Source organism: Furipterus horrens, unplaced genomic scaffold, assembly GCF_987537825.1.
Source record: "Furipterus horrens unplaced genomic scaffold, mFurHor1.1.pri manual_scaffold_1, whole genome shotgun sequence".
NCBI classification, from domain to species: Eukaryota; Metazoa; Chordata; class Mammalia; order Chiroptera; family Furipteridae; genus Furipterus; species Furipterus horrens.
The window spans coordinates 197,804,941-197,949,119 of NW_028327171.1; the positions used below are offsets into that span (position 1 = coordinate 197,804,941).

The 144,179-nt window shown below is 35.8% G+C and overlaps 1 protein-coding gene across 1 annotated transcript; it reads left to right on the forward strand.

Annotated features, from left to right (window-relative positions):
• Positions 1 to 3,403: 3,403 nt before the first annotated feature.
• CPS1 (carbamoyl-phosphate synthase 1) lies at positions 3,404 to 118,102 on the forward strand. The gene is made up of 38 exons (XM_090283365.1): positions 3,404 to 3,550; positions 19,675 to 19,784; positions 22,605 to 22,749; positions 24,183 to 24,272; positions 26,085 to 26,141; positions 29,257 to 29,349; positions 34,549 to 34,638; positions 36,406 to 36,534; positions 37,075 to 37,181; positions 38,049 to 38,187; positions 38,762 to 38,839; positions 40,409 to 40,507; positions 42,047 to 42,142; positions 45,872 to 46,061; positions 47,023 to 47,180; positions 48,683 to 48,811; positions 51,784 to 51,928; positions 53,348 to 53,558; positions 54,899 to 55,097; positions 58,689 to 58,865; positions 62,232 to 62,350; positions 80,927 to 81,068; positions 82,403 to 82,468; positions 82,916 to 82,979; positions 84,737 to 84,918; positions 89,319 to 89,513; positions 89,940 to 90,007; positions 91,669 to 91,744; positions 95,184 to 95,261; positions 97,979 to 98,086; positions 99,683 to 99,772; positions 101,130 to 101,300; positions 103,516 to 103,590; positions 106,241 to 106,339; positions 113,856 to 113,915; positions 114,627 to 114,739; positions 116,109 to 116,238; positions 116,996 to 118,102. The coding sequence occupies exons 1-38, from the start codon at positions 3,425 to 3,427 to the stop codon at positions 117,092 to 117,094; spliced, it is 4,503 nt and encodes a 1,500-aa protein (XP_090139491.1). The 5' UTR covers positions 3,404 to 3,424; the 3' UTR covers positions 117,095 to 118,102.
• Positions 118,103 to 144,179: the final 26,077 nt, after the last annotated feature.

Consider the following 144,179-nt stretch of genomic DNA (forward strand, 5'->3'; position numbering starts at 1 on the left):
TTTCTGTATTCTCCATATTTTTAAAAATATTAAATGAAAATAAATATCACTTTGTACTTAATTTAGTAGAATTTTCAATACTAGATATTCCAATGACAAATTCATCAAATTAATTAATTCAGCTGCGAAGAGAGGGGGGGTCTGCTGCATGGGCAACAGCAGACCCTCCATATCACCCTGCCCAGGCTCTGTAGCTTCAGCTTCACTGGAGAGGACACTCCAGCGTCATCACAAGATGTCGATTCAACACGGGAGGAGACAGATACCGTGTCACTCCCGAGTCGGACTGCACAGCCATTCTTGGCGGTGCAGATAGACTCTTAAGAAGCTACACCATCGTCTCTCGAGACGGACGACTGCCGCCGACGACGATGACGAATTCATTTCAGAGATTTGGAAGACTGAATGCTTTCATTCCTCCAAAGAAATGATAAATAATTGTTGGTTAAAGATACTTCTATCTCTCCATGTATACATATCTTTCTATGTGTACACATGTATATGAATATATGTTCATCTATATATATATTCAAGGCACTTTCCAATTTATGGAAGACATAGAATACTTTTTAGCATTAAATTAAAAGGTACCAGAATGTTACTTACTCCATCAAAATTGAGAAATGTTTAGCTTTAGTTTTCTACATGATATTGTATAGAAATAAGTAGCCCAATGCTGTAACTATGATAAATGTGTCAACAGAAAAGAAAGGCTAAATTTACATATAATGTTTTGCTTTTTTGAATGAGTAACTTATAAGATTAGTGAACCCTTAATGTCCTGGCTCATCCATAACACATTTCAAAAGCACAGATTTCCCCCAACCTCTGTGTCTATCTGTCACCCTACTTAGTTATATGCAGCTTATGTGAGGGGAGGACCATGTAAATACAATCAGAGGGGAAAAAATAATTCCAAATTAAAAAACACTTTTTAAAAATCTTTGAAAAGATTTTGTTCATAAAAGTGAAATATTTTCACTACATTTTTCATTCAGGACTTAAATGTTCACTACCAATCAACTCTTACCACCTCACCCTTTTGGTCTACTAATGTAAACTCCCTTACTAATGTAATAACTTGTTTTCTAGTTAGTTTGTAGATTTTTGTCTGTCCTAACACTCAAACTTAAAACTACTCATCATTTTATTTATTGGGTTTTCCAATCCCATAATGACTGTAGAATCACAATGAATGAATTTTCTAAGTCTCTAATTCAGAATATTTACCCAAATTTTGCAAATCTTCTGTCTCTTCTCCTTTCATTCTGGTAACTAGAAACATAGGCTATAGCCTACATCCAGGACCTTTTACTGACAAAAATGAAAGCCCATTACAATTCTCAGGGCTACATTTCTTTTTAGACTCTAGAGTCATGAAATTACATCCTAAAGTTGCTGACATCTCTCTGGAAAACCATGTTTAGTTCATCATGCTTTTGGTCAACTCTTATAAATTTTTATAAAACCACCTACTAATATATTTTCCTTGTTCAAGCTCTGAACTCATCAGTATCCAGAATGTCATGTAATTAAAGTACAGCCAATAAAGGGAGGAAATATATTATAATGTTTATTGCATGGGTACCTCTGGGTAATGGTAATGATTTGAACTTATTTTATATTAAAAATTTTAATAATAAGTAGATGCTATTTTCTAATAAAGGAAAAGCAGGCTTCACCATATAGATATGGTCTGTCCAGAAGGTATCCAGCCATGTAATATGAAAAACAGAGACATTTATTGACAATACAAGATACAAGAAACATTGTACATAGGACAATGATGCCTCAGTCCCCTTCAAAGGAGGCCCCTTGGGACCTCACATAATTCTCCCAATAGCCATCAGCTGCCCCATTTGTATTTTCCTGAATCTCATCGATGGTCTGAAATCTCTTCCCTTTCAAAGGTAATTTTAGTTTTGGGAAAAGTCGGAAGTCACAGGGTGCCAAATTTGGGTTGTAGAGGGTCTGAGTCACCTGGGTGATTTGATGTTTCACCAAAACACTCTGCACGAGAGGTGATATGTGAGTAGGCGCATTATTGTGATGAAGCTGCCAATCACCAGTTGCCCATAGCTGCGTCGTTCTGAATCATCCTAATAGTTTCTGAGGAGGAATGTTCAAGCTCAATGCAAAATTTGATACAGATTTATTGATGTACTCGCTCAGTTATTTTTGAATGATATGGCCACACAGTACACATGCTTACTCAGTGGCAATCCATTGCCACCATGGTAAAGCCATCATTGTTCATGCATGTGCATCCCAGTTCACTCTCCTTGGATGCCAGGTTACATCAATGTTGTGCAAACTGTTCTTGTTAGATTAACAATGGCTGGACTTTTTTTTGGACAGACCTCATACATATGTCATTCTATTTCATCTTTTCCTTGCTGGGAGACTTTAAGAAGGAGCCTTTATTTCTTGACCTCCTTTGTACGTATATCAAAGGAAAACGCTTGCAGTATTTCCTGATCTACATAGACACATGACTTAAGTGACAGCTTCCACCAGCCAATGAGACCTTTTGCTGCCTGATGACCCTGGGATTGAAGGGCTAAGTTATTATTTTCAACTCAGGTTGAAACATGAATGCTCAACCTTTGAGAATTTTATATATAACATTTAAGTGATTTTTAAAAATTCATTTTTAATTAAAATCAGTGTTTGCCATAGTTTTATATACTTACAAATCTAACACTTAAGAGCCATATAAATAAACTACTTCAGTTGTGTTTTAGTTAATATTACTCATTGCTTAAAAATCTGGAACACAGAACTTCATCAAAAGAAAAAAAAAAAGAAACAAAAGCAGTATAGATAGGTTTACTCTATATTTGTGGGGAAAAATTTATTCTGATGTCCTTTTTACCGTATGCGATTTCCGAGATCTTTTTCCAAGCAGAAAATGGCAAGTTTTCAGGTTTCTTTGGGAATCCAAAATCTCTCTTGAGGCAAATTAGGCATCACATCTAATAAAAGTGAAAGCCTTTGATCCTTGGTGTTCTTAGAAAGTTGCTATTCTTTAGGGTGAGATGCCTAAAGTTTCCACTGTATCTAGGTCATTCTATTCAGCTGCATAAGCAATTCCTTTGAGAGAGGACTGGTTTTCTACAACACTAGCATTATTTCAGCAGGAGAAGGTAGCATTTGATGTTTTGCAATTTCTGTTACATGTCCATAGAGCCTCTCTGGACATTACCTTGGGAGGAGGGGTTAAGAGAAGGAGGAGCTATGGCTGAAGACATTTAATGACAGAATGAATAGAAATTCAAAGATCCCTGTGCAGTTAGCCCTAAACACCTGACTGCACTCCCCTCTCCCCAGCTTTCTTTCACATTAATTTAAAAATATTAGAACAAAATTCTCATAAAGTATATGTAATTTCATTTCATTTTAGTCACAAAACAACATCTTCAAAATGTCAAGGATTTTGACAGCTTGCAAAGTGGTGAAGACCCTGAAGACTTGTTTTGGCCTTACTAATGTGCCTGCACAACAGCAATGGACATTTTCAAGACCTGGAATTAGGCTCCTTTCCGTCAAGGTAATATTCCCATGTTCATTACTTTTGATATAACTGTCTGCAGTGTAGTTTAGTATGAAGCAAATACATAGTTGAATGTAGTTCTGAAGTGCTCATTTATTAAAATTTACTTTACTATAAAAACTACTGATTTATCTGATGCTTATTTTTATCTGCTCTGAGTAAAAATACAGCAACTTTTACCCAATGTAAGAGAAGGGTCATGCTTCCTGTTAACATGTGAAATTTAAGTGTTCTGTTTAGAAAGCAAATATTTTAAAGAGCTTGTAGGATTCTGTCTGGACTCAGACACTGCCGCTCACAGTTTGGGTTCAAACATGGAGTTGCTTATATGTTTATGTACTGCACGGCAGTGTAAGCCCACATTCTGTATTGGCTCACTGTAAACTTTTCTCTTTTAAAACATCATTTTTTCAGGAAAAAATTTGAAAGAAAATATCTTTATAATTTTGATATCTGCAGATCATAACATAGACAATGATTTTTTTCCCTTTTTTCTCTCAGTCCCTCTTTAGAAGGCCAAATTTTTGAGTTTTAGTTTGTAGATTAAGACACTGAGACAATTAGCAGATGAAAATTCTGTCCCTCCAAGTGGATCTATAACTGAGGAGCAGGTCCAGGAAGGGAACATGAAGTGCTCTTCCTTCATCTACCTCTACCCCCAACTATGAATTTACTTTAAGAACTTCTGTTCCTTTCTATAACTTTATGAAGATATTTATTACCAGAGAAGTCTGAAATTATTCCATGGGAACTTTGCCAATGAAGATCACTTTCTGTGACTATAAAACTTAAATAATCACAGTAGTTCTTTAGTAATTAGAGTTGTAAAAAGTAAAGTAGAAAAGAAAACCTCAACAACCTCTATCTGTTGATATAAAATTAGGTTGCAATAGTTTTAAGTATTCTGCTAATACTTTATATGTTCACTGGGCTGATCACAAGTTTTTCAACTGCTTCTTCAGATTCTACTATTTAGGTTGCTCCAGTCAGGATTCGATGGTTTTAATAAAGTGATGTCTGCCTGGTTAGGCATGCCCATAGCTTCTTATGGCCTCTGCTAACAGGAATGGGAAAGGGATAGGAGTAATGGGAAAGGAAGACAGTCAGACGGACAGATAGGGAGAGGAGGTGAGAAGTGAGAGAAGGGAGTTGCAGAAAGAGAGAGAGAGAGAGGGTCAGAGACAGAGAGACAGTGATAGAAAAGTAACTCAAGATCTCTGGATAAAGTATAAAAAACTAGCATTTTAAACTAATAAATCCACAAACACCTATTTTTCAGATTCAGTTTAAGGTAATGAGAGAGCAGAGAGCAGAAAGGAGATATAGTATTCCCTCACTTATCACGGGTATTACGTTCTAGACCCCCCCCACGAAGTAAGAACTTTACATTTATTCTACACTCTTAAACCTACGGAACTTTAACAACATATGTATACAGTACCACAAAATCCCGCCATATAGTGAAAAATCCGCGATAAATAATTAAATATAATATTTAAAAAACTCCCACGATACAGTGAGGCTGCGATAAGTGAACCGCGATATAGAGAGGGACTACTTTTTTTTTTTTTTTTTTTTTGTATGTCCTAAAGCATCATCAAAGACACAGTGAGGAGCTATAAACTATGGGTATCTGGTTTCAGTTCAGTGTTAGGGATACTGTATGTCAAAAGTACTAATATATAACTTCAAAGAGAATAAATAGTAATAAAAATAATGTCACCTACAGTTAGATGTGTCTTCTAAGACTTCAGAGTTGTGTCCCCTAAAATATCTATCTTTCTCATGAAAATAGGTAGCTAGGAATAGGTGTAGCTCCACCAAACATCAGAAGGAGAGAAATTGAGTGACTACTTAAAATGGCATAGATGTGAATGAGATTAGAGGCCAATTCTCCAAGATCATAATAAGTGCTCTCTGCAACCACAACTCCAGTACCACTACCACCACAACAAAATAGTGTAATTGTGGGGATGGACTACTGTGAAAGTAGTTCTTCTAGCTCGTGGTGGTAGATCTGTTTTAAGGGTCTGACAAAGTTCACAGCTAAGAATGACAAATTAGTAGGAGAAATAAGCTATCATTTCATAACGTGAAAGCCATTACTACTCATACTCAATCATTTCTGGCCAGAGTTTCACAGAAAAGAGAAGGTCTTCAACTTCACAATAGTGAATTAAAATTTTATATAACAGTCCAAGGGGAATTTTGTTATTATTTACTTATTTTGAAACAGTCTTTTATCTACTTTTCTTCCTGCCTTTTAAAACTCAAGTCTCTTAGAAAAAATATCCAAATTTACTCTTTTTAAATGAGCATAATATTTTAAAGATAGTTAAAATCATTAGGATGCAGTTATATAATGGTTAGTGAAGGGCAATGAGGACAGTCATTAATGGTTAGTCACAGTGATTGGCCTGTGGAAGATATTCTACTATTGGGTCTAGAAACACTGCCCTAAAATTGGTTGCCTTTTCAACATCTTTGGAGGTCACGTTTCCTCTCCCCTTGGTGACAGAAGAAGTGGGTTGGCAACAGCAGGGACACACTTGTCCTTTCATGTGGCCCTTCCTTGCATAATTGTTTGTGGCTAATATTTATATAGCGTATCTTGCTAATAGACACAGTTATATTTCACTTATGGGAAGAGGAAAGAAGTTCAAGGTGCTCTACATTTTAAAGGAATTTTATTTCGAGTCTGCATGGCCAACCACCATAAAACATGATCATTTTAGACAGCATAGTCCCTTTCTGTTAGTATTGAAACTGTTCAGTGCTCATTATGACATTCATCCAGCTGTAGCTGTGTAGTGGAAAGCACACTGGATCAGAATATAAAGATCTGGATTCTAATCTCTCTTCACATTTATTAATGCTCTGAACTTGATCGAGTCATATATTTTCTCCAGACCTAAGTTTTGTCATTTGTGTTGTGGAAATGATTCTTGCTTTACCCAAAGAATTGCATGACCATCATACATGATCAATACTTAAAATTTATAAAATACTTTAAAAACAAAGCTAGACACTTACTTAAAAATAAATTCAGTTCTTTGATTTTTAGTAGAAAGTTAGATCAATCTTCATGTTATTTGTGGACTACACATTATTACAATGACAAGATGTGTGATAAAATTTCTCAAATATTTATAATAGTGATTTCTTTTTACTTTTGCCTTATATTAAATCTATCTCTAGGAAGGTATTGTTAATAATGAATTCAACTAAAAGACAATGAAGCAAATAATTTTATTCCACTCTGGTGAATTCAAATCCAAAAGTCAGGATGTACAACCTAATATCCTATTTTATTCATTCATTAATTCATTATTTAAGAAGTAAACATGTAACTTTTATCCTCATAGTATATAGGGAAAGTAAGTAGAAATAAATGGATAATTAGTGGACAGTTTCTGATTTCAAGAAACTTACAAATTTAAAAATTCTGAGTTCACAAGTCTTGGAAAGTCACCAAGACTAAACAGTTTTATTTTTACTTGTAAATGCATTTGAAAGTCAAAGGTATTAAACTAGAAAGGTTAAGCTCCCTCTGAGTAGGAGAGGGTTTAGCAAGTACTGCTGCTATTATCAATCCACTCATTTTTAAAAATAGTGACTGTCCAAGTAGCCTTCTCTCTGGCACTTCAGATATAAACGAATCCCAGGGATCGTTATTCCCTTTGAAACATTTTAATTTTTAAGATATTATATTCTGATTCTAACAGAAATATCTATTTAGCTCAGTCTTGAGGAGCTATTATGGTTTGATTAGAATTGGCAACTACAGACACTCCTACAATTAAAATCATTTAGTTATATTGTAGTAGCTTTAAAGACATTCACAGGAAATAGATTTTATTGTTATATTGGAGCCTCTGTACATATGTACAGAGTTGGGGATAGGGCTATGGTTATCACACACTTTCAAAAATAACTGTTATATTAGACTTTGACTAATATAAGGTTTCAGGGAAGGATCTCATCCATGATACACCATATTACTGAAATAATAAACTATGTTCCAATCCCAAATGAGCTGCTGCAGATTTAGTTGGCATGGATTAGCAACCTTACATAATTTTGATGGACAATATTTCTTTCACTGGGAGGTGGCCTTCTTTCGACCACTATAGGCTCATTTGCCTGTCACCAACAGTGCTTTGACATTTTGAATGTCTTGGCACATACAATCCTTGAACAAGATATTGCTGAACGGGGCTTAGACTAGGGTGGGGTGAGGGAGATACCGAGGGTGCAACGTTGAAGGAGGCTGTCACTCTCAGGGCCGCGGGTGCCTTCTGTCCACTTTGCACCCTAGAGACCCACGGCCCTGGCAATGCCAACCTCCTTCAATGTTGCACCCTCGGTATCTCCCTCTCCTTACCCTAATCCCAGCCCTGCATTAGCAACTAAGAATTCAGGTGGAGGATATGCTGAAGGAACTGGCACTGGTCTTGGTCTCAGGCTTCCCCTACTGCTAACAATGCCTCAAGTTTCTATTAAACCATGCTTAGCTAGATTTCTGCCTTAAAAAAGGCTAATTTAGAGACCACTGCTGTGGCAACAGAACATTCCTCTGCCCTCACATGTTCATGAGACTTTCTTAATGTTCCTGACTTATACTAAATAAAGCTCACGGGTGTAGAGGGTTTCTAATGTTTCTTAAGCAATGGTCACACCAGAGGTCACTTCAGGGCTTCTGGAGTTTGCTGTGTAAGATTGAATGTGCTTGATGTGATCAGGATTGGCCAAGGTTTCTACAACGATTGAAGATGAAAAAAGCTACATGGGCCAAGGTCACACTTGGTGCTGGACTCCTCAGTCCCAGTGATCTCAAACTTACACTTGATTTTCTCCATCTGGTCTAATGAGTTCGACTCATGAAAATATTTTCAAGGCTCCTCTATTCTTTTAATTTTTTTCAAGCTTAATAAATGCCTGTTAATGATGTTTTAAATTTCTTAAGGAGATTTGGTTAATGTGAAGTCCTTACGAATGAATCAATAAGGTGGTTGTATCATTAAGATTTTTACTGAACAAGTTTGTTCTATGGTGTAGAATTTAGAATTAAATATAAGACAAGTTGACTTTATTATCATAAAGTAAAAATTACCTTACAGTATTGGAGATACCTCTCATGTTCGTAACTGTACATTGCAGATGCCCCTTATGTACTTGTTAGTAAACCTATAATTTATAAGCATATTTTAAATAAAATGTTTCTAAATGCTATATTTTATTTATAATGAGAAACATAGCTAGAATAAAAATTACTTATAAATCTGACTCATTTGTTTATAAATGCCTGTAACATAGATGTATTCAAGGAAATTAACCATGTGATTTTTTCCCCCCAGTACTGGCTTATGTTTAACCAAAGGCAGATGACTGAATATTAACTTAGGATGTCGTAAGGCTTAATTGATTACTGCTGTTATGGTACTTTGCAATCCTGAGATGTTGACATTATAACTGCAGCAAAGTCTCATTAAATATTCTAGACATAGAAAATTGTGCTGTAATTCTGAATTGTAAGTATCCGTAATTTGATAGTATAAGTTCAAGAGTAAAAACATAAGATTCCATCTACCAATAAAGAACATTTCAAGATTTTAACTTTTTTGTGTTACCTATGCAATAATAAACTGAAATGAATTCTGGCTTTAAGCTTCCTTCTTGCCAACACTTGGGTCAGATTTATTTTATTTCTTAAGCAGATAAGTACTGACATGAACTGATAGCTAAGAATCATCAGGTAAGCCAGAAATCAAATATGGTATATAGCTTCAGGCTTTGGTGAAAATGGAAATAAACACATGGGGCTTTTACTTTTTCTGATGTGTAAATAACTTATATAGCCAAATTGTTTAACAACAATACAGTCAGATTTCCAGAGTAAATCATTTTTATTTCACTCTAGCTTAAATGGATTATTGTAGGTATAATGTTTTATTTTTTTAAAATATTTTATTTATCTATTTTTAGAGGGTGGTGAGGGAAAAAGAGAAGGAGAGAAACATCAATGTGTGAGAGAACCATTGACGGGTTGCCTCTTGCACCATCCCAGTGGGGGACCTGGCCAGCATCCCAGACATGTGCCCTGACCAGGAATCGAACCAGCAACCTTTGGTTCATAGGCCAATGCTCAATCCATGGAGTCACACTAGCCAGGGCAGGCTAATGTTTTAAATTAAAATCTTTTATTAATCTTATTGCTAAATTAGTTTGAGGCTTTACATCCAGCCCAGAACATTTTACCAGTGAATTCTCACACCCAGGGGATGAAACAATGCTCTTCTTCCTGTTTCAGAGATGTGTGAAGACTGTAGTTCACACAAGGACACAATGTCTGTTTCTGTAAAAATACACATGTAGCAAACCCTGTTAGAATTATAATTAGGCCTCCTACACCACATGGATCTTTTTAATTTGGCGTTTTTGTTGCCGTGCTTATATATCTGAAGTCGTGGCTTCAGAACGCTCTAAATCATTTTTCCTGTTGTAATTTTATTGCTTACTCAAGAGCCCACTTATATACTGTACTTTATCTTAATATAAAATAAATTATATTTTTCCTTACTTTTTATTGGTTGTATTTTGAGAACAGATTGTTTAAATGAACGAATCAGCAAGGGTGTTTTATATGGCTATTAGTAATTTTTAAAGTAGGACATTTTAGGGCAATGTTGTTTAGAGTTGACATATTTCTTCTACTTTAACCAAAATATTGTGATGTGTTTGTAACAAAACACATTGTTTTTCAATTTTCAAACATCTAAACATTGCTCAGTTTATCAAAATGTTCATTTAAAAAATAACATACAGATAGAGATCATGTAAAAATTTATGTAATTTTGGGAAAAATAAAATTGTAAAATAAAAGATTAAATGGAATAATTACATTTAACTCATTTAACTATTATTATGTGTTCAAAAATCTACAACCTTATAGACAGTCCTCTTTTAAATTTGCAAACAAAAGTAATAGTATTATTAGAATGTGCAGACTACTAATTTCCATCTTTAGTCCTTAAAAATCATTAATGTTACAAAAAAACACAATTTTTGACTAATTATTTTATAAAGTAACTGGCTCCTAGGTTCACAATACCTGTCTGCTTCAGGCTAAAAGAGATTAAACTATATGCATAAACTAGTTTTAATGCATTTCTTTGCTATCCATATTGGTTACAAATGCTTGACCTATTTTTAATTTTTGGTTTGTGTGGGGGTAGGGGATTGTTTTATGTTTTGCAACATAATTATATGGATGGAAGAAAAATGTAATTCTGAAGAGTTGTAGATATTAATTACAAATACAATTTAAGCATCAGTTCAAGGTCAATCAGGAGACTTTTAAAGGGTGTAAAGAAATACCTGTGTGTGTGAATTTCATTTTAGGCAGTTGCATGTTGACCTTGAGCTTGGTGGGCACCAAAAAGTGAATGTCTGCTCTTGAACATTGGGCAACTTGAGGGCACTTTAGGACCTTGGACCTTGACTGACGTTTAGAAGCTGTGTCATATTCCTGTGAAGTCTGAGCTAATTCTTATGTATTAGAGATGCATGAAGAAAGGAAGCTACTCAGGTGTCCTTCTATGCTGTACATTAAACCCCCCATTAATAACAGAACGTTATTTCTTGAGACTCTCAAAAGTCTTTGGATTCTTATTCTGAATTTGGATTCTTAGAAGCAGATGTGATTTCAAAGTTGTTCCTCCCAAGAGATGTTAAGAAAAATGAGAGGGAGGGAGAGGGGAAAGGGAGAGAAAGGGAGAGAGAGTGAGAGAGAGAGAGAGAGAGAGAGAGAGAGAGAGAGAGAGAGAGAGAGAGAGAAACTCTGATATTTTAATATTAGACTCAATATCTTTGGTTCTAAAAGATTTGTATAATACCACTTTTAGAAAAAAATATTGAATAAGAAATCTATTTTAAAAAATAGTTCAAAAATAAGACAAATGAATTAAGAATTTAATATGTGGTTAAAATGAAATATGTCAAGTAAAAAATAAAAAATAAAAATTTAATAATATTTAATAGTATCAGTATTGGAATAAATAACAGAGTACATGGATGTGGGAGGGAGTGTATGTTTATCTTTTGTCTTTTTCTTTTCTATTGTAACTTTTCCTCTTCTACTGAGTTCATTATTTAATAATTTAGCAGTACTCTGCTAAACATTTAGTAGATTATCTAACTATAGTAATTTTACTAAAGTGTGAATAAAGCTTAATTATGATACAATGGCTTTATAAAAATAAATTGCTGTATTCACCTACATCTCTACTTGGTGGAACATGAAAGAGAAAATACTGTTGAAGCTGGGGTCCTTTATTCTCTTACCTAGACTCCAGGAAATAGATCATGTGGAATTAAATACAGCTATAAATTTCCCATTGCTTCTCATTTTTGTGAGCAGAGCCTAAGAGGAATACAATATTCCCTCACTTATCACAGGTATTACGTTCTAGACGCCCCTGTGATAGGTGAAAATCCGTGAAGTAGGAACCTTACATTTATTTTAGTATTTATATATATTTTAAGGCTTTATAAACCCTTCCCACACACACTTATAAATGGTTCCCAGTCCCTTATTAACCTTTCCCACTCCCTAATTAACCTTTCCCACACTTTCATAAACACTATTTATGTTCTTAAACATATACTACACTCTTAAACCTACATAACTTTAACAACATATGTATACAATACCGCAAAATCCTGAGATATAGCGAAAAATCCGTGATAAATAATTAAATATAATATTTTAAAAAATCCTGCAATACAGTGAGGCTGCGATAAGTGAACCACGATATAGAGAGGGACTACTGTAATCTAAACATGACTTGAGAGCAAAGCAGGAGTGTGATTTGTAAGCCAGTCTTTTTGTCCCAGAGAAACAAAAACAGAATCATGCAGCATGTTTGCCAGCTGTTAGCCCTTCCTACCTTCATTCCTTCCTTCCTTCCTTCCTTCCTTCCTTCCTTCCTTCCTTCCTTCCTTTCACCAATTAATATTTTCTAGGTATTTACTACTGGTAGGATTTTTACAGGTAATAATCACACCTTCCCCTCAACTCTTAAGCTTAGAGTCAATGAGAAATAAGGCATAGCGTTTAAACAGGGGTGTGAAAATCAGCTTCATTACTGCTACAGGCATTTGGAAAACAGGGCTTTGTTTTGTAATGAAATATATTCATTCACAACCAGAGCTCTACTGCCTTGATGTACACCAGAGCATAGGTTTCTATGAAAAGAGTTTAGAAGAGCTGAGCCAGTCTTGCTCAATTCCATTTCCTAAAGTCACCAATCACTCCTATTACTTCTTCCTCATGACCAGGCTTTAAATGACCCTTTGAGAGTCCCTGAAAATTAACTTCACGGGCCAAAGTATGAATTCAGAAAGGTGCAAAATAGTTTCCCCAACCACCCACTATGTGCCAGATGCTGTGTTGGTGCTGGTGATACTTGTGTAGGACAGAGAAGGCAAGCTATCTCTCCTTGATGTTGTCTGGTGTTGCCTATGATATTACTGGATAAATTAGTCTTCTACTTGGATATAGGGAAGAGAATTATGAGTGCTAGTTATTGTTTAAACTTAGTTTTGGAGGTGACAAGTCCTTCACTGCTTGTTTGGTATGAAGATGATTAAGTCTGGGCTTCTAACCAGAGGGAGAATTTGGATGGGAGGAAGGAAAAGAGGGCCGGAATGAGGGTAAGAACTTGGGCATACCGGAGTCATTATGCCAAGTGGCCCTTCAAGACTTGTTTTTCTGACAAAGTCTTTTAAAGCATTTGAAAAACTGACCTTCAATAAACAATTTATCAGAAGTATAAGACCAAAACCAAAACTAAGCAAAAAACAAGCCCCCCTCCAAACTAATAAAATCCATATTTCACCAGGAAAAGTGTGGGAGGGAAAGAGAAAGCGAAATTGTAAAAGGTGAAAGAATGGTTAGTTCTCTCCAGCCTAGGCTCATTCCTACTTCTTCCTCTGCCTGTCCACTGAGCAGGATTTCCAACAGTCCCCAATGGATAAGGCTATGCACAGACTGGGATGGATGGGGCCAGGGTAAAGTAAGTGATTGCCCATAGTCTACAAATTTTTTTTTTCTCTAAAGCATCTGCTATTCTCACAGCTTTTCTCTAGAAGTCTATCCTCTCTCTATATAAAATAATTTCTTCCCTGGATGGATAGAAAATTATACTCTACTCTTACCCTGAACTATCTTTTTAAACTGGCTTGAAATTTAGATTATGAGTATATAAGCAAATTTGGGTAGTAGTTACTTAGGAAATAGTATATATAGATATATGGACTTCCAAATGAATAAGTATTTTATCTTTCAAAATCTGTGATCTAAGCATTTGCCAAACCTGATGTACTTTACCTTATTGAAATGAGATTTCAACAGAGACTTCATGCTCTGTTGACTCTTGTGATAATGTTCTTCTCTTTTTACCTTTAATGGACTATGTATGTTGGGTGATAAATAATAGTAAGTGGAGAAAAAGGGTTGATTAATAAAATCTGTTTAACTATCTCCTAACTGCTAAGCTGAAGACTAATGCATACAATCCCAAAGATTTTTTTTGTTATATTTCAGCACTTTATTGACAATTTGGTTGAGTCAATATGAATAAGGGTAATAATAAGAACATCTAAATAGTCTTTTGACTTTGAGGCACTAAAATTTAAATTTAGATAATGAATTAAGATAAAATTTTTATTGGCTATGATCTTGAGAGTTAAAGAATATTCTGTGGTTTTATATACATTTAATTAATGATAAAGAATTACACTATAGTACAAATGAGTACTCAGTTAAAATTAATCCACTAGGTGGATCCTGTCACACATGGAATTTAATTTACATAAAAGTTTCACTAAGAAAAGTTAGTGGAATATTAGTAAAAGACCCAGTGGGGAAAAAGTAAGATGAAGAGATCTAAGGACATATTAAAACAAATAAAACAAACAAATAAAGAAAACCCCCAAATAGCCAGGTGCAAATAATGCTTCTATAAGTATTCATAATTTGGAAAGAGAAGAGCTGTTCTCTGTATCTAGTGAGAGCAAACCGCAGTAATATCCTTCTCAGTTCCACCAAGATTAAACTCACCTCAGAATCTGCTGCTTGCTTGTATTGCCCTGTAATGATCAACTGAAAGGGATGCAGCAGCAAGTTAAACTCAGTTTTCAAACTGAGTGAGGTGAATAATACCTGTTTGTTAAAATCATTTTGGTAATTAAAAAGTAAACAGTTTTTAGTGTTCAAAATAACTTTTGATCCCTTTTGAATTAGATTTAGACTTTTCACTTGAGTCTGTTAGTGCAAAAAATACGTGAGACTAATGTGAAAAATGTAAAATAATTTTTTTCAAGATTCATTTGTATAAATTAGTCTTAAACTAATAGAGTAATACAGGATTTTCATCTTTTATTATATGTTTTAGAATACACTGGCCAAGGAGAGCTGTCTCATCCTTTGTCTGTATTGCAAAATGAAATAATGAAACGGTTATGTGTTTCAGATACTTCACCCTCTTTCATGTGACATACCCAGTAAACTGATATAAATAATCCTTTTGTTTTCAATTATCATGATTATTTGCCTTAATTCTGCACCATATGCATATTAAGTATGCTGTACATTACTTAATATGCAATATGGTGTAACGATCCACTGATCTTATCTTCCTTTACTCCTTTATCTCTCAATGACACTCACGTCTCTTTCCTGCCATAATATCTTCACCTTATGAGACTACATTTAAGATAGTATAGAAAAGCATTATTAGTTAAACATAATGAAAAACATAATAAAAAACATAATAAAAAAGCGACTCAGAACAGGTATTTGCTTATTTTTAAATTCATACCTAAAACAAACAAAAAATTTGAATGCGCCATAATACTTTTCAGTAATTTTTAATATTATTTTCTTCAGGAAGTAGGCCCAGGAGGCACACCAGTAAATGAAGCTGACCCAACATGCTGCCCATGTGAAGTTCACTCTCTAGTGGGATAAGACATACTTTAAATACAACACTGAACAATGTGTTAAGAGGCAATGAATGCTACAAGAAAAGAGTAGACTAAAGAGATAGCATGCTGGGAGGCATATTGTCTATTTAAATAGGGGAGTCAAGGTAGGTCCCCCCAGAAGAAGGGTGGCATTTCAGCAAAGACTTGAAGGAACCTTTAAATTTTGGACTTCAAATTGAAATGTTGACATCAGTTTTTTTCTTAAAATTTTAATTTTTATTACCAAATCCATGCATGGAAAAGTATAAACTTTTTACTAAAGAGAAGTCTCCCAAGAGAAATGATGATATTTTTTGTGTATTGATATATCCAGGGGCCTCAATTATATTCTTTTCAAATTTTCCTCTTTTTTTATTATCCATGCACATATACAGCCCTATTACTGCATGAGGCAACAGGGGACATTTATCCATGAGCTTATCAGGGTACTTGGCACATATTGTGACTTGAATGTCTAAACTGTCTTGGAATATTCATTTAATTAAACATTCATAATAGAGGTCCTTTACTTTGTAGAACTCATTTATATAATCTTGAACTCATTTATATAATCTGATATTCTACAAGTGTACATATTTCTTTTTATTAAAGTTTCATTTGCATTTTCAGCATTTTAAGTACCACCATGTTCTGTCAGTAGGTACTTAAATTATAACTTAATATTATAGTCTAATTCCTGGGCTACAAACTTCTTTTTACCAGGATTGAGGCTACTAAAGTATCTTACCATAGTAACAAGGTGATTTGTTTTGGATTTGTGGGAATGAAATAGCATTTGGGGAACTGTTAGCCAGAAGAGGGGATTCCAAATAATAGCTCTTTGTCCCGAGTTCCTCCATCAATTCATAGATAAGTCAATTGACACTCATCATTTTAAATTCATTGGAGGTCAATGTTGTTAAGTGGAATATAAAGGGTACCATAAGCAATAAACAGAAGCCTTGTAACAATATAATGTGTAGTGGGATAGAGGCCTGGAAGATCTATAAAAGATGCCAAAAAGAACAAAAAATAAGTACAGGAAAAAAAAGACATATTGAGCACTATCTCAGGGACTATTTCAGACAATAGTAAATATATTCTCAAATATATCTTTAAAAGATGGAAAGCAAAGTTGAAAACGAGTCCCATAAATAGAGAAAGAAAAATATTAAATCAAATTGTAGGAACAGACTAACAGGAGTTAGATTTGCTTATGTTAATTTTTACGTTTCTTTAAACCAATTAGGTGGTTGCTAATCCATAGATCAGACTATTTGAAATTTTTAGGAGAGATGATAAAGTAAAAGAAAAAATATAAGTAGAGGTAATATTTTAGGTAAGTATGGCTCAGAGTAGGGTGGATAGACTGGCATATAGAAACAATTGAAATCTGCAGTTAACACACAAGTTTTGTGAACTTGTATGTTAGTACAGTGATTTTAGGTTCTATCAAAGTTACATCTTCTTGGAGAAACATCTTTCCTTTATTCCTTCTACTTTATGAAAACATTTCGGGTACACATGACTTTCTTGAGAATAGAAAATAATGCTTTCAGGAGAAAATATTTTTGACATTGAATTTCCTTTACTTGGACCAAAAGTTTCACCTAGTGAACCATCAAGAGTTACCTGGGGAGTTTTCCCAATAAACATACTCTATTGAGAACCATCGCCATAGACATTTGAAGAGCTTATAATGGCTTTTGGAAATATACTGAGCATTACACTCTTACGTTCCTGAATAACCATCCTCTGCCTTGAATTACAAATAAACAACAGCTGACATAATAAAATATAAAAAAGAATACCATACTAATAGAAGTGATGTGCAAAGGTGGTATCTTGGATACAGGAGCAGAATTCAGAACTTGTGTGTTAAGCTGCTTTCTCAGCAAGCGAAGTCTTGTCTTCACTCACATTACATTAATTATTGTGGTTTCCTTTGTCCTGACTGATTCCAAAAACGTTTTTAGTTTAGTGGCTGAGATGATAAACCATAACTATTTAAAGACTAAGTGTCAAGCTGAGATCACCGTAACTACTTAAAGTGTCAAGCTTGAGATTTCAAACACTGGTTCTAAGAATATGGGTAAAACAAAACTTTACCTCAAAATTAATTTGATATGCTAAAAAAAGGGCAAAATCCTTTCAACTAACTCTGCCCAGGTGTGCACGTGTGCGCGCGCGTGCACACACACACACACACACATACACACACAAATACACATAAAAGGTGCAGCACAACATTTTATCCAGATTCTCAGATATATAAACTTGAAATCCATGCAATGTACCTCAAATTAAAAATATATATACTGACCTGTTGAAAGAAGTATCTTATACATATCAGTTTTAATAAGTAATGCTAAAGTAGTTTTGTGTGTATAGTAGTTAATGTGTATATACACACACAGGCAATATTTAAGCCTATGATATATTGGTTTAAAGATAATCACACACTGCACTGAAGAATGATCATTCCAATGTCAAGAGACTTGGGTACTTTGCACATGAAAGTCATTGTATTCCTATAAAGATTACTATAGAAAAATGAGGTTTTTTTCACACTTGAAAAGCTGAGTACATGTTATAAAGTTAGAAGATAGTAGAAACACAGGTTTAGAAATCATTTATTGAGCTTCTGCTGCATACCAAGGTGTGTGTGTGTGGGGGGGGAGGTGGTGAGAGAGAGAGAGAGAGAGAGAGAGAGAGAGAGAGAGAGAGAGAGAGTGAAAGTGGGAGGCAGGATACAAAACGATTAGACATTCTGGGTCCAGTCTTAAAAATGTAAGGGAAGGAAAGTAGAGAGTAAGTATTCTCATATCTTTAATAACCACATTTAATTCTTGCAGGGAGAACAGCAGTACAATGATCTCTCTTACTTTAACTATCTCAATTTATGGCCAAACTTGTTTTCATACTTGTTTCCCTATCCCTTTTAAAGCAAATCTCAGATATCATATTATTTTGTCCTTAATCATTTCAGAACTTCACTGTGTATCTTCAAAACAGCAAGAACTCTTAAAAATATAATCATAATATCATCTTCAATCTTTAAAATTATACCAAATATTATTATGTAAATTTCCTCAATGATTACAACTTCTTATAATTTCTTTTTTTAACTATATTCCAATGATTGTGTCCTATAGATTTTCTTACAGAGTCCAGATGCTGCATCCCAAGGTGCACTTTAACACATTTCTCTTTCTCCTGAACTTTATGGACATTGAGAGTTAGATTTAAATTGTTTCAACAATAGAATTTAAAGTATTTATAAGGAATGGATGCTGCCTGCTTTTTAGATAAGTTTCTCTAATTGCCTCTCTTCTAAGCCAAGAATTTTATAGAAACTGGTTCAAATATTAATATGGTAAAGTAATGAAATTCAGAATGCTTTATAATTTAAAGAAAGCACCAGACATGGATATAATTAACTCTACTAAAAAGCAAAGTATGACATATTTTTAGATGTTCCCTGGTGTGTGCTTTTGTATCAGTATTAAGAGAGAAACAAGTTTCAGCTTCTTTATGATCACAAAGCTGGTGGAGGAGGCAGCCCTTGGGGCAACTCCATCAAACATGGGAGCTCCGTGGAACAGTTTGATAGAGAACCTTAAAGATTCCTTCTAGCTCTGAACCTCAGAGTGATGATGGGCTATATGGTACAATTCACAATGGTTTTGCAAGCTCATGAACTTTCCTTAAAGCAATACTTGAGCAAAGCTAGGGAATATTAAGGGGGAAGGATAGACATAGCATTTCAGCTAAATGGAAGGATTTCTGGGTGGACAATAACTCTAAAAGTAGACTTAGAATAGACAGTGTATCAACATGCTTCAGTTCCTCGCTAAAGCAAAACAAAATAAAACACCTGCCAGTGACAAAAGCCATGCATTTGAGGAAAAGTGACAAGTAACTGTAGAGCAAACTCTGAACCTAGGCGGTGGGTGTGTTTTCATCAAATATACTTTGCATTTACTTAATTGGTTTGGGTAGTGTACCTTTGGGTTTTTTTTTTTTTTTTTTTTTCCAACTGGTTGTCCTTTGCATTTTGTATTCTGCTAAGAATCATGAATCTGCTTCTTTAGGCACAAACGGCACACATTGTCCTGGAAGATGGAACTAAGATGAAAGGTTACTCCTTTGGCCATCCATCCTCTGTTGCTGGTGAAGTGGTTTTTAACACTGGCCTGGGAGGGTGAGTAATGCTTCTGTTCCAAGGCTTTATTCTTTCTCTCTGTGGAAGAATCACCGGATGATCTTACTCATGGTGAGAAGTTGAAATCGCTGCATCGTGATAAGACTACCTATTGTCCTGACGTCACCCTGTGCCTGTGTGCAGTCTGCTGCCACCAGCCCTGAAAAGAGGCACAGAAGTCCTCTCTGCTGCTGTAAATGAAAGAGAACATGGACACTGGTGTCCCCCTTGTGGGGGGCAAAATTAATTCTAGAAACATATCGTGCAAGGACACAGGTTATGTGAGATTACCGAAAGGCTTCTGCAAGGCCAGACATAGATCTGATTAATGCAAAAACTGGAGCAGGGCAAAGATGGGGAGCACACTCCAGTGCTCTTCTATTAGTGAAATTAAGAATTAACCTGGCACATCTAGTATGAACTACCCGACGGAGCTAAGAAGGTCCTTAGGTATTTTAGACAATTTTTCACTCTAATAAGAAAGGTGAAATAACAAATACAATTATTGTTTTGAAGTATTCAATGCAAGACCAGGTGCATAGATCAGAGATTTTCAAAATTTATCAATTGGAGCCTGACTTAGTTGTTGAGATCTGCTAAGAGATGTACTGCAACAAAGATAAGAGTTGCTACAGAAATCCCGTCGCTGTTCTTGGCTAGCCAACAAACGTTTGTTCATCTGAGAACCAGGAGGCTGAAGTTCTGGTCTCAGTTCTAGTGATTTTGTGATATTGAGAAAATCACTCTACCTTTCTGAATCTTGGTTTCCACAAATAAATAGTGAGAGGCTGGATTAGACAGTCATTTACAGCTGGAAATTAAAAAAAAAAAAAAAACTTTAAAAAAATGACTAGAAGTTTTCAAGAGGTTTCCATTAGCGATTCAATAGACTAAACTATAAAATACTTGGTCACTTCTTTAGTGAAATTCAGTCAGCCTAATAAAGACAAAGAGGCATTGGGTTAACTGATATTGAAGACTGATTAACCAAACCTCCATTATGTTATTACTGTACATTTTCTCTAAACTCTTGGCTCTCTGTTTGAAATGAAGAATATCAGAAGGTTTTCAAAATAGTTCCACTGGTGAGAACATTAAATTACAGTGTATAAAAACTGTTTGAAAAGTTTTGCTTCACCAGGCAATTATTTAAGCTTTTCGACAGCACTAATCACTAGTCATGTTAATATACCTGCCAACAAACAACTGTTTAATATAGATCAGAATGATGGAGGGCACTAGAGTTTTCTTCTGTGTGATAGATTATGGATAATAAATCTTGTCACATCACACAAGCCAAACAGGACCTGATAGATTAATTTGCTTCGAACATTGTAGTTCTCTAGGACAAGCTGTGTTTATTCATTTATTGGGGAGTATTGTAGGCATGTGGTTAAAGACAATGGACAGACCTTATACGGAGAGAAAGAAGAAAGGAAAGTAAAATTAAATTAATTAAAGATGTTTTTGATGTAGAAAAAGACATTCATTAATGAGCTTAGTCCACAAACCCTATTTGTCATTAAGAAATGCTGCTTTAATTCATTGTGTGACTCAGTGAGGTGGTTGATAATTAAGGGGGTTATTTTGTTTTTCATCTTCAAGAAATGCATTTATATTGTGTTTTAGCTTTGGCTAAAAAATTATCAGTTCTTGACAAGTGAGAGGCATCTGAGAAATTAGCTGATGGAGGTGTGGATAAATATCGCAGCACGTTAGTCACCTCAGGGGTTGCTGAGCTGAAAGACTAAGCGTTCTGTCGACAGAGGTAGTTCTGGGAGGAGTTAGTCTGGATAGGAGTTGAAGAATTTATGTTGACTACTGCCTGAGCTGAACTTCATTGGTTTCAAGGTTGTCAGTTCTGTCCCCCTCAGCACCTAAATTCACTTGCAATAGTAGGTTTAACTCTTTGTGAAATGTAACACATTTCAATGCATGCAATAGCTATAGAAAGGCTCCTGGCATTTATGGGAATAAAGTTTCTTATTATTAAGAATAAGATATATATATACACACACACCAATACATATATATCAAAAATATCAAGTATTCTTTTTTTTTCCTTCCCTAAACTTTAAAATAAAGCCCCCTTGCATTCACCTCTAATCCCATAATCAGTACTTTAAAATAGTTATTAAATAGTTATTTGGATGTTTTAATTCAGAAGTCAGAAATGTGTCAGGTAAATTTTGTGGGACTAATATTTTTCTTCTAAGTTGATAATAATTCTCAAACATATACTTCTTTCTAAACTAAACTTTTAAAAATCAGCTATGTCAAATACATATTCCATTGACATTAACTATGTGGTTTGTGTTCAGTAAATTTTAATAAACATATGCACCATGAAACCACCACTGACATACTCTGGATATTCTTCAGTATCCTAAAAGATACTTTTAATTTTTCACAGTTAATGTTTTGGTGAAACTGGTAACCCTCAAGAGTAAATATCAGTTTGGGCTCACACTTGTCTGATAGGCTAAGGGAATTTTCAGGATATCTGCAAACTTTAGAGCAATATTTTAAAAATTAAGACCTATAGGAATGTTTTAAGGACTTAAAAATTTTAAGAAAACGAGAGAATAAAAATTTTATAAGAATATGCCTTAGTAGTTAAAAATCAGTTTTCCTTTTCATATCAGTCATATCATGAAATAAACTTCCATATTTTATTATAAAATTTCCCTAGGCTTGCTAAAATCTAAAAGCAGGTTTGCAGGATTTTAATCTCATGTTCTGTAATTTGCAAGGGTTCAATAATTAAGGCATTAAGGCTATATACTTTTTTGTTGGTAATTTTTTGACTACTTTACCCAGGTACCCGGAAGCTATTACTGACCCAGCCTACAGGGGACAGATCCTGACCATGGCCAATCCTATTATTGGGAATGGTGGCGCTCCTGACACTGCTGCCCTGGATGAAATGGGAATTAGCAAATACTTGGAGTCTGATGGAATTAAGGTAGTACCAGTGATGACTATTTCAAAAGTCTCCACTTGAGTGGGGTATAGTTGATATACTTTAAGAATCTAGGTTGAGTAAAGTTTCTTCCTCAATACCATAGTACAAACCATTAAATTCATATTCTCAACCCTATCCTAGATATTTGAGAATAATCTTTAGCATGAAATTATTTTAGTTTTATTTCCCAGGACACTTTAGATGTGTTTTTTAATGCTTTGGATTAAACTTGGATTTATTTGAAAAAAAATATTGTTATAAGTCCAAATAATAACAATGCTACAAGAATTGGTAATAAATATCCTTTTAAAAGGATTTTGATAATCAACTCTGTATTAACTACTTGCCTTTTAATCTTATCTTATTTAGGAGATGAATAAAAGATAGTTTATATGCTTCTCTAAAACTAAACACATTAAAATTTCCATGGATAGTGTCTTAGGAATGTGGAACATATGGACAACTCAAAGTGTACACACCAAATTGACCACCTTTTGTTTTCCACCATTCTGTTTTTTTTTATTGTTATTTTTCTTTTTTTTTAAAGTAGGTTTTATTGATTGTATTGTTACAATAGTTCCAATTTTTCCCCCTTTGCTCCCCTCCGCCCAGCATTCCCCTCCCCCAGCAATTCCCCCCAAGTCCATGCCCATGGGTCATACATACAAGCTCTCCTGCTTCACTCTTTCATATATTCTTCTTCTTTTAAAAAAAAGTAATTAATTAATTATTTTAACAATAAAAAATAACAATCCCTCCCTCTCAGACTTAAGACCCTTTATAATCTTATAAAGGACAATGGGTGAAGGTCTTGAGCTCTTCTAGCTGCTTCAAGCTGGACATGGTCATCGTCCTACCTACCCTTTTGTCCAGAAATCCCTAATAAGAGTGGGGGTGTGCAGGGGAGGGTGGCCTTTCCACATGGGCAAGGATTGTGCAGACTCCAGGTCGGTTGGCTGTCCCCGGACACCTTTTGTTTTCCACCGTTCTGTTTTTGAATGACGTGGCCTGATCATCCCCTTTAGCTCTATTTCTTGTAATTTTACCCAAATTTTTCATTCACCTTTAAATATGGATTAAATATTATTTCATTCTTCTTGTACATTAAATAAGCAATTATTAATTACATTATTAATAAATGCTGTTGAGGAAAAAGACAAGGTGACAAGAAGGAAGATCAAGCTTAGTCTCAGGATTTAGCAAACCAGGTTAAGCTGTTTCCTCACATGATAGATAATTGCGGTAACAATTGTATATTTTAAGAGCAAAGTGTCTATCATCTTTTTTACTTTCATCTCCAAAAATTTAGCCTCGTATCAGTGGATGTGATAAAGCTTAAAAAAAAAAAAATGCCATCTGACTCTTAAACCACGTCCAAAGAGTTGGATAATATTTTGTGATCACCCCTTTTAAATGACTGCTGGTCTTTCTAGGTCGCAGGTCTGCTGGTGCTGAATTATAGTAATGACTACAACCACTGGCTGGCTACCAAGAGTCTCGCGCAATGGCTACAGGAAGAAAAGGTGAGAAATATGGTAGAGCATCACCTAAGGACGATCAGTGGGGTCTGGGAAAAGTTGGGAAGGTGCATCTAACTGAAAAGGGTCAAGCAGATGAGGCATATCGTATCGTTTGGATTTTTTTTTTTTTTAAATTTCAGAAAGCGATTCCTTCTCGTAGTACACATGGAACGGTCTGAGCTCGCTCTCTTATAAACATCTAGGACCACATATTTTCAGTTTATCCACTAGGTGGCAGTCAGACATGCTTGGTTGCGTTTCTAATCTTGGAAAGGGGTTAGAGAAAATTTTAGAATTTCTGTTCTCTCAAGCAATTTAACCCCCCCCCTTTTTATCCAGGACCCCCAGATGTGCAAATTTTGTCATGGGTTCTAGTACCAGCTCTACCATTAACTAGCTGTGTGACTGTGCAGATTATATTATCATAGCATACCCCTTAGATTTTTAATTCTTAATGAGTGTAAACAGATGGCCATTGAGTCTCTTTGGGATTAAACATTATGACTCTATGACATAGAATTAAATATAATCTCATTTGAAGTTATAAGTGAAAAAGTTTATAAATCTTATCTTATATTTCCTATTTTTAAACTATTATTTTCTAATCAAATAAGAGAATTCTCCTGGTTTGAATGTCAGACACACTTCAAGTTAATGGACCTGCTATATATTTAGCTTTATTTGCAGTGTTTATGTAGCTGCTTTTTGTTGACTTACTGCTGGGATTGTACTTGACAAAATATTATTATACTAAAGCTCTGCTTCTCCAGTGAATGTCTACCTATTGGGGTGATGTTGCCTCTTTCTGACAAATCAAAAAAAATCTTCATCTTGGCTCCCTAGTTCTCATTCTTCCTAAACATTAAAAGGAAGAAGGTGATATCATTTCTCAGGTTATTACTATTTTCTTCCCAACCATCTGAATTCGCTTTCAGAGAGCTAATTTTTGTAATGGTCATGCAGAAGACTCCCCCCAACCTCCACCAGGCCTTTAATATTACCTTTGTGCTATTATAGCTGCTCTGTGTCAGAATTATAGTTTAAATATAAGCTTCATTTATGGCTGTTAGTTTGTTTTAGAAATGTGCTTTGACTCTGGTTTCATGATCACAGACACACAGAATAAAGAAGGGTGTAAGGTAAAAACCAGTTGACCACCTTGAGGTACAGATGAGACAAAGTAGCTTGCTCAGACCTCACTTAGATAAGTGGTGGGAAAAGAGACATTACAACTGGTTTTCCTAATTCCTAACTCATTGCTCTTCCATTATATCACCTCTGTCTCTATCCAGTCCAGTCAAAGAAAATAAAACAAATGGTGGTGCTGCGTGATTTATTAGAAAAACGTGCAAATTTTATTACAGCATGACCACTTAACAAGGACCTTCGGAAAAATGTGCTGAGTGTCTGTGATGTCCCAGGAACATTTGGCAATAAGCATGGATTTGCATTTTATTTAAATATCATTGCATATAAAGTGCACACATTTCATTATTTCAATATATATGTGTACATATATATGTGTAATATTATTTAACATCCTGTGTTAAAAGCAACAAAACTGTAGCAGAAAGTTGATGTTCAGAATTTCTCATTTTTTATTCTAAGGAAGTGCCTGGGTATTAGGAGTCCTGTGCCCAACTGGAACAGCAATTTACCGTGTTCTGACAACACAGTCACCCTGGGTCAAGAAAAGAAGGAGTAGGGAAATTATTTACTGCTCAAGAAGATAGATGATGCTAAGCTTGTAACTTGAAAACAATGCGCTGGATCTAATTTCTCCCAATTTCACTGTCACCATGATTCTTTTTCTAGGTCCCTGCAGTTTATGGAGTGGATACAAGAATGCTGTCTAAAATAATTCGGGATAAGGTATGATCATCATCTTTAGCCAAATCTGTGTTTCTTCACATGAAAAAATATATATATTTTCTCAGTGCCTGAGGAATTCATTAGTGTGTAAGAGAACAAATCTGGTTAATTTCTGTCATTTGGGCTTCTGTCATCTCGTTTCACTATTTCTGATGGAATTTTCAAGACCGAATACTTGTTTGGGATGTTTGTTACTGAATGGACTTGAGATGAATTCACTCAGCAGCAGCTGATGGAGTGCCCACACTGTGTTCATGATCCCGACAAGTCAAGGCTTTTATAATTCAGCTCAGGACTAGTGAAACAAGTGGACAAGGTTACTTATATGCATAACTATTTACTTAAATGAATCAGACACCTCCATGCTGGGAATGCAAAGCAGGAGGTGTGCAGCATTGGTGTTGTTATTTGTTCAGTCCTCTTGGAGGAGTTGTCTGTGAAGGTAGTGAGTTATATTTCATGAGTGTGTCAAATGAGCCCTGCATGTGTTAACTCAATGACATAGTCTTTCTTGAGACTGATCTGATGCCTCATTGATAACAGGTATGTTTATGTTTTGCTTTCATATCTGATTGTTGAAACATCTGACCCCCCCTCTTATAGTATCTCCTCACCATCAGCTTGCTTCTTCTTGTTAAGAGAAGTGGACAGTTTTTCCACCTCCAACATAACAACTTCGTATCTGAGATTAGAAAGAAACTTTACCTGAGGTTAACTACATTCCTTAAATTTCACTAAAGTTGTCTCATTGAATTATATTACATAGAAAAAGAAAAAATGATACAATTTCAAAGTGAAAGAGATTCTTCAAGAAAATCTGTTGTAGATTTCTTGTCCGAATGTATTGACACAGGATATCTGTAAACAGAAAGGAAGTGTGGCTTTGACCCTGGTTGCAGTGGATTGAGCCTCAGCCTGCGAACGAAGGGTCGCTGGTTCGATTCCCAGTCCAGGGCACATGACTAGGTTGCATGCCAGGTCCTCAATCGGGGGCCGTGAGAGGCAACCACGCATTGATATTTCTCTCCCTCTCTGTCTCTGTCTCCTTTCCCCTCTCTCTAAATACGGATTAATAAAATAAAATAAAAATAAAGTAAAAAGGAACCTTGTTAAAAAAAAAAGAAGAAAGTATGGCTTTGAAAATAAGACCATGACCCATGGCCAGAAGGAAGCCAGAGAATTTATGTCACCCTTCCACTGATTTTCTGATTTTCTGGTTTTCTTCCCTCTGACATGGTTTTCCTGAGAACAGATGTTAGTGTGGTTAACTATCCCAAGTAGATACTTGTGTTTTCTTAGCCCAATGACATCGTGGGAGCAGTGAACAGTGATGAGGCTACCATAATGGAAAGGAAATAAAATTGGGAAATTCAATTTGGGCTGCAGAATTGGCAAGTTGAATAAAATATAGTGAGGCCCTATTAATTTGGGAAAACACTTTACAATACCATATTGTGTTCTTTTTGTTAGTTTAAAATGAACCCTTCTTTTATAAGAGGCAGTTAGGTTTTCAAAATTTGGTTGAATAGGCTAGCACAGGCAAAATTGTAGGATCACCTATTATATTTAATTTGGAGTGGTGCTAGCTCATATTGAAAATGTATACTGTTGCTTTTAGTCTATTAATCTTAGGCTGAAAAGTAAGATTGGATTTCATTCAGCATGCTTTAAGAAGAAGGGAATGAGAACTGAAAACCAAATTTCAAAATTAAGGATCCATAAATATAGTCAAGGGGATTCTGTGATTTGAATTCTAAAAGTAGAGGCCATCATGAAAATTAATAATCCAGTGTGAAAGTAAAAGGTGCTTTTAAGTTATTTTTTTCAAGAATTTGAGGTAGCACTCTGACTTTAGTAATCACACAAATAACTGTATATATATATATACATATATACACACATATACACACAGGCATATATATATATATACACACATGTACATGCATATATGTAACTGTCTATATATATAAAATATCAGAGAAGGAAAACTCTGACTCCAAAAAACCTCCGCTGCCTTGCGGCATACCTCTTCAGGGGAAAGGCTAAGGGAGTAAACCCCGACAGAAAATCCGGAGCCGGAGTCCCTAAGGTGGTTTGACGTTGTAGTCAACACCGGCAACTCCTGCGGCGCACCTGAAGCCAAGCTGTATTGACTCCGTCTTTCCCTTGGATCCTTCAGCTGCGAAGAGAGGGGGGGTCTGCTGCATGAGCAACAGCAGACCCTCCATATCACCCTGCCCAGGCTCTGTAGCTTCAGCTTCACTGGAGAGGACACTCCAGCGTCATCGCAAGATGTCGATTCAACACGGGAGGAGACAGATACCGTGTCACTCCCGAGTCGGACTGCACAGCCATTCTCGGCGGTGCAGATAGACTCTTAAGAAGCTACACCATCGTCTCTCGAGATGGACGGCTGCCGACGATATATATAAAATACTATTTTTCTAAATAGGTCAAATTGAACTTACTAACAAATAAAGTAAATCTCATGGCATAAATAATAATAATAAGAAAACACTTGCCATGTTCAAGCTATCAATTTGTGAAAACTTCACAGAAGGCTAGACATTTTTTAAAGTTCAGATTCTTAAGTACACATAGACATCAGCATGTCTAAAGCAGTGAATATTTTCGATGCCACTTCTCTTAGCTTATGGCTTATATAGCGTTTCACATTTTGGGAAATTAATTTTACTATCACAATACAATGAATTCCCACTCTTTTCAATTTTCAAAAATATTTAGATTTTTATATTTTTTCTCAGTAGATTTTTCTGTCCATGTCTCTCATGAAACATCTTTAGGTCAGATTCACTAAGGAACAGGTACCCCAAGTACTGGAAGCTGAAGACCCAAATTCTGATGCCTTTGACTTTGCTTGCCCCAGATGATTATCTCAGCCCTAAAAGAAATAATTGTACTTCCAACAGTGGGTCCCAAAATGTACTATGCAAATTATTTTTTTCTCTCCAGGTTATGATGAAGATCTGCATTTGGTTTGAGTAGTTACAATGACATTGAAATTTCAGAGCAGCTGTTTAAGTCCCTGTGAAGTTATCCTGTCAACACGTTCATCGTTGCTCCCTTTTCACTGTTTAATTTTGTAATTTGACAGGGCACCATGCTTGGAAAGATTGAATTTGAAGGTCAGTCTGTGGATTTTGTGGATCCAAATAAGCAGAATTTGATCGCTGATGTTTCAACCAAGGTGAGCAATTTTCCTTCAAATTTTATAGTTTTGTTTTATTCCCTTCAGACCTTCCTTTCTTGTGGTATCAAAATGTTCATTTAGGCCAAAGTCATCTTTTAGAAGTACTAGAGATGAGGGGAAAAGAAAGGTCTCATAGTAGCTAAAATATATTTTACAAATCAGTGCATTTAAAGTTAGAAATTGTTTACTATTATTTTAATATTTTTTTCTGATTTTCCATTTCAAAGCTTTAACAATGTCAAAAAAAGAGAGAAGGGCATTGACTTGCCAGAGTTAGGCATAGTGACAATCACGAGTCAGAGCAAATAGCCAGCCAGAGAGTCAAGAGCATTTGGAAGAAATCAGACACACTGATCAGAGTATGGGGTCATCTGGGGCAGGGAGCAGTGTTCCTTGACACACTGAAGATCTATTGTAATAAAGTTCAATTCAAAAACTAGTGTTCATAATAATCACTGTGCTGGCCCAAAGTGAGGTATGTTTAGTGTATATTTATAAGAGGGCATAGAATACATTTTAGAAAGATGTCTATTGTTTTAATTAAATATTTATTAATGTTGATATAAGTCTCTTGGGCTATAGTCTCCGTCTTTGGGGGACATAAAAGCTGGTGGGACAGGCAAATGAGCGATCACCATGGACAGAATTTTGTGGTAAATGCTGCCCTTGAAATGTACACAGGCTGCCACAAAGGCAAGAACATGCATGGGTGGCATCGAATGTGATAGCCAAGCCAAGGAAGGCTCTGCAGAGGAGTTAGGCTTGTTCTGAGACATAAAGGGCAGGTAGTTAAATGGATGAACTAGGATAACTGAGTTTCAGGCACAAAAAAATGGCATTTGTCTGAGAGGCATAGAAGTATAGCAACATTATGGTGCGATCAAAGGGTTGTGTGCTTGAGGAGTTACGCATTGTTTTGTGTGGTTGAACCCAAGAATTCACATAAAGATGGCTAAAGGTGAGTGGAGATGGACTAGGGCTCGGTCTAAAAGGTTTGGTGTTATTGGTTAAACATACAAAACTATGACCAGAATTCTACCCCACTACTGTGACCAGATAAAAGATCACCCTATTTTCTTAGTGATTTCAACTAGTTTTAGTGAGCACAATGATGATTTCATTAGCAGTTTGCGATGTCAATGGGATTCACTATGAAAAATTTTAGAAGAGTTTTTGGTGTACTTTGAATTTTAAAGGGTGGATTGCTACTTTCTGTTCTTGTTATATAAAACAAGAGACAGAGAAGAATGTTCTTTCCTAGGAGTGTGTATTTGATTACTATTGAACTTTGAATGTGGAGAACTCAAGCAGGTTGAAACGTGTTTGAGGTCATTACTATCAGCTGGCTCAACACTGGGAATTATTTTCACTACAGGCACAATGGCTACAAACTTCTCTTTTATCAACATTGGGGCAACAAAGGGTCTCTCTCTTTAAAATTTGATTTTAAATTGAATTATTCACCAAGACATTTTATTCCTTTATATATCAAATATAGTTTCTTGCTTAAGATAGCTTATGGTTATCATGGTCTATTTAAAGAGGCAGCCCCCCCTTTTTTCTGTCTTAGAAGAAAATAATAAGCAACCTTTTTTTGAATACTCAGCTAATTTCCATTTAAAAACTCTATTTCATGGCTGAGGAAATGAGGTTTATCAAGTAAATCTATTTGAAATCAAATGTAACTTGTCTGAAGTTTTATAACTAGCCTCAACCTAAACTCCAGTGACTCCAGAATCTGTGAGGTTAACCTTATGCTATTTTTTCTGAACATTTTGATGTGGTTTGACTGAGACAGTTTCAGAAAGATCCGTTTTTAGGATCCTACTACATAAATTCAAGAAAGTCTCTCAAGGCTCCTTATAAAATTAGGCGCTACTCAACCTTCATCTGGCAAGGTCAGAATACGCATATTCTGCTCTTCTGCCTGGGATCTCCCTCTCGCTCTATCCTCTGCTTGCCTTCAAGAAGTCAGTTTAAAGGGTCAGGACATTGTTCCTCTGTGAAGCCTTCCCTGACTTACTCTCCCCTTTTGTATTCCATGTCATTTTATAAGTAGGTTTATTTAAAAAAATATCAAATTGTATTTAGTTTCTTGCAAGGATTGTTTCTCTAACTTGTCTACAGTTAGTTCTTTGAGATGAAAGGTCTTGACTTACTTATCTGAATCCCCAGCACTTTCCATAGTGTCTTTCTTATAGTACATGCTCAATAACTATTGAATGAATGAATAAAGCAAGGAATAAAGCAAGGAAAAAAGCCAATAAATAGTAGTTAGAGTTGGTGGTAGAGATGTTAAAGATTCTTTTGCCCCTTCAGCTCCTGAATACTTTAGTCAGTGTTTCTGATGGCTTTATATGTCCTTTATTAATATATAAATTTTCATTGTTTTTAATAACCAGTATGAACTTTATTAATAAAATAACAATAGACTGGATGTGCTGAGTTCCTAGTATGTACCAGGCATTTTTTAAAGCACTTTACACTGATTAATGCATTCAGTCCTCAGATAAATTCTATGATGTAGGTATTATTAGTATTTTATTTTACCAAAGGAGAAACAAATATAGCTTAAGTTCCCTTCTCAAGGTGAAGAGTTACCAAAATTTATACCTAAGAAGGTTTGTTTTAGTGTCTGCCTCTTAAAAATCATCTTATACTGCCTTCCAAAATACTAGAAATAATAGTTATTAGTAACCATAGTCATATTGTCATGTACTAATCATAAGTTTACATAGTTTTAGGCCGTCTACTTTTTACATTTGTAAAGTGAAGATTCAAGGATGTCTAATCAAAAGTGGTAAAGCATATGATTGGACAGTGAATGAATGCACTTTAAAGCTGACTGGTTGCATGGAGTATTCTACCCCGCTACAGTGACAAAACCTTCTCATTAAGGGTCTTTAGAAAGGAAGCTTCTTCCCCCACCCTTACTGATACCTGTTCATTTGGGAAATGATTCATGTTGTGATTGAACACCAATGAGCATGACTATGGAGGACAGCATTTTATGAAGAGTTCTAGCTGTGAGAATGTTATTTCACCAGGGCATTATTTTAAATGGCACCAATAGCCTGTTTAGCAGCATGTCAGACTCAGAGAAAACTTGTGTTGATATTATCTGGTGTTCCTACTCTTGTCGCATGGAAATGGGAGAATGAGGAGTTTGGGTCCTTGGAAATCAGTATTGGATTACATATTCTTTTTTTTTTTTTATTGTTGCTCTATTACAGTTGTCCCACTTTCCCCCCATTGCTCTCCCCTACCTCGTCCACCTCCCCCCTCTCCCACAGTCAACCCCCACCCTGTTGTCCATGCCCAGGGGTCATTTATACCAGTCCATTCCCCTTCTTCTCATTCTTGATGTTGATGTTGAATATGGATCTGCACTCACATCATTTTGGAGCATATGAGTTGTTAAATTAGATATGTGATTGTTCATGTATCTGGAATTTTATCATGTCACATGTGATATTCATTTGTTTTTAATTTAAAAATTTGTCCATTCAAATGACACGCAGCAAAATTCCCTGTATTTTTTTCTCCACATTTATCAATTGGTTTAGTTTGAGATACAGCACAAGAGAGGGTTATTTTTTTCTTCTAGAATGATCACATTTTAAAATTGAGTACTTCCTTGGACATCTAGCCTAGCATTTTCTAAATGTGAGGAACATTGGACATAGAAGACATTCAGCTTTAAAAAAAAAAATCTATGGTCAAATAAGATTGGAAAACATTGCATAATGTATTCCTTTCTTGGAAATCCTAAAGCAAATTCATATATTCACTTCTCTGTGAGGTCTTGCGTAATTAACTTCTATCATTTTGTATGGAGAGTATATAATATGTTTGTGTAGAGATAAGGAGCCTATCTGTATTTTTATCTATATTAAATCAAGGGAGAGACTGCAATGATGAAGTCTGATGCCATTTCTTAATGCCAGAGCAATTAAATAATTTCACTATAGCTGTGATAAAATGTATATTTTTATCAGATTATATTTATATGATGAATTTATTTTGAGTGTGGTTGATAACTTAATTCATTGCCTTGTAATTGCAATTTGGTATAGCTACAACTAGATAGTAATATTGCTTTATTTTGTAGCAGAAACCTAAGGTGAAGAATAAATCTGTACTTTTTCAAATTATCTGATGGGAGAGATTATCTGTAGCATTTATGGATCAGTTCAGCAATAATTTCCCCAGATCATAGAAGGACTGGGGTACTTTTTATTTTTCCTTTAGAATGGTCAGCAGAACAAAAAATATAAACTTTTAATATTTTTTCCCTCAAGTAGTCTAAAGATTATGATTTCACATTCCATAGACTTTGTAGAGAGAATTTCAGTTAAAGTAAAATGTTTTTTCAAATATCCCAATTGCAACTTTCATCTAAAACTTTTTACAAACTTTGAATGATCCTAAATTCGGAATGTGCTCGCTAACTCTCAAAGCAGGAATCACTATGGGCACGCAACCCTCTAGGCTTCTCTCCCGGTATTTCTATTATATTTCCTTTTATGACTTTGGGGAAGCACTTCTTGGGTAAATGCCGATGAAAATGGATCTGACTCCAAGCAGTGCTTAAGACAGGTAATGATCATGATATGCTCTGGGATCCTTCTATGAAGTCTACCATTTAAATGCAAATGATTGCACGGTAACCTAGAGGGACCCATGGTCTACACCAGCTCAGCAATTCCTTTGACTCTGATACTAGTTTTATCCATTAGCCCCACTGCATAAGCCTAATGCTCTACCCCATCCACACTTCATAGCAAATTGAGGATCACGTGTTATTTAAAACGTGATGCACTTACTGCCGCATCTGTCTAATGCTGAATCAGGCAATAATACTTGAAAATTCCATTGCTACTGTTTGTTAGTGGGGCAAAATATGGGAAAGATGGTTGTTAGCTACGGAAGCAACCAGTTTCTTAGAGATCATTGTTATTACCACAATCGAGATTTGATATAAAACAGTAAAGTACTTTTTTCCTCATAAAAAATGATACAGACTGTCGCACTTGCTATGCTTTTCTTACAAATTGGTTAACTGCCAGTCACTCCCAAGTTAGCAATCAATTTGCTGCCAATTTAAGTGCAAAGCGTCCTCAATTATGTTTATGATATTGACGTGCTCCTCCTCCCTGGAACTTCCCTCTCACTCTTTGGTTTTTTACATGGCAGGATGTCAAGGTGTACGGCAAAGGAAACCCCACAAAAGTGGTAGCTGTAGACTGTGGGATAAAAAACAACGTAATCCGCCTACTAGTGAAGGTAAGTAAGTTGTTCCATCTCAAGGGGGAGGATTTGTAATATTGATCATTTAATGTTGAGCTGATTTCTTCTACCTGTTTCAGAGGAAGCTGGTGAGTTCTCTCAGAATGCGAGGGAATCTACTCTCTTTTGTTGCCTTTGATCTACAAATGACACATTTATCCCTGTTAAAATCAGACTTTGTGGACTATGTTAAAAAAAAAAACTTCAAAGGCCACGAAAACAGAGAAGAAAATGATGACTGTTCTTATCATTTATTGACTGACATTCTGTGACACGCCACATTCACATTCTTGGGGTTTAGAGAAAACCGCAACACTAGAGGCAGTGGAGAACTTCTCCATTGTGCTACATTTATTATGCACCACGGGTTTGCAGAGGTCATGCTCGGTGCACTGCAGACTTTCACATCGCTGTCTATCAACTCTTGGACAACCACTAATATTAAATCTGAAGCATCTTTAAGGAGAATTTAACCATTATTGCAGTGTTTTCTTAATTTTTTTGTTGGGATTTTTCTTCCACCTTCCTCTCCCATTCTCTGTTTCTGTCTCTCTGTGTAAACCTCTGTCTGTGTTTCACAGACACACAGACAGACAGACAGACAGACACACACACACACACACATGCACACAGATATTTTCATAACATCACATTAGCTTGAATATGACAGAATCCTTCCATTCTTTGTTAGAGAATATCACAAATATCCAAATCACGATTTCAAATTCTGGTCGAGTTTAGCAACAACAATGTGCACAGACAATTCAGTAGCAAATTCTGTGGATGGCCTATCTGTAGCCCCGTCTCTGTTTACCATTTTAAGCCATTTTTCCTGTCTTCCAATGACAAGTGTCTGCATCTCCTTGCTGGAGGACTGTGTTTGGTTGTTGGTTGGAGCCTGCCGGCATGCAGGAAATGCTGTAGAATTAACGATCCCTGCTGCAGCCCTAGCCAATGACTAGAGAAGGTCATTGTGTCAATATCCCAGCTCCTTTGCTCCATAGCTGGGTTGTCTTTGAGACGGATAATCTACACTGGCCCTCAGAGTTCCTCAGTGGGCTGAAGCTCCACTTGTCCACAATGGTAACTGCTTGGGAATGCATACTTGATTGGGGTGCCTCACGGTGTCACTTTCTATTGGTATTTCTTGGAAATGCTTTAAAATAAACTTCTTTTTCTTACATCCTTGCTGCAGAAAATGCTTCTAGGAAACAATCAAAGGCATCTTCTTATCTCTATTTATATACAAACATTGTAATTCTTCAATCAGAATAGAAATCTTATAGATAATATGAGAAAACCTTAGGAACAAAAGATGATTAATATTTGACCATGCAAAAAAGACAAAATTGAAAAAGGTGAAAGGGGGGCCAACTCAAGGCTTTCAGAAAATTGATTTATCTTTTGTTGCAACCCTTTCTTCCAGAGTTCTAGGTAAGACAACCTGTACTCCTGTGTGCCCAGCAATGAAGCCTTTAGGCTCTGAAGACTTCTGAAGTTCAGGAGGCTGTATTATCTACTTTCTGAGGCTCAACTCTTTAATAGTTTTATTCCCCCACTTTTTATTGATCATTGGCTGCAGTTTCCTCATGCAAAACAGGGAGCCACCAAAGAATGTTTTTCTCAGCTTTCTTTATTTGAACCACATGCTAATTTCCTCCTTCCCTTTAGGGAGTAAGTTAGTCAAGAGAAGGTCTAGTAAAATTACACGTTCACAAAGAAAAATGTTATTGAATTCTAATCATTCTTGTGCTTCTTTTTTAGCGAGGAGCTGAAGTGCATTTGGTTCCCTGGAATCACGATTTCACCCAGATGGAGTACGATGGGCTTTTAATTGCTGGAGGACCTGGGAACCCAGCTCTTGCACAACCACTAATTCAGAATGTGAAAAAGGTGCAGTGAACCTGGGGGTGGTGTTTATCTGTGTGCAAAGTGGAGGGGGTCCGCTCTATGTTGTAATATATGTCATTTATTTAGAAATTTTTATTACTCCCATTTGTGACCTCTGAGGTAATGATGTCAGCACAGACATGTGTTAGGGGGAATCAATGTAAAATACAAAACAAAACAAAACAGAGTTAACTGTGTCCTCAAGTTTAGAGAGCTGGAGTCTGATCTCCAAATGTGTCTTTCCATAGAATTGTGAAATGACAACTTATGTTCTTCACCATGACCTTGGGACCTATAATACTCTCAAGTTTCTAAAAAAATATTAAGTTAGATTTAGTTTAGTCTAAATGTTACATACCTTTTATTGAATTCTAATGCTATAAATGTGTCAATCATGTTCTTATTTATAATCTAACTTTTTATTAAATTACTATTCTCTTTACCTTGTTAATTGAAGGGGAAAAAGGACACTTCAGTTTTATTCCTGCAGAGATACTTTTGGGAGCAATACTTCTGGGTTAATGAAAATTCTTCTTGATTTAGGTTTTGGAGGGTGACCGTAAGGAGCCATTGTTTGGAATCAGCACAGGAAATTTAATAATAGGATTAGCTGCTGGTGCCAAAACCTACAAGATGTCTATGGCCAACAGGTAAGGGAGTCAGACTTTTGTTCACAGGTCAAACTAGCTCTGAAATATGCTCAGTAACTAAATCCAAAAGACTTAGAGAACTGACATGCCATTTTCTTAACAATACATAGATAACCATTCTGTTACATGGTTCACAGTTGTCTGACTGCCTGATACCACTTTCATTGCGTTTTTGAAAGGCAGCCTTCTCTAACAATAACTTTGCTGTAGTTTAAAGTTATTTTCCTTCCCTTGGCATAAACCAAGGGTATAATACTCAATCAAATAACATTCTAAGGGAAATTGTTCTGATTTCAAACTTGGTTTTAGAGCATTGATAACATTGTAAGGCGGGGTGACTTAAGAACCAAAACATCTTCAGATCCCCTAGGTTTTACTTCCTTATCCCAAATAGCGTTAATTTATGGAACATGAAGCTTTCCCACACAGCCCAACCCCACAGAGAGTGTAATTCAGATTGACTCAGGACTGAGTAGTTATCTCTTTATTATTCCCCAGGAGTGCTCATCTGGCTTTAAAATTACTGTAGCTCCCTTAAAATGAGTCACTATATTTGTCTACCTCTGTTAATCTAGTAAGCAATTCTTTTTGTTACGAGTGCAATTCCCCCTTTTCTAATACTGATTATAGAAGTTTAATAGACCTGATATTTAGCACACAATGAAGCTTCCTGAATTGATTTTTTGTTGCTAAAATTATTGGGATTAACAATCTGTGACTTTTCTCACAGAATAATCTTCACTAAGCAATTGAAACTTTCAAATTTTAATGGTCTTTTCTTGTTCGCTGTTTTACAATGAATGAGCTTATATTCTTCTCTTCACTTTTCCTTTTTCTTCTTCTTTTTTATTTTATTTTTCTCTCCAGAGGGCAAAATCAGCCTGTTTTGAATGTGACAAACAGACAGGCTTTCATTACTGCTCAGAATCATGGCTATGCCTTGGAAAACACCCTTCCTGCTGGCTGGAAGCCACTTTTTGTGAATGTCAATGACCAAACCAATGAGGTAAGAACACCAAGAAACCTATTTAGTTTGGTGATAGAAATTCAGGGCTTTTAATACTCTGTTATACAGACACCTTCCTGTTGCTTATGTGGGCGACCTGGGGTGTGTTTTTGTGTCATGGAAGAACTCCATTTATAGGTTATTTCCCATAACCCTCTGCTTTTCAAAAAGTCTCTGTCTTATTTTCTCATCAGTTGACTCATTAAGATCCATTCTTTGAGTGGTTAATCAATGACTGTCTTGCACATTTATTGTTAATGGGATACTAGTAAAGATCTGTTTGAACCTACTCTGAATCTCTGGGACTAAACACTGAAGTACCCTTTGAGAAGACCTTCGGAGAAGCAATTTAGGAGGTGAAGATAAGAAGAGGCTTTGGGTGTATTCTGAACAGAGTTTTGAGAAACGCTAAAGTCTATATAGATCAAATCAGTTGTTTATATTAAGGGAAGCACGTTGGGTTGAGTCTTTGTTGGCTTATTTTTATTAGTACTATTAATTTTTCGACTGTTCTTAAGCATTTAACTCAGTTTTTAACAATGGAAGGCATGTCTCCCGCTTCTTGTTCCTTTAGGGGATTATGCATGAGAGCAAACCCTTCTTTGGTGTGCAGTTCCACCCAGAGGTCAGCCCGGGGCCAACGGACACTGAGGTATGTGAGAAAGAGGAGGCCTATTACATGCTTATTTTTTTTTTAATTAGAAATAAATTTATGTCAAAACTCAAAAAAACCAAAATAATCACCCTAGGTGATCTCGGTACAGAATATTCTCCAGAAAGGTGCTGTGATAACACACTCATTGTATTAAAATTTCCCCATGAATATCATGGAGGAAATGTCTTTTTTTTTTTTTTAAATTCAAAGTGGGAAAGCCATTAAGAAATCTGATGCAATGCTATTTTTATTTAAATTATTATCATTTTAATATATTTAGTTTTGAAATGTACAATTATTGTCCTATGCAAATGATTTCCCCTTGCTCTCTCATTCTCATAACTGAAATGAAATTTTAATCTCCCATCTGTGACTTCACAAAATCTCTATAGCAACTGGTTTGTGTAGCCACATAGGGAGAATAAACAGCAGCAGAAGGAAGAAGGGCAGGAGTGTGGGGGAGGGGGCAGGGCACACATGCAGGTACATATGAGTCAGATGGCTTAAGAAAAGAACCTTTAAGAGTTTTTAGAGAAGTTTTGTTTGTAATTTAAATATTTCTACTTTTATTGTGTGAGCTTTTGTTTCAATGTTCAAGGACATTGTTGCAAGACAAGAGTGATAGAAGTCTGGGAAGTGTCCTGTGACTCCATCTCTCACTCCTAGGGCCTCCAATCGTAATGCTGACAATTCTTCCTAGTCAGTAGATACTCTCAGAAAAGACACCTATGTAAAATGAGGAGGAGAATAAAATTTTCTGTCTGTAAACTCTACTACTTCATTGCTTTTTCAGATATTTGTGTTTCTTCTTGTTTTATTATTTAAAAAAATAATGGTTCTTAATAGCCAAAGTCAATAGCCATTACTTACTCACAGTGAAATTCATAAATAAAAGTTAGTTACACACATACCTTGCCTAATGCATGATAAATACGTTTTTTAATTTAAATTTTTAATTATTTACCTATATTTGTATTTCAGGTTAAGAATACTGAAATTAAGATATATATTATCCATATTTTCAAAATAAATATTTTTGTTGAAATTTATTATGATGCCTTGCAAAAATAAAAGTAAAGTCATTGATAAAGTTTACAAATAATCTTTAAAGATATATTTAGAAATAATAGAAATAAAAAAAAATCTAGTTATTTCTAACTTTAGGATGCATAAGTCATATAGCCTCAGGTTTTTTTGTTTTTGTTTTTTTGTATAACCAGAATTTTACTTAGAAGAAAAAATTTTTCATAATTAAGAAGCTGAAAACTTGACATTTTCAAAAAGTCACTATCTGAAATGTTCATTGTCTGTTGAACACTTTCTTTTGATAGGATTTCACATAAGCACTTAGAAGTGTTTGTTTGATCTAATTCTTATAGTAGTAAATATTTAGTTAGTTTTTCAGAATTGGCAAAAACAAAACAAAACAAAAAACATCGCACAGAAATACTCTAAAAAATTATTTGTTTATTTAAAGTTCAAATTTAACTGGGCATACTATAGTTTATCTGGTGACCTTATGAGTTTTGAAGATTCTAACTAGTTGGTTATATATATTTTTTCTAGTATCTGTTTGATTCCTTTTTCTCACTGATAAAGAAGGGGAAAGGTACAACCATTACATCGGTTCTACCAAAGCCAGCCCTGGTTGCATCTCGAATTGAGGTCAGTGTATGTGGGCTTCTTTCTGGTTTATGTATTTTGGATTTTCTCTATCATGTAATGATATATTTTTAAGTGACTCTGTGAACCTTTTTAATGTTTATGAAGTATGACTGATATTATTGTAATCTCCCATCATTTTAGCATCTAATTATTTGGCCTATTCTTGATAATGTTCATTGGAATTTTCACATTTAATTTTAAAATTATATCTTTTAAAATTAAATTCTTTCAGGATGCTTGTAATAAAACAATGTAGTAAAGAATAAGGTTAAGTTTAGTTTAGAATTTTATATACTTTTCATTACTCAATACACTATAGCTTTACATATGCTTGAGATACATTGTTCAGGCTACGGAATCGTTACAGATGACTGAATTTTTTGTTTTAACTAGGTGGATTATTATTCAACATCATAAGTTTAATAATATTATTTATCTCTAAGAGAAAATGTATAAGGATTAATATGTCATAAGACTTGAACCCATATTTGTTATGTGTATGTTAAGACCTCTACCCATTTCTTTCACAGTTAAAACACATACACATATACCCATACAATTGTTATACAAAATTTAGAGGGAAATATATGCATATAGTTTATGAACAAATAGCATTGAGTTATATGTTTATATGAAATAAGTTAAGTTAGGTGGCTTAAGAATTTCCATGACAACCTCTTTCTCTGAGATAAAAAAATTGGATATAATCCAGCTTCTCAATGTGGAATCAAACTGTGGGTTCTTGGTAGCAAAAGAAGCTGTATACTGTATAGTGTTTTTATCAAAATATCAACTTACGGTCTTTAGATGCTTTTTTTAAATGGTGGGGGAAGGGTATAATTTGGGGTTCTGCAGTGACTTGCATATAGTAGGTGCCCAATAAGTATGTGTTGAAACAAACTAAGTTTCCCAAGCCCTTGTCTCTTGTACTGACCAAGAACATCTTTCTCCTTGGAAGGGCTTGGCAGTGTCGTGTGTGGCTAAAAATTAAGCAGTATTATTATTTGCTTGAAATCTTATATACAGTTTGTATGAATAGGTTGTCAAGACATGATTATTTATTTTGTTGTTATATTTTCTGTAAATATTTCTGACACTGAACTGTAAAGTATAGGCGAAATGTAAACATGAAGGTGTCCCCATGTCTCCTCACCTCCTTTTTTTTAATCCATGAAACATTGAATGTAATACACTTAGTCAATTAAATTTTGGAAGAATCTTATCTAAAACATACACACACATAGAAATATATATTTACATACATATATTTATGTGGGTATTTTTAGATCATTATATTTGTTTAAATAAAATATAGACCTCTTCCAAAACGTTTTGATTTCAGTGAGAAAAATCTTCACATTATTTGAAAGCTGCTTTGAAATTAGAGTTGTTTAAATTGGGAGCCTTTTTACTCATATATTATATAACATTGTACTTTAAGATCACCACATAACCCAGGCTATAAAGTCATCTCCACTTTTGAAAATGACTTACTTACTTATCTCAGTAAAAGCAATGCATTCTTTTTATTGCTTACAGGTTTCTAAAGTCCTTATCCTAGGATCTGGAGGCCTGTCCATTGGTCAGGCAGGTGAATTTGATTACTCGGGATCACAAGCTGTAAAAGCCATGAAGGTGAGAGAATATGATCTTTGCTAGGATTAATATACTCCCTTTAATGAGTCTAATTAGTATTGTATAATTTAAATTTATGACACTACTTCTTTTCTAAGTCACTATAATTAATTTTCTTAACAATTCCTTACACATCTTTTATTAAAGGAAGTTTGATCACAGACAAGATTTTTAACTTTCTCAAATGTGCACATCTGCAAACTAAATTGGTCTTCAAAATTATCTACATTATCATCTATTTACAATGAAAACATATAAAACCACACTTATGGATGTTTCTCATTCCTTTTGTGGCAGTGAGCTTTTAAAATATGCTTGTCTTTTGTGTGAAAGTGAGAATTTGGGCATCCTTGGAGCTCTAAAGTACTTCAGTGTTCAATAAGACGCTTTAGATATCTCTGTGGTTGAAATGGGAAGAACCAGTAGGGGAAGCAAAGGCAACAATGCCTTGGTTCAAGCTCTAGAAATTATTACCTGTCACAAGGGGACACAGCTCCCCCAACTATGACCTGTGACTTAGAATAGATACCCTACCAGGATGGTGTGGTTAGATTTTCAAGTGGAAAAGAGAACTCGATACCCAAGTTGGGTAGAACATCCTCCCTATTTCTTCAGTCTCTTGAGATCTCTCTAACTCTTACCATAGTAAAATAAACTTTTAGAAAAATTACACTGTACATGTAAGCTATTTCTTTTGTGTTCTCATTTCCCTGGATAGTCCCCATTTTGATACTAATCAGGTCATCCGGAGGCAGTGGGAGCTCTCTGTGACCTTGCCTTAGGCTTTGCAGTGTGAAGCCATTTCCAGGAGAGAACAGTGTAGAGAGGGCAGCAGGAGACTAGAACAGCAAACCTGAGAAACAGTTGGCCAATTATGATTATTTTTTTTACTTTTTGTTTATTTAGTATTCTATATACAAAGATTTTCACTTGATAGATACCTGTTGAAAAATGTGGGCCATAGCCCCCAGTTACCTTATCTTCTTATTTGTTTTTATTTTTAATATTCTTCTTCACACACATGGGTGTTCACACACATGTGCACATGTTTTTTATGTATATTTTCAAAGCATACTTTACTTCATTGCATTATGATTCAATTTATCTTTTGATAGATAGTGGCTGTCCAATGGTTTAGATTGATAAGAACATAATCTAAGTGTATTCTGGGATTAGTACACATTCTACTAGCATACATTTAAAAAGCATACACACACACACACACACACACACACACACACACACACAATCTCCTCACCTGAGGACATGCTAATGGATTTTAGAGAGATGGGAAAGGAGGGAGAGAGGGAGCGAAACATCAATGTGAAAGAGGAAACGTTGATTGGTTGCCTCTCATATGTGGCCCAATTGGGGACTGAACCTGCAACCTAGGCATATGCCCTGACTGGGAATCAAACCCTTAACCTTTCAGTTTATAGGATAATGCTCCAACCAACTGAGCCACATCAACCAGGGCAGAATTAATTTTTTCAGAGCTTGTATTTTTTATGTGTCTTAACATCCACTATGTGATGTTATATATTTTAACTGAAAAATAGGAAGTATTAGATATAATATTGTGATTAATTAGGAGGTTAATAGAAATGAATTTATGAACAAAATATTTTAAAATAATTACATCGTGCATGTATTATAGCCAAAACTGTATTTAAAAAAATGATGTGAAGTGTATTAAAATTGTTTGAAATTATTCCTAAGTTTTAAAATGAATGGACACCCATCACATGCATATATGGGAACTTTTCTGTATAATTTGTATATCCCATCAGGAAAATACAAATATATTTAGTTGTGTTGGTACTTTTCTATAGTAACAAGACCTTCTAAAACTTATTTTTTATAATTTGTTCACAATTTAGACCCAATTATTAAATTCTAATCCATATTCTAAATTTTAATGCTTATCTGTATTTATTTAATATTTTGCTAATATACCTTACACTGATTTTAAAACAATTCCTTAAAATCTTGAAAGATAGGCATAGAACTTGAGTCATAACACTTGAATTAGTTTTAATATTGGCTCTTACCAGCTATATGATCTTTGGCATGTTGTTTACTTATTGAATCTCAAATTTTTTACCTGCAAGGTGGAAATTTCTTTTGTAGTCTTGACATAAAAATCAAATAAGTTAATAAAAAAGTACATGATAATTTTTAAGGTACACTTTGAATTTAAAATAGTGTGAGATATATTTAATTTTTTATTCAGGTCTTTCCTTAATAATGTATAGGGTTTTCAAAGATGATTTCTATACTTTCTTCAGCTGAATACTTTGTTGACTTTTTTAGAAGTGTTCAAAATTGACATGCTAATAGGTAAAATAATAAGAATCATCTGGCCATATTTTATAATAGTTATTTTTGATAAGTTTCACCCTTATCCTGGTTTATAAAGCTATTATTCTTAGTAGCCTACATGAAGAATTATTTTGGTGGTCTCTCCAGATGTCAGGATTGAGATAGGCTATGAATTCCTCACACACACATAAATTTTTATTTTATTTTGCCATATGGTCATTTTCTTTTTATATAATATTTATAAACAGTCGTATAATGCTCTTTGTTTAAGTACTACAGCAGGCATGAAAATCTAAAGAAAATAGAAATCAGCAGAAGGCTCTCAGTGCTTCTAGCAAGAAGGCAACCCATTACCATGCATTTAAAATGTACACTCAATGTTGTTCTCCAACAAACATTAGAAAGGGAAGCAGCTTTGATGTTGCCTCTAGTTCTATTTTATAGTTTACTCAATAGAGAAATTTTTGGAATATTGTGTTCTTTTAAGGTCAATTGAGCTATAAAGTTTAGGAGAAGTCACTTAATGTCAATGATAGGTTTTTGGAAACTGTGCTTTAATCAAAACAATGTATAATGAAACCAATTGTACCTTAGGTTAATTGATATAAATATAAACAAGGGTTAAGTTCCTATGGCATTATTCTGATCCCCCAAATTAATACCAAACTTATAAAGTTTTTAAGTACTTCTAATATTATACATTGGAATAAATATGAGCTATACAGACATTTAAGAAAGATGAATAAAAACAGGATAATTACTTTCTAATCCCCTTATTCCACTTCAGGGTCTTGGGTGGCCAGAGCCTCTCTCAAAAGCTTGGGGTGCAGGCAGGATCCACCCTGGATAGGACGCTCTTCTATCTCAGGGAACACTCACATCCATACACACTCTTATACCAGGATAAGTTAGACATGCCAGTTCATCTCACTGGATGTCTTTGGGATTTGGGACGAATCTAGAATACCTGTAGGAAATCCACACAGACATGGCAGAAATGTGCATGCTTCACACAGTGGCTCTAGCCAGGAATTGTGTTTTTCTCTTATTAATGTTATAACAAAATGACTTGAACAAAAAGATGTTATTTGAAGATCTGTTGTATTTGTGAATGTCTAGTTAAATTCTATAGAAATCATTTCCAGCTTTATTTGATACCTTCAGTGGCAAGGAATTCAGAATGATCCTTATGAGTGATGCAGTTCTTCTTGGATAGTTTTATTTTCACTCAGTTTTTTCTTTTGTTTCACCAAATGTTTGTTTTCCTCTATCATTCATTCATTCATTCATTCATTCATTTATTCATTCATTACCTAATCCATTCATTAGCTAATAATGCCCTTTATTGAAATACAGTCATTCTCTTCTTTAGAACATGGATTCAGATTCTGGATTCTTTTGTTACAGGAAGAAAATGTCAAAACTGTCCTGATGAACCCAAACATTGCATCAGTACAGACCAATGAGGTGGGCTTAAAACAAGCAGACAGTGTCTACTTTCTTCCCATCACCCCTCAGTTTGTCACTGAGGTCATCAAGGCAGAACGGCCAGATGGGTTAATTCTAGGCATGGGTGGCCAGACAGCTCTGAACTGTGGTGAGTTCTTTTAAATTTCATTGCAGAGTTTCAGTTCATGCACTTATGTACAATATTTTCTATTTGACTCCACCTAACAATTGCGCTGTGTGTGTTTATAAATGCTTTCCTCTCATGTGTGAGGAAGCAGTTAGCAGCCACCTGAAAATATCATATTATGAATATTACTGGCTTATTTCCCAGAATATCTAAGGGACAGAAAGAAATCTTTTGCTTTGATGTTCTGAGTGGCCAAGTAGGTTTCTTGGGTCTCCATCCTCTATCCAGGATATTACTTTTCTCTGTTACTAGTCAAGTCCTGACAACTATTATGAATGAAAAACAAGAATTAACATTGATTAAGTGTCTTGTGATCTTATGTCTCAGCCCTACAGCATTTGACTTTCATGTATATTTTCATGATAACAGATCAGTCTTTTTACCATTCCTTCAAGTATTACTGAGTTCAATGCTCTGTCCTCCTTAAAATGGTTCAACATTGGAACTAGATTGTGAATGAGAATATCATTAGCCAGTTGGGGTAAGAAGTTGGTGGTGTAATTTGTATGACAAATACAAAACACTTAGCCAAAGTTATATAGCAAGTTGATAAAAACACAATAAAAATTGATGATATTTAATCCAGATACATACCCATATAATTGGGATTATTTAAATAAAAGAGTTTCATTATAGGAATGGACCATAGAAGTGAAGCAACTATACCAAAATCTTAAGGATTCCTGTAATCTTATGATTTTTATTAATGACAAATAATGAAAATCACTTGAAGAAGGTGATAATATAAGCAACAGTAGCATCAACAAAATATTTTGTTAGGATGTCTTCAAAATTTTTAATTCAATTTTTTTTACCCTAAGTGCAATTCTATTTTGGAGTTAATTTTAATATTTTAAAAAATGGTATTGTAGAAGACCTAAGGGTTTAAGATTTTTAAAAACTGTATTTGGTTCTTCTCTAGGAGTGGAACTGTTCAAGAGAGGGGTGCTCAAGGAGTATGGCGTGAAAGTTCTGGGGACCTCAGTTGAATCCATTATGGCCACAGAAGACAGGCAGCTGTTCTCTGACAAACTAAATGAGATTAATGAAAAGATTGCTCCAAGCTTTGCTGTGGAATCGGTAAGGAACCTTTGTTCCGGCGAAACAAGGCTGTTGTTTGTTTTGTATTGTAGAGAGAGTGGTTTGGCATGCCAAGAAATAACAGCTACAATTATTATATTTGCAATACGTTCTTCCAGAAATGCATCAGTACCTCAGAAACACTGTGTGTTAATTGCAGCATTCAATGCTCAAAGTTTAGGGATGGTTATTAATATTTTATTTCATGGAAAGAAAAGCATAAACCAACAGAAGTGATTTTATCAATGCCACTGAATCTCAAATTTCCTGAATTAAAACTAAGAGCCATACTAACTTTCAATGCCACAGTAATTTTTACCTTCTTCCCACATTCAGTCACATAGCTTGTAGGTACAAATGACCTGCAAATGGGCAATCACTGGGTTTAAATTTTCTTATTAAACTGGAATAAACATTTAAAAATGAGATTATCAAGATAAAAAGCCATTGGATCTAATCAGTAAGATTTGACTGAGAAATCTGTGGCTAATATGTTGAAAGAAGACAGATTATTTTGCATTTCTGCTAACCATTTTCCATCATATCTTGTGTCTATTGATAAGCATTGAGAAAGAGTCAGTTTTTTGTACATCTGCTTTTGCCCCTGACTTTATTCCTGGTTTTGGCGTAGAGTCAGTGGATTGGGGTGCTGGAGGCAGTTTTTGATGCAATTTCCCCATTGAAGAAATAAGTAAACCCTTAGTGATAAGGCAAGTACAGCTGGGGAAAGTAAAAATGGGCTATGTATGTTTCACAAAAGAATGCTGTCAAGAACATACTATGTTCAAAGCTGTCAATCAGATATAATCCCAGGATAGCTCTGCTGAACATTTGGAAAGCTCCTGCCATCCATTTATTCTTTCATTGCCAGATTTAATTATGTCCTTGCTTCCTCAGGATGAGAAACAGGCATATGGGGAAGGTGTAATTACATTCCCATTGGTAGTGTAATAATATTCCATGACAGAAAAATATAGCCACCGTGTGTTGTATTTTGTAAGGTAAAAAAAAAAAAAAAAGAAGTCCAAGCTTCTGGGACTACTCTCTGAATGAACTTGAAAAATGAAAAATCTTTTTATATAATATTCCTAATAGCTTATTACAGTAATACAGCAGTTAATGTAGTTTCAGCAATAGAAAACAATGTTTTATTAAAAATTGAAGGCTTAAACTATATTAATCATTCAGTATGGCTTCTATTCTCAAATTAATGAGGATTATTTTAGTTTTGGCAATTGTTTTATTTTTTACATGCAAAAATAAAAATTACCACAAAGGGATAAAAAAGAGCCTTCCCTGTACATTAAAATAATCCTAGAATTTTACTTAAAATTTGTAAAACAACATTTGCTTTTCAGAAGGAGATGAGAGAATAATAGAACATTTCCATAATCATTTTCCTCAAATAAACTGATCTCCCTCAGTTTGCAGATTCTCTTGTTATGATCTTCTCTCCTAGTGTTGTCAGCTTTTAAACCTTGGGTCTCTGTTCCTGTTGACAGATTGAGGACGCACTGAAGGCAGCAGACACCATTGGCTACCCAGTGATGATCCGGTCTGCCTATGCCCTGGGGGGGCTAGGCTCAGGCATCTGCCCCAACAAGGAGACCTTAATGGACCTCAGCACTAAGGTATGTATGCTCATAGACCAAATTCTTAAAACCAAGAAACTGAGTTGAAATACGCTTTCGATTAAAGAAAGTTATAAAGACAAAACCACATTTTCTCTCTTTATTATATCACTTTCATGTTCTCTAAAAGCGTCGTCTAAAAGATGACACCTTTGAAATGGAAATACATTGCAAGTATTTACGCTGGAATACTATGTTAAGCCAGACAGTCCTGGGTAAACTGGTGGTGACTTTAACTTTAGGTCAATCTTTATTGTCCTGTCTATTGAGTTCAGTACTATGAAGTCAATCCAATTTCATCTTCCTCTGCTTTCAAATATGTTCCAAAACATTCATAATGCTAAAATATATTTTAGTGGTTAAAAAACTAGAATATAATATTTCACTTTTTCATTATGTTTTGAAATAATATCGCACGAATGACATCAAGTAAGTGAAAAAAAACCACACTGAGTAGTTTAATTTTAGCCCAACTCAGGTGTTTAATCAATATATAGTATAAATACCTCTTTTTTAAAAAAAGGTTTTATTTATTTATTTTTAGAGAGAGAGGAAGGGAGGGAAAAAGAAAGGAAGAGAAACCTCTATGTGTGGTTGCCTCTTGTGCACCCCCAACTGGGGGCCTGGCCCACAACCCAGGCACGTGCCTTGACTGGGAATTGAACTGGTGATCCTTTGGTTCCCAGGCCAGCGCTCAATCCACTGAGCCACACCAGCCAGGACTAAACACCTCTTAATAACATAAACAAGTGAGCTCTCTGCCAACTAACATACACATATAAGCAAAAGTGAGATTTGAGTGTTTGTAATTTATTTCTATCAAAATCACTTGAACATACTGATGAAATACTTATTTTCTTAAGTATTAAAGGAGAAATCTGGAGAAAATTAAGGTATGGTCCCCCCAAAAAATTAGAGATGAACATAGAAACATGCTTTATGGAAGCAGAGAGTTTTGCCCACTCTGTATTTCCACAGAACAGACAGTGCCTGGCAATCCCAGAGCTTGTTGGATGAATGCATGCATGTGCAGCGCAGAGGCCCATGTAACACACATGGCAGTCATGCGAGAGCATCATTGTGAGGGTTAATTTGGGAAGTGCTGAGTAAAGAGCCCAAGAACTGCTGATAGCTTTTTATTATTTACTTTTGGAATAAAACAAAATGAAGCCCTTCAATTGCTGATGAAGGATTTTGAGAAAATAAATAAATAAAATTAAATATACTCAAATAACTATAATGACAAACTTACATGTCAACAACTTGGATTTAGATTTTCTAAAGTTACTAAAATGAACCAAAAAGAATTGAAACATATCTTACATAAATATTTCTTATTTCTGTTCTGGACTTCTGAGTCATGTATTTAAAGAAAAAATATGTTTATGGAGGTACAACTTTTTTTTTTTAGCTTATTGGATATTCCCAATGTTTTTAATATTATCAATTTTATTAATACCAGTAGTGACTATGTGTATTTATTCTCTATTAAAAATGTATACCTTTTTATACAGTATAGAAACATACTGAATACTGAATTGTCTAAAAATGTTTACTAATGAAAATAATTTTAGAATGGGATAATTTTTAATTATTTATATTCCTCTAAAATAATCAATAGGCTATTGAATGGTTTTCTTTGTTGAAAACGTAGCTTTTCTACTGATGATAATAATTACCTGTATCATTATACCCTAAACTACCCTAATATCTTGAGGTTATATTTAGCACCAAAATCAACTTCATTACCTCATCTAAGTCAATATTTTCTATACAATCTGAGATGTGAAAGGGAAAAGGAAAGAAGTTAAGGTAATAGGTGAAGATGATGTCCCTTGTCCTGTGCCCAAACATTCTGTCTACTCCATTAGAATACAAAAAGCTTTCCCAAATGTATACCCTTTATTTCCCAGATTTCTTCTTTTAACAAGCAAGTCTAACAAGAAATTAATAATTATTAAATTGTTAACACTGGCTACAGAGTTCCCTAACCACTTTGAAAACCTCTTTGTGGGCAGCTGTGGGGACTAATGGGTTCCATTTTCAACTGCACATGCGGGAGCCTGTGATGCTTGCTGAGGTTACAAAAAATAGTGTTGAGACACATTACGGAAAAACTTACATTGAGTTATTTCATTTTAGTGCCTACTAATAACTTGAAAAATTTACTTTCCCCAGTTGCTTTCTCTCCTTTTCACTGCCATCACGAATCATCTATATTAAGAGACAAAGAACATTTCTGTCTTGGATTTTCAGCCATTAAATGTCCTAAGGTCACTTTCCTATTTTGAATTCAGTTCTACCTACTGGTGGGTACTCAGTAAATATAAAATGATGATTATACTAATTCATATCTGTTTAATCAAGCATACATGATATATGACTCAGAGTACTTAAGCACGTAGACAGTGATTAACCATAATAATGGTTGCACAGGATTCTTCTAATTGCCAAGTTTCATGTGCTGTCTTGGCTAACTATTTACAACTACCATCATCTCCTTTCTTCCCCTCATCAACATCGACTGACTTTTATCGTGTATGTCACTGTACGAAGCACCCTCAGCTATTTTAGAGAAAGCTAGAGTCTTTAGACTTATTTTTCTATATTTATTCACACTGATCACATTTTCTGGTCTCACAGAAGCCTGGCTGCTGAAATAATTTCATTTCCCTCTGCCTGATTGCTCAATTATTTTCTCTTTTCCTAAATTAGTTTGATTTAATGTCCTATCAGCACTTTGAATGGCAAGCCTCAATAATGTAAATCAAGCATATTCACTGCTGGATGCTATTCCTAGTACCTTACTGATTTTCTGACATATTGTGCCTTCGGGAGAGTGGAGGAGGATAGAGACTAAGCCTGAGACTTCAGTGCTGACCGGGATTTAGGCCAGGGCATTTTGTTAAATGTTCATGTTTAAAACCAGTGCTTTTTCTTACTCTTTGATATCTTTTGTTACTGATTTTCAGGCCTTTGCTATGACCAACCAGATCCTGGTGGAGAGATCAGTGACAGGTTGGAAAGAAATAGAATATGAAGTGGTCCGTGATGCTGATGACAATTGTGTCACTGTCTGTAACATGGAAAATGTTGATGCCATGGGCGTTCACACAGGTAGGCAAAGAATCTGCAAGAATTATAGTCATGCCTTCAGCTCATGTGTCTGTTGGCCCATAGCTATTACCATTCTTATAGTCTAGTGATAAACTTTGATATACGTATAGCATTGTACAGTATTGAAAATACTCTCACATTTAAGTTGATCTTCACAAAAATCATATGAAGTAAGGCAGGAATTATTATTCTGATTTCACTTGAAGAAAGGGTAAAATATAAGCAATATAAGAAAGATGAAATCTATGACTTGGTGTTGAGAAGTAAGGTGTGGGGTTAAGAAGACTTAAAGCAGACTATGGTGTTTGTCACCAAGTGAATGAGAAAATAGCCACAAGTAATAGAAATAGGTTCCTCAGGAAGGGAAACTAGTTAGACTAGAGAGCACAGACAATGCTAAATTTGAGATATGGGTGAAACTCCCAAGAAAAGGTTTATGAATATGGAATTAGAATTTGAGAAGAACAGAATAAAAATAAAGAACTTGATACAATGTCATTGAAAGTCATTGGTATAAAGGTAATAATAGAAGCTGGAAACATTTACTAAGTTTTCAAGGACAGACGCATGAAAACAAAGAGAAGAGGGTCAACAACTTAACCTTGGGAAACATGTAGATTTTGCAGAGCAAAGAAAAAGGAAGAATTAGTGCTGAATAAAAAGAAGAGAGTGATAGGAAGAAAAGCAGGGGAGTACAGGACCGAGTAAGCCTATGAAATAAAATACTTCATAAAAGAGCTGTGGTTTTGGCTGTATTAAATGCCATGAAAGGTCAAGAACGAGGTTTTGATATGGCTTTTGGATGTTCAAGAGGACAGTTTCAATACACAATTGGTTATGTGAGCCACATTGAATGGAGTATGTGGCAATTAATGATAAGCAGAATTGGTAAACTTTCAAGAAAAGTTTGTCAGGTAAAGAATGAGAGATGGTACTTGTGATTTTCTAGCAATGCTGGGGGAGGGGCTTCTGTAGCTTGTAGAGATCTGAGCATGATTGTAGGTAGAAGGGATGGTGACTAAGGACTAAGAGATTAAACATACAAGCAACGATGAAGAAGAGTGAGATAATGGGAAGGGGTGAGATACAGAAACAGGTCAAAGAGCCAGTCTGGGTGAAGAGGAGATGGTATGTTATGGAAGGAAGAACTTGAGAGAGAGATAATTTGAGATGAAGAGAAGTTGAAGTTAATGTTTATCCATAAGATGAATAAAGCCTTGACAGCTAAAAGAGCTTGGGAAAGGTTAGAAGGGTTTCTGTAAATGTGTCAGAATAATTCAGGTGAAATAAGAGTCAGAGGAAATAATACCTGATGCTCCTTATATGCATTACCATAAGATAATTCTTCTATGAACCTCTTGGACCGTTCTGTGTCTTGTATCATGCAAATAAGTTAATGAGTGCTGCTTTGATGTACAGGTGATTCAGTTGTCGTGGCCCCTGCCCAGACACTCTCCAATGCGGAGTTTCAGATGTTGAGACGTACTTCAGTCAATGTCGTTCGCCACTTGGGCATTGTAGGTGAATGCAACATTCAATTTGCCCTTCATCCTACCTCCATGGAATACTGCATCATTGAAGTGAATGCCAGACTGTCCCGAAGCTCTGCCCTGGCCTCAAAGGCTACTGGGTAAGACCACAATGCTTGACAATGGGCTTGTGAATGTTTCACAGAGAGAACTGGAAAACTGACAGCCAGTGAGAACTGTGCTACATTTACAAACTATAGTCCCCATTTCTGTATGCTGGCTCCAAGTCATTTAGCACCCTAAGGACATAGTTATTAATGAGCTTGCTGCCAGATTGAGGCAAATGGTATTGCTAGCTGGCTTTGTTTGCTGGCTAATCATACACTAATCAAAATCTGGGTGGTCAATGCGGGCTGAGAAAAATCTGCTTCTTAATTACACTTTGCAGATGTTGTTAAAAAGTGCGAATTAATCCTTAATTTTAGTTTTCAACTGCCTTTTTCAGGACTAACAAATGGTAGGCAAATAATATAGTTCACTTGACACAAGCATTCAATATACATTATTTTATTTTAGCAAACTCCACAAGACCAAACAATATAGGGTTTTCTACAGGTAAATGCTGCCACCAAATAAATAAATTTGCTATCCATTTAACAGTTGTTGGCAAACATAGTTGGAGGGAAAATTAATCAATACCTTGTTTTCTATTAATATATTTCACATCTGGAATTTAAATTATATGGTATTTAAGTGAACAAAAGGTCTAACTCTAAAGATTTTTTTTATGTAGCTACACAGGTTATATGGACTGGTGGAAGGCATATTGCCCTAGGCAAGAGTCAGGAGACCCAAGTTCTCCTCCTGGTGCTCTTCGCTGTGAGACTTGGGATTTATCACTTACTGACTCTGTCAGTCTCCTCACTTGTTGGGTGGTGGAGTCATACTAAAGGACTCATATGTAGTTCTAGAGTTCTATGAATTATTTTCTTAAACAGAATTACCAAAACTGACATTCCAGAGGAGGATAGTCCAGTTTCCAGAGTGATAGGTTTGTAGGAAACCCAAAGATCAAAGATAATTTGGAGAAAGAGCAAGGACCCAAACTTGCAATGCTTACATTTTCTGACTATTACATACCCCATAGTATCAGCTGACTCTGCTGTCTTCTCAGGTGCAGACATGTATATATTTGGAGGTTTTACACAAGTGCGCACTTTATCAAGGAAGCTACTTGTTTTGGATTGAAGCGGTGAAGGTTGGGAGCTGTAGCTCTGAGTGTCAGACATAGAGAATGAATTCTTTTGGATCTATACTTTATCATGACTCACATTGTTTTAGAAGTGGCTATTCAATATTTTCATCCAGAATGGAGAATCATGTGTGTTTTATATCCTGATGTGGAATGATACCAGAATTTCTAAGAAAGACCAGTTTATGTTTTTGGCTATTTTTGATACTTATTGCTAAAAGAAAAAAAATTTAATCTCTTCCTTTATAGCTACCCATTGGCATTCATTGCTGCAAAGATTGCCCTAGGAATCCCACTTCCAGAAATCAAGAATGTTGTATCAGGGAAGACATCAGCCTGCTTTGAACCTAGCCTGGATTACATGGTTACTAAGATTCCTCGCTGGGATCTCGATCGTTTTCATGGAACATCTAGCCGAATTGGTAGCTCTATGAAGAGTGTAGGAGAGGTGAGTCCTTGGTTAATTTCTTTATTTCATCTTTGTTCTCAAATATTTTATCTATTTTTTAACATTGTTAAAAGTCTTAAGGTTGCCTTGATACTACATTATTAACTGAAGGATATGTAAGAATTTCATTTCTTCTCTAGTGTTTTACAATCTATTAGACTGCTAACATAAGGCATTTATTACATGCCCATTTAATGGATTCTAAGAGCATCTAAGCATTCTAGTATTTTAAGTGCATTCAAAAGAAGTGGCCATATATGTAAGTATATAATATATACACATATATAAACACACACACACACACACACACACACACATATATATATATTTATATAACTGAGTTTAATATATTTTATAACCAAATCAAGGAAATAATACTATATAAAAGATATCATGATGTACTAAAAAGACCTTTGAACTGTGGTTAGGAATTCAACTTTAGTCCGTGTAAATTGTGGCTATAATCTCTTCCACATCATATCTACAAAAGAAAGAAGCTGGACTGGAAGATCTCTCATGGCCCTTGTAGCTCTAAAATTCTCAAGTATAAAGAGCACAGTGGAATATTAAGCTCCCTTTTATTATACTGAAATATTCTAAGCTTTTAGCACATTTCAATTTTACGTAATATTCTATTTTAACCTTTAAATTAGTTAAAGTTAGCTTTTGATTATTTCATCTTCAAATACACAGTGCTCCATGTGTAGGAGGAAACAAAAGAATTCAGACCCCTACCTCTGAGATTCACTGTCTTGCCACTCCCACCAAGGGGCTTATTTCTTTTTGCCTCCAGGAGAGTTGGCATAGTAGAGAGAATATTAGCCTTACAACCAGATAAACTTGGGTTTCACTCTTGGTGATACTACTTACCAGCCAGAGACACTCATGCAAAACACTGAGCCTCAGGTTCTCCATCTGCAAACCGAAGATGATAATACTCTCATAGGGTTTAAGACTAGTATATGTAAAGGTTTACTAATAACTTTTAAGGTAGATTCATACCACATTTCTAATAAATGTATTGCATTAGTATTATTGTCATTGCTTATGGGTAGAATTATTTTAATACTAGAAGTATGTACAAATTTCAAAATATATCCATATCTATTTGCCTTACTTTATCTCATCTCTGTCTCCAAATAGTTAATGTAGGACCTCTTAGTGTATGTCTAGGTATCTAAGCCAGTTAGATTACAGAGCAAAATATTCTTTGTGATCTGCTGTTCTCTATTGTCCTTCATTTTTACCATGACATAGATTATAACCTCAACTCAGATGAGTCATTTTAGAAGTTCATGCCACTAATCACAGGAAGTAAAGCTTAAATACATCACCAATGCAAGGGAAAGGGGGAAAAAAAACCCAGCCTTTTACTGATCAATCATATTCACATGTGAAAGGCAGAACTATTAACTGTTTTGGTTTCCTTAGTTTCCAAGATATTAATGGAAGGTTTTAAAGTAATGACAGACAAGGAACAATTTGACCTTTTAAATGAAAATGTCTTACTAGCTGTAAAAAAGAAGTAGTAATTTTTCTTCCTTTATAATTGTTTTAAATCTCATTTTTTCTATTATGCTTCAAGGTACACAATAGAATAAAACTCAAATGTCATGAAAGTTTTGTTGGTAGTGTTCTTGCAAAATAAAATAAAATAATCTGTTATTTAGTTTACATTTGGTCCGCATGTCCCTTTTCATAATGTTTATAGTAAAGTTTATAGGGAAGAGAACATGAGAAGTTTGTAGTGGTTTCATTTAGAGCTTATTATCTGAGGGATTTTTGTTGTCAGTTAATTTTAACATTTAGTTCATTTAGTTCAACTCAGGGGAGCAAACATGTCCTGAACTCTGACTACATGCAGGTACTGGGAGGATAAAACAGTGAGTAAGATGATAATTGTAACACACTGTTCATAGTTGGTAAGCTCAGAATATATAAACTGAACCAGAAATAATATGAATCAAACTGTGTAGATGTTAAAACACAATCTTTATATACAGGTGCTGTAAGAAGGTAGTAGAAAATGGTAAAGGAAAGCCAAAAATGTTCACTTAATGAATGTGAGTTTTAACAATATAAAGTATTAAAAAGCGCCAATTTTGAGTAAACAGTTATATATTCTTGTATTAATATATAGGAAAGTTTGCTGCTCTCTATTTTTATTTTTATTATATTTTATTATTTTTGGGCTTTTCTTTAATCTTTATTGTATTTTTTTCCATTATCGTTTAGTGCCCTACATCCCCCTCCCACCCCACACAGTTGTCCATGCCCATGAGTCCTTTTTCCTTTTTGCTCAGTCCTTCCATTTGCTTCTCTTTTATTGCATTTATTCCATATACCATTACGTACAGTGTACTTAAATAATAATAAAAATTATGGTGAGTATAGAGCTAATTACTTTATAGGGTCAACTTTTAAATATGTAATATTTACAAATTTTATTTTCGTAACTTAATAGTACCATAAAACGTCTTATATCTGGCAGTCTCTCCCATGCCCAGGCAAGCAAATCTACGAACAGTAAACTAACTCCTCAAATACCACTATACCTGGCAAATTACATATCTGAATTGGACTAAGATTTTATTTATTCCCACTCTTGAGAGTCTTCCCTTATTTCTAATTAAATTCGGAGCAGTGAGGAAGGGTTATCTGTTTGACTATAGTGATCTTTGTATATGTATCTTGTCACGCAATCGACATGAAGATTTACTAAAATGACATTCATGGGAATTCAGGTCTATTTGAGGAATCATGGAAGTTTACTGTTGCCAACATTGTGACTGTTATTACTTTAAATTGGCAAGTGGAAATACATAGTAATCTATTATTCCGTGGAAAGATTCAAAGACAGTGTTTATCCACTGAAAATAACTGGATAGGCTTCAAAGTCAATTTAAGTTTAGTTCTGACCTATATCTTGTCCAAACTAAATCACCACATGGTTTTTCTAATTGATTAGTGTACAATCATCTGTAAAGATTGTGGAAAGACACAGTGAATTTGTCATGGAAAATTTAGTCCACCTACTCTCAAGATATGAATTTATCAGTATTTGTTATGATTCTCAAGGTTCTATTAATATTAATGCTTTGCTATAAAGAAAGATGACCTGCCTGTCTTGGATACTGACTGATACCTGTTTAGAAATAGCTTTTGTGTGTGTATGTGTGTGTGTGTGTGTGTGTGTTAATATATGCTTGGTTTCTCATTTGCTTTCTATTCTAAAAAACATATGCACAAAAGCAAGATCTTATTAAGGAAGGATTTATATTGCTCTGGCCACATTAAAATAATGTTATTTTAAATACTATGGTCCAGAGCAGGTATAGGTGCTTTGCTCATCAGTCTCTGCAAATACAGATAAATTCTCTAAGTGGTAAGAGACTGACGTAATGTTGAAGACTATATCAAACCCATGGAGAAAAAGAGAGAAGAAAAATAACACCTAAATTTGAGTAGTGTTCTTCTGATATATGTTTTATTCTTAAGTCTTTTCTGAAAAGTATTCTCTTTATAGTTCTGTTATGAATTAGAAGCACATAGCTCTTTCTTTAAATATGATCTCTTAAATGTGTATTACAGGTCATGGCTATTGGTCGTACCTTTGAGGAGAGTTTCCAGAAGGCTTTACGGATGTGCCACCCATCTATTGATGGTTTTACTTCCCATCTCCCAATGAACAAAGACTGGCCCTCAAACCTAGACCTCAGAAGAGAACTGTCTGACCCATCCAGCACCCGCATCTATGCCATTGCCAAGGTAATATATGACAAAAGGCCCAGAGCCACTATTGTTTTTCAGAATATGGACAACCTGAACATTAAAGTACAAGTGAATCACAAAGTAATCTTGAATTCAGGGATTTGGGGGAAATTTTTAATTATCTGAGTAGTATTAGATTGGAGATGTCTATGGATTTCATCAGATTATTCTGTAGTAATTAACAAAAATTAGGCTTTTTTATTTGACTTTAAGTCTAGGTTTAAGGACACATTGCAGAGGGTGGGGCCATGGGGAGCAACAGGGGAAAAATTGGGACAACTGTATAAAACAACAATAAAAATAAATTAAAAAATAATTAAAAAGATAAATTTCTGTTTAAACCTAAAAAAAAGAACATATTGCAGTTTTAAGGGGTGATCACATAGATTAAATGTCCTTCAGTTTTAGCATATGTAGTATCAATATTCTTAAGTAGATTTGATAATACTGACTTGTCATTTCCTATCACTCTTATTACTTGTTCCTTGAAAATATGTAAAATTATATGTTAGAAAGGAAAGTCTATAAATAGTAGTGCTTAATATGGGTTACCTATGACTCTGGAATACTCTTCATCTATTTGCTTCTTCTGTGTTTAAACAACAGCAACAGACTATAAAGAACTTTCATGATTATAGGCTATTTTCTATGTAATCATTTCATTGGTCTTTAGAACAAAAGAAGCCACACATTTCTCACTTCCACTCCCTAGTTCCCTTTTATGAAAATTAAATGCCATATTAATCTCCTTTCATGTTTACTATGCTTAGAGTTTTGAAGTTTCCGCTTATCTGATTTTGTCAAAGGTGACTTGGGCAGCTGGGATCTGTCTGGTCACAAATCTCTGCATGGCTTTCTGACATTTAAGGAAGCTTAGGCATTAATCCTCCAACAGTGTCAAACCACACTGGAGCTGCAAAGCCCCGCGGCCATTTTATATGTGCATGTGCACATGTAGGATGAGTTGATGGAAATATGAGTTTTGTCTTTAAAAGGGCTATTTCTCTTTGTAACTTGTTGTTGCAACGTGGAACTGCTGTTAGTGAGTCTGAACTCACTGTGACTTTTATGCCCATATATTGAAGGTCCTGCAGAGAGGGAAGAAGGGCAGGGAATGTTACCTTCATTGCATGTATTGTATACTCTTCTTACCTTTGTGGTTTCTGAATGCAGAGTACTTAGTTCCCATTGAAATCTGGGAGATACTAGTATATTTCTCAATGTTGAATTTCAAGGTAATACAGAATTAATATTTTTCTGTGGTGGTAGGGGTGGGAGTAATGATGAGAGGTGAACTCAGAAAGCCATTTCACCTTTATTGTTTTTATTTCAGTATTTTTTAAAAGCAATCTACCACATTCATAGGTGTATGCCGATATACACATATTTTTTTTCAGACAGAGAGCAGTACGTGTATTTTTTTCTTAAGTCTAGTTGTCGTGCTTCTGCTAATTTAAAGCAGATGTAGAAGGGAAGTATTTCCAAGTTCCCAGCGAGGCAGTAAAACTCAAGCAAACCTCTGATTCTTTTCTAACAGACCTATAAAAGATGAAAATTCAGGGGAAATGTGTGGAGATTCTTTCTTTCACAGAGTACCCTATGTTTGAGCAAGAAGTGCAGGGTCTGAGGTATAAATTATTGTCTGCCGGAGTGCCAGGAGAAGGAACTGATTTCTGTTTGTTAGAGGTCATCATTACTGTCCATTTCCACGGCAACCAAGAGCTTGGTGATTTTGACAGAGTGTAAGAACTGGGGAGAGCTGAAGGGGAAAAAGAATGAAGGGAGTGTGTAAATCTTCATTTGCTTTCATGATTCTTAGAAAAGGGCAACTTGCTCTGAGGTCTGATTTTTTGCAGCAGTCTTATTTCAGGATGACTGAAATAAGTCACCTCTTTTGATTTGGGGAGAACACAGGGCGTTATTTTTGATTTGGGGAACATTAGAGCCACCTCCTACTTGCTTGGGGTCATTATGAACTTCATTATCACCGTGCAACACGGCGAAGCTGCAGTGCTTAAAGATGAATATCTGAGATGGGCAGGATCTTGCTTTCTCCTCAAAACTGCAGATGTGACTATATTTGTCCTTCCTTACAGTAACATGCCCACAGGATTCTACGTCCTCCATCCATTGCAGGGTGATCACTATTGTGTGATTGTGTGCAAACTTCCTCTGGGCTGTCAACGGTGTGCTAACTTCAGATTCTAGCCCCCTCACAGTGTTGATAGCCAACAGCTAATTGCGCTTTAATCACTTGGAAAATAAGACAGAATATTAAATCCTTGGGAACCTGGCTGTACTTACAGGGAGAATTATACTTATGAAATATACTTATGGAATGAACATGCCTTTGAATATTCCCATTTCAACAGAATTAAAAACTATGCTCTCTCTCAACGCTTATAATTATGGACCCTCTGATACCAGAAATAAGTAAAAATATTAAGAAAATTAAGCTCCCTTGGTTGAAATATAACAACAGAGTTGCTAGTTACATATACTTATTAATGGGATCTAGAAATATAGTGTGCTATTCTGTAATATATTGTTTTGGAATATTGTCTGTTTATTTTTATATAAGAGGAGACATCTTTTGAACATGGAGGTTTTGGTTTTGAGAGTTTATCTCTTTATTCAGTTGCTGTTTCTACTAAGCCTAATGGCTCATAGTTGTAGTTTTGCTTTTGAGAAATTATTTAAGTAAGCTGCAGAAAAAGGTTGATCTTCCTATCTGAACTGAAGTTATTACTATTCTATTTTGGAATATATTAGGATTGTGTGAAATGCCTGCCTTAGTGCAAGAGTCAAAGTAACTGATTCAAAATAATGTTTTTGTTTGAAGTCCTGCATGAGGGTATATTCTATAGAAATAATACTGAGCCAGATTTGACTCATAAATTCTTACTGACTAGTTTGCATGCCTGTGGAATAAAAGTAATTATTCAAAATAAAAGTCAAATAATCATTATAATGATTCTAGATTTTCTTACCAATTTGGCTCTCCTGCAGTTTCAAGAGATACCATTTAATTTCAAAGACATGTCCCAAATTTAGGATATAATTGGTAACATGGTTACATTAAGAACAGGAGGCTGAACCCATTATGGGGATTTTTCTGAGCACACACAGAACTCTGATGCACTCGGAGCACCTCGTTTGTATGTCATTGTGGAAATAGTTGGCAATGTCTGTAGGTTTACTGGGAGCAACCTCAATGATATGATACCAGTTTCATGTTTCATGTCTTAGTCTATAGCCTCAGGCTCTCTGAATAACAAGGAGAATGATGACTGCTCTGTTTTCAACCAAATAAGATATTTATAAAATGTTTGCCACAAAATATATCCTTTCTCCTTTTGGCAGGCTTTGGAAGACAACATGCCCATTGATGAGATTACGAAGCTTACATCCATTGACAAGTGGTTTATGTATAAAATGCGTGACATTCTAAACATGGAAAAGACACTGAAAGGCCTCAACAGGTAAAGCAGTATGGCTCCGGTTCACTCCAAGTATCTCCTCTGCAACTTTTGAATAGGCTTCTTTTCACCTGTAAGCATTTGGATAAAATTATACCTCAACAATGTAAATGGTGCCAAGGTTGAAAAGCAGTAGCCATATCCAGAAGAAATGGCAGTTTTTTTTAGATGTTTACCTACTGAAAGGCATCTATTAATACTGAACTGTCTTCTACTCCATCCTTGCCATCAAACACAATGATGCTCTTATTAGGTCATGAAAATCGATGTGCATTTATGATATCATGTGCTCTTTAATTGCTAAATGATACCTAGGTTTAAATCTGAATAATCAATAGAGTAATATTCCTGTTTTCTATACATTTTCTGAATTCTAAAGACTATTTTTCTCTTTTAATATCAAACTACATATTACTGTAAATTGATGACCAAATGTATTCCTGTTTTATTTTATTGGTATTTTTAACATTGGGACTTCCAGTTTAGCCTACAAATAAGCCACATTCAAGTTTTTGTTAACAGACTCTTTACTTCTCACTAATTTACATTTTTACATCCTTCATGCCCACTATTTTTTTAAATTTCGTGTTCAGAATATTCCAATTATGTCAGTGCTTTAAAATCTACTTTTTATTTTTTGTGGACAGACCATATATTGGGGCACCTCAGGTTTATGAAATCACAGATAAGTCTTAAAATGTATTTTTGATAAGAGGAATACTTTATCAATTTAAGCAACACAGTATAATGTTCTTCAGCTTCTCCATCTTAGGAGAGAGCTGAAATACATTGCTATTGGAAAGAAGCCTCACCTACAAGCCTAAGCATATGTTTAGAAAGGGGAACATTTTTGCCTATGCAAGTTACTCTCAAATGATTTAAGAAACTATAGATAAAGTAATCAGTAAAAACGTGGTTGAGGACAGTGGAAGAGCTCAAAGCCTTGATTTCTCAACTATTTAGCAACTACAACATATACTGGGGTTGCTGTGTTTACTTAAACAAGGTACGTGAAAGCTGGACACTAAAAACACTTGCTTTTCTTTTTGAGCAAAACAAGGTTCTTTTTCATGTCTTCAGCATCTGCCCACAAGAAATGCTTGGTCTTGAGAACTGGCAATTCCGATCTTGCTTATAAGTCATTCTTTCTAGTGATCACATAAAATGAACAGTGGATAGCAAATAAGTTCTGAATGGAGCCTATACATTCATCTTGGACTTTTGCTGACTTGAGGTTTCCTCCTTTGGTTTATGGTGCCAGCTGAACTTCCAGGTTGAATTATAGTCCGGTCCACTGCTTTCAGTCTCAGACGGCTGATTTCAAATGCCTATGACACTGCTCCAATTAAACCACACGGGGGCGCTAGAAACTTACAGTATGCCAGCTGTAGCCGTGGACAAGACCTGGGGTGAAAAAGAGCAGATGTAATTGTGATTTAAATTTCCACTTGATAAGCATTCTGATATTTAGATAAATTCAGTGTTTTAATTGAATAATTTTTGTTACATCCAGAAGGCAGGTTGAGATTCTAGCCAAACAAAAATAAGTGTATATTGATAGTGATTAGGGTCCTTGGAAGATTAAAACAGGTCACTGTTACAGGTCACTTATAATATTTTTCTGACTTCCACATCCTGTTGCATTTAACTTGTGATAATTTGACATTTTCAGCCTTCATATTCTTGCATAGGTATATTTGTAAATAGAGATGTTTTCTGTTGTTCACAATTATCTTCATTAAATGCTTTTATATAATGCTTTTAATAATTTTAAAAGATTCTAAAGAATTATGCTTATCAGTGATCTCGACAGATGATTCACGGTGTTAGTAAGCTTAAATCCTGGATTCATCATTGTCTGAGTGAAACTTCACTGTTTAATTTATTTATTTCTGGTGTGTCATAGATGCACACAGAGCAATTTGATCAAGGTTGTTATTTAGAGGTGTTAGATATATGAATAAAAATAGATGGCCACTGAAGCAGCCTGTCTCAATCATTTGGTGGCACATAGGGCTCTGAAGTTTAGAGCAATCACAGCTGATGACGTGTGTAGGAGTTGAGATTTCTTGCCTTATTTTGATTGATCTTCACCATCACCATCTTTTGCTTTTATGGGCCATAACATCTTCTGCTTTTTCTCAGCCTCTATATGCCAGGGAGGCTTAGTCATTAAGGCATATACACCTGCAACAGTAATAGTAGCTCTCTGTTAACAGTTGGCGTCATACGGCTGATTATTGCCAGTTTAAAGAAAGGTTAAGATCACTTGGTCTACTTGCTCATTTGTATTTGCATTTATTTGTGGTTCACTTCGTTTCAAGATCTCCACAGTAGAGTCATGGGCACGGAACCTCCCTCACTTCCCTGGCCTCACATTCTTCCTGCGAATGTCTACCTTATAGTTTGTGGGCCTTAAATGATGTAAGTGTAAAGGAAACCTGACACATAATGAGAGCTCAAGAAAGTTTTCCTTGTTTTCCCCCAAAGTGAAAATGCAACTTATGAAGACTATTTTGTGATTTTTAGATATATACATTTAAAAATGCATTTTTAGAGTCACAATTTGCATTTGCTTATATATTTTGCAGTATATTATTTCTTCATTTTCTTTATGATGCATCATCACTTATTTTAATATCAGACTTACTTTTTTTTAAAGAAAGCGATGAAGCTGGTGATAAAAATGCTCTCCTTTTCAAAAGATCAATAACACTCCATTATGCTAATAAACAAAAAATTCCCACTCTACAGCTGTTAATCATGCTAAAATTCTTCTGATACTTAATAAGCACCTTCACTAGCAGAAGATGAGAATATTACTCAAATTGATGACCAATCTATGTTTATATTTACATATAGTTATCTGAAAAAAAGTAGAACTTGGCTCCCAAATTGAATATACCCACATATTTAGTATATATGTTAATGTCCACTTACTGGAATGGGGAAAACAAAACTGATTTTAACAAGGTCAGCACTAAAGAAATAACAGATGAATTTCCCATGTTTTTGAGAAAGTGGAAGTTATAGTAAGAAATCTCTTGCCGTGAAGGGTGACGGTAAACATGCATTATACTGAGGGTGATGAATGAAATCCTAGACTTCTTCAGGATGACGAGACAAATTAGAGAGGGGTTAAGAATAATCCACTCAGCATCCTGGCTTGGAGTGTCTGCTCCCATCAGAACTCAACTCACCATCTCTGATACATAAGCATAGCTGTGGCAATCCTCAGGAGATTTTCAACATCCATTCTTACCAACTTAGTGATAACTGGTATTCAGACAGCTTCAGCAGAAACCTCTCTTCCTGCTTGAGTTCACTGACTTTCTCCTTTTCCTCTTAAATTGTTTACGGCTGCCCAAGGGCATGCTAGAAAAGTTGACTGTTCCAGGCAGTTCCCCAAATTTATAAGCTGGTGTAGTAGCATTAATCGACCTAGAGTGATAATTCATTTTACACTGGATTTCTTTAGGCTTTTGAAAATTTACTTTTTTATTCAATGGGATGTGAGTTGTATCCTGTAAGATTCCATTGCCTATTATGCATATGCATTGGAATTTAGATGTTTGCTCTATTAACTTCACATTACCAGAACATTTTGCAAGCAGTTTAAGAAAAGTTAAGTCTGTGAGAATTTTTAATGAAGCTGCATCTGCATAGGCCTTATCCATTGGCCTTCACTACTGAGCTAGCCAAACTTTAGGATGCCTATCTTCATCATACTTACCCTACCAACACCAACTCTTTCACACATAAATACTCCTCTCATATAGCCTTTTTAATCAATACTCACTAGGAAAATATGCTTATTTTCATCTATTAAAAACTACAAAAATCTCACCTGTAGTCCTTTCCTCCATTAGTACATTGACAAATTCAACTTTGGTTAGGCAAGTAAATTTGGCCCAGAGGGCAGAATTGCAAGTACCGTAAATCGGATAAATAAATATGTCAAATGTCTTCATCCAGGAAGTTCTCCTGATATAGCTGAGTCCCTAAAGCAACAAAATAATGTACTTAGAACTCTTCTGTTAACAGAGACGTAAATTTTGATTCAATCAATTTTGAGTACCTTCCAAGTGTAAAGTATTAATCACCAAATTTATTGACTACATATTCGTCGTCGGCAGCCGTCCGTCTCGAGAGACGATGGTGTAGCTTCTTAAGAGTCCATCTGCACCGCCGAGAATGGTTGTGCAGTCCGACTCGGGAGTGACACGGTATCTGTCTCCTCCCGTGTTGAATCGACATCTTGCGATGACGCCGGAGTGTCCTCTCCAGTGAAGCTGAAGCTACAGAGCCTGGGCAGGGTGATATGGAGGGTCTGCTGTTGCCCATGCAGCAGACCCCCCCTCTCTTCGCAGCTGAAGGATCCAAGGGAAAGACAGAGTCAATACAGCTTGGCTTCAGGTGCGCCGCAGGAGTTGCCGGTGTTGACTACAACGTCAAACCGCCTTAGGGACTCCGGCTCCGGATTTTCTGTCGGGGTTTACTCCCTTAGCCTTTCCCCTGAAGAGGTATGCCCGCAAGGCAGCGGAGGTTTTTTGGAGTCAGAGTTTTCCTTCTCTGATGTGCCCTGACTGGAAGATCGAACCAGCAACACTTAGCTCGCAGGCCGACGCTCAATCCACTGAGCCAAACCAGCCAGGACTACATATTAGACTCTGTTTTAAGCACATTATTTTACTTAATGCTTGCTACCACCTAAGGAAGTTAGTGATTAGCTTGATTTTATAGAGAGTAAACTGAGGCACCAAAATATTTAGCAACTTTTTTTGATATCACATGCTAATAAATGACAGAATTGAGATCAAACCTGAGCAGGACAACAGCATAGGATAGTCAATGTTTAAGTTCTGTGTGATATGTATGTGTGCATGTGTATGTATATACACACGCAGGTAAATATATATACGCAGACATACATATATGTATGCCTAAATGTATATGCATTATTTATGTTTAGGTATCTGGAAAGACAAATTATATATAACATCTGCAGGAAATAATACTGCAGATATAGTAAGAGTGGTAAATAAAGGGATGATAGTCCTATCACTATAGAACCCATATTTGATGTTTCAACTATGTTAGTAATTAATAGACAAGTACAGCCGAACCCTTTTTGCTATAAGCGAGAAAGGAAGTCAACTATAATGAGGCTTGTTTATGAGCAAGAGCTATTTCCAAACATTATACTCCAAACATATTTATTTATGTCAAGTTGCATTAGCAACTTTAGATTGAAAGGCAGTCACAATACTTAACACACACACACACACACACACATGAATAGTCAAGAAAAAAATGTGGGAGTGTTAGTTGCCAGCTTTGAGCATCTGCTGTGACTTTTTCATTTTTTTATTTTGTTATTTTGATTTGAGTTATTTAGCTATTTTTGACTGACATATCTAGCTCAAGGATATTATTATACCTGCTTAAGTTGTATAATTTTGTTCTTTTACTGGATAAAACTGAGTTGAATTAAGTTTTGAATTCTTCCTTTAAGTGATTTGCTTAAAGAACGTAGTCAGGCTCTGCTTGTGATGCACCATGTTAAATTACCAAATGGAAGGTTTCCGTCATTTATGATGATTGCTTCTTCCTTTGCATTTCCTTCAATTTGGGCAATTTTCCTGGAATGGTCCATTTTGTTCTCTGTGTTTTTTGTACAATGCTGCTATTTATGTTAGTAACATTGTGGGTGATTTTTAAAATATCTGTTTTCATCCATTTTGGATGTTCAAAAATAAGGGATATGACCATAGTGTACTGTTCATCTCATATAATTATAGGAGGCTGAGATTTGAACCTATTTCTCGATTAATTTTTTACATTAGCTTTATTTACTAGGGATAATTGGGCAAATTATCCAAAATTGCTTTTTTCCACTATTCTATAGATTTCAAGTGGTTTTTGTTACTATTTTAATTCTGAAAATATTAATATTTGCTCCTCCTTCATTGTTACTTATTGGTATATTCAATATAAATAGTAAAAGTGAGGAAGTGTACTTTTGGAGGGCCTAATTTTCATATGACCACCACCACTCTGTTCAGTGTGATAAACTACATCAATTGGCAAGTGCTGAAAAATCATAGGCATGCGTATAGCTCAGGAAAACAGTCTAGGGTGAGCCCCCACTCGGGTATTCAAGTACTAAATTGAGCTCAGTAAAGCTGGCCATTTCCCTGCAGCCGCAAACTTCTGGCAGATGTAATAATGCAGATGTCACCTTAGCAGGAACACTCCTCTTGAATGTCCTCTCCTACACATGTTAGTTTCTATTGACTTTTTATTTAACTTGTTCATGAAGCATGACACAACCAGACAAGAACGTTTTGTGCTTATAGTTGATTGAAGTTTCTGGGGAAGGAATGTCACCTAAAAGATGTTAAAACTTATATATAAGACAGAGAAGAGCCAGTACTTCTTTCTAATGATAATTTATACTTTCTGGTAAGAAATCCTTAACAATGAACCACTTTAGCTTTAAAATATATTAAATACAGAAGAAATTTAGGAAAGAAACATATATGTCTTATATATAACATATAATTACATGTTATTTTATAATACTTTGAAATGACATGTTATTGTTTCCCCCACTCCAGTCTGTGGACATTCAAATATATACTAAATTTGTAGGAATTTATTTTAAATGTAGAATGGGGATGGAGATGTTTGGACATATTAGTGGAATCTATAGATTTGAGTTGCAGAAAATGGGTTATGTCCTTTGACCTCATTATCAACTCACACTATATTTCTAAGTCTTAGTTTCACCGTAGAAAAAAAAAAGCAATTCTCCTTTCTTACTCTACTAGGCAGCCAGGTGGCTAGATGAATATACAATATGTGTGAAATAATTAACTCTAAAGGAAAACAATTTTATGTTACTAAATACTTACCATTCTGTGGTTTTAGTCTTCATGACCTAAACCACTTAACTAATGAACCTCATTAAGAGTACCAAGAATTGGGGCTCACACAAAAGGGTCATTTTCTCTCTATTAAAGAAGAGTATTACTGTGGGAATGTCTATGCTTCTATAAACTAATGCCAAAAAATACTTTATTTTAAATTTGTTTTTACATTCCATGTAATATGATAGGATATTGTAGATGATGTCATAGATTTGATGGATCTCCATTAATTTTTTAAACTAATAATTTATTGAATGAGATATAGTAAATTTTACATCAAAAACTTAGTATTCTGAAAACTTGCATTGAATTTATTATTTAAATAGTGTTTTCATCATTTTGACAAATAATTATGCACTTTGAAAGTGTGAGTGTACTTGATTCTGGCACTGGCAAGATGAATGTTTTACTTAAAATGTTTTCAGAGTGATATTAAGATCATTCATAAGATGAGTCTTGTATGCTTTCTTAGTATTAATTCTTATATGTTTAATCATTCCAAAAATTTTAAGTTGATTTAAAATAACATATACTCATAATTTGCATGTATGTATCTACTAATAGTCAAGAATTAATGGGTTATCCCTATGTCAATATCTCTGATCTCAGACTGATGGGTTATGTATTTACCTGATGGCATTTCCCTTTATTAGGAATTATTGTTATTAGACCAAACGTTATCTGTTCATCTATTCAGTCATTAATATTTACTCAGTACCTACTATATGCTAGACTTAGTACTAGGTCTAGTGTTATTTATTGATGAATAATTGGTAGTCATTAATCTGCCTTCAGTGGGTTTGTAATCTATTTTTGAAGATTAAATATATACATAGTTATATATAAGACAAGACACTTAATGAATCAACAAGAGGAAAAACACAAAACCATGAAAGCTTATAGGAGGTTAAAAACAGAAGTTCTAAGACTTTTATATGTTTTTCCATATGTCTCAATTTAAGAGTTCCTAGAAGATATGCATCCCTAACCCATATTTTATAAATGAAACGATGGCTCAGATGTTTAACTAAGCTTTTCAAGATTTCAGAGGTAGTGCATATTTAAATTAGAACTTTTGCAATCCAAGGACAGTATTTTTCCTTCAGTATATCCCAGTGTCGTGGGCTCCAAGGGAAGAGAGAACTTAAAACAAAACAAATAAAACAGAAAGACACTTGCAACAATATTGCGTGGTTTGGGAAGAGAGTTGAGTCAATCCACCAAATTTGATGATAGGGAGGTGACAGTAGTAGCTGGACTATGAGGACCAAACTGGCAGTGAGAAAGCAGAAGGACGTAAATGGAACAGTTCTACTTAGAAAGTGACAGGTTGGGTTTCCTCTTGCTTTGTTATATTTATGCTCAGTTTCATAAAAATGAGAATCTTTCTATAAAGAAGTGAAATCTACAAACAGAATTATGATGGATATTATCTCTCTGTTTGCTCTTATTTATATAGTTAGGGCCACACAGTTTCACTTCATTGTTCTGTAATTATTACAAGTATGCCAGCAACAGCCTCTAATTAGATTGTAAATTCCATTAGGACAAATTCCAATATGCTATTATTATAAGTTTTTCTTAAGAGCTTTTGCTGATTTGTGTGTATACAAAGTAGAGTTCACCTTTCTAAAGTGTAGCATCAGTTCTGAAAGAGATAGGACTGGCTTTCCATTCTTTATTTACCATATATTTTCTTGGAAATTGGCCTTGCATGGAGTAAGCATTTAATTACATTTGTATGATAGCATGCCCATTAAATAAATGAAGAACTATTCCCGGTAGAAAGTGAAAATCAAAATTTTTTTGTCAGGCCAAAGAAGAGACATTAAAGTGGAGGAAAATGCATCAGAATTTCAGGTTGCTCAAAGAGATGCACAGATTTATTAATTAAAAAAATATATAGTCCAAGATATAAACTTATTCATTTTTAAGTGACTTTATATCAATTAATTAGCCAGAAGGCCCTGAATAAACTTTTTCTAATAAAAGGGGATTTATCTAATTCTTATATATTGTCAAATAAGAATTATAAACAGTGTAAGCCTTATAATACTTATATAGACATAAAATCCTATTGTCTATTGAGAACGACCAAAATTTATATAATTTTGATTAAAAAATTATCCAAATTTTCGAAGTTGTAAATTTTTGAAGTTTTTCTGAGAGATATACATAAATATTTATAGTTGTAGTGAAGACTCTGAATTAACTAGCAACGGAGGTTAAGGCAAAAACTATATACTTTTGGTATTTACAATACAGAGATCTGTACTTCTCTGGTGATCTTTAAGTGCCTTCTGTTATAATACAGGAAGAAAATAATCACTATCCTATTTCTGTGGATGGTGAAACTGAGTCACACTAAGATGTGAGTCAGAATTTTTGTCACACCAGTCAGAGGAAAGCAAGAAATCTAGCCCAGGGCTCCTACTTCTGGTTCTAGTCACTAAGCCTGTTCAAAAGCTTCTTTTTAGAGAGATGACTTTTAAATCAGACAGTTGGAGATCAGTTCCTCCTTAGCTGTCAGGTTGTGAGCTGTGTGTTTTCCTGCTTGAATTGTTGACCCCATTTACAGCAGAGACACTGTAAGAGATGTGCCCTTCTCTACAACTCTTGTGGGGAAAACACGGAGGCCTGGTGGGGAAAAAGCCCCCACGGGTCACCTTTCAAAGACATAAACAGAATTTTCAAGGGTACGGGGAGCTAGGATAAGGATTTTCTTTTTACAATTTGTTATGTTTATAATAAAAGACTGTATACACACACATACGTACATATATATTTTTTTCTTTGAATGAAATGCATATGCCTAATCTTCCATGTTAATGCAGGTGTGAATAAAAAACTTTTGAACTGTACAATAGAAATTAAATTTAGGTTAAATAGGCTCCCTGAGCTATAATTACAGAAACCAGATCATCACCGAGTGACCCCAGAATTTTTGCACTTGCTCCTTCATACATGAGATGTTTTTGTGGGAGCTCTGGGCATTTATACCTGCCCTTGGAGGTGAAGTGCCTGGTGTTTATCTGAGCAGCAGGAGGCAGTGGCCACGCCTCCCACAGCAGATTAAATGCCCGATGCACATTCTCTCCAGAAGATCAGTTGTGATTTGCAGGGAGTTATATACAAGGTAGCCCTCACCTCCTCCAGGTTGGAAACAGGAATGCTACAGAGGAGAGGGAAGAGACTGAGGAGAGCTAAGGTGCTGGGACAAATGTAGGTGACTTGCCAGTATAGTTCTGCTTAATTTCTGCTTCTTTTTCTCTTCCTTTTCCTCGTTCCTCTCTTGTGAGTGCTCCGCCCCTTCTTCCTTGTCCTCTGGCATTTGTATTTGTGAAGCATTTATTACCTGCTTGGCACTGAGCTAAATAAACTCTTTACTCTTGTATTGTTAGCTCTGATTGATTTTTTTCCTCAGCATTTTTTATTCACAGCATAGTGGGAACCAGATATTTGGCCTGTGGCATTTGCCTATCAAAGGTTGAACAGGAAGTCAGTAACTATAATGATAATATAATGCTCATCACATCAGTATCAACATGGCCATGTGGATATTGCACATACTGCCTCATATCCTACCCGCCTACATACTCTTTAGCCAATGGATTGATTTAATTGACCATCCTTGGCTCTAGAGAGCTTGAAGAGTGAGGTACTCAATTTGTTCTTGAATACAGATATAGTCATTAGTGTGAAGTACATGAGAATTTTTGCTCTTATGGTTATTAATGTGCATTTACATGCCAACTTCTAAACAAACCTTCAATGATAAAGAGTTTTGATTTCCATGTAGGTAATAATCATCAAAGTAATATAGATCTAATATGACATGTCACCAGGATTTTAAGTCTAGAATTTTTCCACATTCTCTGGCCTCTCATTTATCCCTTTTCTAGAAAAGGTATACAGTTTCTCACTCAAGAACTAAAAAAATTTTGGTTGAAAATTATTCCTATATATATTACATTTAGCAAGAAAAAAAATTATGCAGCAATTTAAAATGGATAGGCTTTAGTTATATAATCTATTTTAATAAGATTCTAAGTAATAGTTTCTAGAAGTCAAAGAAGGTTATATATTTGAATGTTATACATTTGTTGCTTGGGACAATATGTGTAATATTTGAAAAACTACTCTGGAAACATGACTTGCTTTAAACAAAAATGATGGGCAGGTTTTAAGATATAGGACAAGTACACTTATTTGTGAAATAACAGATTTTAAAGCATCAGTGAATGCTTATTCAATGTTTTCTACAGAGGCCTCATATAGTATTTTTTTAACATCTGTTGGATTTAAATTCCAGACACCTATCAAGCCTATCTTCATGGGAAAACCCAGGGTTTTGCTACTGACTGTGTCCTCTAACATTCTGGGAAAGAATACATTAAATATATTTAAAATTATAAATAACTTTATTCATCAGAAATTAAAGTGATATTCCATAGTATGGACTTGGCCCTTTAGTTTCATCTGACCAGGTGAAAGCTACTTGATTTGTAGACACATACTTTTTTGAGTGTAACAAAACACTTTTTTATTCATTAATAGACATGACTTGACTACTGTGATTAGGTGGTTTCTATTTGTTTTTCATTGTTACCAAATCAATGGCAGAGAAAGTCACAGCATTTTCAATTAAGAATCACTGAGATACAAAATGTGATTTATTAAAGCTCAAAAATTACAATTAACTTAAGCTGTATTAGGTTATTTTTCCCATGATTATTTCTTAGTATTCACAGAATATAGTTATGATATTATAATCAATAGTATATAAATGACCTTACCAGATTGAAAGTAACATCACAGTAGTTCTGAATTATTAGGATCACTAAAGATTGGAAAAAAATGAACACAGAATTCAGAAATTTAAAATTGCTTGCTTAAAAATATTTACAGTACCAATTTCTCATAAGGTTTTCTTCTTTGTTTTGATTTTGTTGTTAATAGTCTTTAAAGCAAAATATAGTTTTAAGTGTGCCATTCCTTGAAAATTGGTACCTGTGCTATTACAACATTATTGTCATAGTGCTAAGCAGACTCAGATCTTAACAGACAATTTTCATGATGGCATGCTTTCACATGAACTCTGGATATAGGTATTGTTTGTCCTGTACATGAGCTAAAGATCAAGGTTTTTCTTGAATTCCTCCAAAGGCCTCATAGATTTACAGAATCAAGGCATGGTGCTCTCAAAAATTAAGAGAAAAAAGTAGTATTTTTCCCAATTGACTGGATTTTATCCTTTGCTTTTCTAACTACTACTGCTGCTTTTGAAAAAACATCTTTTGCATTTTTCTTAAGGAAAGAGGTAAGAAGCTGTCTCTTTGAAGGAAAAGATGAGACAAATAACTTCGCCACTGATTGCATTATTGTGATTTTGGTATGGTCTTGAACACCCCCCCCCCCCAAATAACCAGGGAAGCCGTGCAGAACTCAGGGGAGGCTAGTGAGGGGGTCTCAGGGCAGAGAACATATATCTTACTCAGTTCTCGTTTCTTATTAAAACAGGTGTCATTATTAAGCATCAGGTCTCGTGTTTTGCTCAGCTTCTGCCTTTTGGGGGATTTTAAAAAAGAGGATAATAATAAAATTGCAAGCCCATCGCATAATTGCAGGCCAAGTGGAGTGCTAATTTTCACATTAGAGCTTGTGCAATCTGGAGGGAAATTTGTTTAGTATTACTTGTGAGTTGGTGGATCAGATAAAAGCCAGTCAAGTGGAAGAGAGGACCGTGTGAAGTGCACCCCTCCCTAATCGGCATGCTGCAGGCATGCCTCCAGTCGGTTAATAGATTTCCCCAGCTCCTCTGCGCCAGGTGAAAATTTCCTCATTAAGGGGAATTTATTCCATTTTCTTTTACCATCTATTACTGAAGACTAAGTGTGAGTGGAGGCTGTTTCAGAGATGACAGGGTAGGATTTTAAACAACAACAAAATCTACTTTGGAAGTCAAAGAGAGAGAGGAGAAAGACTTGTATTGTTTATAAAACCAGAGAACACATGGGAGACTTCCCCCTGTAAAGCGGAGCCTTGCTGTCTAACCATTAAAAGATTATGGCAGAGTGTGTAAAATTCTGATCGTCTGTTTTTAAGATGTTTTTCTCCCTCTAAAATTTTAGACTGTCATTTTGTGCTGCTATGTAGAGAGAAACTGAAGATTGTGTAAAGGCCAGCATCACAGTTCTTTGGTGGTTCCTTGTTTTATTATTTAGATTCTATTATATCATGATGAAAGTGTAACCTTTGAAGAATTTGGATTTCTAGAGGACATACTTCTGAAATGTGGATCTAATGTGTTCATGCTCAAAGAAGTAAAGATAAACATAAACATATTTAATACACACAAATTTATATTAAATAACGGAAGAATAATTTATTCATCATACATATTTAAAAACTGTGCTTTAGTGCAATATACTCCATTCAGCTAATCATATTTCTCACTTAGTATAAGGCTTCCTTGGTTTACAATATAATATAAATGGAGGTTGATATTATAACCTATTGAGGTTTTAAAGAACAGTTTTGAAACAGCTTGAGTGTTTATATTTCTTTTAGTAACTATTTGTTTTGAGTTTGTTCCAATTAAGGTTTTCATTTTCTTTTGGAAAAATAGAAATATTATAACTCTTTCTCTAAAGCATGATTTTACCTAGCTTGATTTAAACAAATCTCACTCTGATAAAAGTTCTTTTAAGCAGGCAAAATAGAAGGCAGCTCAATATGAACAGATAAAGATGAGGAACATGTATCTGAATCTCCACATTGTTAAATGAGCTTTTATGTTCACTTAAGATTATTCATCTTGTATTTGACTCTGAAGAGGTTTAACCTTATCTGAATCACTGGCCCAAAGCTAATGAATCGTGTCTTCAAACTGTCTCCTCTTTTATTTTATTATAATGGAGCTCAAAATAAAATTTTGTATCAGAACAAGTAGGGAATAAAGTCAATTTTCTCCTGTGTGTAATGACATGCCGTCAACCTTGTCTGATGCAGCAGGAGCAGAGAGAGTGGAGGAGGGACATGGAGAGAGGCAACGTGGCCCCTGTCTTGGTGTTAGGGGTTCCCCGCAGAATAGGGCAGCACTGAATGAGGGAAGGGATCTAACTTCTCTCTATTCTTGTAATTGCCATGGTGGGTCAGAATCAACATTATTTCCCAGTAAGGACTGCAAAGTGCTTTACACTATTTTGGGAACATGTCTGAAGAGTAGAACTGAATAACCAGAAAGACCATGAATGAAACACTAAAGAAGATCTGTCACTTTGAACTTCATATGAACATATCTACCCAATATTTGCATTCAAGCTAAACATTTATGTATTCATATGCCATTCCAATTTAATACACCGTAATTTCAAGATGTTTAAAAATACTATATCATGCTGTTGATTTAATTATTTGAATATGGGGTAAAAGTTAAAGCAGTTTTTGGCTCACCAAGAAAATATTCTGAGATTCAGCTTGAGAGCTTAAAACATGCACTCTGCAGGTCTAGCTTGATGTGTCTATTTCAGAACTCTCATCTGGTGAGGTTGGAGGGGGCACCTATAGAGAAATAGTTTCCACCCCATTCTGAAATTCTATCATTCATGATTCATTATGTTGTGTTACTGTTGCTTTTCTCAGGCATCCCCTTTAAATAATGAAAACTCTCTGGGGTGGATATGCTATGGAGAATAGTAACAACTGAGTTAGTCCTAGTGACAGATAGCTATTTTTTGCCACCAGAGCTGAGCACAAAATTAATTCACTTTATTTCTTTATGCATAATGCCAAGTCTACCTATTAGGGTTTTTTTTTTATGTTGTTTTTGTTGGTAAGAGTTCAGTTTTATTTCCTGGGTAGAGAAACACTTTCTATATTTGCTGGAAATAGCTTTATATACTTTACTGGACTTTTTCTTGGTGAAAAAGAATAAAAGGAATTATGCATATATCAACAATAGAAAAGACTGCATTGCTGAATGTGGACAGAACAAATGCAAATGTATTGCATCCCTAATAGAAGTGTAAGGAATCTGAATGGTTTCTTGTTTGTTTGTTTAATATCATTATTTATAACTTTCATTTAAAACAGTATAAGAAGCTTTGAAGAATTGACTGATATTCCATATAAGAAAAACAAAAATAAAACATCCAAGGCAAAAAAAAAAAAAAAGACCCAAAGATAAAAGATGAAAATATTACTTATGGTTATCTTAGAACTTGCAGAACTTGTGGAACTTGGATTTAAGCTTGTTCATAGTCAAAATTATAGGTGCAATGGTTCTTTTCAAGACATGTTTCTTAAGTGTGTGTGGATTATTGTTCAGGGTTAGGTTTAGTCATTTAGGTTAGTGTGGTTGTCAATATAGTAATATAGTATGGGTTTTGCCTTAAATAGTTTTTACAATAATAAAGAGATATCTTATTGAATATCTACTTATTCTTTGCTGGTCTAATCTTTTACTGCTTATTCCACAATGATGAGAAAATGTTCTAGCAAGTAGCTAGGAAAATCTATGCATAAGAATTGACTCAGTGTTATATGCACAGAATTTCACCACTTAACCTTCATACTTATGTTTTTAATATAATTGCAGACCACAGAGAAAATGTGTAGCTTTTCCCAATGTGGGTAACCATTAACATGATTTGAGATCTTCCACAAGACTCTAAGATATTTATTTAAAAAGAACATCATCCAAAGTTCTAATTTAGAAAAATAGCTTATTTATCAAGCACTTCCATTTTTGGGGCTGAATGCACGGTTGCATGTAAACAGATGAACAATTGGTTTAGAAACATAGTCTTGACAAGGAAAGTGGAAATACACAAATGGAAGCAACAACAACAAATCCCTTCCTCTGCTTTCATCTCAATTTTATTTTATTTTTTACAAAACTAAAGCTAAATGCCAGAAACTTGGGTGTTTCAAAGACCCTCAGAAGCTCAGAAGCCTTTCCAGACTCCGCCAGCAGAAGCTGGACACACTTCTTAGCTGTAGTGTCTTCTTGTATATGCTTCTTTTATAGCACCTTTCATGGCTGTTGTTTTCCTTCTAACATACTGTGACTTCCTTGAATGTAGAGATTTGGTACTTTGTCTCTCCGTCGTTTAAATAGGTAGCACAGGGCCTGATACACAGCACAATTTTACCAAGTGTTCAAGCACTAATGAAAGAGTGGCCGTGAATGTGGCCACACCTTCTCCATCCACGATTTCCTACTTTTTCCAACTGCAAATCTTCAGGGTGTCTCCTGTACCTATGATGCCTGTTGCTGCCTCAAATTATTGCAACTGCAGTTGCCCTTGCTTACAGAATACCTGTCAACTTCTTCATCTATATAAACTAAATTTTCTTTATGGTTCTGTTCTCATCCCTCTACTGCCGTAGTATTTCTCAACTACAACCACTCACATCGTTATATCTTTTCTCTGACCTCACATTTTACCACATAGCTTATGTCCCCATAAAAGTGTTGAATCACTCTCTGTAATTCCCTTGTCTCAAATACTGTTTTGTATCTTACTGAGCAGCATTGTCTAATTGAAATTTCTGTGATGATAAAATATCCTGTAATCTGTATTGTCCAGTACAGTAGTCCCTGGGGATGTGTCACTACTGAGCACTTGAGATGTGGCTAATGAGACTGTTCATCTAAATTTTTAATTAAAAACTTAAAAAAAATTAATTGACATTTAAAATTGTTATGTGTGGCTAGTTGCTTACCATATTGACAGGCGCAGTTCTAAAGCATGTAGCACAATGCTTGGCACATAGTAAGTGACTAATAATACTTAATAATCACACTGTATTCAAGAATTTGACAGGAAATGTGTTGCTCTGAAAGACTGCTTATCTAATACTTGGGAAGATTTTTAAAAATCTAAATGGGAATAGAAAAATAATTAAATTTATTGGGAGAAATAACAAGTTGATTTAAGAGACAGAAGGGAATCTAGGTGCTGTAGAAAAAAGCATATTGAATAGAAAGAGCTGTAGCTACAAAAATCTAAATTAATACTGATATTAAAAATCCAGAGAAATAGTTATCAAATATATCTTTATTCTTTAAACTCACAATATGAATTAATTGAACAAAGGAGATTGAAGAATAGAATGGACACAATACATTTTATTCAACTACATTCTAATAGCAGAATTTCAGTGAAAATATTTTATTTGTTATTATATTTCTGAATTAACTATAAAACAATCATAATTGAATTTTACTGTACTGACTACTGCTTGGAATAGCTGGCCTACACCTATTTAGTAAAGATGCTCTTACTGTAGTATTTTGTTCTTCTGAACATTGGGACTATACAAATCATTTTTGTGTGTATTTTGAATTCTAGTTATGAGCTAATTTCAATAGCTTCTTTGATTTTTCTATAAAATAAAAAGCCATAGAATTTAAGTTATTTTTATTTACTTAACAAATATTTATTGAACGTTGTCTGTGAGCCAGTGTACTAGGCTTTGGGAATAATCTGGTAAATGAGTCAGATGTATTCTTTGCCCCTGTGGAACTTGAAACTAGCAGGAAAAAAGTGTGGCTGGGAAAAAGGAAGGTAAGAAACGTTTAGAATGCCAGGTGATGATGACATGTTAAATAGTGTGCTTCAAATTTCCAGCTTGGTTCCAAACATAAGCGTTCCTTAAGAGTCAAGGAAGATCATTGTGGGTTCAGGCAGGCAGAGAAGGCTTTGTGTATGAAGCTTAGCTTTTGTTGCCCTGAGAAGCGTGGCTGGGAGTAAAAGAGAAGTCGGGTAGGTAACAGGAATGTCAGAGGCTTTACAGATGAGAGAAACAGCACAAATAGGGTCTATACTATGCAAATGAGTGTGAAGAAAGTGAGGAGATATGTCTAGCTCGAGTCGAGAATAATCATAAAACCAAAAGTCTGTCTTCCTAATAGAAGACAGATTGTGACGTCAGTAAATAAAGGCAGTTTATAGAGAGGATATCTACTCTGATGCAATGTTGGGATGCCCAGGTGAGGATGATTCTCAAAGGTCTTATCCATAAAGACCTGGCGCACAGGTCAGACACTAGAGAATGGTCTACAGATTTGGGGTCATTGACTACTTACACTACTTGAGAGAGTGGTTACATTTAGAAGGGAGGGAAAGTAGCCAGACTAAAGCATGTAAGTGTGAATAGAGGCTTGGGAAACAAGCAAACAAACTGTAAGTGGTAGTTGGGAGCAATAAAGTAGAGTAAGGAGCAACTTACCGGAAGCCAGAAGAAGAAACCTTTAAAGAATGCAACATCAAACAGATCATATGCTGACACATTAAAGAGATGAAAATTGAGAAAGAGCTTTTCAGTTTAGTAAGGGTCGGGTGTAGTGGTCCTTGATTATTTTTAAAGAGGTAATTCGTGGGACAGTAAATGCAGAAACCATTTTTCAGGAAATAAGAAGAGGTGTGAAAATAGGAAACCACATATTTGAGATCAGTATTGCAAATACTGGACTTCACAGAGTCTAAAGGATTTAGTGGATCATTTGTGTATTTTTAAAAGATCTAAACATGTTGAAAATAAAAAATAAAGAATTTTTGATGCTTTTGAAATTGAATAGTTTATTGCTTCTTATTGTGTTTGGTTTAAACTTGTGCATCTCTTTTTCATTAAATCCCAGCGAGTCCATCACAGCAGAAACCCTGAAAAAGGCAAAGGAGATTGGGTTCTCAGACAAGCAGATTTCCAAATGCCTCAAGCTGACTGAGGCCCAGACAAGGGAGCTGAGGTTAAAGAAAAACATCCACCCTTGGGTTAAACAGGTAAAGTAAATTCCCTTTCTTCTCAAGATTCCTCAAGTGACATGTAGCCGCCAACTCATAGGGACATTGTCAATAAAAAGAGGGGTGGAATTTGAATGTGACCCTACCTGTCCAGTTGATGCCCATTATGTCACCAATTTTATTCAGCACAGGATTTACTTTTGCTTACAGGGGAAAGGATGAAGGGGTAACTGAGATGTAAAGGTAAAAGTGAATACATGATTTTCTTGGCCTAAATTAAAACAAAAAACAAAAAACACCTTTCCTCTGCTTTTTGACTGAGTGCAAATATATTTGTAGAAAGGGAAATCCTTAATGTAATAGAAGGACTTGAAATACCCTAGCATGGTGGCTGAAGCTCTTGAAAAGAATAGTTATCTCTTTTGGCACTAAGTTTTTACAAGGTAATACTTTATTTTAAGTGCTCCATCATTATGGTTCATTTAGTATTCATTGTGATAGGGTTGGGCATAATGAGCTCATCTAGTATTCATGACAATCACACAAGAATGTTCATAGGTGTACTATTCTGATTTTTTTTTTTTTTTTTTTTTGGCCTTTAGTAGAAGAGATGGTGTGGCTTAAAGTACCACCAGCTGGTTCTTGTCCTTTAAAATTATTGACCTTTCCTGTGTGTTCAAGGGGCAGGCATGTACATACCCTCAGGTCTCAGGCTTGATGCTGAATATTTTCTATGCAGCAATTATTATCTTTTTTTTCCTTATCACCTGTTTTAAACTAGCTTGCCCTATCAGCCCCCAAATTCTTGCTCTCTAAGTGGAGCTCCTAGCCCTTGAGAGCTGAATTGATTTACTTTTTTCATTTAGTGAAATCTTGTCTCCTTCCCTTCACTTATGAAATTTGTGTCATCTAATTGCTCATTGTCATAGGTAACTTACATCTTATGCATTCCCTTGCTAAACAAAGGCATCCTTACGTATAGGTCACTTTCCTCTGATCTTAGATTTTATTTGCAGCTGCTTTAGACAGCTTGGCTGAATAAGTCCTCTTGGTAACCCATTGATTATATGACCACTTTGTTATGTTCATGAGAGGCACTACGATAATGAGTCAATGAAGCTCTGGGATGTGTATTGTCATTGTTGCTCAAGTGATACCTAAATTGTGTCCTTGTGTTTTCCCTCTCTTACTTTCAGAGTTAGAAAGCAGTTGGGCTGTACATACCATCTTCTTGTCTTTATATTTGGCAGTGATAGACATTAAAGAAATACGAATGCAGCACCAAAAAAATCCACAATCATTCTTGAAAAAGAGATTATAACAAAGGGAGTAGAAAAATTCCTATTTATTTATTTATTTATTTTCTTTTGCAGATTGATACCCTGGCTGCAGAATACCCATCAGTAACGAACTACCTCTATATTACCTACAATGGTCAGGTAAGAACTGCCACGTTGCCATATCAGAATGCTCTAGATTTAGTAAATGGTCCATATGGGGGAATATATATTTTTTGTCTTTATCTAGTGATCCTCGTAATAAAAGTGACATCAGGTGAATCAAATGTGATTATGTCTTTCTGGGTTCCTCTTTTAAGAACTGCCTTAAGATAATAAAATCAAACAAGTGAAAAGATACAGACACTGGTTACATGAGCCATACCACATAGCTATGCCATGTTGTAATGACTATTTAATTAAAAACTATAGGACTTATTATTTTTTTATAAATAAGTAGAACTTTAATAACTTTATATTTAGAGGTTCCCATACTAATAGAGGATGCATGTCAATAAGAGGAAGAATGAGAAGGACACAAAGACAGGACACATAGTTTAATTAGGGAAGAATAACATAATTTTCACACCATTTTTATTTCTCTCTCAGGAGCATGATATCAGTTTTGATGACCATGGAATGATGGTGCTGGGCTGTGGTCCATATCACATTGGTAAAGTGATAACGTATTTAAAGAGGGCTTTATAGTTTGTTTATAGAGTACTTTTCACACCTGTTAATTTCATTATTCTAAAAACTATGTAAGTAGATGTTCTCATAATAAATACTTTGCCAGTTAGAAAATTGAGGTTTAGAAAGATGAAACCCAAATATATGCAGCTGTTAAGTAGTAGAAGTCGGCCCAAATGCAGCCTCCAATACAAATTCTCTCTCCTTTCATTTCATCATCTCACCTTGAATCATTTTCATCCTCATGAATTAAATTGAGCCTCTCACTGGAGTTGAGGAATGAATTACACTTCGCCTTTCTCTCTCCTAGCATTGTATTTCACAAAGATCTATATTGGCCCCAAACTTATATGCAATAGCCAGAATTATATTTGTAGATGCAATCTCTGACCTAACATATGATTTCTGTTGATGTCAAATGCAAAGAGCTTTGCTCATTGGTGCATATAGTGTTATATAATTTGATTAAAACATTCTCACCAGAAATTGTCACATATCGTCATAGACACTTAAAAGTGAATAGTTAACAATGGATCAAGATCGATTACAGTTACAACGTATGCATTTAAATAGACAATGATATTTCCCAATAAATGTATTTAAGATTTAGTTTCTGTAAATTATTCTAAAATAGAAATGATAAAATTTATAACTTAAATATATGTCATTTTTTGTTACTTTCAGTGTAGTTTATTTTAGCTTTTACAGTTAACTGAGTGCTTCAGGATATGCTAGTTTACTAATTTTTGGCCAAATCATGAAGGAGAATAAAAGCATCTCAGCCTTTACCACCATAGTTTCTTTTGCCCAATTGGCCTGAACACTACCACCAGGACCTACCCTTCATTTTTCTAGACCTATTTTTTTCTTCCTCTACAAATTTTTCTAATTTATGCAACAATTCTGCATCACCCTTAGGCCCAGGGAAGGCTAGCTAAGAATATAATCAAATCTATACTTAATAGATAATGAAAATTAACATGTTACTAAATTTGCATAACTTATTCTGACAACAATTTTTAGGAGACAAAGCCCTAATGTCAAAGATTAGTACAAATCCCAGAACTTTTGATTCTATGGGATCCCAGTAGATGTGATATTTTGAGACATTTAAGAACATTATTATACTTCAAATTACTTCTTAGAAGGTCACTTACTCTGCATGGGATGGCCTTGCCAAACTTAAAAGAATATGCTTGGAAAGGACAGGACTTTCTAATCAATTAAGATATGTCAGAGCTACAAGACACCTCAGGGATCACTGGGGTTAGCCTTCAGGCAGCAGGGAAAGTAGAAAGACTGAAACAAGAACCCAAGTATTCTGATCACTAACTTAACTACTTTTGTGTACTGAGGTCAATGTTTGCTTTGAATTTCTTTTCAGTAAGCGAGGGCTATTTTTTTTTTATCATTACAATGATCTCCCTTTAACTTTGAAGTTCTGTACACTGCAAATACAGATGTTATCTATTGCAGAACTTAGCATACGAAACAGGCCCAATGTGTCATTGTTGTTTAATTAGTCCCTGTTTTTTCTATTATTGATGTAGTGTACATAATAGATCTGAAATTTGTATATTGGAAAACAAAGGGACAAATAAAGTAAATGCAGCTTTATTTAAGAATTGAAAGGGTATTAGCTTCCTTAGCTCAAACTGCTTGGCAATATATTTCTGCTACTTTTTGTGTTGTAGCTTCATGCTTCTCTTATCCCCTTTTCCAATCTCATTGTCTCTGCAGGCAGCAGTGTGGAATTTGATTGGTGTGCTGTCTCCAGTATCCGCACACTGCGTCAACTTGGCAAGAAGACTGTGGTGGTGAATTGCAACCCTGAGACTGTGAGCACAGACTTTGATGAGTGTGACAAACTGTACTTTGAAGAGTTGTCTTTGGAAAGAATCCTAGACATCTACCATCAGGAGGTAAAAAAAAAAAAAAAAGGAAAAAAAGAGGAATGAAAAATAGAGGCAGCGCACACTTTATATATGTGTATTCATGTATGTAGATTTATATTGCAACGCCCTCAGGAGAAAGAGCTGTCAGTGTCTTCTATTGTCTAACTTTGTAGTGAAGCTCTAAAAAGAATTACCCCAGCCTTAGATTCTTGAGGCGCTAGCTCAGAGTGATTATTTTTCATTTAAAATTCACTTTTTCTTCTAGCTATACTAAAAATTCTTCCTGGTGACACGTGCCAGATATATATTAACTAGTACAAGACATCTTCAATATATATTTTGCAGAATGATTGAATTGGTCATCTGTACATACAATAAGCATCCTCTCTCTAGTTCATGAGGTGTTACTGTTTAATGATCAATCATGGTTCCCAGAGGAGACAAGTCAGTTGTTCACAAAGAACCAACTAATTACTTGTGCTATCAGATGAAGCCATTAGTCTTCAGTTTAAGACTGATGAGTCCATTCCAAATGATTTTGGTACTTTTAAAGCATTTTCCTACAGTTGCTCCTTCTACTTCCATGTTAATATGAGTGTATCTTCACTGTACATAGGTCACTGTACATCTGTAGAACAAGTCAAATTGTCTTTAAATAACTACTGGAAAATTTCAAAGTGATGTCCAGAAGTTTCCCTTTTGATGTTATTATGGTTAATTCTCACAGAAAATCATTCCAATGTGTAAAATATGGTCACTTAAGAAAAAGAATCCTGAATTGGACCAATAGTACTTCAATTCTAGTCTAACTTGAGAACTCATTGATTTGTGTAAGTTGCTTAAAATCTCTGTGCTTTTGTTAATGAATTATGAGTGTAAAAATGTGCTATATGCAGGTACTGTGAAGGTAATTGAGATTTGTGGTTGAAATTACATTGTAAAGTATAAAGTATTATAGTGCTAGAACAATACGATGATTTTATTAGAGTAAAGATAAATGGACAAAAAAATAAAACAGACAAACTTAGTTTTCTATTTACATCTGACTTACTAATCTTTTAATATAATGATATAATTAAATTGAACCATTAGGTAGAATATGCAGTTTTTAGTTTTCTCTCTGACATGATTTTTCTAATGAATTTTTAATATTCATTTCAAATGGACAGGTGGGGATCAAAATAAGTGCATTCTACAAATGTTTTCAGAAGACCTTTTAAATGCCAGGTTTAACAAGATAGAAAGCTATGAAACCAAGGCCTTACCTTCAAGGCATTAAAATAAAACTGGGATTCATGACATAAATACATGAAAAATTATGTAATTGTTTAAAAATATTAACAAGCATTGCAGGCAGTAACAGCAAGCATTTTACACATAATTAATTATTTCCCCAGGAATTCTTTAAGGAAATATTAGAAATGTCTATGACTGCCTTTGGATATACTTACACATGGATATTAATTAGTTTCTTTTACTATAACTGAATTCAGTATGTTAGAAAGAAATAAATTGGCCCTTCTTTGAAGCTAATTGGCAATTAAAGTGCTACTATATATTTTAAGGTAATTTTAAATGTTACTTGGAGTACATAAGAACAATATTCCATTGATGCATTCTTTAGACCATCCCAGGAAATTACACAAATCATGCACACATGTACATATGTGTGTGTGTATGTTTCCTTTCATAAGGTTGTTGTGTGTATATCCTCATAGCAGGCTCCACAGGCTCTTTTGTCTCTCATAACAGATATTTCTCTTATCTGGTGTTGGATGTCCCTAGTGAGGCTGAAGGCAATGAGGAATTCAGTAGTAAAATTTCAGAAAGTTGGAAGCACATCAAAGCTTATTCAAAAGCACAGATTTGAGTCACTGAGAAGGGCAATCGGCTTTCCCAAGGATATATAGCTACATAAGAAGGTAGAAAGTATGATGGGTCTCCTGGTCCAGGTCTCTTGATCTAGTTCAGGACCAAAGGTGTTTCCATGACATCAAGGAAGCACCTGTAAGGAAACATAAAGGAGAAGCCAAAAAGGTGACATGCCAGGTTCTCTTCCCTAAGTCTCTACAAGTTCTGTACTTAGAGTTGGGCCATTTTTAGATAGAATTCTTCCAGAAAACTTTGTCCTACAACCATATTCTCTTCTACTGAATTCCTTTTGCTGTCTGAGCAAAACTCACACTACACCATCACGCCATTCCTCTTAACCATTCCTATGAGAATGATTTGTCTTCCCAGTGATGATCTGTATTTCTGGAGGTCAATGATGAGAATAGGGTTTTGCCAGTGAAAGATTTTCTACCTATCACTTTTCAAAATGAATGTTTTAGAAATAGCTCTTCTTATATCCTCTAAAATGAATCACCTCTGAAACCAGCTGGACAAACAACTTAAGATTTAAAAGATTTGGTATATTAGTTAAGCATAGCTGCTTTACAGTATGTATAATTGAGGTCAACTACTGGCTTTGTGTTTTTTAGATAAGAAATCTGGGCTAGTCATTTTAGCTTCATCAAGACTCAGCTTCCTTAGATGTAAAAGGGGGAGAGTAATAATTGCCTCAGAGGGATACTGTGAAGGTCAAACAGATAGACTAGGGTACTTAGTAACAATCTTAGTAAGTAGCAGAAGTTTATATTATTGTTTTGAAAATTGTTAATTTCTTGAAAAATAAAAATCAATTTTCACACCGCTATTTTGAAAGATATTGGTATATTTATTAATGAAAGGCTTTAATTCAACTTTAAGAGCCTATTTAATTCAGTTAACTCCAAATTTTGATCCCTTAATTTTACAGATTATTTTGAAGTCTTTCACATAAGAGACTTTTGTTTACATTTAATTGAGAAATTAGTTTTTAAGCTTTAGAAATATTAACACCATTAATAAGCTAAATATAAACAAATACAATATTATTATAAAGAGAATAATTCTTAAAGTTCTTGGAAATTGTGTGTTGAATATACAAATAATGATAAAAGTAGCTAAGGTACTTTTATGATTATGGAGAACTGTGTATTATTATTTTTGATACTGTTTACAATGCATTTAAGCATGCAATTGCAGGTGTTTGCTTAGGCAGAACTATAATTTCTTTCATCAGAGAGAAATTACCTTCATTCCTTTTAAGAGTATTCCAGAATGATTTCAAATAATGATAAAATGCATTTGGTACATATCTATTACTTCAAAAATTCTAATATTTTATCAGAAGGTCATTAAAGTAAACACAGATTATGTCAAAATTAATGGCTTATCAGATATTATATTTTCTAATAGTAACAATATCATTTATATACTTGTATAAAACCTTTAATGTTTATTCTTATTTAATCTTCATAGTGACCTTATGAAGTAGGCAGGTTTTATTGTCCTAATTTTACAGACAAGAATTCTGAGCCTTGAGGGGAGATTCAAAGAGGGTAGCCAAGATGATAAGGGACTTCTGACTTAAATCCAGTTCCCAGCATTCCTCATTGGCTTGCCCTTACCACTAGAACACCAGTCCTGAGAAAAATTGGTATTTTGTGCGTGTTTCCTTTCTTTTATAATCTTGAAGTTTTGGCTGCTAATGGGAGATTAAGGTTAAAGAATCCAGGATTGCTTATAAGGCAAATAATAAGAAAATAGGAACTCAAAAAACTCAGTTATTGGGTCCAATAGACAGGTGCCAAGGTAGCAAGAAAGCAGAGAAGATATTACAGTAGGAGGTAGGATTTAGACTAGACTTCAGCTTAGTGATAGTTCAAGTTTAGAGGCAGGAGAGGAGAAGAGAAAGGAAACGATGTCAGGAGCAGGTGAAGTGGTGCAGAAAGCTCCCCTGCAGGAATACACACAGCTGGGGACAGGGGTAAGGGAAATGATGAGAGATAAGATTGAAAAGTTTTCATTGTTCTGATGGTAATTTTATGCTTTATCCTTCAGTGATGAACACCTTTAGAGAACTCTGAATATAGGAGTTACTTGTAGGATGATTAATCTGAGTGTGAAGCAGTGGGATGGAGTTGGAACAGGAGAGGTAAATGTTAGAAGGACAGATCTGTCCACTTAGGAAATTACAACAGTAGTCCGAGAATTAATTAATTATAGTATAGAGTGTATGATAAAACTATTTCATGGCTTGATTGTCTTTTTCTAATTGTTACACATGCATCACATGTTTACATTTAATTGTATGGAAGTCATATGGTAATAATGTGTAGTTGTATAGGATCTTTCATAGATTTTATGTAAGTGCCAGGAAAGTCAGAACTAAGTCTGTTGATCATTCTGTGGCACACGTGAATATTATCCATTGACAGGAGAAATGAAACTATCACAGTCACGTTAATAATATTCATCAAGGAAATGGAGCCCATAATAGCCTGGTTGTTCATTCATGCTGAAGGTACCGCAGTGGCTGATGTTGCACATGTCTTTTCCAGGCATGTAGTGGCTGCATCATATCGGTTGGAGGCCAGATTCCAAACAACCTGGCAGTCCCTCTGTACAAGAATGGGGTTAAAATCATGGGCACGAGCCCTCTGCAGATCGACAGAGCCGAGGATCGCTCCATCTTCTCCGCTGTCTTGGATGAGCTGAAGGTGGCTCAGGCACCCTGGAAGGCTGTTAACACTTTGGTAAGGAAAGAAACACATGTCTGTTTTTAATGTTCTCTTTTGAAGAGTCATTACCTGAATGTTAACTACTGCAGGTGTTAACTGCAGGGCAGATAGAAGGCAATGTGCCGAGTGAATTTAAAGTGGCTGTATTTCCATGATTGTGGTTAAATGTTGGTTATAAATTGATAGGAGTATTCTCATTAAGATTCAGACAATGAAAAGAAGTTCAAATTATTTTTGAACTAGGTTAGATATTTAGAATTGGAAACTAGAAATTTTATGTATTACTGGTGCCCAATTTACATTTTAATGGTGTCTTTTGAGAGAAAGAATAAAAACAGTTGGGTTACTACTTGTTGTAATGATACCATTCTGCACTGATATCATTCACTGAATATTTTAAACTATTCATACATTTTTGTTATTGTTATTTCCATTAATCAGAATGAAGCATTAGCATTTGCAAAGTCTGTGGGATACCCCTGCTTGCTGAGACCTTCCTACGTTTTGAGGTAATACATTGTTTTCCAAAACAATAATTTAAAAATCTGGAGATAGAGAACTGCATGCTGTATGCTAATAGCACTAGGCTTTGATATGTAGTAATTTGTAAGTCCATCAACAATCCCCAGACCAACACAGCCGATTGAGGACCTATGCGCAGTCCTTTGGCGCAATGTTTTTCCTTCAGGGAATGGCAATAAGAAGACATTACATTCCTACATCTTAGAAGATGCCTAAGGGCATCTCGTTGCCAAAAGATGGGAGAATAGTTTTTCGGTAGAGAAGAGGACAATTAAAGAAAACCAAAGTACAAAACCAAAGCAAAAGAAGGGAGATATCTTCCCCCAGCATCTGTTTTCTAATACCTGGAAATGGCAGCTTATCTTTGATTGTGATCAGCACCCTCCATGGTGCCTCTCGTTTGAATTTTTGAGTTTTTGAAATCACATTCTTTAATAGATGAATTATAATGGTGTGGGACATGGGCAATGAAAATCTTTTATATTAAACCTTGAGACTAAGATCTATCATCAAAGGAAAAGTTGTGAATTATCACTTCCTCTCTTCAGATGTTACCACATGTAAGGAGCTACTTCACTGAACAGGGGATAATAAGAGAAACACAATTTGCTGTGCACAATTTGAAAGTGTAAATGGAATTTGAGATGGGACCCTTTAAAATAATGAAAAATTTCAAATAAGGTGGAAAACTTTCCTTTTATTTAAATGACATTTTGCATAAACCACAGTCTAATAATACTATTCCTTTGAGGTATTATGTAAGTTAATTTAAACACACATATTTAAGGGAGGCTGGCAGAAAGCAGCTTTGACTATTGCTTTTTCCTTTCTCATCTTTATCTATATCTTTGTTCTAGTTTCCTATACTGTAAATTATCAGCATTATAGCCTTAGCTTTCTTGAAGAAATTGAAACCATTTTATACAGAGCTTTGTAACAGAGTAGAAAAGATAAAAAATACTACCTTTAAAAAGGAAGTGAAAAGAAATGTTTTTTCCTCATTTATTCCCCTTTTAATTCTTTCTTCTTTTCTTCCACTTTGAAAATGTCAAAATTAAGAGTAAATTTATTTTAGATAGTGTTTTTCTCAACTATTTAGAAAGGAGGACACAGTTGAACACACTTCAGTCACATATTTTACATTATATTTGCAAATATTACTAAAAAATTAATTTTTGTGTCGCTTGGCTGAGGTAATAGACTGCCCTGTTTTGACTGGGAACCTGTGGGTTAAGATCAGTTTTTGGTAATGAACTCTGAAGAAAGAGGGTTAGAGAAACTAGGTCCTGGGAGGAATCCTATTAAGGTTCAAGAATTACTTGAAACCAGTAGAGAGTTAAAAGAGCACATCAGAAAAAACAAGCCTTGGGGATGTGCCCTTTCTAGAGCTAGCATAGTTTTCTTTGGGCTTATCATAGGTCTCAACCCCTTCTTCATCCCCAGCTCTGGTGACTTTTTCCTTTGGACAGTTGTTCTGTCGATTAGATTAAATGGAGTAAAGTCTCAGTTTATTAGCAAAAGGTGCCTTCTTAAGCCTGATTAAAACGAGAGGTTGCCTGGAACCGTTCTGAAAAGCAACCAAGTCTAGGATGCTTTACTCCCAAAGTGATAAAGAAACTGACCTGTTTTCCAACCCCTCCCTTCCCAGCGGGTCTGCCATGAATGTGGTGTTCTCCGAGGATGAGATGAAAAAATTCCTGGAGGAAGCCACTCGAGTCTCTCAGGTAGTGTTTGATCTCCTACTGTTGGCATTTACTTCTGTCCATTGATACTTCATTACATGTGTTGGTTTTCTTTTCACACATGTCGGGAGGATGGTTTTCCTTTTTCATTTTTTCTATCCACTAGTCTCCTACAGGTGGAGGTGAAAAAACTCAAATACATTTAATTATACTCAGATCCCAGGGTTAGTTGAAGAAGAGGAGAATCAACATGTATTTGATGACAACAAAGATTTATGTAAGTTTAGACTCCAGGAGCCAAGTTGGAAAAACATCCTGTCTGATCATGAGTGAGATACTAGTAAAGTTATCCCTGGATTCCGTAGCAACCATGCTCATGAACCCTGATTTTTAATTCTCACATCTAAGAGACTTTGGCTTAGACAGCCTTGCTACTTCAATGGTAAATCCCTTTGCTCACCTATTGATTTTTTTTTCATTTTATTACATTCCATTTTAGTTAATAAAAATGTTTATAATTTTGCGGTGATTCAACAACCTCCCTACACTGCCCCAGTGTTTCCTCTCTCCTGTGGTGTTACCTCAATATGCTCCATTTAAGATTTACCCAGTGGAGTTATTGATCTGCACACCTTGTACTGTAGTGGATGAAAGTAATGTTTTCCTTTCAAAAGCTAGTTGTGGCTAAAAATATATACAGAGAGAGCGAAAGCATAACTTATAAAAAAAGCTTTGATGCTCAGTGAGGGAAACGTGGAGGGAACTGCAGAGTGAAATCAGAGGCAATTCAAAGAGGAGTAAAGAGCATGGACCATCCCTGCACGCATGCAGCCGGACCCCCTTCTGTGTGATATTTGCTCCCCAAGGACACATGGGCAGTGAAGGAAGTGGATAAGGATACAGGGGGAGAAGAGACCAAGAGTATAAAAAAAGAAAACCAAGTGGATTTAGAATTCACTTCTGTGTGAAAGTCAGATAACTGAAGAAGGAATCTCTCTAATGAGCCAGCTTTCATTAGGGACCCCTGGAGGGAGACACTGCCTGCCTTCTATTTAATCCTCGGAGAAACCTTTGGAGAAACCAGCGCTGAGATCCAGCTGGTGCCCTGTGAGTGATGAGGCAGGTAGCCTGTCATTTATTTATTTATTTATGGCCTGGAACACTGGATCTCATAAGACCCCTACTTAATAAAATATTTTTAATAATATTTTTTATTCTGCCAGTATATGGGTAGAAGCTTTACAGGACCAATGTGTTATGTAATAGGGATGTCCTCAGTAAGTACTTTCTGGTTCAAGTCTCTCCAACAAACTATAGCAGAATCTGGTATTCTCAATTCAGGGATGCTGGAGTAAAACCTGCTCCATCAGTCATTCCTCTGTTTATGCATTCATTCATATTTAGAAGCTGCTAAATAATGGCATTGTTCTCCGTATCGGTGGGTACTTTCATCAAAAGATAGATAAGTCTCTGCTCTCATGAAGGACTCTCTGCTAGAGACATCAGATAATGAGCATTGCAATAGAAAAAAAAAAAAATGACCTTGAGGTGCAGTGTAAAAGTACTGGAGTTTAGTCCCTGAAAAAAGGACTTTTAAATTGATTTAAAATAGTTGATTCATAGTTAAAAGGCTTACATTGTGGGTGTGATATGGAAAAAAGAATAACATTTTAAGGATCTGAAATTGAAAAAAAAAGCTTGGAGTTTCTAGAAACTAACCAAGTATTCACTATATGGCTAAGGCACCAAACATGGTGGGGAGTTTGATTATAATCATGGCAGAAAAGTTGACAGAGGAGAGGCAGATAAGGAAGACATATTATAATACGTCTGGATTTTAGTCATACTTCTATTTTAAAAAGATTTCCCTGCTGTAGTATGGAGAGCTAACTCTGGGACAAGCCTGAATCATGGACAGAGGTTAGAAGGCTGTGGCCGTAGCTCAGGGTAGAGGTGACAGTGCATTGGATCAGAGTAATGACAATAAGGATGGAGAAAAGTGCACGCACTCTAGAAATACTGAGGATGCTCCTTGAAGGCAATCAGTGAATGGACAGAGGTTGAGGGAGAAGAGGGTAGTGGGATGACCCCTGAGTTTCTGCCTTGGACAACTGGAGTGATGGTGGTGTCATTTATGTGAACAGAGAACACTGGAGAAGGAGAAATTCTAGAAGGGGAAGTTCTGTGTTTAAATTTTGACCTTTTATATTTGCTATGTCTGTGAGGAGTCCAAGCAGACATGCTTTAAAAGAAGAGGGTTCTATAGATTTGGAATTGAGAATCAAGATCACAGCTAAAGACAGAGATATAAATATAGATTTGTAAAATAAATAGCATACCATTTTAATGGAAGCTCTGCGAATAAAAGAGAGTATAGAGGAAAAGGAACAGTTAAGAAAGAGAAAAGAGGAATACTGGCAAATAAGGGCTAAGAGAAGAAAGAACCTGGAAGGAGCCTGAGCAAGAAGCACAGAGGGATGATTTATGGAGACCAAAGGAAGAACATGTAAGCAACGGTGTATAATGTTGCCATAAAATTGAAATTTATTAAGAAATTTTCTTCCTCAGTATAGCAAGGACTAGTTCATAAATTTGTTCCATTGTCCAGGATTATGGGTGCTGTTGTTGCACTCAGATCCTTTTATCTGTGAGACAACAAGTGGTGTGGGTTGCTGGGGCCTAGTGCATAGAGGAGAGATGCCCCAGCCCTGGAGCTCTTCCTTCAACCTCTTCATTTTAATCTGGAAAAAGCAAGCAGTGGCCAGTGGCAAGCAGTGAAGAGCATAGCAGCACAGTCATGAAGGAACTGAGTGTGGGAAGAACTTCAAGAATAAGGGGGCTGAAATAGCTGAGAAGAGAAGGACATTTTAAGATTAGTAAAGAAAAATGTTTCATTTTGCAGTTGCAAATGTCATACTTTAGAAGCAGTTTAAGGCATTCAGTGCCAGGTAAAGGTGTCCATCTTTGGCTTAATGAAAATGGATAAAAAATGCTACTTATTTTGTTTCTAAGTTATCTTATTATTCTCCTCTAGAGAACTTATTAGGAAGTTGTAGTATTTAGAAATGAGAAAGATAAGTGTAGAAAGAGAAGAAGAATCTTAACCAATAATAATTTATAATTATTAATAGATATTTTACTTCATAACTTATCTATAACTCTGGAAACAGAAAAGGAGCCCCATTCTGCCCTCTCTGTAAGCCCCCTCTTTTCTCTAACTCACTTAGAAATCTGTGTTTGACATTGAAAAACTCCTGTTTAGTTCACTGAATACTTAAACTTGGAGAAACACCTTCTGTCTCACTATAAACAGAGAATGACCTTGTTCTTACAAAACAAGTTGGCTAATGAGTTTGTAGTGTGTTTAGTGTGAAGTTTTTTTTAAAAGTATTGCCCTGGTATTTGCTTAAGGTACATAGCTTACTTGACACTACACAGATAATTTCGGCTAAAAGTTCTGTCCTATTTTCCTTTGTGACAGGAACACCCAGTGGTGCTGACAAAATTTGTTGAGGGGGCCCGGGAAGTGGAAATGGATGCTGTTGGCAAAGAAGGAAGAGTAAGTACATTATCTTCATCTCTGTTTTCCCATCAAATATTTCTTTTTCCTGGCAGTTTTGAAACATAACAGGTTAAAGTTTATGATTTCTATCAAACAGGTTTCTAATAATAATGGACAAGCTGCTCAGTCAAAAAATGTTTTCAAATTCACTGACACTTCAGTTGATGTGTCATGGGTATCATTTTTCCTGCGTTTCATACTTAGAATTTCTCTTTGATGATATTCAAAATTAATTATCATCCTGTACTCCTCATTCTTTTGAATAGATTTTCTCTCTCATTTTCTTTTGTTTGTGTTTCCTTTTATGTTCCAGTGGATATTATAAAAACATCCAATAATTTTCTTTCTGAAGTTCCTAATTGAATCCCTGGTTTTTCTTCTCTCTTGATTTTCCATGTGCCTCCTTTTTATTGGGTTAATAAAGGCAAAACCAAACAGAGTAGAGGGGATAATGATAACAGCATAAAATTGGCTCACTATATCACATCTTGTACTGCTAATGCAATTAATACATCTAACTTCAGGGAGAAAAGAAGATATAAAAATGCTTTCCTTCAGTTTGCTGGTCATGTAATCAGGCATTTATGATTTATCTTGAATTATAAGAAGTTATGTCTGAGGAAGTCGATGTCATTTTATTTGCTTTAAGGAAATAGGAAAGGTTGACCTTCATCTTCTACTTTGCAGATAATTCAAAACACTACTGAAGATGTTAAATTTATTTTTTTCTATCTTTTTTTTGTCTTCTAGAATAACAGTTCAAAGTGATGTTTGTTTTCTGAAAAAATGTATCTATATAGTAATGATGACTTCTTACTATATAATTATATAATCTTAAGTGGAGGCATCCTTAGAAATCATTTATTTCAACCCCGATGACGACTCTCCAAAGATGAGAATTTATTTTTATTTCACAGCCTCCCTGGAAGGTGGTCATTTTTTATTGTTTATTATTTTGAAGACACAGAACACAAAAAGGTTGTAAGATTTTATTGATTATTTTTTATTTTATTTTTTAAAATTATTTATTTGTTTGTTCTTTTTTATTTTTAGAGAGAGGGGAAAGGAGAAAGAGAGAGAGAGAGAAACATCACTGTGTGGTTGCCTCTCACTTGTGCCCCCAACTGGGGACCCGACGTGCAACCTAGTCATGTGCCCTGACTGAGAATCGAACCACCGACACTTGGCTAGCAGGCTGACACTCAATCCACTGAGCCACAGCAGCCAGGGCTATTTTATTATTATTATTTTTTGTTGTTGTTGACATCTCACATATTTCTTCTTTTGAGCTATGGTCTGCTTCCCTAGAATTTTCCTCACTGACCTCTGACTTCCAGAGGTATAGGATATAAGTTTAGTTTTTCTACTTTTTCAATATTTTCAATATTTGAGACTGAGTTATTAAAAAAAGACAAATGTAATAATACCAGTGTGGAAGTGGAGAATGTAAGTCTGGCTTAGAAAAACAATCTATATATTTCTTCAAATTTTGAGCTGGTAAAGTTGGTTTGATTTGGCTCCAAGTTGCAAGATAAGCTCTTGGCCTGAGCTTCTCTCAGACATAGACCACTTATCACCCTGACCTCCCTCTTTTGGAAATGTTCCAGATTATTCACATTATTTTTAATGAGTCACACTCAGAAGTAGACGTAGTACTTCAGATATCTTATGATATTTTCAGAGCTCAGTTGGACCATTGCCTCCTCATTTCTAGACACTATAAAAAAATTAAGTGCTTACTATGCATTAAATATCATGCCAGACACTGCATATGTGTCCCCTTTTATCCTTACAAACATTCTATGAGACAGATACTATTGTTATTCCTATCTAAGCATAGACCATGGTTAAGCAGATAAAGTATGTTGCCCAGGTTGCAGAGCTGTAAATGACAGAAGGAGGACTGAGACTCAGATGTCACTCTGCTCTAAGTCATCTGTAAATCTGATAAGCAAATCTTCTCTGTAGTTTAAGTCTTTTACAGTCACCCAATTATTCTCCCCCACTCTAAGCTTTATCATTTCCCAAAGGCACATGTTATAACATTCAGGTTATAGTGACTGAGACTATCAACTTTAGAATCTGACAGATAAAAGTTCAGAATCCTTTCTCGAACACATAATAGTCACCTTTACTTGAGTTATTTATCCTTATATTACCTAAGTTTCTTTACTTATAAAAGGGAACAAGCGTATTTTCCTTTTGCTTCCCTCTTCTCTCAGATTTCAACGTAAAGATCTCTTGATCTTTAGATCTGAACTGTTCTTTCTGGTTCACTTAAGTTATGACATTTACCTAGCTAGATATTCCTCTCTCCCATCTTTTTTTCCTTTTCAGTGTCTAAAACCTAACCTGGAAGGAAAAGATAAAGGTATCTCCAGTGCCTCCCAAATGCTTTAGTTTTCTGTCTGTTCTGAAACGTCAATATGAGTTGGTTTAGCTGTCCTCTTTTCCTATTATTTATACCCATTCTGATCAATGGAAGAAGGCGGTGAGCTCTCAGCTGCTCTCAGGCTCCCCTAGAGGCAATCTGTCACCGCACAGGGAGGCCTGAAAAGTCCACGCAGACTGCTCTTTCTGCTCTTCTCATCAGGGACTTGGCAAGGAAACCAGTCAATGCTTGAGGCATCTGTCAGAATCAAAGGGGTGGGCAAAGCAGTAGTTTCACTGAAGTGGGTGCCTGACAACTCTTTCTACAATCTTCTTTTGGCCAGGTCATCTCCCACGCCATGTCTGAACACGTGGAAGACGCAGGTGTCCACTCGGGAGACGCAACTCTGATGCTGCCCACACAAACCATCAGCCAAGGAGCCATTGAAAAGGTCGTTATTTATAAATAAAAGTCAACGGGGAAAAAAGCAAAGATAAGAACACCTTTTAAAGCTAGGTAGCAATGTCAGACATGCCCCAGATAAAACTTCATTATAACGGGAACTTCCTTGCTCTGAGTTGGCTGGGTATTTTAAAGATAACGATTTCCTTCACTGCCCTTCAGAGCTTGTTTGGTTGTACGCTAGCGCAGTGGTTCTCTAACTTCTGTGTGCTTCATAACCACCTGGGGAGCTTGTTAAAGGACAGTCCCCGGACTCCAACCCAAGTTTCTGAGTCTGTAATTCTTGGAAGAGTGCCCAAATTCACATTTTTAATGTTTCTAAGTGATGCTGTCGCTCCTGGTCTGGGGGCCACATTTGGAGTACTGTGCCATGTGTGATGCTAATATCTGAGAGCTACTTACAGGTGAGCGGCATATAGAGTAATGTCTCCTGGTTAGAAGCAGGCAGACAGCAGTCATGCACGAATCTTCTGGACCCAATGCTTTCACTGTCCACCTCTAATCCCACCTCAAACCAGAACCTTCTGACATGTTGACTTTACCCCTGTTTTAGAACCACTGCTTTAAAGACCTTCCCAAGAAGGACGACTCCGCCTCAGTTTTCACTATGCATTGCTAGGGGGATTCTTAGGGACTCTTGTTTTAATTCTTGTGGGTGTTCCTTTAGCCTTCAGGTATCTTAGGTCAGGGTTGGCTTTTTTAGCGAGTCTTTGCAATAACCGTGCCATCAGAATCTCAGCAGGCCTGTCTGGCTGTACGTTGGGTTGGGTTCTGTGGGTTGTACTTTATCCCGGAATGAGAAGGTGGCAGGATGCTTTGTATCCCCAGCAGCATCAAAGAATGTGCTGCGGTTGCTCTTATCAGAATAAATGGCTTCAAGAGCTCTGATTTTTCCAAATCTCTCAGAGCTCAATGGGCCATGGCCTCTACTTCCTTTTACAACCAATTAAGTTGGAGAACCAGTCTTGTAAGTTCAAGGAGTGAGGAGCTCTAGCTTCTGCAGTCAATGCCATCTCTTGGCATGGGCACCTTCTGGCTCTGGGTATAGGATACAGAAATTCCTCTATGTGACGTTCAGACCCTCCCTGCAAAGAAACACCATTTCCTTCTGACCATAATACCTACCCCCGAAGAGACCAGGGCAATAGGAAAACAGAGAAAAGAAATCTCTCTGGACTCCTTACAGTACCATGTAATTTCAGGGTCTGCACCTCTCAGCAGGTGGGTCATTAGATTGATATAAAATTTGGTTTTCAGTTTCTGATTCTGAAGAAACTAAACCCAAAGGATTCCATTTAACCTCCAAGTTAAAGCAGAATATATCACTGTAGGTAGGAGTATTTATTTGAAAAATAAGGAATTCTATAAAATTATATTTTCCCCCTAGTATCCTGTTGTGAATATTTAGCACATATTATTGTGTTGATAGAAGTCTAATAGTGGCTGCTATTATTTTATAATTATTGGAAATGTAGCTCTCTGTAAAGATAAGTTAAAGAAATAGAAATTTAAGGTTCCATAACTTTTTTTTTGATTTATACTTAATATATGCACTGAACACTATATTATTGTTCTTTTGATCTAGGTGAAGGATGCTACCCGAAAGATTGCAAAGGCTTTTGCCATCTCTGGCCCATTCAACGTCCAATTTCTTGTCAAAGGAAATGATGTCTTGGTAAGAAATGCTAAGATGTTTGAGAGAACAACACTGCTGTGTTAGGTCATGTGGGTTTGCATCCCTGTAGAAATCTAGTAACCACAGAGCAACCGAGACCCTGCCACTGTTAGTAACTGGTCAGGGAATGTTTCCCAGCGTATAACACCTGCCTTGTTTGAAAGCACAGGCTCTTGGTGACACTGGTATTTAGTCACAGCTTGGTAAAGCACTCTGACCCATGGGAAAGATCACTGTATGCCATCTACAGTGTAGGATAGATGGATACAGTAACTGTCATAATGTAATCTGAACATGTATGATAGTGATAAACTACATGCACTAAAGTTTTTGCTTTACTCTTTTCCCAGGAAAGAAAGCTGTTATTTATACCATTTACCACAAAATAAAAAATGTTAAATTAACTAGATTAGTCTGATTTATTTAGTCTATTTCATTTAACCAATTAGAAACCAATATTGATTCAGCCTCTGATATACAAAGTCATATGATGGTTACAAAGTTTTATAAAATACAGTCTCAGCTCCCAACGATCTTCAGTTCAGTGAGGATGAAGAAGAAGATGAATTTGTACATAACCATAACATAAGTTAGAGTATAATAGCTGCTAGAAGGAATGTACAAATAAAATGGCATTGGTGTCATAGGAGGAAGAGCATATTGACTAGTTGTGCATGTTTTCATGTGCACATGTGTGCACATATATATGTTCACGAGCATGTATTTGAGTGTCATTTGTTTGCTTGTTCGGTTTTAAGTGGAATACTAAAAATTTCAAGGAAAATTCTGTATTTTGAACTGGATCTTAAAGAATAGCTGGAGGGAAGGTATAGGGGACATTACATATAGAACATTTATGAGAAGTTTTGGCACATTTTAGGAGATAGTGACTAGTTCGGTTAAGGAAGATCATTTTTTTCTAGGGAAGTAGTGCAAGGTGGACTGAAAAGTAAGATCAGGGCCATGAAGATGGTACAAGATAACACAGAGGGACACAGACAGGCAGATAGAAGGTCTTCAAGGACTAGACCTTAATCTGATGGCCAGTGGAAACCCAATGGAGGCTTTCATAGGGATGTGGGGTTATGGGATTATCTAAATGTTGCACTAACATCAGTATGCCAGTAGTGCTTCACTATGGAATTGTGGACAGGGGAAAGTCAGATTTCAAGCATATTGACTGAACGGAAACTATTCAGTAAAAGTGCAAGCAATGTGAGTAAAGGGAGAAGCTGGCACAACGAGAGCTGGTCCCAGCCAATAACAGCTGGAGCCCACCTGGTGGGGAGAATATGAATATTGTTGGCATTAGCTCTCACCATCCTGTCTCTTCTTTTGAATTTTGTTATCTCTCCAGGTGATTGAGTGTAACCTGAGAGCTTCTCGATCCTTCCCCTTTGTTTCCAAGACACTTGGGGTAGACTTCATTGATGTGGCCACCAAAGTGATGATTGGAGAGAACATCAACGAGCAGCCGCTGCCAACACTGGAGCATCCCATCATTCCTGCTGACTATGTTGCCATTAAGGTAATATTTGAAAAAAATCTATTAGTCATTTTTGTAAGTTCCAAGGAAATTAAAAGAGCAATTTTTCATCAAAAGAATCTTGATATTTTATGAACGTTCTCACTAAGTGCTGGGCTGGGAAGTTATGATGTTTTCTTTGAATAATGTAATGCAGGTGCACTACACTCAACTTTATGTGAACCACTGTGCATTGCAAAAGATTTTAAAAATGATTTAGAATTGTTTAACTTCAAAACTGACCAGCTGAGTGAATTATAAACTATGTGTATGCAGCTGATGCATGATGGTACCAGTTTAGTTGGTAAATTGAAATCATGGACATATATTGTTAGCATAAGGCATGAATGAGCCACTTTTGAATTGTGCCAGGACTTCAAGAATGCACTCATCTTGCGAAAGTCTTTCCCCTGTTGTGTTGGTTCAATTCTTACCACCTTGGCTACTGTCGCTTAGTTCCTACTTTCTTTAGTGGCACACTTTTTCCACTTGAAAAGTTGAGATAGCAGTTACTGTTCCCAGTGGTTCTGTGAAAGTGCTGAAATCGCTGGCACCTTTTATGAAGAGCGACCAAGAAAATTTAAGGGTTTGTTCACTAATTTCCAATACTGTAGATATATATGTTTCTAATAATAACTTGTAATAAAACCATTGTACTTCTCTAGCTGCTTCAGTGTGTCCAGGCATAGAGTATTTATAATTATGACTTAATAATTACTCTACTGGACAAGCTTGAGGATTAGTAAGGTATTATACAAATATATATGAACTTTTTAGATGAAGCACACATGAAATTAACTTACATTGAGTGATATATTTATGTGACACTTACAGATTTTAGATGCCTTTAAAAGATTTCCACTTCTATATGTACTAGGGACCTTAACCATAATTGTGTTACAGCAGAGACTCTGACTTCTGACTTTTACAGTGGAAGCTTTAAGGTAAAGCTATAAATAAAAAATATTTATTAATTTTACTTAAGTTAATAATTTAAGATGGCTTGGATTTTATAGGGCACTGAAATAGAATGTTGGGGGAGGGTGACATTTCAACCCTGGAGACTATGACAAAACATAAATCATTAAAGTTTTCAGTGGGATAGATATACATAAATCTTTTTTGAGACCAACAAGGTCCTGAAAAATATTTTTCCACTGGTGATTCTAAATATAAATTTTTAATTCCTGTTTCTTTATTCATAGACATAAGAATATATATATATATATATATATATATATATATATATATATACACACACATGCATACACATGTATGAAACAATTTCTCACTAAAACAATATTGATAGAATATGCATTTTTCAATATGCACTATATCTTCCAGTTTACTTCTTTCATAGTTATTATTGTATATGAACCTACTTTTTTCAAATTACTTACTTATAGTCAACTTTAATATAGCCCTAGTGAAGTGGGTGAATATGAACAGACGAGGGTACTGAGAAGCTGGGGTGCAGGAATGTATAATAACTTGACTAAAGAGACCCCGTAAGATGACTCCAAGCTAGAATTCCCATGACAACTTAGAAGGGTGCCAGAATCAAAGGAAGAATAGTCTAGACTAGATATATGCCAGAAATAAAAATTTGGTTTTTAGTGAGTTGCACTGATAAAAATAAATGAAAAAGAAGCACTCCTATCGATGTTCCAGTTCATATGAAAGTTCTGAGCAAAAGTGCTTCCAAGCAGAATGTTTTTCAAAGCTTTTTAAGAGGTGTCAACAACAGTTTAATATCTCAGAAGTCCACTCACAGACAGAAATTTCTGGCAAGGTGGCTTGCTGCAAGTTCAAATGATCAAAACAAGAAGAGGAATGTTTCAAAACCAAACCAAGAAAAAAATGTGTTTGAACTCTGTGTTTGGGTAGACCAATGCCCAACAGACTTCGTTTGAAATCACTCCAGTAAGGATCTGTGTAGGCCAGATTAGAAACACTGGCTTAGACTGGTCACAGGGGCCCTATTTACAGAAATAATTTGTGATTATTTAACCCAAGTTTTTGGCCAAAAGCTCAAGCAATTCTTGGAACAGACTTTTAAAGCTATTTTTCAAGTCAGATGCTTGGACCAAAGAGATTTTTTATATGTCTACCATAGCCTAAATGAATCCTGTGAAAGATGATTCACTAAACATATCTTTCTTTCTTAGTCTTTTAATACCTTTCTCACATATTTTTATACCCTGTTGTTTTCTGACAGGCTCCGATGTTTTCCTGGCCCCGGCTGAGGGATGCTGACCCCATTCTTCGGTGTGAGATGGCTTCCACTGGAGAGGTAACAAGTTAATGATCCACAAACACTTTTATTAAATCTACTTTGAAGTAAGTGGTTTTATGATCTGAGTATAGTAAAGTAAGTTAGCAAGGAGTAAGGGAGACACACAGTTCTTCTGTCTGAGTGAGTCTGAAAGGGCTTAACAATATAGAGCGAAAGAAAAATCTTTTACTTTTGGGGACTAGAGTCTAAATTCTCAATATAGATCAACATGTGACTATAATACATGTGTTCCTAGTTCATTTCCACATTACCCATCGTGAATATTTTTCAACTATCTTCTGGGTCTTTTTATTTTAAGGTTCTCAGGTCTCTCTGCAATAGCCCCCCCACCCCCACCCCTAATTAGATCAGTGGATTTTTACTAGCAATATGTAAAATGAATGTACAGCGTTAGAAAGATCATGGACCTAAATTTTGTGCAATGTGCAAATATATGCAAAATTTGAGACCCACTCTCAAAGCGATTTTAACCTCTTGGGGATTATCTGGATATTATAATGGGACTGGCCACTGGATGTCCCTCTTCACTTGTGTTGGGACTCTGGCAGCTGAAAGTTTCTTCAAGAATGTGAAATGTATTTCTTGTAGAGAGCTGTCAGATTCTAGAAAGTTCCCTACATGTCAGTGTCAGGACATTTTATGAATCACCTAGCCCTTGACAGACTTACCAGGTATAGCCTTCAAATTCTCATCTGGGCACGTAGGAGTGTCAACATCAGACTGTGAGGCATCATGGTTTCTTCTTGGTATTAAAAAAAAAAAAAAAAAAAAAAAAATCCCTGAAAGGGGAAAACGTTTAATTGCAACAAATATGGGAAGTTTTATATGGTTGCCTGGTTCGGAGCAAGGTCTGTGATGAGAAGCCAAATGAGACAGGAAGGCAAGCAGTGAAGAATAAATGGCTATCTTGTCTGTATTTGGACCGATGATTGCATTCTCTTAGCTCCTTTGCTGCTGCTTTTAATTTAAGAGATGAGAAAACCTGACTTTAAAGTGAGGGACCTCCATGACGGTTCTGAGATGTTTGAAGGAGACTCTTTGGGTTTATCTTAATCCCATGGTCTCTCAGTAGCAGGGCTCTTTTCAGCTGGTCCAGGGTTCAGATGAGGGAGAGAGCTGTTTTCCTTCATGCTGTTCACTCTGGTGTGGCAAATCTGTTTTCCATTCCTAAGTCCATTTGGTCTCTAGACAGACATTATTGGAGTTGTTGAAATATCGAAATATGAAAAAATTAAGTATTTACCTCCCCTTTTTTGTATCTATTTCAGAAATATAAAAAGAGATAATTCTTCTTCCATTATTAGAGTCATGTTTCCAAGTGTCACTAAGTGTATTGTTCCAAGGTCTATTGTATAACTGAAATCAGAATAATTCTAGCTTAGTGAAATGCCGGTTATGCTTCAAAAAGATATTTTCAGTGTTCACGTGGTTTATTGTGGACTTGAATGAACCTTTAGCTCCTGATGTAGGTAAGGGCATTTTCTTTTCCTAGTGGTGATGTGGGGTGCTTAATCCTAATCTTTACTGAAATATCTGACTACTTTCTACGTTCTTCTGTAGAGAACTGCAGAAACCTCCTATGCATTGTTATATCTGCACTTACAACGGGATGGCCCAGGTTCTTCCATTAGAATTTGGGTCCCATTAAGTTAGTTGGCTACAGCCTGACCAAAGAAAATGTTCGCTGTAGTGTCCAGAGTGTGGCAAAAGTAGTTGGAAGTTGTTCCTATGGAAAATGATACGGTAATTAATAAGGAATAACACAAGAATAAACTGTGTCAACCTACTTTTGCCTCACTGTATACCAGTCAACAGAAGGTCGAAATCACAAGAACTTTCCTTTCATAGTAGGGGAGTCATTTGCCTAAGGAATAGATTTCCTATAATGGTAGCTCTGTACCTGTGCCGACTGATGATGTGCATGGCAGAATCTACTCCCGCCCCACTCACATGTGACACTTGTACCATGGTTATGCTGGCCACGTGACTTGTAGTTATATTGTAACACAGTTATCCCAGATGAAGCCTCTGTATAGTTTAACATTATATGTTAGTTTAAAATTGTTTTCTACTTATAGCTGTGGGATTCAGAGCTAGTAGCATGGTATTTAGGTTCATTTGATGAAAATTGTTTAAAAACAAACTCTGTTGAGATGTTCATGGACTTACTGAGTTGCTCAGGAGGCTTTCTCATAAGCTGCATGAAATGACTCCTAATCAATTGGTCAGCAGTTATGCATTTGGGCTCCTGACCTGTGAATTTGCATGGCATACACAACATACACTGTTATTTAAACATTGTCATAATAACATTTGGTAACTCACCACTTTATGGACCAGAAGCTGTGATTTGTATCCAAACAACTCACAGTAGAACCCAGTTATGTTGTTCCATGGAGTGTTGTAGGATAGAGAAAGAATTGCTTATTCATTCATTATGCTTAATTAAAAACATAAGATACATCTGCCCTGGGCAGCCTTTTCATCCCTGGATTTGGATTGCGTGGGCAACTCAGTAAAATCTCCAAAGGAGTCTGTGAGTAAAGTGCTTTCCATTTGTACATGTTTTTTTTTTTTTTTTTTTTTTTGGTAAAGGTGGTTGACTATTATTTGCTTTCTTTTATTTTTTTTCATTTATTCTAAACAGGTGGCTTGTTTTGGTGAAGGTATTCATACAGCTTTCCTGAAGGCAATGCTTTCCACAGGATTTAAGATACCCCAGAAAGGCATCCTGATTGGAATCCAGGTACGTGGTGTGTAGCTGAATGCACGCCCATGGTCACTTGCTGGGACTGGCTGAAGGATGGGACCTTAATTACAGTATAGAAGAGAGATTTGTTTTAGGTTCCTCTAAAGAAAACAGCAACTTATACAAAGAATGGTCATTTGTTCTCTATGTGTTCCCTGATTTTTGCCCTTTCTATTTCAGTAGCCAACACAAATAAGTGAATAAATAAAGAAGACAGGAAGAAAAAGTCTCTAGTAAAAGGTTATTTGTTTGGAAAGGAATTTAGGGCACTTATAAAGGAACCTCTTTTATTCTTTTGTTACATATTTTCTATATCTTTTGCTCTGAGTTCTTATTCCTTAGCCCTGAGTATAGGCTTTCCATAAGGTTGGGTCCCATCTCTCTCTCTCTCTCTCTCTCTCTCTCTCTCTCTCTCTCTCTCTCTCTCTCTCTCTCTCTCTCTCTCTCTCTCTCTCTCTCTCTCTCTTTACTTTCCCTTTTCCCAGCTCGTCTATGTCTACAGTGTCCATTCTCCTAATTATAACAGTCACCTTTAACTCTTAATCCTCATCAATCCCATATTTCCAACAATCTGCTGGACACCTCTAGCTGAAGTCTCAAACACAATGCATCTTCCAAACTGAAGTCATATTTCCCTCATCCTGACCCTCGTTCCTTCCTTTCTTACATTCATTCATTCACACTTCAATTTTTACTAAATTTCAAAGGTTACTAGTTAAAGAAGACATGGGCATTATTTGAAAATTTTTCTCAGCTGATTCTTAGAGGGCAGTGACTTAATGGTCTTAAGAAAGTCAGCATATCCCATAGAATACTGTGGAGGTTATTTGGTAAGCATGGTGCAATAATTATAAGTAAATATCTTCATATAATGAAAAGGATATTATTGGCTTATTATTCCAAGTCACCTATAAATCTTAGTGCAAAGTGGTAGCCAGGAAATTCTATTAATATGTTTTTGGAATAATTATTGCAGGAATGTGAACACTGTTCTGTTTATAAATTTCCTAAAAAAATTCTGGATGCTTCCAACGGGTCATTCACTTTCTTCTGAGGTACTAATTCTTGGATCTTTGAAAACAATAGATGGTCTTATATATCACCCCTGCCGTACTTTTAATAAGCTCAGACCCTGCATGGTTACATAAAAATTACTAAAATGTTAGAATAGTACCAGGTATTCTCAAGCCAGTGGGGGATTATTATACATGCCATCCCATTAGGGTGTCTTAATATCTGCAAATTAGACTCTGGAGATGGGATGGGTAGTGCTTTGGTGAACTTTCTGCAAAGAGTAACTGGGATTTTGCTTTATAAAGGTGCCAAAAGGGTGATGGTGAACAGTTAGAGCAGAGACTAACAAGATGACTTGCAATTGCAAAGCTTAATGACAGTTTAGAGACACATCACGCCATATGAGAGACTCATTACATTATAAATGGGTATTGAGTATTATTAAGTTGCAAGTACGAGAGTACTTGCCCAACTTCCAGTTATGGCTTAAAGTTTAATGGGAGACCTGGGGGCATTCAGAGGAGACCATGCCCTTAATCCCCATCTTCACAACTAATCTTATAGTGCTAACATTTTAAAATACCAGTTTAAAAAGGCAGTGATGTATAAAATTGTGCCTTGTTTGGTTCCATTGCTGCAGGGAAATGTGAGGCAAAATTTAATTTGATCCTTATGAAGTTTTTGTGACCAGAAATTTTGCTTTGCAGGAAAAATGGGGAGGTGGAGAAAAAAAGGCATTTTCTTAAGTGAGGGACTCTATCCATTGAGCTTCTACATTTTCATGTACTCTTTTTAAAAGATAGCAATGTTCCAGCAGCTATGTGAGTTATTGCAAAGAATTTTCTCCTTGTGCATGAGTGCAGAATGTTCGGAATTTAAATATATATGTATTTTCATTACAAATACAAAAGATAATAGTTAAAGAACTGTTTAGTGAAATTATATTTAATAAAATATTTGCAGCTGTGATAAATTTGATCCGCATGACTAAGTCTTCAGAGATACACAAGAATCACTTTCTGACCTACTTAAAATGGGAGGCAGGGAAAAGCTGCCAGCATCGACAGTTAATGTATAGGTTTGCCATTACTATATGAAGGACTTTCATTGATAGTGATTTTAAAAATATGTTGTCATGAACTTAACTGAACAATATGACAGAATATGCTAACTAGTTACCAGCTATGAAAGTCAGCAGCATCTTCTTAGAATGGGACCAAATCTAATCGCACTTCTTTACCCAAAGTTCATAGCAACTGTGGACAATTAGGGTTCCATTTCTGAGGATACATTGTACTTAAAAAAAATCATTTTATTTAACATGATTTCGGTAGGTCAGAAGAATTTGTATAAACTCATTTGAGTATATAAAGTCAGAACTTAAAAAAATCTGAAATAGCACTGCTAATATATAAATGGTGGTTAGGGCCAGTAAATACAAGGGAAGGGATTTGGTTGAGTTATGTAATGAAGTTCTAAGAAAGAGAGTCCACAATGAATTTTGATTTATTAAGATGACCATTGGTTTAGCACATGTGTAGACTTCACTCACAGGAGAGTATTGGTAATCAGCACTGTTGCAGTTAACGTGCCTTATCATTCCTTCGTGTACAAATGGGGAGGATGGTCAATATCTACTCCATTTATTTGAGGTAAAAGTCTTCTTCTCATCTCCTCATCTGTCTCCTGTGAGTAGAAGGCTTTAATTGAAGATACCTTAATTTATTATTAATATTCCACAATAGGTTGTAAGAGAAAAATTGTGGGGGCCCGGAGGGTGGGGAGAGAGCTATGGAGAAGAGGTAAAAGTGACTCTGAGGCAGGAAACATTTTTCTTATTGTTGATGGTTTAACAGATATTTTAAGTAGGAATTATTACTAGTGAATATCAGCCACTTCAAAACATGTAGTAGATAGTTTGTGGGTGTGGGTGTGGGGGGGTACTCATGCACTCACTGGTTTTATTGCAGTCTTCTTTACTTTTTATTTCTTTCTCACCCTAATTCTTGACATACACAGGCCCTCTGTGTCTGCACTGCCAAGGTTAAATCCTTATGAGCCAAATTACCTAGGACATTTGAAATATTTATAACATCAACCTGGTGTGAGTAGGACTTTGGGGAAAAAATAAGAATTTAGGTTTTGTCAAAGGATCTTTGTCAACTTAACTATTACATGCGTGGTGTCTCTACCAAGAAGCTTTCCATAGGCATGGATCCTAATATAAGAAAAACATCATGCAGGTTTATATAGGAACAAAATCATCTGTGATTCTCTTGTGAAGTTTCCAGCTTCCTTTCATCCCATCAGGTTTTGTTTTTTCTTTCTTCTTCTTCTTTTAGTGCTGTGAGCAGGCAATCTCCCTCGTTTTGAAGTTTTCTGGAACACCCTTTAACAATAAATGATTTAGTCTAGAGCAGATCGAGAGTACTTGCTGTTTGTTCCCCTCTGATTGGGCTATTCAGGGATGCTAGTGGAGAGGCGAGTGCAGTCCTGACATCTGTGCTTCGGCAGCGCTCAGAAACACAAAGCTAGCGTTTTATTTGAAAAAACGACAACTCCAAGTGGCTTGAATAACCTTTTATCTTCCCTATAGAATCATTAAGAACAACTATAGAGTTGTCAATCCAGACATCCCTGTGGAGTCCACAGGCACCGTCCAGTATGAACTTGACTTTTCTGTTCTGCAGCCAGAAGTTGGAGTAATGTGAAAATGATCACTGGAGAAAATAAATGAATAAACACATACATATTTTATTTTTAAAGGACTTCTTTCTTACAAACATTTTCCAGGAAATAAATCGGCTTGTACTTTTCACCTCTAGTTACAAATGGTTTCTCACCCAGGTATTTTCAATCAGCTATTAAATCTGAGGCTGCTCAGATGCAAGCTGACAGCTGTAATTTCTTTTTGTAGAGGGGCTGTTTTATGTGTCACAAGTGTTCAATACGTGTTTGATAGAAGTTTATAATGTGGCTATGAAAGCCTATACCCCAGACCAGAAGGCAGAGTAGTTCCCTGGCTCAGAACTGCCAATACTGTCATGTAGGATATTTATCTTTTCCACTTGGGGGACACAGCTCCATAATGAGGCTCTGACTGGTGTCTGCAGTCCTTAGAGGACTTGCTGGCTTATTTTACTTTAAAACAGTGAAGAAAAAAATTACATTCTAGTCTTCCTCCCTTAATGTCTTTCATTGTGTCTTTGGCCGAGGTTAGTGCATCTTCACCTCAAATTATAAAATGAGAGAAAGTTGGTCCTCCTCTCTTCTGTTCCCTTCTCAGTGGGTGTCAGACTCACCAGGAGGGTCTGCTAAAGTGCAGATGACTGGGATTCACTCTTAGAGCTCCTGATTCTATAGATCTGGGGTAGGACCCAAATTTTCCTATTTCGAACAAAATCCCAGGTGATGCCAATTTCCCAAGGGACCACATTTTGAGAATCACTTTACTTTAGAAATGGTATTTTAGAAAACTGTTTCAACATTGTGTTATCACACGACCATATATTATCAGTGACTTCTTGGTAGAGGAAAATGTAAGAGATTGAGAGGTGGATGGGACGGGGGGAAATGGGACCACTGTAATAGAACAACAATTTAACAAAAATTACTTAGATAAAAATAAATTGAAAGAAAAGAAAGAGATTGAGAATAGTTTGTTCAGTTTATGATTAATCAGTCAAGAAGTGTTTGTTGGATAGCTTTATGTTGAGCCTTTTAATGCACTTTGGTGCTGATTTCTGTCTGTTCTTTGTTTAGCAGAATGTCACAATGTAATATTCCAAAACCCAGAAGTTCATTTAGAATATTTCATCCATATTTGCTGTATTTAAAGGAACTTAAAATATGAAGAAAACCTAAAATGCCATCTAATTTATTCCCTTGCTTTCCAAGCAGTATCAAACTTGAACAATTATTCTATTCTTCTGCCTAACTTGTTCTTAAAGAGACTGTCACATATCTCGTTAAATTGCCCTAAAAATCACTGAGTTACTCTCTGATTTTATACTTATTTATTTTATTTTTTGTGTCTAGCCCATAAGCTTCTTAGAGCAAAGCCCATTTCTTCCTTTTTGGTCCTAGACATAAATGGAAAGCTACTTTTCTGGGCATGGTTACAACCTGTGTTCCAGAAGACTGTCATGAATAACCCCCGAACCTGCCTTAACTGAGATTTATCCAGTTGCATTTATCTTTTATATTTGCCAATAGTTTCCTCTCATAAAACTGCTGTTCTGGGATTGAGAGGGCCAGAAGCTGAAAGAATTCTGTATTTGAACATAGGCTTTGGGGTCTTTCCCTAGGATTTACATCTGTCCTCAGAAAGCTTGTATAAATGAATATTAAGAGGCTGTATGGGCTGGACATTATCAAAGTTGTGCAAGGATCTTGACATGTTTTGTTATCACAATTTGTAGTTGCTCTAAAATTCTGAAATAAGACCATATCCACGATTTTTTTCAACCATTGTTAATATAGTTCCTAAATTGATTACAAAACATTTACTAAAGGTGCCAAATTATGTCATCTGGGTATAAACTTTTTACAAATGAAACAGCCAAAATGCTCTCATTTAAAGCAGAATGGATTTTTTTAACTTCGTAAGATTTCACATACTCTGTTTAGCTCAGTTATGCATATACTCATGTTCATGAACTCAAGGTCATGGGCTGAACATAGGGTAGGCCACTTAGCTTTGTCATTCACTCTGACTACTGTCTTGCAAGTACTAGCTTTTGACCACAGGAAGGAAGTATGTTCACAACTGGGGAACCCTGATGGCAATGGGCAGGAATCCAGGGAGGGCAGGACCTGGAAAATAGATGGGCCCAGCTGGGCCTCTGGGACGGTCACAGAAGTGGACTCTAAGAAAATATCTGAATGGGAAGCCTGTCCGGAGGTCAGATATATGTGAGGAGGAACTGGTTGGTTTGTGTTGTGAGTGTGACGGCCTGTGGAGGAATCCAGGCAGGGAAGCTCAGGTATAGGGGCAGGAGTCCAGTCTCTGGGAGGAAAAAATAAATACCAGTTCTTTAAATAATAATAGTATTTAATGAGACCTGTTAATGGACAAGTAGTTATTCAAGTCACTCTTCTAACACTTAAATCATTCTTATTTTAAATTCATTCATTGAGTTACGGGGACTAAAAACATTACTTTTTTTCCTCTCACCCTCTAAGTTTTCCTAGATAGGCTAATAATCAGATTGGCAGAGACAGAGTAACAGGAGAAAATGTACACCGTTTATTACAGATGCACATGCCGGGGGTTTTTTAAGGTGAGATCTGAAACACATCAGGTAGCTGAGGTTTATATGTCAATGTGGAGAAAGGAGAAATAGGCCATTTATAGGTAGCAGAGGAACAGCCTAACATATAGGGCAAGCAAATTCTTGCTGGACAGCTCAGAAACAAGGTAACAATGGGAGCCAGGAGGTGGGAGAGAGGGGTGGGAGGTGAAGATCTAGCTACCAGGCCTCTGTCTGGAGCCTTGCTGTCTAATGTTAAGGTGAATGTATTAAGAGTCCCTTTCCAAAGCAGGCCTTTCCATCTGAATCTCTTAGGCAGGAAAGGGGGAAGATCAAAGGTTCTTTCTGAGTCTTTTGTTTCTTATTAACTGGCTTAAAGTCAATATCCCCAAAGGCACAGTTTGGTGGGACAAACTTTGGTCCCTTACAGAGTACTCATAAGGAACCCCCCCTCACGTGGATATGGTTATTCATGTTTAGTAGGTGAGGGAAGAGCATCTTGGAGAGGTGACGTAAGTTGCTCAAGGTCACACAGTTCATCACAGAGCCCCAGGAAGTAGGTATACTATTATTCTCATTGCCATTTTAAAAACAAAGAAATGGAAGCTCAAAGAGGTTAACTTTTCTAAGCAACTCTGAATGGGAAAGCCAGGATTCGAAATTCAGCTTGTGATTCCAGAGGCTTTCTTTTACTCTTTGTCTTAGAGTAAATGCAAAAGTGAGTTCCGGGTGATTGACATATTGCAGGGTTTTTGAGCGGGAGCTGCGAGGAGTACAGGGCCTAGTTACTGAAGGGTGGCACAAAATTTGAATTCAGCAGTTAGAAAAAATTGAACAGGCAAGACATCCAGCAAGGTGGACTTGGCATTGAGCTCCTAACCCAGGAGACTTTTTAAATACTCCCTGACCAGGAAGAGGATCCATGAGGGACTGGGCTCTAACTGCATCTGCAGACAGAGATTAAGTCAATTACACAGGGAGCGAAGGAATTTGAGGGCAAGGTAGAAAGTAAGAGAGCAGAGATTAAGACAGTGTGGATGGAATGTTATCTATACTGGAAAATAAGTAGGAACTCATACTCATTTTAGGAGGATAAAGGATAAAACTTGTCACCTTTGAATATAAAACACCTGGCAATGTAGGGCCTTGTCTTTTATGTTGGTGTCGGAGAATACCATATTGCATATGACTAAATAAAGAACATGTTTATCTAGAAAGTGAATTTTATTAAATTCCTCTAATTTCAGCAATCATTCCGTCCACAATTCCTTGGTGTGGCTGAACAATTACACAATGAAGGTTTCAAGGTATGTGATACTATTTTTTTTTTACAAGTTGTTTTCTGTCAGCATTAGACTCCATCCACAAGAGAATATTGAAAAATCATGGGGAATTAAATAGTTCAAAATATATCCTAACTTGATAGTTTCAATTCTTCAATGGAATAAAATAATTAGAAAGACTAGTTTTAAGTTTTAATAAAGTTATCACAAAATTACAGATTAGCTTACACAGAACTGCAACCAAGTTCTGATGCATTTCCATATATTTTCCCTTTTCCTTTTTCTGTTTCACTATGTAGTCATAGTTTTCAGCTGCTGCAGTTACTGGCATAACTTCTTTGTTATGAATACATTCACTCAAAGCCTGGTTTAGTAACATGAAGTAACTCCCAAGGTTCAGGGGCGGGGTGGGGGCAAGGGGGGCCTATGCTGGCCAGCTTTGTTGACTAATAAGAATGAATAATCAGCCATATATAAATTTTTATTTTTCTCCTTTAAAAAAGCAGTTACAATTGAGGTTATTACATTTTTGATCTCTGCATATACTTTAAAAATATATGAAGTACCAATTACTCCAGACACTGAGTCCAAATCTCTATAGCATTATATTGCTTCTCATACTCACCAGTTTCTTTTACTTTCTCTTTCAAATGACATGTGCATCCCAGTAGGCTTCTTTGCTTCATGAAAGCCTTGTCTGTGATACAGTGACTGACTTTTCCATTTTACATGCAGCTCTTTGCCACGGAAGCCACGTCAGACTGGCTCAATGCCAACAATGTCCCTGCTACCCCAGTGGCATGGCCATCTCAGGAAGGACAGAATCCCAGCCTCTCTTCCATCAGAAAGTAAGAACGGGACAGAACTGTCTGAGATAACAAAACAGATAGAAGCTTAACTCTGGGAACTAGTGTAATATGAATACTTCACCTTATCCTCTTGCAAGTCTTCTAAAAGTCCTCTTGGTCAACCAATTTAAAATGAGTAAATTTGTGGATAATAGTAAAGCTTCATTCTTGTGAACTTTGCTAATACCATGAACACACAATGCCCTATGTGCACAAGGACATATGGAATATCTTTCAAAATAGTTACTAGTAAGGGTGCCTTCCTTGACAGACACCAAGGTCTCGGTGATAAGAATCATGACCATGAAGACTGTAATGCAGAACTTTATATTTGACCTTAAAGTTGTGTATATATATATATATATATATATATATATATATATATATATATATGCCAAATATAAGTTTGGCCAGCTGTCTTTCACTGAGGAAATGTATCAATGAATCAGTCAATATATTGAGCACTTGCCTCATGTGGGAGACTATGATGAGAGCTCTGACACTGCCGTTCATTGGATTACTTCCTGTGCCATTCTTTGATCCTTAGGCTATGTCATCATTAGATTTATAAGACATAGTATTTCAGCACACTGTGAGACTTTGGGAACACCATTATAGAAACACAGAACTACGTGGTATAGGCTCATAGGAGATAATTCTCAGTTGCTCCAGAATATTACAGCTCATCGAATGGCTAAGTAATACAAAGGTCTATGTAATATACTATTTGTTAGAGCTCCTAAGAAGGTAACCTATAAATTATGATCACATTAATAAAAGAAGGGCAAATTTTTCAGACCTTAGTAGACTTCTCACAAAGTTATAAGCCCTTGCTTAGAGCTTTATAAAACAATAATTAGCATTACTTCATGCTTTTGACATTTAAATGTCTCCTGGGTGTGTAGCAGGCCAGCTACAGAATGTGAAATGGTTTAACTCAAAATCAGGTGACCTGCATCTTCATACTATCATCTGAGAGGCACTGGGAGGCAGGCAGTGAAGTGAAGTGAACCTGGGAGTGGAACTATGGGGTGGACAGGACTTAATGCTGGAGGAATCACCTCCTTATGAAATAAGTAAATATCTGTCAAATCACCAATTTTTACTATTGTTAGACAGCATTTTCAAGGGAAAACAAACTTTTCCATTCAATTAGTTAGACTTTCACCAGAATTCTTTCAAGAACACAATGAAAACATGTAACTTTCCAACTAGTGTAATTTGAACATTTACTTAGGGGAGGACAAATGACAGCTAAATATGGCATTGACTCAAATGGCCAAGATTAATTTATGTTAGTATTTTAAACACTAATTATAAAATATGCATGATCACCTGCAAACTTGGCTTGTTTTGCTTATTCTTCCAGACTGATTAGAGAAGGCAGCATTGACCTGGTGATTAACCTCCCCAACAACAACACCAAGTTTGTCCATGATAATTATGTGATTCGGAGGACAGCCGTGGACAGTGGGGTTGCTCTCCTCACTAATTTCCAGGTATGTTCTTTTTCTCAAATACAGGCTGCTTGATGATTTTTATTTCTGTGCCTCTCTTAAGAGTGTTTATCGACCCACGCACATCTCTCCCCTGCTCTTTTTGTAACATTCAGAATAGAGAAGGATTTATAAATAGAACCTAAAATAATGATGCTATTACAGTAGGTCACGGCCTACCTGATACAGCTGGTGATCAAACAATTGAGATAATCAAAAGCCACGGATTGCCATGGCTTTCTCATTACCCATACAATTATCCTTTAAATAAAAAGTGTGGTATGGCATGGAATAAAGACACAAACTTTTATTCTATTGTTTCTAAGTGAAAGCCACCACCTAAAAGCAATAGGTTAATGATAATTGAAGATTCAGATATAGTGCAAGCTCTTGGTCAGTTCACAGAAAATGATTGCATGAGGCATGTTTAGCTCCCCTGGGACATGACTCACCAAGTTCTTTATCACAAGGGGGAAGAACTATTCTTTGAGACTCATTAACTTTCTGCCTGTCATATTTTTTTCCCTGAGTCAGTTTTAATCCCTATTCAGGGGGTGAGGCATGGGGGTGTGGGGTAAACTTATTCATGGTGACATCTGAGAAACAGCGGCAAGTCCCCATGAAATCAAAGGTTTTGTTTCTTTTATCCCATGCTCCTTTGAAAATTAGGACTAGAAACTGTGACTCTTCACTCCTGCTTCATTAAACATTCATTTTCATATCATGTGGGTTGCTAAGATTCCTACCCTTATATTTTCAGGTGACCAAACTTTTTGCTGAAGCTGTGAGGAAATCTCGCACTGTGGACTCCAAGAGTCTTTTCCACTACAGGCAGTCCAGTGCTGGGAAAGCAGCATAGAGACATGGACGTCTGGGTCCATTCCTACACCAGCCTAAGCCACGTGTGACCCCGAGGAACTGATTCCCAACTTCCTTTCCCAGACATGGATATTGCTACCAAACTTTATTTCTGTTTACTCAGTTACGCCTTAATGTTCTTCTCTTTCACCATTAAATTGTTGTCAGTCGCTTTTCCAAAACCTTATATAGAGAGTCCTTCCTAAGTAACTCGGTCTTCATGAGAATGCATCTCCTTACCAGTACCTTATTTTTGGTGGGCTAAGCTTCCCTGCACGCTTACTTGCAGCTAACATTTTATGGTGCTGATTCATGCTAATCAAGGGAGAAAAAGTTGCTGCTCTATCTTCTGTACTCTTTCTATGTATACTTCACAGACACTATTGTCATTGTTTTTAAATAGCATCTGCCACACTCAGGACTCTAACAAGGCAGAATACTCTCAAGATTTGTTAAAATGAAGTATGGATTTAATTTATAAAGCCCTTCATCATGATGTTTGTTTATTGCTCCTTTTTAATAATGACTTTTTCTGGCTCATCCAGAAATATCATCATTCCTTCCCACAGTACTAAATCTGAGAAGTGTGACAGAGGCCTTTACAAAATGGATTTCTTCACAGGACACTAGTTTGCAGTTTTGTGTGTTGAAGTATGTCAGCAGATGGCAGATACCGCTGAGGTGGTTTTATTCCTGTTGTTCTTTGGATTTTTAACCTGAGCCAACTGAAATCTTCAGATTTATGCCATCTCCCCTCCTTCTCCCACTTCTTGCCAATTTTGGATACACTTGGGAGTTACAGGCGCCCCCTTCCAATTATGTATTCCGATGATCTACTGAGGCCCACACTGCACTGTGAGTTCCACACATTGTAAGAACGAGGTCCCCATTCCTTCTGCATACATGAAAAGTTCTTCTTTCAAGGCAGCCTTCGTGTCTTTAAATTTTTTGTGTGTTATTACAAGTGCTCTAATTGTAAACTTTTAAATAAAATACTGTTAAGAGTCAATGTAGTTGTATTCTTGCATTTATTTATTTTGGTTTATGTTGATATATAAAATTAGTTCACCTCTCTGATGAAACAAGCTTTGGAACCAGAATGATATCACTTTTTTTTCTTTTTTTCCTATACAAAGACATATAGGGTATGAGCAAATTAATATTAAAAATAATTAAGCCTAGCTGTTACATCTTTTTTTCTCTTTTCCCTCTTGTTTATGTCTCATTAAATTTTTTATTGTGTGGTTATTTACCACCTTTGATCCAGATCCTATCAAATATATAGTGACAACCACATGCTGACTAAAGATTACCACACATATCTAATACGTATTTAAAGAAATACCTAGCATAATTTGGAGAAAAGCACTTGGACCCAATCAGAGGATGATCCATACTGCCTGATGGAGATGGTGCCAACAGCCTCAGTGACTTTGTGGAGGAACTAAGCTAATGATGACATCATAGCTTATATTGCTTTCCTCTAGTCCACAATCATGGTTTTACCACTTGATATAGACCAGCCCGAAGGCTTCTTAAATTCAATTTCTCCTTCTCTCCCCCTTGCTATCATTGTGAGATCTTCGTTATTTCTTCCCTGCAATATTATAATAGTGTATTCCCCTGAAAGTGTATAGTGTATACCTGAAAGTATTTAATACATTTATGTAATGTATTAAATTACAGATTTAATACCTCAATCCCTTCTATCCCTGTTATTCTAGTACTTTTCTGATCCTATACAATTCATCACCAGCACACCACAGCTCCATTGTAGCATTAGGTATACCTGCTATTCATCAGGCAGGTCTAAGTTAGCATGAATTAACCCATTTAGTGCTCGAAATATCCCTCTGAATAGGTGCTGTCATATTCCATGTTATAAATAAAGAAACTGACACATACATGACCAAGTCACACAAAATGCGGCCTCACGTTTTATATCTTGTATTCTAATGAAAACAGACATATAAGAAATTCATTTCTCACAGTAAAGAAAGTGCTGAAATTGCCTGAAAAGATCAAGGAAAAGCTGTTCTGGTGAAATGGACTCCTGTGTGGTCTTGAGCAGCATGTCGTAGTTCCTCTGGAAGACTAGAGGATAGGGGCGCTCACTTGAGGCATGACTGGCGAGCAGGGTGCGTGTGGAGAGGACGGGCTTGGGGCAGAAGTGGAAACGGGATTCTTACCTGTGCATGTTTAAACCACGTGGAAGTTTTAAGACTTTTTATTTGAAAATAATTTTGGGACTTGAAAAATGCAAATATTAGAATAGTACGGTCTTTATCCACATTTACCTATTGATAATGTTTGTCCTTCTCTCGTTTATTATTGTTTGCTTACCTATCACCAGTCAGTTAACTATCATCTATCTCTCAATCTAAACGCACACATACACACACAGAGGGGGACGAAAAGTACAATCTGGCAAAAACTAAGAAGGCTGCAGATGACCGATTTAGAAATGCACCTCCTACTTTGAAACAGAATTGCTTGCTGATAGTACCAGAAGCTCAGAGCAATACTTAAGTTCTGTATTGTGGAAATTTAACTAAGGTTCTCAATTTTTATGTTACTTTGAAAAGACTATTTGTATAATACAGAAAATGAGAAGAGTAATAATAATTAATCAAGCAACATCTTTTAAAAATAAACCACATATATATATTTTACAAATGTGTTGGCATTTTTTAAAACAATTTTATTTATTTATTTATAGAGCGAGGGGAAAGGAGAAAGAGAGGGAGAGAAACATCACTGTGTGGTTGCCTCTCATGTGCTCCCCACTGGGGACCTGACGTGCAACCTAGTCATGTGCCCTGACTGGGAATCGAACCAGCGACACTTGGATCGCAGGCCGACGCTCAATCCACTGAGCCACAGCAGCCAGGAGAAACCCTATATTTTTTGTTAGTAAAATAAAGGGTTTTTGGAGAATCGAAAATAAGATATACTCTATCCGTGGTGCTGAAAATTGAATTACATTAATTTTGGGTTTTGTTATCTTCCTGTTTTCTGAAGTCCAAAACTTTAAAAAGACTTAAAGAACAAGTAAATAATGCACTGAAGAACTTTGATTAGATGAGAGAAATGCAAAAAAAATGGGAGCATGGTTGTGTGCACATCTGGCACCGCTTTGTCCTTTGGAGCATTCTTATTCTTTCATATAAACAGGTTAACACATTTTTGAGTGTCTGAATCCATTATATATCACGAGTGCAGACAACATAAGGTCTATGTCTGTAGAGCTGAGTAGAAAATCGAAGTCACTTTTTCCATCCTGAGAATTTAATAGTAGGCAAGGAGGACCGACTCTTCCAGGTTGGATGAAAAGGGGCTCAGCCAGGTTGTGAAATCAAGAGAAATAAAGAATGATCCATATATAGATTTAGGACTTTATGGCTTTGGAAAGGTAAGTAGAATATTTTAACTGCATTTTTGTCAGACTTTCCTTTTAAACAGCATTCCCACTGGAACTTTTAAAACCAGCTACGACATTCATTTATCTCAACAGTTGCAGGTATTTGAACCTCAGCTTCTACTGTGTCCACAGCCTCTTGAACAAATAGAGTGAAAGTTACCAGAGAAACAAAGCATGCTGACTTCAGTAAAGTGCTCTGTGATCACGCACCAGGACTACCATTTGGTTGCTAGTGCACCCCCCAGCGGCACAGGTGCCGTAAATACAGATGCCCAACCAAATCCGCAAGGACCTTCCATTACATAACTTTTGAAACACCCTTAGTTTGGAAAGACTAGCTCAACTTTATTTCTTCCCCTCTTTCTCTCACTGTTCCTTTCAACTTTCTTTTTACATATAAAAATTCTATTTCTTTTGATTTTTATATTAAGTGAACTTAATTTTTATCTTCACTTTAATAAATATTTAAAACACTAAAAATTATAACACTATGCTTGCATAAATGAATTGTAGTATTAATTAAATAATAGCAGTTAAATTAAAAAAGGATCAATGAAGATTACTTTAAAGAGAAAATAATGCATCTGTTCTGTCTGGTTGTGGGTGTTCAGGACCTAGCTGCTGTGGAAACTGAACCAAACTGGCAGGTGACCCTGGATCTTGAGCTCTTACTCTGTGACCCTCCTCCTTCCTGGGGGAACTGATGACCTAGGGGACAGCCTCTGGAACAATGAAAGTGAAAATTATCAGAGAAACAAAGCATGCTGAATTCAGTTAAGTACTGAATTCTATTTTTCTTAATGAAGATTACCAGGCTATTTTATGCAAAGCTGCTGGAATTGGTGAGTATGAAGGTAATGTGACAGGAGGAAGAATGTCTATCCTTCTCCTAAGTGGCTTCCCAAGCTCTGTGAAACATTCGTAATATTTGTCCCTACTTCTATTTTGCATAATATAGGGTGCAAGGGTTCCAGAGAGAGAGATTTCAAGTACCTACAGCTGTTGAGATCAACGCAGTAATGGAAAAAAACCCTCAGCACGTCCGTCAGCACCATTTGTTCATGCGTCTTGTTGCTTAAAGATCATTTTAAAGTCTTTGCAACTTTTATTTTATAAAGGACTTGCATTCACAAAGAAAACTATTGATTGTTGACCAAAACAAAAAACAGGCTTTTCTGGTAGCAAAGGTCCACTTTTTCTCTGCTGAAACTTCCAACCTAGCTAATTATTTCTTTATGATGTTCCCTAAAAGAAACACACAAACCACAGAGAAGTGCTTTTGTTCATCAAAGGAAAAACACTTAACAGTCTCACAAAACAGTCAGACGCTTGTGTCCCCAAATGCTAGTCTTCCACACAAAGCTTAGTGCTGTTGGCAACCATAATGAAGAAAGGGGAGAGAATTCAGAAAACTCAAAATGGGTTATTAAAGGAGATAAGTAACTTGAAAAATCTATGTATTTTATTAATAAAAATACACTTGAATATGCAATGTCTAAGTGACTATAATTTTTCTTTCTAAAATTTAAGGGAATTGAGGAATCTCATGTATGGTCTCTCTTCTACCTGCAGATGGGAGATCCTGAAGGGTAAAATATGGCAGGATTTTGAGGTCTTTGGCATAACAGAAATATTCTGCTAAATGTTTCAATAACTCTTTGCAAATTTTCATCCGGAATGCTGCAAATCACATTTATATGGAATAATTTAATTTTACTGTAACATTTATTTTAATCTCTCCATTCAAGATTTACATATAAGTCCTTTAAAAATGTTTTCTAATTAAATTGAAGAAAATGTCATTATCATTTGCCAGGGTTGATATACGTTCTTTCCTCGTCATAATTAAATATATATAGGGACCTGCAGGGGAAAATGACGTGGTTGCAGTTAAAATGTGAGTAGTAGTTTTTAGATATTTTTAAAACCATGAGGCATAAGTATTTAATGTAAATTAGGCTCATACTTTATTCATTGCATCAAAATAAGATAAAGTTAAGTGACTTGACTTTCCCAGCATTGGGGGCCGCCAGAGCGAAAATCACCTTGTGTTAAATTCCTCATTGCCTGGCTTATGGTGCTTTGTGAAGTTCTGTTTGCCTCAGAAGTAATTCACTAATTCTAGTGCCTGGTTGTGTTGAACTCTGTAGATGTGGGAGGCCCCAGGGATCTCTGAATACAAACAGATGGCACTTTGTAGACTGACTCATTGGGGAATAGTCCCTGGCTTACCTTATTTGAATTTCGCCATGTTAATCTCTCTGGAAGGTTGGTTTCAAACTGATGTTCCCAGAAGTACATGAAACAACAGGTTCTTGGGATACTGTTCTCATACTAACGTTAATATGATGGCATTGGTTTTCATCAGTTATGGTTTTTGTTTACCCATTGACGTTACCCCACTATAAATAACCCCAGATTATTCAGCATCCCTTGTTTTCAACCTGAACCCAGAGCTGAGAGCCAATCATGAGTAGTCCCTGGTACTTATACAAGTATATGGAAAGTACAGACATATTTTTATTGATTTTTATATTCCTGAAAAGTTACTGAACAAAAAAGGGATTTGGCTACCTGCTGCCACAAAAGACAAACTCAATTCATGAGGTGGGTCCTGAGGCAAAAGGAAAGAGGTTTTATTCAAATGCTGGGCCATCTTGGAGAATGGACACTCCCATCTCAAAGCTCATTTCTTCTTAAAAACCCATACCAAACCTGACTGCCCTGAGCATGACCAAAACAAAGAGCAGTGCTCAGAGTTCCTTCTGCATTTTGAAGTACTGTCTTGTGGAGCCTGCAGGCAGCTGCTAAGTGGTCATCCAGGTAGCTTAGCTTATTTGTGTGCTCCCAGATGAGAGGGCATCCATGAATGCTTTATGAGGTCAGGGAGAGCAAGAGAGAGTCAGAGAGAGAGACTCCCTTCTGGGGACCATGGATTACATAGTTACTAAGGCCACATGGCCCATGGAGTGGACAGACCAGTGCATGATCTGAATGCAGGTCCCAAGTAGCAAACAATGAGACAGAGCATGTTTCTTGGTTCCCCTTGGTTTGGATGTGAGATGGGCCAGGTGCTTTCTCAGAATAATCAATTAATCTCTGAAACTTTCCCATGCTTTCAGTGAGTCCACCTCCCAACCAATCCCTTCTTTCCCCGGGCTAGAATGACAGTCCTCTTTGGTCAACACTTTCCCCTGCCCCCATTCTGATTTCTATGGCACATGTGCCTGCTTTCCCTTGGTCTCACCCCCAATATGGTAGCAAGGGTGGGGGGCAAGGGCCTTTCCTCTTATCCAATTATATTTCTAGCCTTCGACTACTTGGGGGCCCTATCCATTCATCTTTCTAGCCCTTAGCCAATCAGTGTAAAAATCTCCTCCTCGGTTTTGAGAAAATAAAGGGTTGAACTAGACCACGGTAAAGAGAAGGCAGAGGTCACAGATAATTTTCCAAAATACAGTGTTAAATGATTGTTTCATCATGTTTACTAAAAATATACATTAAAAATTTTGGAGCAAATTGTTCTGAAAAAAAAAAAACAAAACAAAAAAAACCTCCTCCTGCAGCTATCCCAGCTGGTAGGAAAGACTCACCTGAGTCTGCCACTTCTTGAGGCTGCCAGTTTCACTGATCTTGTGACCTCTGGTGTTGCTCAGGTGGCTCACCATCTTTGAGCAAATGCTCTGCTATAGCTGGGCCCAACCACCACTCCCACTGTGGATGGTGGCACCCTGACACTCTTGGTGTCTGCCAGGGTCCTCATAGACTCTGGGCCAGGCAGTGGCATGACTGAGATGCTGCAATCAGCCAAGCCTCTGGGCTCAGTGCCCCACCCAAAGAAGGGCACCTCATCTTCTCTGCAGCTTGGCACGTCTGCCGAGTGTTGGGTGCCTCTTTTCACCAAGAAGGGGTGGCCCAAGGCTCCTCCACTGTTAACAGGAATGTAATTATAGTTGGTATTCAAAACTATTTCTAAGTATATTTTGTTGATTGTGCTGTTACAGTTGTCTCAATTTTTTCCCTTTGCCCTCCTTTGCCCAGTACCCCCCTACTCTCTAGCAATGCCCCCTTAGTTTATGCCCATGGGTCATGTGTGTAAGTTCTTTGGCTTCACCCTTTTCTATACTATTCTTAACATCCCCCTGTGTATTTTGTACCTACTAATTATGCTTCTTAGTCCCTGCACCATTTTTCTCTTTCTCCCCCGTTCCCCTCCCAGCTGATAATCCTCCAAATGATCCCCATACCTATGATTCTCTTCCTATTCTGGTTGTTTGCTTAGTTTGTTTTTGGTTTTGTTTTTATTTTTTAGATTAGTTGTTGATAGATGTGAGTCTGTTGTCATTTTATTGTTCATAGTTTTGATCTTTTTTTCCCTAAATAAGTCCCTTTGACATTTCATATAATAATGACTTGGTGATGATGAACTCCTTTAGCTTTACCTTGTCTGGGAAGCACTTCATCTGCTCTTCCATTCTAAATGATAGTTTTGCTGGATAGAGTAATCTTGGTTGTAGGTCCTTGCTTTTCATCACTTCAAAAACTTCTTGCCAGCCCCTCCCTTCCTGCAAAGTTGCTTTTGAAAAATAAGCTGATAGGTAACTCTTCTTTTCTCTTGCTGCTTTTAAGATTCTCTCTTTATCTTTAACTTTTGTCATTTTAATTATGATGTGTCTTGGTGTGTTCCTCTTTGGGTCCAACTTGTTTGGGACTCTCTGTGCTTCCTGGACTTGTATGTCTATTTTCTTCACCAAATTAGTAAAGTTTCTTTCATTATTTTTTCAGTTATGTATTTAATTTCTTCCTCTTCTTCTCCTTCTGGCACCCCTATGATTCAGATGTGGGTATGCTTAAAGTTGTCCCAGAGGTTCCTAATACTCTCTCTTTTTTTTTTTCTTCCTTCAATTCTTCTTTCTTCTTTCTGTTCTGGGTGAATGTTTATCTCTTCCTTTTGTTCCAAAATATTGATTTGAGTCCTAGCTCCCTTCCTATCACTGTTGGTTTCTATATACTTTCTTTATTTCACTTTATATAACTTTCACTTCTTCCTTTATTTTGTGGCCATACTCAATCATTTCTCTGATGATCCTGATCACCAGTGTTTTGAACTCTGCATCTGATAGGCTGGCTATGTTTTTTTCATTTAGTTCTTTTTCTGAGGTATTGTTCTGTTCTTTCATTTGGACCACATTTCTTTGCCTCATTAATTTGACAGCCTTGCTATGTTTGTTTCTGTGTATTGGTTTAGATCTGCTTTGACTCCATGTCTTGGTAATATGGCTTAATGTAATAGGTGTCCTGAAGGGTCCAGTGGCACAGCCTCTCCTATCATCCAAGCTGGGTACTTGAGGTGTGCCCTTCATGTGGTCTGAGTATACCCTCTTCTTATAGTTGAGTCTTCATTGCTGTTGGCAGATAAATGAAAGAGATTTACATAGGCCAGTCAGCTGCAAGAGCTGGCTGGGACCACTGACCACCAACCTCCACCCTTCGTGGAGCAGGTTGACGGTGCTCTGACATGGTCTGTAGCTGTCCACTGAATGCGCCAGCCCTGAGATTTCCTGGGTGGTATAGACCACCTGTGTTTTTCCCAGTGAACTTTGCCTGAGCTATAAAGCAATATGAGATAGCTGTTACTTGTTCTGGGGTTAGGGATTCCCAGGCAAAGGCAAGCTCTTAATCTAAGCTCTCTGCTGGTAGTGACAGGCCTCGGGCTCTGAGGCCAGCTGTTTCTTGTTTGATAGGATTTAGGAAGTTGTGAAGCATGAACCAAGACCAGCTATTTATATGGAAAAGTAGCTTGGGTGGACCCATAAGTTGGGTGGGGTGGAGTGTCTGGGGATCTTCAAGGCAGGTCAAACAGTGTTAGCCAGGTTGGTGGAGTCTCAGATATGGCACCAGCTTGCTGGCTCTGTGGAGGGAGCATTTAGAAAAGAGACAATGGCCTCTGCTCACCTTGATGTCATACCCTTAATTTTCTCCCTATATACCACTGGTGCTTTCAAGCTGCTACCTTGGTGCTGGAGCTCAGAGGGAGTGAGTCTGAGTAGGTGAGTCCGTGTGTTTATTCTTTAAGATGAATTGCTTGGAGCTGCAGCAGTTTCATCCACTGACTCAATCCCTGCTGGCTTTTGCAGCCAGAAGTAGTAGAGACTTATCTTTCTGGCAGTGGAACCCTAGGCTAGGTGACCTGGTGTGGAGCTGGGACTCCTTGTTTCTGAGATATCCCTTCTGAATTTTTATTCACCACATGTGGGTGAGAGGTCAGCATATTCCACATCTACGATCCTCTTACCTGTCTCGATGGATGTGGTTTCTTTAATTCCATAGTTGTCATACTTCATTCAACTCAATTTCTAATGTTTTTGGCTAGCGGTTTTCTATATTTTAGTTGTAATATTGATGCAGTTGTGCAAAGAGGTGAGCCATGTCTGCCTATGCTGCCATCTTGACCAGATCCCTGATGTTCAAAATTATTGAATTTACAAAATTTTGATTTTAAAAACTGATTGTGGTGAGAAGCATTTGATTAGAATAATTATGTTCCTGTTCTCTTTTTTAGATCAGATTAACTCAATTTAAAAATAACTTTGATATGTCCATCAGAAATAATATAATTATATTGAAAAAAACATATAAAAAATATAAAGAGTAATTTAGTGGCACACATATGAATTTCTGTAATGGACTTAGTGACAGTTTGGCAGACAGTTTCTTTTTATGATGAGATTGGACAACATGACACGCTGTGATGTTCTGGGCAGTGTGGTTACTTTGATATGAAGGTTTTGATTACAGTAGAGGAGGTTTCAAATAAGCCCAAATGTAATTTAGATTTTTATGGTTTTATGGGAAAGAGTGATGGCATGTTGTAGTTGGTAGTCAGATGGGTATTTATTGGCATGACTTGGCTAACAGGGCCTATCACTTTAGGCTGATGTATAATAGTAGTTTATTAATAATGATGAACCTACTTTGAGCAGTTACTCTGTATCCCATGCTATGCCAGCATTTAAATTATGTGATTTCATTTTGATGCTCACAACAGTCCTAATTTACGGATGTGGAGAGAGGTAAAGTGACTGCCCAGGGTCATACAGAGGTAAAGGGAGGAGGTATAAGAGAAGCAGAAGGTCCTGGAAGGAGATGGAGCTGCGAGGAGACAGTCAACCAGAGCGAGGGGGAGGTCAAAGGAGTTGCGAGGGGAGGGCAGGAGGAATGGACAAACAGATAAAGGAAGAGTTGGATGTTGTCTCACTACCTGTTTGGTCACATGAACTGATTTTGGATCTTCAATGAAAACATGTGATATAGTCATAAGCTCTGGAAGCTGCTGGCTTTTCTGTGGAACCAGACAATAAAGAAGTCTGCCAGGACAGCAGCCAGCTTGTGTGGACTCATTTCTGAGTCCATTGGAGAGGCATGCTGAGGGCCAGTTATAGCAGAGTTCTCAGTGCTTATTTAGCTGGATCCCAATAGGTAAGTAAAATATGCTTATAACTGTGAAATGACTTTTTTAAAGAGGGCCTGGGAACTTTAAGGTTACATGATAATAAAATCAGAATGCCATATTTGATTCCCTTGTGGCAGAGCCAGATATTATAGTCTGTGTGGCCATCCATTGCTGCATAAAAAATTACCCCATAACTTAGTGGCTTAAAATGACTATTTTATTATATTTCATCATTATATAGGTTAAAAATTTGGACCAGACTTGGCTGTATAACTCTTCTGGTTTTGTGACATTGGTTGAGGTCATTTTGGGCATTCAGCTGGTGGTTGGGCTGGCTTCAAAGGTCCCAGGTGACTTCACTCCCACATGTAGTGCCTTGGGAAGGATGAGTGAATGAGTGAACCCAGCTGAGACTGTTGACCAGAGTGTCTACATGTGGCCTGTCCAATGTAGTGGTCTCAGGCAATTAAACTTCTTAAATGGCAGTTGGCTTTCTCCAGAGTGTTTTGAAAGACCTTGAAATTCCCAGAATTCCACTTCCTCTTCATTGAAATGGGTCAAAAACATCATTAATGCCAGCTCAGGTTCAGTGAAAGAAGAGTTAAACTCCACCTCTCAATCAGAGGACTAGCAAAATTTTTTCAGCCTTATTTAATTAATCATGCCCCCTGACTTTAATTAGATACCTTGTAAGGTATTTCAACTAATCCAAAAGTCTGAAGATTTCTGTTCACCGTCACCATCACAGCTGGAAACACCACCCACTGTGCAAATCTCATCAGCAGTGTATGAACAACTTTTTCTTCTTTGAAGACATACCTTGGTTTCCCATAGCACCAAAATAATATTTTGCTGTTGAAGGCTAGGTGGTACGCTAAAGTCAACTGGGATCAAGGTCTGTAATAATAGTAATTTTGACTGATTCAAGAGCAAAATGATCTTTGCTGGAAAGACCTATTTGGATGAGGTTTAGAAAAGAGACAGACAGGAAGTTCAGAAGCAGTTGCATGCTAGAATTAGGAGCAGACTATGTATGTTTGGCAATAACAGTTACTTTGGCCATGATCTACAGAGACAGCTACATATAATATACACACATATAAGATTTTATGGTATAGTTTGCGGTGCTTGGCAACAGGAAGCACATGAGAGACTTTCAAGAAATAAGTGGACATGCATGAGTACACCTTTCTCTACTCTCTAGTCAAGTGAGAGTACTAGAGTATAATGATTAAAGTTAGGGTTTCTTGAGTCTAAAGTCTGTCTCCACCACTGACTTGCTGCTTGAGGTTGGGCAAGCTATCTCTGCTCCTTGTGCTTTAGTTTCCTCACTGGTAAGGAGGGAGTAGTAACAGTAGATACTTCATGGATTGTAGTACAAGGAAATAAGATAAGCTGTGTAGACCGCTATACAAAAGTACCTGTCACATAGCAAAAATTCAATAAACGTTAGCTCTTATAATTACTTTTAACAATAAACTGCTCATTTCTGGGGACAGCTTAATCCTTTGTGGATAGAAAAGTCATCAAATCCACGATGTCCTCGTTAATACACTTCCAAGGGATGACATTTTCATTCACAAACCACAGTTGGTCCACTATAGAATCAGACAAAATCAGAAAAAATTTTGAAATACTTTGTCCTATTTGTACTCCAAGCACAGAAGTGCCAAAAACAAAAACAAAACAAAATAAAACACAACATAATCAAACCATCAATGTAGAGACAAATATCCAGGTGTTCAGAGATTGAGGAAAATACTTCTCTTAACATGTAATAAAGATAGAAGATCTCTAAGGTACAGAGAATGTCAATTATGTATAGATATTATACATCCAAGAATTTAGGTGTTAACTAATTGTTTTCTGAAATATGGAGCAAAACTGAATTCAGTGAATGTATTTGATATACTATTACAAAGCAATGTTCTATGAAAGCTACTTAACTAAAAATAAAATGATATTTAAAGAAATTAACTGTTGGAAAAATAGCCTCAACAAATTTAACTCACTAGCTACAATCAAGAAAAATCCTATTAACTATAATTGGTGGGTTCTTAGTTTCTAAGAACCCATAATTAAATTTTATTGTCTTATAAGTGATTTGGATTAATTACGTCCATAATAGACTGATGCTTATTCCCCACTTTAAGGGAGGAGATGGCAGTTTCATAGAATTCAGTCATTTATTGCAATCCTCAAGCATTTTGTTTCCTGCCAAAGCAAATTTGCTATAAAGCTTCAGTTCCTCTTAGGATTTACTGAAAAGTGACAGGTGTTGATATGCTGGTATCTTCCTGAACAGATCCGAATGAGCTAAACAAAATGACTTCTATACCCATTTAGGCAGAAAAATAAATGAGGACACCAGCTAATGAGGGAATGCAGAGTTAGCTGGGCTCAAAGCATTCCAAGCTGTTGGCAGCTGGAATCAAAAAAGGAATCGTGCAGACAGTTGTTCATGTTTATTGCTGAACATGAAATTAGAAAGATGCTTCATCTTCCCTACAGGTGCAAGAATATATAGTTATTAATTACAGCATAGCACATTTATTGACAACCCCAAGCCCATAGAATCTCACACTCAGCAAATGGCTTTCAAAGTTCATCCAAAAAGCACTTCAGAATCAATACAAAGGCATTGCATAGTTGATGAATCTGTGTCTAGTAAAATTCTGTGTCCTGAAAGCATGGCAGAAACTGTCTCTTAATATTTATATAGTTGAACATCATCAATACTTTCTATGTTCTTGTAGTAAACATATTAGACCAAAAAACCCCTAATTTCCTTTTGCTTTTATAGGTATGATTCCAGAATAATAGGAAGACTAAACTGATTCGTTTCTTAGAGGTTTTAAAAATAATATTACCCCTTCGTTGAGCAGTTCGCTCATTCATTAATTTACTAGAGGTCTATTGTGACAGTTGTACTCTAGCTGCTGTGGAAAACATACATGCATGCAGAGGCCCTTAAAAATCTTACGAGATCTATAGTATGAAACAGGCAGAGTGTACTATAAGAGGGCATTTGACTGAATGCTGAATTGTAACCAGTGGACTTTCAGAGCTACATTAGGTCTCCTGAGGGCAAACAGAGTGGGGGATCCTGAGCTAACTTGTGTACAGATCTTGATGGACATGCATAGTTTATATATTTGTTATTTAAAAAAAAATCCAACTCATCTCATTCCAAATATGATTTGAGACAACTTACAAAAATGTACACAGTTTACGGTTATGATAAAATAAAATAAAGAGAAGGATGAAGATGATTCTAGGCAATAATTCTAGGGGTTGGTTCCAAACTTCAAATCAAATGTGCTCCCTAAATTTCTGTCTGGCTTTTGGAGATGGGTCTCAGATTTGGTTCTGTTTTTTTTTTTTTTGTCAGCCAGGAATAGAAAAAGGATAGTATACAAGAGATATATGATCCCATGTCAAAGCACAAAAGTTATTAGTTGTTCTTTTATATAAATATGCAACATAAATATCCTCTATAAGTCCTTTAGAGGAATATTGAGGGATCAAGTGGATAAAATCCACAAATTTTTATTATAATATAAAAGCTAGTTTTTATGGCTGCTGGTTCCTCAATGTAGGTCACTACTCTGATGATCAAGCTTTATTTATTTATTTATTTAAGAAATATTTAAAATATTTATTGAGTGCTCACTATATGCTGGACACTGTTCTAGACACTAGACTGGTACATGAGTCTCATAGATGACATACTGCTTGGAAAATAGGTGATAAACAAAGCACTAAACTCATTTTAAAGTGATAAATGTTATGAAAATGATAGAACAGTATTAAGTGATGGAGAGTAACTAAGAGACTGAAGAATGTCTCTTTAAAATATGATAATTGAGGCACATTTAAATGGCGAGAAGGCCCAGTCCTGACAAGATTGAGAGGAAAGCTATTAGGAGCACGGAGAACAATAGCTGCAAGGTCCCGGAGGGGGGCAAACAATCTTGGTGAGTTGGAGAGATAACAAGAAAACTGGTGTTGGTGGACCATTAGTGAATGAGAGAAAGAGGCATACTAATTCATGGTAAGACATGTGGATTTTATTCTAAGGGCAATGGGAAACAGGTTATGTAATTTGAAATATCTAGCAAGAAGATAATTGAAATCCTCTTTGAGTTTTATTTCTCATCCAACAATTGTAAAGCATTGAACATCAGATAATTTAAAAATGTCTTCTCCAGCAAATATTGTAAGTCAGAAATTCAATTATGGTCAGGGCTGTTCCTCAGTTCTAATTGCTCTCTGAATTTAGGGAGAGTATTTGACAAGCCATATGATTCTAAAGCAATTTAGTATCAAGCCCATTCCATCAAATGAATAAAGGGGCACTCAAGTTTTCAGAACTATATAACATGGTCATAATAACTTGAGTCTGGGAAAAAGTCAAAGCAGGGGTTTCCAGTTGTTCATGGTAGTCATAAACATGTCAATGAGGCAACAACAGAATGCTTATTAATCAAAAGACATTTCCCGGTACATCTCCAAGATAAACTGGTTACAAAAATATACACCTAGGTAACTAAATGAATTGACCAATGATATAAAATTGTTAACGATAAGTCAATTAATCTTTGAAAGTCTGCCAAACGATTATTAAAGCTTTTGAGTAGATATTATTAAGCCATACATTCTGACAGTAATTAGATGACAGGATCAGTTATCCACTGAGGCCACTCTTAGTTGATGATAATAAAAAACATGATTGGCATATGCAGACATTCTTCCCTATATACCCTCCTCCCCCTGCCCTTTTTGGTCTTTTCCTTAGGTCAGAGAGAAAACTAATTTTCCTCACCAGTCAAGTCAGTCAATAAACAAAAACTGCTTCCTACAACCTGGATTGTTGAGCCTTCTTGATGGAAAGGGCTGCCTTGGAAGTACGAGTTAGATAATTATTCTAGGCTAGCTATAGGTTTTCAGCAAATAAAGAGATTCAAGCTATTGACAGCCTCACCACAATTTTATTGTTAGGCAACATTAAAATTTTAGATTATATCTCAAGAACAATGGGAATTTTTCATGATTTAAAAAAAATTATTGATTTAATTTTAAGGTCAGTAATTTACACACATGGTGCAAAATTCAAAATGTAAACTGAGCATATGATGAAAAAGTATGTCATTTTCCAAAAACTGTCCCCCAGGATAGTTATTGAAATTCTCCAGATTAGCAACTCTTATGAGAATATTTAGAGGTACACATATACCACAGCACACTTTTTTAAAACAACAATATGTGGTTGCCTCTCCCACAACCAGCTGGGGACCTGGCCTGCAACCCAGGCATGTGTCCTGACTGGGAATTGAACCAGCGACCCTTTGGCTCAATCCACTGAGCCACTCCAGCCAGGACAAAACACACTTTTTAAATACTAGTTAAAACATATTCCTGGCTGGTGTGGCTCACTGGATTGAACATTGGCCCGCGAACCAAGTGTCGTTGGTTCAATTCCCAGTCAGGACACATAACTAGGTTGCATGTCAGGTCCCCAGTTGGGGGCGCGAGTGACAGGCAACCACACAGTGATGTTTCTCTCCCTCTCTTTCTCCTTTCCCCTCTCTAAAAATAAATAAACAAACAAACAAAAAAAAAACCCGTATTATTCTACTCTTTGCTTTCTTTCATTTAAGAATATATTTTTGATATTGTTCTATATCCATATATTGAGTTAACCCATTATTTTTAATCATTTCATAAAATACCACTGTATAATTAATATTATTTAATTATTCCTTATTAATGAACTTATAGGTCATTTTCTATATTTTTCTATTACAAACATTGTGGTATTAATATTCTTGTACCTGTGTGGGTATAGCCCACATGTATTGGGTGTGTATCTATAGAATAATTCCCAGTGAATAGTATTGCTGGATCGAAGTGAATATGAATTTTTATTTTTGATAGATATAGACAAATTTTCCTCTTTAACAGTTTTCATTTGTATGAGTTAGCTTTTGCTGTGTAACAAGCCATCCTTCAAATCAATGGATAAAACAATGGTCATTTATCAGTTCAAGATTCTGTAGTTTGACAGTCAGGATAGGCTAATCTGGGCAGTTCTGCTGGCTTTGCCTGGGTTTCTCCATATGGTTGTAGTTAGCTAGTGACTGTTGGTCCTAGATGCCCTCACTCACATGTTTGGAGGTTGGTGGGGCAATGGAAGTGATGGAGCCTTGAGTCTCTATCAACTGGCAGTCTAGAGTATGTTTATTCACATGGTGACTGGGATCCGAAAGCACCTGAAAGGCAGAAGTTCCTATGTTTAAGCATATTTTAAGTCTCTGTATGCATCATGTTTGCTAACATTCCATTGATTGATATTGGGTGATTTCCAAGAGGATGAAGGGGAAGAGATGATTTAGTTTATCATTCTGGCTACAGTATGTCAATGGTTTGTAAGAATACAAGATGACATCAGAATGCCTTTTGGAAGGCCATTGCAGTATTCTTAGTGATAGATAATGATGACTTGTATTTGGGGAGTAATTGTAGAAATGGTAAAAAATATATGAATTTCACAAATATGTAGCTGTTTAGCTGGGCTTGATTGATTAGACATAATGAGTCAAGTAGAAAGGAATATGATAGTTCTCACATTCCTGGCATGAGCAATATATTAATGGTGACTCTACTTGCCAAGAAAATATTTCTATGACAATGAATTTGTCACCATCCTTCTTTCTTGTGTCTTATGCTTCTCGAATTAAGAAAATAGGGTAATTATATGATGTAAAACTGACACTTTTTTTTTCAGTAAGGAGGTAAGTCAATACAATTACAACCTTAATAATAAGACATGTATGAAAATTTGTGTATTTTCCTCCCAGAGTACAAACAAATTGATAAAATCTTCCCCCATGCCCTCCTACTTTGTGGCATAAATATTCTTCCTTACTTCATATAGCAACAGAAATGGGCAAAACAGGGAGTGACTCAACCATGCTGGAGGATGTGGCATCAAAAGATACTGGGACTTCAGAAATAAGTAGAGTTTAAAAAGTGCTGATACCTCAGAAAGGGGAGTAAATATGTTTTTTATGCAGATGCAGACATGTGGCCTTGTTGGTCACCCCTAGGAATATGGATATTATGTGCTGCACAGTGCTTGGGAAAGATAGACTAGTTACACCCTTTATCAACCCTTACTTGATCTGGAAGTTATAAACTTATTTGAAATTTAAAAGCTCTTTATTTACTTGTGTGTGTGTGTGTGTGTGTGTGTGTGTGTGTGTGTTTTGGGTTCTCTTTCTCTCTGTGTATTTGACAGTCTCTGAAAGAAGGTACTCCTTCATAACTGTGCTTTTATCATCAGCAGATATATATACATTTTGTCTACTGGGAAAATAATTTTTCACTAAGAATGCTTCATATTTCTAACTGTCATATTGTTCCCCTATAAGAGAAAGGATGTAGTGCTTAGTTACTCAGAATAGATTTGATGAGGAACAGGTTTGGAAGTGAAAATCATAAGTTCAGTTTGGGCATATTGAAGTTAAGGTACCTGTGAGATAGATATCCAAGTGAAGACTTCAGTTAAGCACTGGGATAGACAATCTGAGGCTTAGAAAGGGTGTCTGAGTTGGAGACATAATTTGGAATGTTATTATATAGAAGAAAATTGAAACTATAGGAATGGATATGATTGGTTAGGAATAGAGTACAAAGCGAAAAGTGCTCTGGAGAACCTGCATTTAAAGACTGGATTGAGAAGAATGAATTCTCAAAGAAAATTGAGATGGGCTGGTCATAGGTAAGTAGAGGAAAACCAATGACAATCCGATATCTTAGAACGCAGGAAAAAGTATTTTAAAAAGGAAAGGGAGGTCAGTTATGTAAAATATAGTTAAGAAGTTCTGTAAGATGAAGAATCACAAAATTTCTTTGAGTCACAAAGAGTATTAGTTTTATTGAAATATATTTTCATTGGTGTTACACTGGAATGGAAAGAGCTAGAAGAATAACTTAGGAAAATGTGCTGTCTAAGGACTGTTTATCTTTTTATTTTATTTTTAAGAAACTGATTAAAGCAGGCTTAAGTACTAAAGGATAGGATTTGGCAGAGGGACATAGTCAACATAGAAGCCAGGGAAGATAACTTCATAGAGGTATGAGACAATAGCAGGTAAAGCCATATTTAGGAGGAGTAATATACCCTCCTTAATCAATGTAGAGAAATAGGTGAATCTAGGTGCCAATGTGAGTAGGTTTATGTATTTGGTGATGAGAGTTTCTCTCATACGATGGTTCTAATTATTAGCAAAATCAGAGCAAAATTTATCCCCTGAAATTCCAGAGATAGAGAAGCATCAGGATTGAAGGAGTGTATTGAGGGCTTGAAGTAATCATTGTGGAGAGATGGACAGCAAGCAGGCAAACTTGAATTTCTTGATGAATTGGGAAATCATAAATGTCCTCCACTGTATTATTTTTCTCCAGTAATTTGGAGCTATCTAGAGAAGAAAGATCATTGGTATGATGCTGGTATCTCAGCCTGGCACAAAAAGTTTCTGCATTGTCTTTCTTCACTGGACTCAGTACTGGACCACAGAAAACCTAGTTTGGTTCTGTAGAACAAAATTCCTCTGTTGCTGAATTGAGGAAATTTTTGTTGGTAGATATGCCATCTAATGCAATTCTATTTTCTTACATAAAACTTCCCCTGGAACAATGATTGAAAAGGCACATAGATGGGTTTTGAAGCTAAAAATTAAAATCTGCCTTTCATTGATTATTCAGTCATTAGCCTAAGTTTTCCACTTTAAATTCAATTGAAATACATTTTTTTATTTATCTATTTATTTATTTATTTATTATTTTTCGTATTTTATTTAATCTTGGATTTTTTCCATTAGCAGCAATCACCACACTGTTGTTCATGTCCATGAGTCCTTTTTCTGTTTTGCTCAATCCCTCCACCCCCTAACCTCCTTGCCCCATTGGCTTTCATCCTGTTCTCCATTTAACATGTGCCTACCTGTGGAGTAGGCACAAAAGATAAAGAAATATAGAACCCAGATATTCTTCCAAGGAATTCATGATGTTCTAAGCATAGTTTTAAGATGCTATTTTTGTAATATTTGTATGAAACTTTCAAAATGAATTAATTTCAAATATTAAGTTTACATTTATAAGTTTGTGCTTAGACCAGAAACAAGTTATTTATAGGTCAATAAGTTTTATAAGACACTCTTTTTATAGCAAATTAAACTTAGCAATTTCTGGTTTTGCTGTGATCCTAGTAACATTTCTCCTTAAAAAGAGCAACAAACTACCTTTGTAGAACATCAGTAAAGGGATTAATAAAGGGGTAATTTTAAAAATTAGAGAAAAAGTTTTAATTATCCAAAATTCTTTTTCTGTTGTCTGTATCAGAATTTGAACTACTTTATCTTTTCCATCTCTCAGACAATGCTGAGGAATGTCACAAGGGTTAAAACACATTTAAGATAGTCCTGGCTGGGTAGCGCACTTGGTTAGAGCATCATCCTAATACTCCAAGAATCAACAAGGAATCACTAAAGAAGAGCAACATATCAATGCTTCTCTCTCTCTCTCTCTCTCTCTCTCTCTCTCAAATTAATAAATAAAAAATTTTAATTTTAATTTAAAAAATATTAAAGATATTATTCACATGAGGTTATGGACTGTGAGCCACACTTGAGTAAGGAAGTGGAGGCACTAAAGTCAGCAGACAATGTTTTTCAGGAGGTAAGAAAGTTGACTTCCTATTGCAGCTTAAGTACTGGGAGGCATGAGAAATTTTACTGTCTATATCCAAACCCAAAATACAGGGAATAAAATGAAACCTGTTGTTTTCAGCTACTGTAGGAGACTTGTACTCAGAACTACTAAGAAGGAGAGATAGTGTAAATCTTTTTGTGCAAAAACTACTTTTGTAAAAAGTGTGTGTGGGTAGCTTTCATTTAAGACTAAACTATTTTGTCAAATAAAATCTTCAGCTAAAACCACTGTGGATAAATTTAAGCCTATATGTTGAGATATAATATGGTACTAATCACTTACTTCAGCTGCAGAATTTCTGGCAGAGTGGATTAGTAAAAAAGAAGTCATAAAAGAACAAGAAAAAAATTGACAGGGAAAAGAAGATGGTTAGAAATGCAACAAATTCTCTCTGTAGATTTTAATGTTTTCACTAAACAAGTCAAGAAAAGGTAATTTAATATCTCTAAGAGGATTTAGAAAGTCAAAATAGATATGAAAAAGAAAGACTGTAAATGACAGTTAAAAAGAGTGAGAAATTCCTAACAATTCTTATCTAAAATCTTTTAATCTTATTGAATTTGAATGTGATTCTAACTTGGAGATGTTAGGAAATCTAAGATCAGATTTGTTTTTCCTATTGATATTCAGCTGGAAGGATAAGTCATACATTATTTAAATAAAGAACAATAAACCCATTTGAAGGGACTAGATCAAACTCAAGGAGATACGTATTATTTTCCCAGAATTTCTGACTCCAAAGGAAGAAAAAGACCTGAGAGGTCCTGGACTTTGTTTTCATGTATGCAAGACACTCCAGGAAGACAGCTTTGTTTCTTCTTTAATTTTGCACACAGGTAGTTACTACAGTGCTGGTTCAATTCCCCTTATTAAAATATGGTTCATTGATATCTTCTTTACTACAGTACTTCAATATGCTTTATTCAACAATTAGCAAATACCTAGTATATGTCAGAAATTGTACTAATCATTGAAGGAACCAAGGCAAACAAGAAGTCCTCTCTCCTCAGAAAAATACGGAGTGCTAAGTAAAATGAAGTGGGTGCTCTGGAAGTTTGGAGAAGGGCATCTAAACCAGATGGAGGGGTGGGGTGAGAAGGTGCATTTTAACTTGGTTTTGAAGATGCGCTATAAATAAACTAGGAGAAAGAATAAGAGCAGAACGTTTCAGGAGGAGGAACAATCAGGTGCAAAGGTGAGAGGGTGTCAAGAGTGTGATGGGGTTTAGGAATTCCATATGCATTGGGTAAAGACCACTGCAGGGAGGGGATGTTGTTGTTAAGGTTAGAGCAAGCAGACTTACTGTGTTAAAGAACTGCTTGTTTTAATATAACACTTTTACCACATAAAAACGCTAATCCATGGTGCACACTTTGGGAAACATGAAACTAGCATGGGAGAAAAGGCCATGATAGTTTGGCTTGTAAGGCAAACCAAGAACCTCAGGCTTTATCCAGAACACACTGCAGAACACTTGAGGTTTTTTTTTACATTAATTTAGCAAATTTACTGATATCTTTAATTATTTATTGCATAATAGTCTTATGCAAAATCATATTTCTATCTAAATTACCTCCTGTAAAATTTCCTTTAGTGTGAATCTGATGGTAATAAACTTCTAAAATATTTTTAATTTATTTTTTTTCTACTACTGACATATGTAAAGTTGTATATAATTAACATACATGGCTTGATGATTTTGGAGATAAGTAAAATTATCATCACAATCTTTGCCATAAATCTAACACTTCCAAACATTTCTTCTGACCCTCTTATTGATATTATTATTTGTGAGTGTGTGTGTTAATAAGAACACAACATTAGGTCTAACCTTTTAACAAATTTTAAGTGTATAGCACAATATTATCAACTATAGGCACTATTATTAACTATAGGTGCACAGTAAATCTCTAGAACTTATTTGTCTTATATAACTGAAACTTTGTACCCTTTAACTAATACCTTCCCCTCAACCACCATTCCACCTTCTGTTTCCATGAGTTGAACTATTAAATTCATTATGTAAGTGATATCATGTGTTTATTATTTGCCCTTCTGCATCTAGCATATTTCTCTTAGCATAATGCCCTATGAGGTCATCTATGTTGTTACAAATATGATATCCTGTTTTGAAAGGCATATTGTACTGTGCCAGATTTTCTTTATCTATTTCTCCACTGATGGATATTTTCGTTATTTCTATGTCTATACTGAATAAGACTGCAATCAACAAGGGAGTACTTACATCTCTTCTAGATTAGTTTTTTAACTTTATGTTTTTATTGTTTATCCTATTGCAGTTGTCCCAATATTTTTTCCTTTTTGCCCCCTCCACCCAGCCCACACTTCTAGCCCACAGTCAATCCCTTCTCTGTCGTCCATGTCCATGTGTTATTCACACATTTTCTTTGACTAGTTGCTTCCTCTTCCTTCCAACATTTCCCTTCTCCCTACTTTCCTCCTACAGCTATCAGTATGTCTCATGTTTCCATGTCTCTGGTTCTATTTTTTTCATTGATTTATTTTGTTTATTAGATTCCAGTTATAAATGAGATCATATGGGATTTGTCTTTCATAGACTGGCTTATTTCACTTAGCATAATAGTCTCCAGTTCCCTCCATGCTGTCACAAAAGGTAGGAGTTCATTTTTTCTTTCTGCTGGGTAGTATTCCATTGTGTAAATGATCCATTCATCTACTGGTGGGCACTTAGGCTGTTTCTGGCACTTGGCTATTGTAAATAACACTGCTATGAACATATAGGTGCATAGGTTCTTCTGAATTGGGGTTTCAGGATTCTTAGGGTATAGTCCCAGCAGTGGAATTGCTGGTTCAAAAGGCAGTTCCATTTTTAACTTTTTAAGTAAATCCCTTATTGTTTTCCACAGTGGCTGCACCAGTCTGCATTACCACCAACAATGCACCAGGGTTCCCTTTTCTTCACAACCTCACCAGCACTTATTTGTTGATTTATTAATGATAAACATTCTGACAGGTGTGAGGTGATATCTCATTGTGGTTTTTATTTGTGTCTCTCTGATGGCTAGTAATGTTGAGCATCCTTTCGCATGTCTTTTAGACCTCTGTATGTCCTCCTTGGAGAAGTGTCTGTTCAGGTCCTTTGCCCATTTTTTATTTGGGTTGTCTGTCTTCCTGGTGTTCAGTCATATGAGTTCTTTACATATTTTGGAGATTAAACCCTTGTCCAATGTATCATTGTCAAATATGTTCTCCCATACACCTTCGAATTTTAATTCCTTTGAATGAGCACCCAGAAGTAGGATTGCTGGATCATATGATATTTTTATTTTTTAATTACTCGAGGAACTGCCATTGTTTTATGTAGTGGCTGCACCAATTTACATTCCCAACAGTTTACAAGGGGTCCTTTTTCCCAACATCCTCTCCAACATTTCCTTCCTTCCTTCATTCCTTTATAAAAGCCATCTTAACAAGTGCAAAGTGATATCTTATTATTTATGGTTTTGATTTTAACTTCTCCAGTGATTAGTGATGTTGAGCACCTTTTCATACACATGTTGTTCATTTGTAAGTCTTATTTAGGAAAATATATATGCAAGTCTTTGGCCCATTTTTAATTAGGTTATTTGGTTTTTATTATTGAGTTGTAGAAGTTCCTTATGTATTTTGTATTTAAACCTTCATTAGGTATGTGGTTTGCAAATATTTTCTCCCGTTCTCTATATTAACTTTTTATTTTGTTGATGATTCCCTTTGCTGCACAGAGTATTTTTACTTTGACATAATCCCACTTGTCTATTTTTGCTTTTGTTGCCTGTACTTTTGGTGTCTTACTCAAGAAATCATTGCCACCCTGGCTGATCTGCTCAGTTGGTTAGAGCATTGTCTGGTACACTGAAAGGTTGCAGGGTCGACCTGGTTAGGACACATGCCTAGGTTGCAGGTTTGATCCCCGCTTGGGACAGTTACAGAAGGTAACCTGATGTTTCTTTCTCACATTAGTGTTTTTGTATTCCCCCCCCCCTCTCTGTCTCCCTCCTCCCCTTTTCCCTCTCTAAAAGCAATGAAAAAATATCCTCAAGTGAGGATAAAAAAAAAAAAAAAAATCATTGCCAAGGCCAGTGTTCAGAAGCCTTTTTCCTATATTTTCTTCTACAAGTTTTGTGGTTTTAGATATTACATTTAAATATTTAACTTATTTTATTTGATTTTTGTGTATGAAATGAGGTAAGTGTCCCATTTTATCCTTTTGCACGTGGATATCCAGTTTTCCCAGCACAGTTATTGAAGAGATAGTCCTTTCCCCATTGTGTACTCTTGGCATCTATGTCAAAGATCAGTTGACTATTTATGTGTGGGCTTATATTTGGGCTCTCTATTCTGTTCTGTTTGTCTATATGTCTATTTTTATGCCATTGCCCTACTGTTTTCATTATTATACTTTTGTAATAGTAGTGTGATTTCTTTAGCTATGTTCTTCTTGTTTCAAATCTCTTTAGTTATTTGGGATATTTTGTGGTTTCATATGAATTTTAGAGTTTTTCCTTTTTTTTTTTTGTAAAAAAGGACCATTTAGATTTTGACAGAGATTGCATTGAATCTGTAGATTGTTTTGGATAATATGGACATTTTTAACAATATTAATTCTTCTAATCTATGAACTCAGCATGTTTTCCCAATTATTTGTGTCTGCCTTAATTTCTTTCATTAGTGTGTTATAGTTTTCAGTGTACAAATCTTTCTCATTCTTGATTAACTTTATAATTATTATTTTACTTTTTTGGTGCTATCTGTAAATAAAACTGTTTTCCTAATTTGGTATTTGGGTAATATATTGTATATAAAATGCAACTGATTTTTGTATCTGGTAACTTTGTTAAATTTATTAATTCTAACAGATTTTTGGTTCAGTCTTTAAGGTTTTCTACATATATGAAGATATCTTCTGCAAATAGAGATGCTTTTACTTCTTATTTATTTATTTCAGTGCCTTTTATTTCTTGCCTAAGTTGCTCTGATTAGAACTTCCAATACTATGCTGAATAGCAGTGGCAAATCTGAGAATCCTTGTTTTGTTTTAGACCTTAAAGGAAAGCTTTCAGTTTTTACTATTGAGTATGATATAAGCTGTGGACCTTTTTTATATCACTTTTATTGTTCTGGCAAGTTTTAACTTGTTGCGAGTTTTTAATCATAAAAAATGTTTGAGATGATTATGCAAATTATATATATTCTTTTCTGTTACTGCGGCACATCACATTAACTGATTTGTGTATGTTGAATGATTCTTGTATTCCAGGGATAAATCCTGTTTGGTCATAGTGTTTATATGCAAAAATATCATCAAATCAGAAAGAAAGAGAGCAAGAGAGGAAGAAAAGATAAAAAATTAGAACACTACAAAACAGATATAAAAAGTTAGAAAAATCTCAATAGTAAAAACTTCTTTATCAATAATTACTTAATTAAAAGACAGAGTGGTTGAATAAATTAAAAACAAAAACAAAAACAAGATCCAGATATGTGCTGCCCACAAGAAATAGTTATTTGCTAATTTAAGAACACACATAGGCTGAAAGTAAAATGTTGGAAATAACATTCCATGCAAATGATAACAACAACAAAAAAACAAGCAGGGGCAGCAATGTTTAAACAGACAAAATAGACTTAAGTCAAAAACTGTCACTGGTGACAAAGAACAAGATTATATAGTAATATAAATAGTCAATTCAACAAGGATCTATAACAATTATAAATATATATGCACCCAAGATCAGACCATCTAAATATATAAAGCAAAAATTGACAGACTGAAGGGAGAAATAGACAGCTATATAGCGATACAGGAGACTTCAATACCCCAATTAAAATAATTAAAAGGTCATCCATCATTATACAGAATATTAATAAAAAAAGGTCTTATATAGAAGATCAATAAGGAAACAGAGGACTTAAACAATTCTAGAGGGCAAAATCTATCTAACAGGCATATATAAGACATTCCACCCTACAGCAGCTGAATACACATTCTTCTCAAGCACACATGGACTTTTCTTCAAATAAATCACATGCTAGGTCATAAAAGAAACCTTAAAAATTTACAAAATTGAAACCATATCAAGTATATTTTCTTTCTTTTTAAATTTATTTTTATTGTTTTTCTATTACAGTTGTCCCATTTTCCCCCCCATTACTCCCCCACACCCAGCCCACCCCTTCTCCCACAGTCAGTCTCCACTCTGTTGTCCATGTCTATGGGTTAATTATACTAGTTCCTTTACTAAACCCTTCCGTGGCATACCCCCCTTAACTTTTTTTCTGATATTATGGCCAGTTTTAGCAGAAGAAAAACAGGAAAATACACAAATATGTGAAATTTAAACAATATACTTTTGAAGGGCCATTGGGTCAAAGAAGAAATCAAAAAAGGAAATTAGACTATACCTTGAGCTGAAT

Coding starts and splice junctions, on each gene's coding strand:
- CPS1 (XM_090283365.1), top strand. CDS start 3,425: ATGTCAAGGATTTTGACAGCTTGCAAAGTGGTGAAGACCCTGAAGACT. Junction 95,262..97,978: donor CTGTTGGCAAAGAAGGAAGA/GTAAGTACATTA, acceptor TCTTTTGGCCAG/GTCATCTCCCACGCCATGTC. Junction 103,591..106,240: donor AGATGGCTTCCACTGGAGAG/GTAACAAGTTAA, acceptor TATTCTAAACAG/GTGGCTTGTTTTGGTGAAGG.